The 144,179-nt window shown below is 39.4% G+C and overlaps 7 protein-coding genes and 2 long non-coding RNA genes across 12 annotated transcripts in view; 3 read left to right on the top strand and 6 right to left on the bottom strand.

The window, feature by feature from the left end:
- LOC308395037 (B-cell receptor CD22-like) overlaps positions 1–3,375 on the bottom strand; it is a gene marked incomplete at its 5' end in the record, with an annotated part of 4,680 nt that extends 1,305 nt beyond the window's left edge. Inside the window, 4 exons of the mRNA XM_080879690.1 lie at positions 842–1,102; positions 1,286–1,519; positions 1,607–1,957; positions 3,354–3,375. Of these exons, the coding sequence (XP_080735816.1) occupies positions 842–1,102; positions 1,286–1,519; positions 1,607–1,957; positions 3,354–3,375 (868 nt within the window). The remainder of the gene's footprint in view (positions 1–841; positions 1,103–1,285; positions 1,520–1,606; positions 1,958–3,353) is intronic.
- Positions 3,376–12,056: 8,681 nt separating this feature from the next.
- LOC308396209 lies at positions 12,057–13,113 on the bottom strand. Its single transcript, XR_013971534.1, has 4 exons — positions 13,002–13,113; positions 12,570–12,824; positions 12,222–12,458; positions 12,057–12,074 (listed from the first exon to the last, which is right to left on the bottom strand). It is a non-coding gene; the product is annotated as an uncharacterized lncRNA (long non-coding RNA).
- Positions 13,114–16,232: 3,119 nt separating this feature from the next.
- LOC308396208 lies at positions 16,233–31,852 on the bottom strand. 3 transcript variants are annotated; one of them, XR_013971531.1, is made up of 5 exons: positions 31,637–31,852; positions 18,588–18,905; positions 18,074–18,484; positions 17,099–17,256; positions 16,233–16,640 (listed from the first exon to the last, which is right to left on the bottom strand). It is a non-coding gene; the product is annotated as an uncharacterized lncRNA (long non-coding RNA). The 3 variants fall into 3 exon arrangements; XR_013971532.1 differs by having other exon boundaries at positions 18,588–18,642; XR_013971533.1 differs by lacking the exon at positions 31,637–31,852 and adding an exon at positions 19,463–24,134.
- A 1,056-nt stretch (positions 31,853–32,908) lies between these two features.
- LOC308395036 (B-cell receptor CD22-like) lies at positions 32,909–44,421 on the top strand (the record flags this gene model as incomplete). Its single annotated transcript, XM_080879689.1, has 14 exons — positions 32,909–33,116; positions 36,097–36,447; positions 36,567–36,788; positions 37,066–37,416; positions 37,520–37,753; positions 37,937–38,197; positions 41,402–41,662; positions 41,959–42,219; positions 42,314–42,574; positions 42,673–42,933; positions 43,299–43,389; positions 43,480–43,540; positions 43,946–43,987; positions 44,239–44,421. 14 exons carry the CDS (start codon positions 32,909–32,911, stop codon positions 44,419–44,421), a joined length of 3,048 nt encoding a protein of 1,015 aa, XP_080735815.1.
- A 3,568-nt stretch (positions 44,422–47,989) lies between these two features.
- LOC308396135 (venom factor-like) lies at positions 47,990–90,510 on the bottom strand. Its single transcript, XM_080881237.1, has 44 exons — positions 90,405–90,510; positions 90,298–90,315; positions 90,144–90,179; positions 88,836–88,874; positions 88,354–88,543; positions 87,477–87,642; positions 87,154–87,224; positions 86,830–86,921; positions 86,352–86,434; positions 86,176–86,263; positions 85,165–85,267; positions 83,950–84,064; positions 82,959–83,074; positions 82,714–82,857; positions 82,341–82,553; positions 80,822–81,025; positions 80,359–80,514; positions 80,115–80,244; positions 79,336–79,404; positions 78,732–79,007; positions 77,740–78,115; positions 75,442–75,527; positions 74,376–74,515; positions 74,085–74,294; positions 73,919–73,979; positions 69,086–69,169; positions 68,798–69,001; positions 68,497–68,572; positions 68,071–68,233; positions 58,263–58,376; positions 58,027–58,177; positions 57,264–57,427; positions 57,002–57,154; positions 56,788–56,847; positions 56,566–56,656; positions 53,518–53,569; positions 53,104–53,191; positions 52,600–52,689; positions 52,339–52,444; positions 52,002–52,091; positions 51,824–51,907; positions 51,110–51,190; positions 50,782–50,929; positions 47,990–50,628 (listed from the first exon to the last, which is right to left on the bottom strand). Exons 1-44 carry the CDS (start codon positions 90,482–90,484, stop codon positions 50,484–50,486), a joined length of 5,406 nt encoding a protein of 1,801 aa, XP_080737363.1. The 5' UTR covers positions 90,485–90,510; the 3' UTR covers positions 47,990–50,483.
- A 2,554-nt stretch (positions 90,511–93,064) lies between these two features.
- yju2b (YJU2 splicing factor homolog B) lies at positions 93,065–98,817 on the bottom strand. 2 transcript variants are annotated; one of them, XM_080879413.1, is made up of 10 exons: positions 98,715–98,817; positions 97,968–98,017; positions 97,803–97,856; positions 97,630–97,712; positions 97,059–97,114; positions 96,898–96,958; positions 96,591–96,733; positions 96,161–96,333; positions 94,815–94,953; positions 93,065–94,686 (listed from the first exon to the last, which is right to left on the bottom strand). In XM_080879413.1, the coding sequence occupies exons 2-10, from the start codon at positions 97,968–97,970 to the stop codon at positions 94,193–94,195; spliced, it is 1,206 nt and encodes a 401-aa protein (XP_080735539.1). In that variant the 5' UTR covers positions 97,971–98,017; positions 98,715–98,817; the 3' UTR covers positions 93,065–94,192. The 2 variants fall into 2 exon arrangements, with proteins under 2 accessions (XP_080735539.1, XP_080735540.1); XM_080879414.1 differs by having other exon boundaries at positions 98,722–98,762.
- On the top strand, positions 98,759–100,556 carry LOC308394841 (transcription factor IIIA-like). The gene has a single exon (XM_080879412.1). It carries the CDS (start codon positions 98,774–98,776, stop codon positions 99,989–99,991), a length of 1,218 nt encoding a protein of 405 aa, XP_080735538.1. The 5' UTR covers positions 98,759–98,773; the 3' UTR covers positions 99,992–100,556.
- An 11,554-nt stretch (positions 100,557–112,110) lies between these two features.
- On the bottom strand, positions 112,111–116,995 carry wdr83 (WD repeat domain containing 83). The gene is made up of 10 exons (XM_080879883.1): positions 116,860–116,995; positions 116,084–116,196; positions 115,726–115,846; positions 115,517–115,622; positions 115,307–115,355; positions 114,973–115,099; positions 114,758–114,825; positions 114,527–114,635; positions 113,959–114,073; positions 112,111–112,968 (listed from the first exon to the last, which is right to left on the bottom strand). The coding sequence occupies exons 2-10, from the start codon at positions 116,184–116,186 to the stop codon at positions 112,813–112,815; spliced, it is 954 nt and encodes a 317-aa protein (XP_080736009.1). The 5' UTR covers positions 116,187–116,196; positions 116,860–116,995; the 3' UTR covers positions 112,111–112,812.
- Positions 116,996–117,099: 104 nt separating this feature from the next.
- On the top strand, positions 117,100–121,028 carry wdr83os (WD repeat domain 83 opposite strand). Its single transcript, XM_080880527.1, has 4 exons — positions 117,100–117,260; positions 117,748–117,853; positions 118,914–119,011; positions 120,634–121,028. The coding sequence occupies exons 1-4, from the start codon at positions 117,211–117,213 to the stop codon at positions 120,698–120,700; spliced, it is 321 nt and encodes a 106-aa protein (XP_080736653.1). The 5' UTR covers positions 117,100–117,210; the 3' UTR covers positions 120,701–121,028.
- Positions 121,029–144,179: the final 23,151 nt, after the last annotated feature.

Below are 144,179 nucleotides of genomic sequence, written 5' to 3'. Positions count from 1 at the left end.
CTGTTCTCCAATTTGATGGAGATAAAGTGATAAACATCCTTTTGTCCCGTTGAAAGTACTTTGTTGTCTTTGTACCAGGTGTAACTAGCTGCTGGATTAGCATCACTGCTACAGGTCAGAGTGACTGAACTGCCCTCCACTATCTCAGCAGAGGGACTCACTGACACAGAGGGAAGCTTTGGAGCATCTAGCAAACATTAAATAAAAAACATGTATATAATTACATTCTATTAATGTTACCAAGTGTTATTTTTTTAGAGATCTGCACTGAAAAAAGACTAACATTGAACATCTATGGATAGAGACGTAGAGTTCTTCTGTCCATACTGATTCTCAGACTTGCAGGAATAATTCCCACTGTTCTCCAATTTGATGGAGATAAAGTGATAAACATTCTTTTGTCCTGTTGCCAGTACTTTGTTGTCCTTGTACCAGGTGTAACTAGCTGCTGGGTTAGCATCACTGCTACAGGTCAGAGTGACTGAACTGCCCTCCACTATCTCAGCAGAGGGACTCACTGACACAGAGGGAAGCTTTGGAGCATCTGTTAATATATAAGAGTTTAATGTAAATTATCAGTGTCTTACACACACACTGTTAATGAAAAAACTAAGTTACATACGTAAAAGAGTACATTGATGTGTTATATTTATTAAAAGACATTCACAGAACAAATAAAAAAATCCTAAATAACCTTTAGTCCAAAAAAGTGTGACAAAATTGTGTAAAATATAAATAAAATACAAATACAATATATTGTTTTGCAACTCATCAGAACACAGAAAACATACCACATCCTAAACTAAGACAATGTACTTAAAAATATATTTATTTTACTCACATTTCACATCAATGTTTCTGCTTTCAGATCTCTTTTGTCCCAGGTCATTATCAGCTGTACAGTAATACTTTCCAGAGTCAGAGGGCAGGATGGAGCTGAAAACATGTTGGTTTTGGTAACTGAGAGGGTTGATGACATCCTCCTTGTACCAGGTGTAACTAGGTGCTGGGTTAGCATCACTGCTACAGGTCAGATTCACTGAACTGCCCTCCACTATCTCAGCAGAGGGACTCACTGACACAGAGGGAAGCTTTGGAGCATCTGGAGGAGGAAACATAAGAATCACAACAAAACCAAATTTTAGAAATTTATATTCTAAAAAGAAAACATTGTAAACCTCCCAAAAGAAAGGCCTCTGACTAAAACTAACATACAGACACATTCACGTAAATAAAGAAAAATTAAATATAATTCTCTTAATGAAACAAAAAGTAGTGAACTCACACACTGTTGGAGAAGGGAATTGCTCATATCCTTTCACAGCACAGTGAAAACTGTCTGCAGAATCAAATGTGTTGAGGTGTAAATATTGTTCGTCTGATGAAAGTTTGTGTCCATTCCTGTACCAGATGTAGGAAGATTGATCAGGTAGCTGACAGTTGTTGTGACATGTCAGCTCTTTCCAGTTAGAATAAGAGTTTACTGTTGATCTCCTCACATGTACCTGGAGCTGTGGATATTACCAGATATTATATTAAAACAAACTCTCAACATACTGCAAAGCTTATAAATGTTTAAAGTTACTTCCACTGAAAATTATTTTACCTGTGACTGTCAAAGTGACTCCAGGTACACCAGAATATTTCCCTCTTGGATCGTTTGTTATGAATCTGAACTTGTACTCGGCTGAGTCGCTCTCTCTCAGGTCTGTGATTCTCAGAGTGCAGTCGTTGTTTTTACACTGATACTGAACACGGTTTTTGTACTCTGACTCTGTTTTCAGGTCCACAGGTTCCTTATTTTCGTCTCTGATGAACCAGAATTTTTTGTCAACTCTTATTCCATTTATAGTCGATGGGTATGTGAAGGTGCAGCGTATCTCCACTGTGGATCCTTTTACAGCACAGATCTGAGTAGAAGTGTAAGTCACTCCCCAGCCATACTGACCCAGAACAACTGTAACACAGAGCACATCATAACAAAAAATAAAGTTAGATTAACAAAAATTAAACAGACTCATTTGGATTAGTATTTTTCTGTAGGCTACATTTTCAGCTTCATGTCATGGAAAACAAAGTTTGCAGGTTTTTATTTTCAGCTAAAGATTCATCTGATCTTCACATTAGACGGCAGGAACTGAGTGAGAGCAGCTGCTTTGTAGACCGAGTGTAATGAGAACCTGCAGTTACTGTTGTCATTTGGACAGATAATTAGACTCTCACTTAATGTTAGAATAAAACAAACTATAATGAAAAATGATTTGCTGATGATAAAGGTAAATGTGTAGAAGTTACAGGCTGCTAGAGTTGACTGCATTGACCCACTGTTGCTCTGTGCACAAGGTAAGATGAGCTTGAAATTAATTTAAACATATTTCAGCCATCGTATGAGAGTGAAGGCAGCATGGAGATGGTTAGCACTGATGATGGAGACAGGAGAGGACATGGGAGAGGAGAAGCACGTGTAACAGTAACAAACACATAAGAGTAGAAACCTTTGTTGGAATTATTGCTCATGTAGTTTAATGTATTTCAGTCTAAAATCTTCAAAATCAGAAAAAGAAACAAAAAAAATAAAGCACAACTAAATTTTGAATAATTGTATAAACTTGTATAAAAGTAAGTTATCGTTGGGTTGAAAGCCTTGTTACTTTTTGTTTTGTTATATATTCTGTTGTGTTTAATGATCATTATTTTCTGACCTTGATGGACGATTTCATTTTTAACCAATCGGATTTGTTGTCCCGCCTTTAGCTGTTTCCTGTCTGTTTACACTGGTAAAGCTGCTTAGCGCTACACCCGCTAAAGGTGTACCTACAATGCTAAAGGAATGTTGTTGCTATTCAGGCTGGATAGCGGCTGAAGCCTGAGGTCTGTTCGGTCAGCTGCTACATCTGGAAACCTGTTTTTTGTGAATACACGGTGCTTTGCATTGGTAAGGTTGTTTTTTTTAATTGGATATCAAGAAACAGAGTCCACAGAGAACTTCCACAGACCTTCTGGAAATCAACAGAAGAATGATGATCTTCCATTGCGATGGATGGTGAGGCACAGCTCATATGGAACTGAATCTTGCAGTCCGATTGTGGCAGAACAAAATGTGCAAAACATACGTTGATTGTTGGACTGGTTTCACACCAGTAAAGTGCCCAGATCACCCAACAGGCCTGAACTGGACAACACTGACATTGAAAAGACCCAGGTCTGAATTCATTTTACTTTATTATATTTTTTTGGTATTCGTGCACGCACGCTGTATTCGCTACTGTTGTTGGTTGTAATACAGCTTACAATATTTTAATACAACGAGATGCAGTTTCAACATCTTGTGGTTGTGTTTTCCTTGTGGTTACCCATCCTCTTGGCTCCTATCATTCCTTAAGTTTCTAAAATTGGCCATCTTTTGTTATTTTTCTTACATACTGGTTACACGGGCTGAGTGGCGACGAACGGAACCACAAAGAAGAAGAAAGAAATAAAAATCGAGGCAACCATGGTCCTAAAGTACTCTTTTTATTACATTTATGGCTCTTTTAATGGGACATTAACTGGAGGGACAACTGTGCCACTGTCCATGAAAGAGCTGAGGAGAGCCCAAGGGTCACCCCGCAGCCGTGGAGCAAAAGCCAGAGGGGGTTGCAGTGACATGCCCGTCACTGCAATGATATAGATTCTTACACAGTCAGTATCAGAGTTTTTGTTATTAAAGGGTAGATAATCAATTATTAACTCAGAAACACTCCAAAACAGGAAGGCACTAATCACTACTGTAGTACTCTAAGCACTACTGAAGAGCAGTGGTTAGACCCAAAATAAGCCTAATGGAGTATTTTGTTAGTTTAGTCAAATTGAGTTCTAGCACACACTTAAAACATCCACTGCTGACCAAAATGAAGCACAATAAACAGAAATAAAATGGAAAACATAGGAGAACAGGACAGGATTTTAAAAAGAAAGTAAAATAATAAATAAATAAAACAGATAAAAGTAGTTGGACCTCATTCTGATTTAAAGGGTAAAGAATAAAAAATAAAAATGTAGTCTATGGAATTAACAATTTCTTACACAAGGAACTTCTAGGATAAATTACACCCAAACACACTTATATAACAAGAGACACACTGACACATAGAGACACTTCAGCAGAACCACAAAGAAGGACACAAACACAGACACAGAGACATGTTCTCATATGGGGACGTTACATGTTGGCTTTTCTGTGTAACGAGCTAAAAACTTCCATTTCACAGATAAAGTTTTGTTAAACGTTAAATGACTCGTTCATTTTACAGAGCAGCTTGAAGTGGCTGTAGTGTCACTATCACTTAGTCAATGGCAGCCATGACTTTACAATTTGGTCTTTATGTAGAGAAAGAAAAAAGGAAAGAGGTGAAGTGAGACTGATAGTCTGGGTTTTGTCAGCATGAAAACAAAAAGAGGAACAAACAGTTCACACTGATAAACGTCGGCCATGTTCATCCTGAGGAAATTCACTGAAACACAACAAATAGATTCTGTGAATCTAAGACGACAGATGATTTATAATAATTAGACTAAATTATTGGGTCTTTCACCCAAACATCATTAGTGTCCAGATTTATGGCACTGGAATAAAACGCAGATAAAATGATTAGACTGGAAAACTCTGAACTGCTGAGTGTTAACAGTGCAAAGAAAAACATTCAAGAATGGAGACAGAAGGCTGGAGCTGCAGAGCTGTAAGGACAGACGATGTTTCACACAGCATCATTTTACAGATGGAAGAAAAATACATTCACCTGAAAACAAATCAGTGTCTGAATTATATTTTCTGTCACATTTGGTTACTCAAAGTAGAATTACTCACAGCAGACCAACCTGTCACAGTGAGGAGAACAAATCCACTGACTGCTGTTATTACACTCATAGCTGCTCCTCTCATTGCTCTGTGTGAGCCGTTAAAATGCAAGTAGATAACTGACAGTCCTTTCTGTAAAGCAGAAGTCGACTCATCCCAGTCTTTAAGATACAGAAGTGAAGTGTTAAAAAATGACACCCTCTCATCTTCCTCCTTATTTGCATACATGGTTAACCAGATGCAAGTGGATAAAACTTCAAGACAGCAAAGCTGCAGTTTTACCAGCAGTGACAGCGTGTCTGATATTCTTTACAACGTCTTAGTCATCCAGGAGATGCTCTCTGTGGCAGGAAGCCTTTTTCAATCTGTGAACAAATTTTTTTGATGTGATACAAGTGTGTGAGATGGACTCACAACACTTTACAGAATTAGAGCTGAGCTCAAAATGAGGTCAGAGTTAAAGATGAGCGTGGTCTGAACCACGAGTGCTGAGAAAAGCACACATGAACTGTGAAAGCTAATTCCTGGTTATCTTCTTTGCATATTCATTATAGTTTAAATGTGTGTGTAGGTGCCCGTATGATCTGCTGACTAAACACAGTGTACATAATAACCTTGATAGCATAGAGTAGACAATAGAGCTCTGCCCGTCTCTTGATATTGACAGAAGAAGCATGACGAGACAGATTCGACTTTTTATTGCAGACAAATTCAACAAATGCACGTTTGCAGATTATCAAGTTACACATGAATATTGAAAATGCAAACTGGTTAATACACACGGCAGCTTCAGAAAAGACATCAGAGGGTTGCTCTGTGTGTGTTACATACTACACATATTACACTTGTGGTTGGCAGAGTTGGTTTATTGTGGTGCTTTTCAGTGTTTCTGCAGCATCTTGCACAACAACAGTTGTTACAACACAATTCATCAGAAACTCTGTTTTCACTTTAAATAAAGATCAAGTTTGAATCAAAACATCAGCAAAATGAACAGCTGTGGTACAAGTGTTACACCTGTTACAAGTGGTAACAGGTGTAACACTGACAATCTGATCATTGCATTTATGGACTGAAAACATTCAATAATGATGTGAGTACTGTCACATCAGCTGTTTGTCTTTAAGAGAGAAAAGTCAGAGGAAAGAATCAAACCCATTTCATTTGACTTCACTCGTCTGTCATTTGTCTTTTAGAAGAGACGAGGAAATGGAAACCAAAAGGTTCTGTACGTTTCTCTTTGGAGGCATTTTTGAAACTGTTTGAAAGAACAAAAGTGTTTAACGAACCCATTTTCAGATCAGTGGAGCCAAGCAGATAAACACTTTTATGTTCTGTGTCAGAAAAAGTGAAATATCCCCACATTGATCTGACATGTGACACAAAACAGAGAGATTAACACTGTCTGTCAACAGAGGCGACAAAATACTGACACTTTGTCCTTATGAAGAAGTGCAGATACTTGTACTTAAGAAGTATTTAAAAATGCTTGATATTTAAAGTACTGTGAAGTACTGATTCAACATCTTTATTTAAGTCAAAGTACTGAGGGCTCTGAAATGTACTCAGTTTCTACCAGATAGTTTTGTTACAAGTTTACAGAACCTGGTGCTACATTAATATAATCATAATATAATATGAGTACATGGGAATACTAACTATTAACTGTTCACTGTCTTTATTATAGACAGTGAACAGCTGGTATTGTATATTTACTTTGAACATGTTAAAATAGTAAAACAACAACAGAAAAAAAAGAGTCAAAAAATACAAAATATAAGGAAAACAAAATAATAATTATAAATAACTTAAATGTTCAAAAAGCAGTAGGAAGAAGCATAATCTTATTTAATCCTGCCCCCTTTTCAATATTTAATAACACACTTTTTCTTCCAGTTTAGGCCCTATCCATCATAAACTCTTCCTTACAATTTGTTACATGTTTGCTTTTATAGAGTAACACATCAAACCATATGCAAATGTACAGCTATATATACTATATATATATATATATATATATATATATATATATATATATATATATATATATATATATATATATATATATATATATATATATATATATATATTTGTGTTTATATAACAAATATGTTTATATAACAACAGGGGAATGTTGTTGTGATTTGGTGCTATATTACAGCTATATGATGATAATAAAACTGATTTGAATTCAGCAGTTTATTGAAATTGGCCTTCACATTATCTTCTGTTAATAACTGTTGAAGAAGTAATATCTTTATTTTTTTTTCCTTTCTTTGTGGGGGAAGCAGACAAGCCCGATTAAAGGGTCGTCGTGTAAGTCAGCAATAAACCACAACACCAATATGAAGATTTTTCTTTCTACAAACTTTAGATAATCTCTCACATGAATTTTTATTTCAGGGATCCGCGCTGCAGTGATCCCCCCCTCGGTAGAGAAAGCCGACCCGGTGGTCAAGTTACAAAACGTAGTGGATCAAAAATTAAAAGGACTGCCACTTCTGTTTGAGACTCACACCTGCAATAATGCTGAATTATGATTCTAGAGGCTCCTGATAGGTTTCATCACTCTCCGACCTCTTCACATTTGATAAATATCGTCATTAATTCCCTCTTACCTTTGCTGTTTTGTTTCCACCACGATAAACTCACACTTCCTGCACAGCTCTCTCTCAGTGGACTCAGAGAACAGTTTCCCCATCTCCAATCTCTGTTTTCTGCATTATTCGCTTGCTAATTATGTAATATCTTCTTTTTCTGTTTTTCTTTCTTTGTGGGGGAAGCAGACACCAAGCCTGACCAAAAGCACATCGTGGAACTCAGCAATAAACCACAACACTAATATGAAGATTTTTCTTCCAACAAACTTTAGATAATCTCTCACATGAATCTTGTATAGTGATGTGTTCTTAAGTCTCAAGCGAGTAAGCTGAATCTGAACCCTGTCTCCTCTCGTTACAGTGACTCCCGGGACAGTGATTCCTGGCGCGGCTCTATGTATATAGTTTTTTATTTGTTTATATAGTTTTAGTTGTGTTATTTCTGTTTGTAAATAAAGTTTTGTAATCACATTTACCAATGCCTCTGTTTGTATTTGCAATTGAATCCGTTTATCTGGTTTGGCCTTCAGCCATGACATCTCATACAAATAGTTCTCCAGGCTTTTTACTGGACTTGGCTGCTTGTTCACTCATTTCCATTCAGTCCTTGTACCTGACCTTTCTTAAAGTATTTGTGTCATCAAGACACTCACATATGAATAAGATCTTTATCATTCAATCAATAAAAATGCCCCTAACTAAAAGGATGAACTTTGGAACCAACAAGGTGATTTACAAATATGTTTATATAACAACAGGGGACGGTTGTTGTGATTTGGTGCTATATTATAGCTATATGATAATAATAAAACTGATTTGAATTCAGTAGTTTATTGAAATTAGCCTTCACATTATCTTCTGTTAATAACTGTTGAACATGTAATATCTTCTTTTTCTGTTTTTCTTTCTTTGTGGGGGAAGCAGACAAGCCCGACTAAAGGGTCATCGTGGAACTCATAACCACGCAATAAACCACAACACCAATATGAAGATTTTTTCTTGCTACAAACTTTAGAAAACCTCTCACATGAATTCTCATTTCAGGGATCCGCGCTGCAGTGATTTGAAGCTCTTCTATTAAAAAATGGATGCTTCACTTAATGATGTGAACAAGTAGAAGTGTCATTCAGTCTGACATAAATGTAGCCTAAAATGCGTTTCTCTCATCATCTGCTCAAACTAACAGATGTAGCTCTGTTCCTTTAGCACTTGATGTTTGTTACATTCTTAATGTTATTTTAAACTTGTTTCCTCACAGGTCGTCTCGACTACGTGGTTGAGCGTCCCGCAGAAGGAGGCCTTCCTGAGGTCATCAGGATCCTGGATGACTCTGATACCCAGCATGTCAGTGAAGGTGAGTATGGTGAGTATATCCTTTTCTCATCCTCCCCCTCTTCTCATGAACCTTCTCCTTCAACCTCAGCTCTCACCCCCTCAGCAAAGAGAAGCAGAGAAGACATCTGCACTGAAGAGGTAAGTGCAAACAGGTGCAAGGTAAGTGATGACACGTTCTGTTGCCCTCCAACATCCTCAGGTTCTTTTGGAGTCAGACGCTTCTGGGAAAGGCCTTTTAACCTTTCACTTGATGACAGCGACTCTGACTAGGTAATGTTTTTAAACTTTAAATGTTTAGGTTGGCCTCTGCGTCTTGCAGTGTTTGTAAGACACTATTTAAATGACTAACATTTTTTCTCAAGCTCTAGCTCACTTCTTCTTCTGTGAATAACGGTTGAAGAAGTTCCTTTTTTTTTCCTTCTTTCTTTGTGGGGGAAGCAGACAAGCCCGGCTAAAGGGTTGTCATGTAAGTCAGCAATAAACCACAACACCAATATGAAGATTTTTCTTTCTACAAACTTTAGATAATCTCTCACATGAATTTTCATTTCAGGGATCCAGGCTGCAGTGATCACACCCATCAGATTCACATTGATGTGATAGTTACATGTTTGCTCACTGGTTTTTCTCATGTCTGCAGATATCACCAGTATCGCAAGGGCTGGGAGAGGCAGCCCGCACCGGGGGAGCGGGATCACCACCAGCTGCGGTGGAGGATCCGGGTATGTGTGGGATGAGGCATGAAGTTATTACACCGTCAGTTTCATTGACCTGGGCAGCAATGTTTGTTGGAAGTACTTATGTTTTTTTTAATGTATTTTTTCAGGAGCAGCTGGCACAGGGAGTAGTGCCAGTAAGTAACTCTCTGTAAGGAACACACACACTTCTTTGTGTGTGCATTATAAATACAATTAAACAGCGTCCGACAGTGCTGCAAACAACGTTGGACTGGTGGGTAATAAGCAAGAGAATAATGCAGAAAACTGATTTTTAGATGGGAAACTCTTCCTCAGAGACAGAGCTCTGCATGAAGTGTGATTTTATCGTGGTGGAAGAAAAACAGCCACAGTAAGAGGGAATAAATGACGATGTTTATGTGAAGCGAAATATTGGGGTCTACTTTATATTCCAGCTCTAAAGTCAATGTCGTCTTCACTCATGAAGATTTTTACTGTCCTGGGGACAGGAGAGAGGAGTCTCGTCAGAGGAGCCATAATTTTATAGCTTGCAAAAGTAGAAACAAATAAGTGTTCATTTGAATTCTTGTCTTAGTGAAAATGGTCTCACTTTCTGCCCTTCACTGTTTGTGTCTAAGGCTAAAAAACTACTTTATCTAAATTAAACGTGACTCTAAATATCACATATGTAGTTGTGTGTGTGCGCACACACGTTTTTTATGTATATAGACTTCTTTTCAATTATTACTCATGATATAACAGTGTGCAGACAGGCCCTGCGAGGACATGAGGAGGAGGCAGTGATAAAAGGTGTGTGAGGCTGCTACAGGCTGTGGATCCCTCACCAGCTGGAATAAAAAGAGCACAGCTAACAATAACACGTGTACCAGTTGTTCCTGTTCTGTGCTTATTCCTTCACCCCGGGGCCATAAGGCGTGTCAGCCGCACAGGGCTTCAGATTCCCAGCAGTCAGTGAGGAGATAGGAGGAGGCTACAAAGCTCAGAGTAACTTGGGTTAGAGAACCTGGAGCTGGTGGAGTCATAGCTGCCTTTGTTCAACACCATCTTCTCATCTGGATTGCAGGACATAACAGCATCCACAGGCGAGGTTAATTCTACAGTCATCATTTCCACTGAGTTCAAGAAGAAGTGAAAGTATTCACTGGGGAACCCACTCTGGAAGAGAGAAGTCACAGAACAGAAGAGGGCTTAGAAAGATTGGAAATATACAAGATATTCAATCTCCACTTTAATGGAATCAGTTAAATAGGTAAGCATCAGGTGTTTGGGGTGCTTCACTCATACTTGACTGAATTTGAATTGCTTGGATCATGAAGGTCATAAGTCTGTGACTGGATCAGTGAGTCGCTTTGTCTGTCTGGTTACACCTCCCACAGAGTTCACATCTATCTGCAATACTCTGTCTTTTTATGGTACATGTTGTGTTGCTCGACTTTTTGCACTGAGCTTATTTTTGCTTTTAGACTCCTTAAACTCTCTGTAGCTCCCTGCTACTTTACAGGGTTTTTTTCAAGTGAATATTTTTAGACATGAGCATTAGACCTTGATGCAGTCTACCTCTGTGGTTATACGGTGAGCCTTGTTCCCAGCAGACAACAGGTTAACAGAAAATACTGTGAAGTGACTGTTGTTGTTAAATGGTGCTGCATTAATAAAACTGTACTGAACTGAAATCAAATCATTGTATAATAAACTTCCCCATGAACTTCTCCAGCATCTGATTTTAACACTGTGATGAAGCACTCTACTCTTAACCCTGACCCAGCGCTCCAGCCCCTACCGGTCCGTGAGTCACTTGAATTTTACAGTGTTTATTTATCGGACAAAAGAAGTTAAATTAAACAGCTGTCCAGTACCTGTGCAACAGATGGTAGTGATGGTTCAACAGAAACATCCTATACAACAACTGATACAGTTATATACATAAGCAGAACTGGGGATACTCGTCCCTAACTATAACAATATCCATAACATCAACACTCCTCTACACATGGTTGTATTTGAAGCTGCAATGCTTCGCAGCCAGAAGCACACCCCTTGAAGCAGCACAGGTGTGGGCAGCACCTGTGAAATTTAATTTACTTGGAAGAAGTGAGTTATGGGTTGAATTGTCCATCCTTGTTCTATTCTGTGTCACCATCTTTCTAACCATGCTGAACACCCTCTCTGATGATGCCTTGCTGTGTGCCACACACAATAGTGCCTTCATCAAATGCACCAGAGTCTGGAATCTCCCATCTCTCCCTAGCATGGCCCAAACCCTGTCAATCCTTGCTTCCTGAAGAAGATCTTCCCTGCCAAGCACCTGGTACTCCACTAATTCTTCCCTAAGTCTATTCAGGCCCAACCGCAGCTGCAGCAGACTTTTCCCTAGCTCTATGACTGCACATGAAAATGAGCAAATTAAGCACAAGTGAGCTGGAGATATAATTGCTTGCTCTATTATTATACTCTGTAACTTCTGAAGTTGATTATTAAACAACTACCACCATCAATTAAAAAAGGGGATGTACCTGAGTTTGGAGAAAATTGATGCCGTGACGCTGGATCCAACACGGTCAGGCTTTGGAGGATGATGTTGTCGAGGGGGGATGCAGTCATCATCTTTGTGGTCACAGATACAAAGAAGTCTCTCACTGCTTTGTGACACATGATCGGATCAATGATTACAGGCATTGTATGATGGATTATCAGTCAGTTAGCTCTTAGGAGGTAAGCTTATTTGGACAACACAATAATCATAATGCTTACTGGATCATCATTGGGACAGAAGAGTAAAGTTCATCCATGTTGTCCTCCAAGAGGCTTTGTGCAGCTACTGCAAGAAAGAGTTCTTTGCCTGGCAACTGTAGGCTGGCATCCATGAACTTGATGTCCTTCAGTGGGACGTCAGCAATAAGGCTGGCAGTGAGAAATCTTCCCATCAATCTTCTCACCAGGCCGGTCATCTCCCTCCTTGGGTAGCCTATGGACCATCACTCCTTCAGCCTAGAAACACAAGACGGATTATCAGTTTTGAAAAATTATGAGAACAGCTTTATTTATTATCACAATTATTAAAGTTTATCTTTTGCTGGGCTGGCTGAGCTGAAACATAACCTTGAACTCTGCCAGTGGCTTCAGAACCTGGAAGAAGAACTTTGTCTTCTTGCTGGTTAAATGCTCTGCCAGCATCTTCACCTAACCAGGCTTCTCCACATCCTCATACTGGCCTGCAGTGCATCCCACTGGTTGAGCACCCGCTTTATGCAAGTCAGCAAGCTGAGCCACCTGGTTGCACAGTATTGGAGTATCTTCAGAGTCTCTGAGTCAGTGAACTGCACAAACTCTTTGAAGATTTCAGCATGTTTGGCACTAAAGTTGAGAAAGGTCAAATAAAAATACATAAATAAAATACAATCAGGAAAGAAATTGTTAAGTAATGAAAAGCCAGGAAGCTAAAAATGATATCCAATAACAGTCAAATTGTGGAACAGAGGCTCTCTTTTAACTTATGTTCAAGTGTAACATGTAGCATATCAATATGCTTACCTGATGTCAAAGAGCATAAATGCTGCTGATGTGATCAACAGGCTGGCCTAGAGCCCTAATGCCACATCCTGTGGCCAGCTGGACTTCGTCACCTCCTTCTGAGTTTTCAAAGAGAAAACCCTGGCCAATATCACAAATTCCTTTAAATAAAATAATATTTATTTAGAGAGCAATTTTCACTGACGACAGCCACAAATTACTTTATAAGAGAAGCGTGAATACAAAATACATACTTTATCAGACCAAAGGGTTGGTTTTGGCACAGTTTAACCCTCACGTCATACTTTAAAAAACTTACGTTCGTCACCCTGGGGACCGTTTTCTGCCACGCCCGAAAAATGCTATAAAAAGATTATATATTCATATTTTTTTCCACTTTAAATTAGCCAGTCTTTTAAAACTACTTCTCCCTGAAATATTCATGTAAAGTTTTAATTATATTTCGGGGGTTTTAACCCTTTTAAATCGCAGTTTAATTACATGAGCGCACCGTTTTTTTAGCCCCCCAAAACAAAACGAAATATTAAAAAAACAACAACATTTGAAGTAATATTTGATTGTTATTATAATTAGGCCTTTAGATGTACTAAAGATTGGCACCAACCTTCATTTCGATCGCCTTTTATTTTTTTTGCAGGAGCAGAAAATGGTCTCCAGGCGGCCAATGTTGCTCCTCTAAGCCGAAAGAAGTGTCTTTCCCCGGCATAAGTCGCGACGATCACCGGGGCATGTTGCGTCGGACCCCTTTTTCCAACACACACGTCCGGTACTACGTCACAACAAATACGTCATTTCCTGTTGATTAAAAAAAAATGCACCCTCAAACGGTTCTAGGGGCTGAAAATGGTCCCGCCCGATCAGCGGGCGAAGGCGCTGCTGCACGCCGGAAATGAGGCTTCGTTTCCCGCAGGTCTGTTTAAGCAGCCCGCTGTTTTCCAGCCCGGGGTCAAATGTGGAGCAAGGGCGCCACCCGGTGGACAAATAAAAAAATTACAACTCTAAGGCCACTACTGCAAACGGAAACGGAAGCATTACCGATCACGATCGATTTGACCGTAATTTTTTTGCCGTGAAAAATAGCGTTTATAATGGGTTTCAATGGGGCACAAAACGGTCCCTAGGGTGTCAAGTGTGAGTATTTTTGCTGCTAAGCCGTGTTAGGCTGATGTAAGAAAATCAGACTGAAATTTTGAATTTTTTACAAAAACGAAACCGGGTGGCAAGTTTGGCTATATTACACCCAACACAGCGGAAATGGCTTTTATACGAATAAAAAAAGTGGCAGAAAAAGAGCCCAGTATGACGTGATTAAACAGTTCATAAAAAGCTCAGGGTTTTAAGTGTTATATGTAACAAATCTCTTCTTTAAAACTCAGTTTATTTGTCATATTTTCTCTCTCAGGTCTGAATGTCCACAGCATGCTGAAACATGAAGCCATCGTCCTCGCTTTGGAAACATTTCTGTAGGATAAGCTGCACTGGCACGATGAGCGTTACACGCCTCTCCACCCGTTGAAACTACCCTACTCTGACTTTCCTTAAACAGTGACCTGTAACATATTAACTGAGTTAAGTGAGTCATTAATAAATAACTCAAATGATAACAAACTGAAAAGTTTTCTTAGTCACTGATGTTTAGAGAGGCCACACTCATTATGGTTCACAGGAGTTCAGGAGTGAGCGATGAAAGTGATGCTACATCAGAGTCTGTCTCTGGACTGGTTGTTTGAGTTCAGCAGGAGGTGGGGAACCCACAGCTACCAGTGGCGCCGCTTGGTTGGTGGGAGGATCATACTTCAGGTTCAGTATTATAGTTACATTCTTCCTGGTCAGTTTTTTAAAGTTCTGGTACAGAAAGAGAACTAAGACAGCCACACCATCACCTGTGGCTGACCACACACCATTAATGATTTGACTTCTCAGTGTTGACAAAATATTTCCGGTGGCAACATAACTAGAAGCCAAAAGTTCACTTTTGAAAATTCAAGACTAAAGTTCCACATTATGAAAAGTTACTCCAAAAAGTCTACAAAGGTTTTCTTTTTGTCTACCAAAGTACATTTTTGTAACTTCATGTGTCGAAATAGCAAATAAAGAGATTAAGGAAAGATTTACAGTCAGAATTACCAGAGTTAGCAGGGCTACCGTAGTTCAGCTTATGGACTTTAATAAGGACAGATAAGAATGGTGAGAGTTTACATGCTGTAACTTTAATGATGCTTGAAAATAATCCAGGAACTGCACTGAGCCTGTCCAGTCAGCACAGTCTGTGTAATATGTGAATAATAATACATTTGACTTCTCCTCCCTTTTCCAATTAAAAGTTGCCAGTAGGGTTGTTGGACTTTGGGACCATGGAGCTGTGGTTTAAAAAATTCGTACACAGTGTAATTACTGTATTTGGACAAAATAACCATTAACTGTAGTTTAAAAGTAGGTTCACGTCAGGGCCAGTGGGGTTAGGAGTAAATTGGATTTAGTCACTGTCTGTGGCAAATAAATTCAATTTACCACCAGAAAAAGCCACAAATGGCAGTAATACTTTAAAACGCCTAATGACCAAAATCAGGTAACTTAGGTGCACCTGCTTAACTGCTCATTAACACGTTAAGTGGGTCACTTGCCTGCGTGCAAGAAAGCAACAAGTTTTAATGGTGACCATCAGGAAAACCAACACACCCACACTTAAAATAGGGTACACAGATTTATTTTTCCTCCAAGGCAGCAGCAGCAGACTAGCAGCAGAAGACAGTTCTGTCCTGCAATCCAAGGCCATGGTCAAAATTACTGGTCTCGTCAGCCTTGTGTTGTTAGGGAGTGGGTTTCTACACCAGATCCTACAACTAAAACCTCTGCCCCTCTTAGTCTTGGGCAATCGTGGTTCAAGAGTTGGCAGTTTGTCTTGTAATTGGAAAGTTGCCGGTTCGAGCCCCGGCTCGGCCGTTGTGTCCTTGGGCAAGACACTTCACCCGCTGCCTACTGGTGGTCGTCAGAGGGCCCGGTGGCGCCAGTGTCCGGCAGCCTCGCCTCTGTCAGTGCGCCCCAGGATGGCTACGATGTAGCTTGGCATCACCAGTGTGTGAATGGGTGGATGACTGAATGTGTAAAACACTTTGGGGTCCTTAGGGACTAGTAAAGCGCTATACAAATACAGGCCATTTACCATTTTTTGTACAATTTCCTCTCATTGGTTACCTCCTCCTCCTTTTCTGTGTTTTGCCAGTTGTCAAACAACGATGTGGTCCATTACCGCCACCAACTGGCTCGGAGTGTGAACCAGAATTCACTCATACCAAAGAATCAAAAAAATAAAAGTACTATTGCAGTACTCCATAATAGCAACGACTGACCTGAGGCTGTTGCTGTATCTCTAGATTATCCACCACTAACTAAAAGTTTCCGTTGCATACACATTCATGTAGACACACAAGGGGCTGACAAAAATCATCTAATGCGTCTCTTCATGGGGGGATATGTGGAAGAGAAAATAACTGACAACTGCACAACACTGTTTCAGCAAAACATGACTTTATTTGATTCCGTTTCACTTCTGACTCTGACTTGGATGTGGACGCCCTCAGAGAATGAAGGCGGCGCCTCATGGCGATCTGTTCCTGGCGCTTCTCCTTGGCCTCCTGTCTACAAGAACAAATGCGTGTCAGTCAAACAGCTCCCACATGTCCAACTTTGTCTCCTTAACATTTCACCATTAGGTGCTCCTTGAAGGTTTTCAACCCATAATCGGCCGAATGCCATTACAGCTATATCATGCAAGGCAACTCAGAACTACACTGCTGAAAAACACAGTCCGGTACTTTAAATTTCAAGTGACTCACGATTAAATCACAACTTAAAAGTATATTTAAGGTCAGGAAATTAATTACAATATGTTGTTAGACACAATGCACTTGATGTAATACAGCCGCTCCAACACTCGTGGAAATATCACACCTGCCAGAAATGTATTTGTCACATTATCTTCATTGATCTGAACCACTAGAAATAAATGTAGTGTTCAGCTACACGACAAAAGCAGACTAGTGTGATCTTTGATTCTCAGCAGCTGGATAAGAATAAAGGCCTAGATTAACACATACCTTCATCCTCTTGGCCAGCAGCTTGGTGTACTCCGAGGCCTCCTCCTTGATCTTCTGGGTGCACTGTCTCTTGAGAGCCATGCGGTGGCGCTTGCGCTGCAGCGCATGAGGAGTCACCAGTCTCTGGATGTTGGCAGCCTTAGTTCTGGGCTTCTCACCTACCAAAGCGAGAGGATTGAAAGAGTCAATACTGACACAGTTCAAGGTCAAGTGCGGTAATGAGGAAGAAGCTTAATGTTCTCACTTTCTGTACACACAACTCGTGCTGTACTACCTCAAAGGAAGCACATTGCTTACTTTCCAATTCTACAAAAACAGTAACTTTGATCTCTCTGCAGTTGGATCATCATAACTTTTTCAACAGCACAATGACCCCAAACACACCTATGTGTGGCCAAGGAAAGTGATGGTGTGCTGCGTCAGATGGCCTGGCCTCTACAGTCACCTGACCTAAACCCAATCCAGACGATTTTGGAAGAAATGGACGCAGAGTGAAGGCAAAAGGGCCAACAAGTGCTCAGCGTCTCTGCGAACTCCTTCAAGACTGTTGGAAAACCATTTCAGGTGACGACCTCATGAAGCTCATTGAGAGAACGCCAAGAGTGTGCAAAGCAGTGATCAAAGCAAAGGGTGGCTATTTTGAAGACTATACAATAAACATTATTTGAGTTATTTCACACTTTCTTTGTTTACTACATAATACTATATGTGTTCATTCAAAGTTTTGATTCTTTCAGATACAATCTACAATGTAAATCGTCATGAAGAAGAAAACCATTAAATTAGAAGGCGAGTCCAAACACACTCACTCTCTGATATATAAGATATAAGAACACACACACACACACACACACACACACACACACACACACACACACACACACACACACACACACACTATGACTATTAGGAAATATTCTTTGGTACTGACACAAGATGAAATATGAGAGAAATATGTAAGATGTACAGGATCACCTGACAAAGCTGTTCTGCACAGTCCTGCAGCAGATTCTCTCTGGACCTGCTGCCTTCTTTTCCTTCGTCCTTCTGGGCTGTCGATGTGGGGTTGGGCTGGGCCGGTGCGAGGGATCCCCCCCCCCCCCCAGGTGGGATAGTGGGGGTGGTTGGGGGCAGAAATGAAAATCCATGTGAGAGATTATCTAAAGTTTGTTTGGACTGGGGTGGGGTGAGGGATGGGGCTAGCTCTGTGCTTGCCCCCCGGGGGACAAGAGACAGTACAACTGATCAGTTGAGAAGTCAGTTTACCTGATCAGTTGTGCTGTGGGTTGGGGCTGGGCGGGGGTGAGGGATGGGGTTTACTTTGTTGTGTTGCCCCCTGAGGAGGGGGGGATTGCTTACAGGCACAATGCCCTGCGTTAGCTGCTCCTGAAAAAAATACATTAAAAGAAAAAACAAAACAAAAACATAAGTACTTCCAACAAACATTGCTGCCCAGGGTAATGAAACTGACGGTGTAATAACTTCATACCTCATCCCACACATATCCAGATCTTCCACCGCAATGGGCGCCAGTCCACCGCCAACTAAAAAACGATATACACAACTATAAAAAACTATATACAGATGTGGTGTGGGGGAAAAGGGGAGTCAGGCCGGGGAAGCAGGTTTCTGAGTCACTCAGTGTAACGAGAGGAGACAGGGTTCAGATTCAGCTTACTCGCTTGAGACTTGAGAATACATCACTGTAGAAAATTCATGTGAGAGATTATCTAGAGTTTGTAGCAAGAAAAATCTTCATATTGGTGTTGTGGTTTATCCACGATGTGCTTTTGGTCAGGCTTGGCGTCTGCTTCCCCCACAAAGAAAGAAAAACAGAAAAAGAAGATATTACATCTTCAACAGTTATTAACAGAAGAAAATGTGAAGGCTAATTTCAATAAACTACTGAATTCAAATCAGTTTTATTATTATCATATATCTATAATATAGCACCAAATCACAACAACAAAACCAGTTAAACCAAATCCAGTTAATCTAGAACACTGGCAGCCTCGCCTCTGTCAGTGCAGCTACAATGTGACGTGCCATCACCAGTGTGTGAATGGGTGGATGACTGAATGTAGTGTAAAGCGCTTTGGGGTCCAGAGGGACTAAGTAAAGCGCTATACAAATACAGGCCGTCTACCATAAAAACACACTCGTGAATTATCGTTAGCAAGATGCCAAATTTAGCAAGAGACTAGCATACTTCTTTAGCAAGCACGTGGTCTCAACTCACCAAGATAAGCTATGGGCGGGAACACAGCAAGGTGCTCCGTTAACTTAACACATTAAAGTTTTCAAATCAGCTTTTGAACAGTGCAAACACTGGTTTATAACACTTTTTTCTGCATTAAAACTCACCAAAACGATGGATAGTTCAGCTCATTTGCTTTCAAAATGTGAAAGACCTAGCTAATGCGTGATGGTGGTCCTATGCTTGGAAGGTGGGACTAATATTGCTTCTAAACAAATGAAATTATCAACACCAAATGTGATCCTCTCTCTAACTTTAGAGAGAAAATCACATTTCCTCTTTTCAAAATAATTGTTTTTTCAAAATAAAAGAGTGAGAATGCATTTGTACAAAAAAAAAAAAAGCAGAAAGAAAGAAATAAGAAAAGGCGTTTTCTCTACTTGTTTACACTAACATCTGGATTGATTTACTAACTCAGCCTGACAGTATGTCAAAATAGATTTTGGCACAACTGTTTGCAAGTTTGGCTTTTTTGTTTGTTTGTTTCAAATTTCTTTCTGAGTACAGCATGCAGTGAAATGCTTGCATCTGAGCAGACAGGTTGCAGGCTGCAAGACGTTTTTATAGATGATGTACCCCAGGTAACGCGTTACTGTAATCCGATTACTTTTTTCAAGTAACGAGTAATGTAAGGGATTGTATTGTTTCTTTATGTTGTTGTGGGTTCTTAAGAATGACACCATTACTTGAAGAGAAGGTATTTTATCGAACTGCGGTTCACATGTAAACAAAGCTTCGCCATCACAGTCTAGTCAGAGGTAACTCCCTCTGGCTCTCTAGCTCCCCCTACAGTCTAGGAGTATTAACAACATAAAACATGATACTAGGCAAATAAGGATTTGCTGTTATCATTACAGGGATTACTATTGCAAAACAGGTAATTATACTGTTACTTTCTTGTAAGCGCGCTGCGTTAGTGCAACTGATTTTTTTCTTGTTTAAAACAAACACCACTCACGCCTCACAGATGTAAAGCTGCCTGCGTAAAGATGAAAGTGACTTCGTACAGCCACGATTTGCAGGCGCTGTGCAAGAGGTTCGGGAGCAGAAGTCCCATTGTACTACTGCATGAACACGCTTTTCACACATGGTTGCTGTACGCATAAAGCTGGCTGTAGCTTTTTAGCTCACAGCCCGACACATACCAACAACAGCATAGATGGCACAGGCGTCAAGGCGGCGAGGCGTGAATGCGGGTGCCGCTCAGGTGCGTCCGCCTCCTCTGCAGCGGCGCTGCACACCACGCCCCGCCACACACATTAACCAGGTAAAATACATATTTAGGCAGAATTTTGCAAATATCTATTTTTCATTTTTCAGCACATAGTGCTTTTTTATTTTTTTAAAAGTCAGATCAAGGCTCCAAAAGCCCAAAGGAGATATAAGGGCTCACAACAGTTTTTGTTTGCTACATGGATCATTTTAGTTCAGCTGGGTGTCTTTCCTTTTGTTAGTTCAAAATGTGTTAATTACATGAATAAAATGTAATTTTCTCTGTAGCACTTCATGGATTTCATAAACAACACACCTTAGTTGTTCACACAAAGCATAAAGGTAAAAAAACCAAACAAACAGTATATACAGTGTTATCTTCATTTTAGATGTCAAAAAGTATTTGTGGCTCCCAGTGTTTTCTTTTGCATGCATGGAAACCGGGTCCAAATGGCTCTTTGGGTCTTAAAGGTTGCTGACCCCTGCCCTGGATTGAAACAGGGGTCAAATGTTTCCTGGTCTTCCTAAAGTCCACGATCAGTTCATTGGTCTTTGCCACGTTGAGCTGAAGATGATTCTGCTCACACCACGTGACAAAGGAGTTGACCACAGCCCGGTACTCTTTCTCATCATCCAACCACTGCAGAGTCATCAGAAAACTTCTGAAGATGGCAGGTCTCTGTGCAGTGGCTAAAGTCTGTGGTGTACAGGGAAAGGACAGAGGATGGTCCCTTGTGGTGCCCTTGTGTTGCTAATTACCTTGTCAGACACACACTGTGGAAGACGCACATATTGTGGTCTCCCTGTCAGGTAATCAACAATCCAGGACACCAGAGAAGCATCCACCTGCATCGCTGTTAACTTCATCATCATTCATCACATTACGAGCATATGTACTTTTAGTTTTAGTTCACACTGACCGTGTAATACTCAGCAACCAGTATGTGTTTTACTCTGTCATTGTTCACACGAATTTAATACAAAAATAAAATACATTCTGTAACAAAGACCATCACCCAGTTTAAGGTTACGCCACAACTGACCTAAATTTACAGTATTGGTAATTACCAAAATCATTTTCTACGGTCCTGTAAAGGTTAATCCACCAGTATGCACAAATTCTTTAATGAAAATGATAATATCAGTGATAAAATACAATTATTGTTGTTGCCCATGAAGCTTCATTTTTACTGTTTTACAAATAAAGGGGGTAAATAAAGGATTTTTTTTTTTTGGTTAAGAGGCCAAATTATATTTAGTTGCATTCCTGAACAGAAAATCTATTTTTAGTGGTCGAATGTTAAGTTTAATTAATTTCTGTTTCTTCAGAGAAATCCAGTGTGTCGGCCCAAACTCCTATAAAAATATTAATTCAACCATTTTAGCAGCACACTGAACAATGTGTACAAGAGTAAAAACATCCAGAATGATTGTGATTCAGATCAGTACAGTATCAGTGGTGTTAAAGTGTTTTTTTGTGTCACCTGCAGTGAAAGGGGCACTAGTTCACTGATTCCACTTGTTTTGGGGTTTATTGGTTCAAATTAAAGCTAAATTAGCTGAATTGTATTTTGCTTTGTATGTAAGTAAAAGAGCTGCATCAGTGTGGCAGACTGTTAAAATAAGAAATACGGTACTGTAGTTAGAAATAGTCCACCTGTCAGCTGATCATACAGCTCATCTTTCTCTGTGTGCTAATCTGGGCTTTTTATGGCCCCTATGTAAGAAACAGTTTGAAAAACTACAAAGGGATATGCTTTTAAGATGATCCATGGTGATAGATCAACAATGTAAAACGTCAGACTTTAAGAAGAAAACAGGCCCAGTTTGTGAACCCAAAATTCAGTTAAATATAATCCTTCTCTGGGTGGAATCCAGAAATGGAAATCCAGCTCACCTGCTCACCTCCCGTTCCTGTCCTCTCGGATTGGGTGATTCCTTTGCAATCAATCATCAGAATACTCCCCTGCAGCTTCCACTGGCATTCCCACCCTCCCAGTGACCCTCCTCATATGCCTCCTCACCATGTCCAAGTAAAAGCTCACTCTCTCTTCTATGAACTCAAAAATACACTATATGGCCAAAAGTATTCACTCTTCTGCCTTCACATACACATGTATTTGAGTGAAATCCCATTCTTAATCCACAAGGTTTGTTGTGATGTCAGCCCACCATTTGTAGAACAGCTTTAACTCCTCTGGGGACTTTTCACAAGGTTTAGGAGTGTTTATGGGAGTTTGTGAGGTCAGACTCTGATCTTGGATGAGAAGTCTAATTTCATTTTCTACTTCCACAGCAAACCCACTCATCCATATCTTTTTGAACCTAGTTTTGTGCTGGTGCACAGTTATATTGGAGCAGGAAGAGTCCATCCCAAAACTCATCCGTTGTCTGAATTTTCCTGATATGATGATTTTACATTTCCTACCATTTCATGGCTGAGTTGTTGTTGTTTCCAATCACTTGCAGTTTGTTATAATTCCACAAACAGCTGACTGTGGAATATTTAGTAGTTGGGAAATTTCACGACTGGACTTATGAAATTATGGAATATGAGCTTTGATTGAATGAATTAAATGTGAGATAAAAAACCTTGTGGCTGCGAACCCGTTTTATCAGCTACACTGTACACAGTTTTTATGTCAATAAAATGCAAGCCGTACGAAACAGATGCTCGACATACAGTAAGCAACAACAACAAAACTCCCTGGACTTGCACGGTTCTCATTTATTACTCTTATTTCCAAGAAAACATCAAAGTGAGGTGGAAATATATCACGGCACAATGCTGGAACATTCTTTCACAGACACGTTTGAAATCCTGCAGCTGGAAACACATTCATAAACATATGAAGACATTAAATGGATATCAAATTATTACTTAAAGACACAGACAAAAACAGCCACCAAAACAGATTATGGACAGGGCCATAACACCCCCCTTCCCAAGACCAAACATCTCCCCTATAGATGTTTGGCACTCAGGAGTTCAGAAAACCACGCGACAGCGCATCTGCCATTACATTCTCTGTCCCTTTTTTGTGATGGATCTCCAGATTGAAATCCTGCACTAAGAGGGACCATCTCATAAGCCTTTGGTTAGAATTTTGCATCCTAGTCAAAAACATGAGGGGGTTGTAATCGGTGTAAACAATGACAGGTGCTGAACTAGAACCGACATAGACCTCGAAATGCTGTAGAGCAAGCAACAGAGAAAGAGCTTCCTTTTCAATGGTACTGTATTTCTGTTGGTGGGAGTTGAATATTTTTGAAAAGTAACCATTTGGGTGATCAACACCCTGCCTATCCTCCTGCAACAGCACCGCACCTGCACCATCGGCGCTGGCATCCACCTTGAGTTTAAACGGATGTGTGAAAGCAGGAGCGGCAAGCAGGGCCGGCCCGTGGCATAGGCCGTATAGGCAAATGCTAAGGGCGCCGGCCATCAGGGGGCGCCACGCCAGTGCCACAAATGTTTGGGGAAAAAAAAAAAAAGAAAAAAAGTTGGTACTATTATTTCTAAATACAAAAAATAATCCCACGTTAATTAAAATGCAAAGTAAAGCTTATTTAATAGAAATATTATTTGTTACAACATTACGCCCCCCCTCCCCGCACGGTGCGCCCCCTCCCTTCCCGTATCATGGTTCCTTTTGGACGTCACCACAACAAAAAAATCAACACAAGATGTCAAAGCGGCCAAAACTGTCAGGTGCCCAGGGAAGAAAAAAGAGAGAAGAAGAGGAGGAGAAACGAGAAAAAGACAGAGGTAGGTAACGTTAGCCTACATGAAATTGTCTGAATGTGATAGTAACCTAAATTTTTAGCATTAAGCTAATGTTACATGATTCGCTAATTGCTAATCAATAAATAGCTAGTTAACTGTTTTAACGTCAGTTAATATTGTGGAGGGGGCTAAATTGTTATGGAAAATAATAATGTAACGTTAGGTAATTACAGTACTCCCACCTTTCCCACCATTCCTCATTTGTATTCATCTTTTAAGCAGGTGTTTTTTGTTTACATTGTTATTGCCTTCTGGTTAGCTAACGTTTACCCTGCAGGTAATAGTCACTTTTCCACCCCTGTATATATTATAGTTGTAAGCCTAGTTGTTAAAGTGCACATCATTAATGTTAATTAAGCAATATCACATGAGAGGGAATGCTGTTTTTTAATATGAGCACTGCTGTGATTCGGTCAAAGATAATCATAACATAACATTCTCATATGATATTATACTGTTACTTTGCATTCTGCTATTCAGCATTTCACTGTAATGATGACAATAAATTGAATCTAATCTAATTTGCATATCAGTTAAGATCATACATATATCTCTTTGGTTTCTCATTTATATTATATCATTTCATTTTATTCCTGGAATCATATGTTTTTATTATTAGACTTTAATACTCAGTGGTGTCACATACTCCTCTCTTCAGATGCACTGTTGAAGTTTCTAAATCCCACCCCTGGGCCATCTACCACATCTACCGCTGCTGCCTCCACTTCAGCAGCACAACCCACCAGTGATGCAGCATCAGCAGCACAACCCAGCCATGATGCAGCAGCATCAAGCGGTCTTCCTGTTGCCTCCACCTCAGCAGCACAACCCACCAGTTTTGCAGCAGCATCAAGTGGTGTTCCTGTTGCCTTATTTATATTGTATTTTTAATTTATTTTATCCAACTTGTTGACACGTTTTATTGTATTTATGTATGTAAAATTTATTGTATTTCATATATTCATTTTTTATTTTTTGTATTCATTTATTTATTCATATATTTTTTTATCTTGTTAATTATTCTGATAGTGAATTTGCTTTCTTTAAGTAAAAAAAAAAGGTCAAAGAAAAAGCTATTCGGTTTCTTGTGAGTACATACACTACACTGCCGATGTAGGGGGGCGCCACCTAAAATCTTGCCTAGGGCGCCAGATTGGTTAGGGCCGGGCCTGGCGGAAAGTACTGGTGTGCTGCAGAGGAGAGCTTTGAGAGACTCAAAAGCATTCTGGCATGTGGGGGACCATACGAATGGTTTTGACACACTTGTGAGACTGGTGAGAGGTGCAACTACATCTGCAAAATTCTTACAGAAGCCACGATAATAGCCGGCCATTCCAAGGAACCGGCGAAGTTCACGTCTAGTGCGAGGCACAGGGAAATCTAGGACAGCCTGGATTTTAGCCAAAAGGGGGCGCACCTGTCCCTGACCCACCTGCTTCCCTAGATAAGTCACAGTGGCCTTACCAAAGTCACATTTGGCAAGATTTAGGGTAAGGGATGCCTCTTTTAATCTTTCAAAAATCTCCGTGAGTGTTTCAAGGTGTTCTGACCAAGTCTGTGAATAGGCTACAATGTCGTCCAAGTACACTTCACAGTTTGTGACACCACCTAAGACAATGTGCATAAGGTGTTGGAATGTGGCAGGGGCATTTCGAAGGCCAAAAGGCATGACGGTGGATTGGAGGAAGTGATCAGGAGTGACGAAAGCAGAAATTTCAGATGCACGCGGAGTGAGGGGAACTTGCCAATAACCCTTTAATAAATCCAGTTTGGTGACAAACTTTGTGGAGCCAACCCTATCAACACAATCTTCCATGCGGGGAAGAGGGTAGGAGTCGGGTTTGGTCACACTGTTCACTTTTCGAAAATCAGTACAAAAACGTGGGGTCTTCCTTCGGCACAAGAAGGCATGGGGAACTCCAGGCACTCGAACTAGGGACAGCTAGCCCATTTTCCAGCAAGTAGGAAACTTCTTGCTGAAAAAGAGCACATTGTAAGTGAAGGACTTTGCTCAGCTAAGAGAATTGGTCCTGCTGGAAGAATTCAAAACGTGTCTTCCAGAGAATGTTGTTGTATATATCAATGAGCAAAAGGTGGATTCGTTGTCTAAAGCTGTTATTCTAGCAGATGAGTTTGTGTTGACCCATCGCGTCACGTTTTCAGCTATGCGCCGTGAATGGGCCCCGTTGTCTAAACCTGCAAGGAGTTTGAGGGTTTCTCCTAAGCGTCAAACGCGCCCTGATCAGGTTCCCATGACTGTCCAAGAATGCTTTTATTGCCATGATACTGGCCATCTCATTGCCAATTGTCCGTCGCTCCGTCGCAAAGAGCAAACTCACACATGGAAAAAGCCAAAAAGTGTTGGTTTTGTTCAGTCGGTTTCTACTCCTAATCCCGTCAGGGATGAACCAGGAAATGACAGTCTTGACAGCAGTTACCGACCTTTCATTTCACAAGGGTTCGCCTCACTGACTGGAATAGAGGGGGATCGCGTGCCGATTGTAATTTTGCGCGACACTGGGGCTGCCCAGTGGAAAAGCGCATTGCCTTTTTCAAGTAACTCGTTTTGTGGTGCTGATGCTCTCGTGTGGGGAGTGAAAATGAGTGTGTTACGAGCGCCGCTGCATAGAGTCTTCCTACAGTCACCTCTCGTTTCGGGCCCGGTAACAGTTGGGGTGCGCGCTCGCTTGCCCGTGCAGGGGGTTACTATGATTCTGGGGAATGATCTAGCCAATGGAAAAGTTTTCCCGATCCCTGAAGTAATTGAAAACCCCGTCGATGATTTTGTTTTTGTTTCTGAGCCTGCTGCTGACAGTCTGCCCTCTGTTTTTCCTGCCTGTATTGTCACACGCGCCCACAAGCGCAAATATAGTGATGTTGAGTTGTCTGACTTTTTTCTATGTTCTGAAGCTGTTCCTGAGACTGCTCAACTGCCTGTGGAAAAAGCTGAAAAATGTGTGTCTGATGAAATGCTACCCGCTACACCTGACCTGTCTTTTGAGGTAAACAAAACAGATTTTATTCATGCGCAACAGAGTGACCCGACTTTGGCCAAATGTTTACTCGCCGCAAATTCCAGCGATCAGAATCCCCGTGTCTACAGCATTGAAAATGATGTGTTAATGCGCAAATGGCATCCTCCCTCATCTAGTGATCTTGGCTGGAATGTATTTCAACAAGTGGTTGTACCGCAAAAATTCCGACCCCAAGTACTCAGCCTCGCACATGACAGTTTCTCTGGACATTTAGGAATTAGGAAAACTTACCATCGTATTCTGCGTCACTTTTTCTGGCCAGGTTTGAAGTCTAAAGTGACCAAGTATTGCCGTTTTTGCCACGTTTGCCAGGTCAGTGGAAAACCCAACCAGGTTATTCCTCCCACTCCATTGCATCCAATCCTGGCTTTAGGGGGACCATTTGAGCACATAATCATCGATTGTGTAGGTCCGCTTCCAAAAACAAAGTCAGGACATCAGTACATCTTGACTTTGATGTGCACCGCCACACGCTTCCCCGAGGCTATTCCGTTACGCACTATCAAAGTCAAAGCCATTGTCAGAGCATTAGTAAACTTTTTCTCCACTTTCGGTTTGCCTAAATCAGTTCAAATGGACCAAGGGTCTAACTTCATGTCCAAGATTTTCGCTCAGGTCTTAAAATCGCTATCCATCAAGCATCAAAAATCCAGTGCATATCACCCCGAATCACAGGGTGCGCTTGAGCGTTTCCACCAAACCTTAAAAGCCATGATTAAAAGACATTTAACCAATCCTGTTAAATGTCTGGCTGGGCTAACGTTTGGGATCTGAATGGCAGCAGGAGCCTCCGCCCCTGGCGTCATCCGTCCACTGGCAGCTTGTGGAATGGTTGCAGCAGCTTCTGCTCCCGCATCCACCACCAAACCTCCAGTCGCCTCAACCGGCCGAGGTTTCGACTTTGCAAATACCCCCTTATCCACCAGCTGTGCTGTCAGGCACTGCTTAATTTCTGCCTTTTTAGCATGTAAAGGCACACTAACATTAAACAATTCTGCCACCAACAACAAATCTGCCTTTGTGCATCGATCCAACTTATCCATGATGGGTTGCAGTGCAAAACCATCCACGTCAAAAGTCATTGTGACTAGATCACCCCCAACACTACAAGAAAACTGCCAACCAAAAACTGCAGACAACCCACAAAATACAATGAGCAAAAAGAATGGCAAAAGAAAAGAGCGGACGAGCCCCCACTTTATGTTACGCCCCAGTCTAGGGGTACAGGAACGCAACATAAGTTTGAAAAGATTGCCCCGCCCTGGTCCCCAAAACCATACACAGAGGGAAAACCAATTTCTTAGTGAATGGTGGTTTATTTCTCTACACTGCAAAATGAAGCTCCGGGGTGAACAAAGGCCAAAATAACAAACAAAACAAGCTAAGTCAGGAGGAGGTGCTATCTAAAACCCTATGTGAAATCAAACATCAAACAAAAGACAAGCACTACACCTAACTCCCTAACTGAAATAAACAGGAGAAAACAGTGCAAGGGAAAACAATAAGGCAGCTCACCCCTTCTGTTCCAGTGCTATTTACAATGTGCTATTTACAATGAAGACTAATGTACACACTATATACAGAACTCAGACAGTCGCAAAAGTCACAGGCACAAATGTCTCAGGTTTTGGAGGCCAGGGTCAGGTCTGCTGCTGCTGTCAGTGGCTGCCCCGGGACAACTGCTGGTGATGGATTTTGCAAAATGATACAATTGTAGGTTTTTATGAAAAATCAGTAATTTCCTGGACGCCGCAGGTCCAAATTCTGGGTTATGGATTTTTCTCTTTTTATTTATTCATTTATTTATTGTGACCAAACGTTTCTATAGACTCAACATTACTTTTAAGAAGGTTGCAATGGAAACAACATGTATTTGTGGCAACTACATATAATCTGTGAACATGGAAACAACTTTATCCCAGAAGGCTGATTCTGATCTGGACGAAGCGTTTTCACTGGGAGAAATGTTTCGTCGCTCATCCAAGTGACTTCTTCAGTCTCAGCTGACTGCAGGTTTCCCCAACCTTATAAACAGTCAGTGTAGTGACTAACGCGTTATTAAGGAACCCGTTATAGTAACTACGTTATTATTGTGGTAACGAGCACGGTAACTAGTTATTATGCCAAAATCAGGAACACATTTATCGTTACTGGGATTTAGATAGGGTCGTTATTCGTTACTTCGTGTGCTGCGTTCGACTTACCTCGGAAATCGGACCATGAACCTGGGAATGTCTCACTCGAGTAAACGGCGTTCTGGTTAGTCGGGATTCCAATATGGCAACGCCCTCGAAAACGGTTGTTTTGCTAGCCCTCTATAAAAACAAATTACTTCTAAACACATATGCAGCTCATCTGCAGTCTGGCGTTACCTACATCTTCCTACCACTTAATCTACCATCATACGTGTGGGACTAATAAAGGTTATCTTATCTTATCTTATCTTATATTTTATTTATCTAGCTATATTATTTTAGTACTTATCATTTAATTTATTTCTCTTTGTGAGGCTGAAAATACTTTTTGCAGTTCAGCTTACAGTTTACACAGAATGGACAAACCTCACTGTGTTCATGTTGAATCATTTTTGCACTATTTTGATACCTACAGCTCCTAAATGGTCTGAGCAAGGGTGTAGATTTGGTTTTGGCATTGGTGGGGACGGATGATTCAACCACCGAACCCTGCCCTGTTTCTTTTTTTTTTTTTTTTTTTTCTTTTTTGTCTTTGCTTCTTGATTAAAAAAAAAAAAAAAAAGGAGAAATATACGTGCCTACATGTGCTATTCTGCATGCTTTTAAACCATTTAAAATTACAATTCATAGTTTTATATGTGAATTATATAACGTTAAATTACTATTAAACAAATGACTGACTAAACTATTTTAAGGCTTTAGTTTACTTCCACATTCCATATAAATCAGGTATCACACAAAAATAAAATGGCTTCAAATACAGTCATGACAATAAAAGAATATGGCTTTAAGGACTTAACAACATTACTTCAGTTATAGTACACCAACATCTCTGATACATTAGCACTAAGGGAATACTGAATGTCCATAAAACTACTCATCTAAGATTACCACAAAGTAAAAGATCTCTCAGCAAAATTATGCAACATTTTAGGCACTATTGCCCCGATCAAATCAGTGAGCTGAGATTTTTTTATTCTAAACATGAACTACTGTTACAGCTACTGGTGTCCCACACAACAACTCAATGTCCACTATGTGAAGGAGCCAAACACATGCCTTCTCCTCTCGTTAACTGAGATGAACTGCTGGCATATTGGTTTTACATCTATACTGTCCAGTCTCTCCTGGTGGACATACAGCAGCATTGTTTAATCTCATTTGAGTCATTGTTAACCTTAGCCATCTTTTTAGTTTTCTGAGATCACTGAAGCTTCTTTCAGCCTCAGTACATGCGTTTTATCCTCAGATTAAAATTATTATTCTGTGCTTGATGTGCCTCACCTTTGGCCCTGGCTCCTCCCCTCTGACTGCACTAGGACATATTGCCACCTGATAAAATAACACATTGATTCGTGCCATATAAAAAGTGAGACATGTCAATTCAGATTCTTTGTCAAATATACACTAATGAATCAATTTACATCAACAGCCTAACAATTGTTATGATAATAAATACTAGTTAATCTATAGCACCAAATCATCAGTCAGTCACCTGTGACCTCGCCTCTTCACCTCTGTCCGAGCTACAACATGGCAGAGCTACATGACAATAAGAATAAAATGTGGAGCTGCTTCAGTGTTTCTGTCACTTTGTGCAGATCTTGACTCATCAGTAATGTTTGTAGGGTGAGTGCATTTTTTAAAACAATTTGTGAAAACTGCACTACAAGGTGGAATATTTGCAAAATCATGACTACCTCATGATATTTTGTCTCAAAAATTAACCCTATGAATATGTCAGTGCCATTAGGATGAAATTATTGTGTCACCAACATTTTAACGTTAGACATACAATTTTAACAGCCTCTGTAAACTAATATCCTGGCTTGCTCGAGGCTGCCGTTTTCTCTGACATTTTCAATCAAAATTAGAAATGCTACTCTGAGACTGAGCTAACTAATAGTCCTGCATGTTGTGCAGTTAGTTTACAAAACACGCTATTCATGGTTACATACAATTTTAGACTGATGCGGGCCAAAGCCTAGCATAGCCTGTAACGTTATTGTGACGGACACATTTTATGAGTGAACTTGGCTTTAAGTGACTTACAGGTTTCTTTGAAAAATACTTTCTTATATCCAGGTTCTTCCTTGTTGCTGCCATCCTCCTCGTCTCCTTGCAACATCAGTAATGTTTGTAGGGTGAGTGCATTTTTAAAACAATTTGTGCAAACTGCACTACAAGGTGGAATATTTGCAAAATCATGACTACCTCATGATATTTTGTCTCAAAAATTAACCCTCCTCTCCTCCTTGCAGCGCAGGCTTGCTTGCCGCTGCTAAAACTAAACAGAGCTCCCTGAAAGGCACAGCCAATCACATTGGCCATATTTGTCACATGAGGTAGGACTCCAGTAGAGAACGTAATTTAACTCTTTCTGCACCGCTGGGTGAATGAGACGTTGACAGATCGCTTTTTTTTCCCTATCAAGTTTGTTTTTCTTTACTCGAGGAGATCAAATTAATAATCGCTGGATGTTGGTGGGGACACGTTCCTTCCATCCATGCCAAATCTACGCCCTTGGGTCTGAGGCACAGTTTAATGTTGACACTGCTAAAAGTAAACTTTCTACCCATTTCAATGGCAAAAATAAATCTACCTTTCTGAGTTTCTGCTGATGAATTGTGCTGTAACAACTGTTGCTGTGCAAGATGCTGCAGAAACACTGAAAAGCACCACAATAAACCAACTCTGCCAACCACAAGTGTAATATGTGTAGTATGTAACACACACAGAGCAACCCTCTGATGTCTTTTCTGAAGCTGCCGTGTGTATTAACCAGTTTGCATTTTCAATATTCATGTGTAACTTGATAATCTGCAAATGTGCATTTGTTGAATTTGTCTGCAATAAAAAGTTGAACCTGTCTCGTCATGCTTCTTCTGTCAATATCAAGAGACGGGCAGAGCTCTATTCTCTACTCTATGCTATCAAGGTTATTATGTACACTGTGTTTAGTCAGCAGATCATACGGGCACCTACACACACATTTAAACTATAATGAATATGCAAAGAAGATAACCAGGAATTAGCTTTCACAGTTCATGTGTGCTTTTCTCAGCACTCGTGGTTCAGACCACGCTCATCTTTAACTCTGACCTCATTTTGAGCTCAGCTCTAATTCTGTAAAGTGTTGTGAGTCCATCTCACACACTTGTATCACATCAAAAAAATTTGTTCACAGATTGAAAAAGGCTTCCTGCCACAGAGAGCATCTCCTGGATGACTAAGACGTTGTAAAGAATATCAGACACGCTGTCACTGCTGGTAAAACTGCAGCTTTGCTGTCTTGAAGTTTTATCCACTTGCATCTGGTTAACCATGTATGCAAATAAGGAGGAAGATGAGAGGGTGTCATTTTTTAACACTTCACTTCTGTATCTTAAAGACTGGGATGAGTCGACTTCTGCTTTACAGAAAGGACTGTCAGTTATCTACTTGCATTTTAACGGCTCACACAGAGCAATGAGAGGAGCAGCTATGAGTGTAATAACAGCAGTCAGTGGATTTGTTCTCCTCACTGTGACAGGTTGGTCTGCTGTGAGTAATTCTACTTTGAGTAACCAAATGTGACAGAAAATATAATTCAGACACTGATTTTTTTTCAGGTGAATGTATTTTTCTTCCATCTGTAAAATGATGCTGTGTGAAACATCGTCTGTCCTTACAGCTCTGCAGCTCCAGCCTTCTGTCTCCATTCTTGAATGTTTTTCTTTGCACTGTTAACACTCAGCAGTTCAGAGTTTTACAGTCTAATCATTTTATCTGCGTTTTATTCCAGTGCCATAAATCTGGACACTAATGATGTTTGGGTGAAAGACCCAATAATTTAGTCTAATTATTATAAATCATCTGTCGTCTTAGATTCACAGAATGTATTTGTTGTGTTTAAGTGGATTTCCTCAGGATGAACATGGCTGACGTTTATCAGTGTGAACTGTTTGTTCCTCTTTTTGTTTTCATGCTGACAAAACCCAGACTAGCAGTCTCACTTCACCTCTTTCCTTTTTTCTTTCTCTACATAAAGACCAAATTGTAAAGTCATGGCTGCCATTGACTAAGTGATAGTGACACTACAGCCACTTCTAGCTGCTCTGTAAAATGAATGAGTCATTTAACGTTTAACAAAACTTTATCTGTGAAATGGAATTTTTTAGCTCGTTACACAGAAAAGCCAACATGTAACGTCCCCATATGAGAACATGTCTCTGTGTCTGTGTTTGTGTCCTTCTTTGTGGTTCTGCTGAAGTGTCTCTATGTGTCAGTGTGTCTCTCGTTATATAAGTGTCATTGGGTGTAATTTATCCTAGAAGTTACTTGTGTAAGAAATTGTTAATTCCATAGACTACATTTTTACTTTTTATTCTTTACCCTTTAAATCAGAATGAGGTCCAACTACTTTTATCTGTTTTATTTATTTATTATTTTACTTTCTTTTTAAAATCCTGTCCTGTTCTCCTATGTTTTCCATTTTATTTCTGTTTATTGTGCTTCATTTTGGTCAACAGTGGATGTTTTAAGTGTGTGCTAGAACTCAATTTGACTAAACTAACAAAATACTCCATTAGGCCTATTTTGGGTCTAACCACTGCTCTTCAGTAGTGCTTAGAGTACTACAGTAGTGATTAGTGCCTTTCTGTTTTGGAGTGTTTCTGAGTTAATAATTGATTATCTAAAATGTACCCTTTCATAACAAAAACTCTGATACTGACTGTGTAAGAATCTATATCATTGCAGTGACGGGCATGTCACTGCAACCCCCTCTGGCTTTTGCTCCACGGCTGCGGGGTGACCCTTGGGCTCTCCTCAGCTCTTTCATGGACAGTGGCACAGTTGTCCCTCCAGTTAATGTCCCATTAAAAGAGCCATAAATGTAATAAAAAGAGTACTTTAGGACCATGGTTGCCTCGATTTTTATTTCTTTCTTCTTCTTTGTGGTTCCGTTCGTCGCCACTCTGCCCGTGTAACCAGTATGTAAGAAAAATAACAAAAGATGGCCAATTTTAGAAACTTAAGGAATGGTAGGAGCCAAGAGGATGGGTAACCACAAGGAAAACACAACCACAAGATGTTGAAACTGCATCTCATTGTATTAAAATATTGTAAACTGTATTACAAGCGCCTTGAGGCGACTTTTGTTGTGATTTGGCACTATATAAATAAAATTGAATTGAATTGAATTGAATTACAACCAACAACAGTAGCGAATACAGCGTGCGTGCACGAATACCAAAAAAATATAATAAAGTAAAATGAATTCAGACCTGGGTCTTTTCAATGTCAGTGTTGTCCAGTTCAGGCCTGTTGGGTGATCTGGGCACTTTACTGGTGTGAAACCAGTCCAACAATCAACGTATGTTTTGCACATTTTGTTCTGCCACAATCGGACTGCAAGATTCAGTTCCATATGAGCTGTGCCTCACCATCCATCGCAATGGAAGATCATCATTCTTCTGTTGATTTCCAGAAGGTCTGTGGAAGTTCTCTGTGGACTCTGTTTCTTGATATCCAATTTAAAAAAACAACCTTACCAATGCAAAGCACCGTGTATTCACAAAAAACAGGTTTCCAGATGTAGCAGCTGACCGAACAGACCTCAGGCTTCAGCCGCTATCCAGCCTGAATAGCAACAACATTCCTTTAGCATTGTAGGTACACCTTTAGCGGGTGTAGCGCTAAGCAGCTTTACCAGTGTAAACAGACAGGAAACAGCTAAAGGCGGGACAACAAATCCGATTGGTTAAAAATGAAATCGTCCATCAAGGTCAGAAAATAATGATCATTAAACACAACAGAATATATAACAAAACAAAAAGTAACAAGGCTTTCAACCCAACGATAACTTACTTTTATACAAGTTTATACAATTATTCAAAATTTAGTTGTGCTTTATTTTTTTTGTTTCTTTTTCTGATTTTGAAGATTTTAGACTGAAATACATTAAACTACATGAGCAATAATTCCAACAAAGGTTTCTACTCTTATGTGTTTGTTACTGTTACACGTGCTTCTCCTCTCCCATGTCCTCTCCTGTCTCCATCATCAGTGCTAACCATCTCCATGCTGCCTTCACTCTCATACGATGGCTGAAATATGTTTAAATTAATTTCAAGCTCATCTTACCTTGTGCACAGAGCAACAGTGGGTCAATGCAGTCAACTCTAGCAGCCTGTAACTTCTACACATTTACCTTTATCATCAGCAAATCATTTTTCATTATAGTTTGTTTTATTCTAACATTAAGTGAGAGTCTAATTATCTGTCCAAATGACAACAGTAACTGCAGGTTCTCATTACACTCGGTCTACAAAGCAGCTGCTCTCACTCAGTTCCTGCCGTCTAATGTGAAGATCAGATGAATCTTTAGCTGAAAATAAAAACCTGCAAACTTTGTTTTCCATGACATGAAGCTGAAAATGTAGCCTACAGAAAAATACTAATCCAAATGAGTCTGTTTAATTTTTGTTAATCTAACTTTATTTTTTGTTATGATGTGCTCTGTGTTACAGTCGTTCTGGGTCAGTATGGCTGGGGAGTGACTTACACTTCTACTCAGATCTGTGCTGTAAAAGGATCCACAGTGGAGATACGCTGCACCTTCACATACCCATCGACTATAAATGGAATAAGAGTTGACAAAAAATTCTGGTTCATCAGAGACGAAAATAAGGAACCTGTGGATCTGAAAACAGAGTCAGAGTACAGAGATCGTGTTCAGTATCAGTGTGAAGACAACGACTGCACTCTGAGAATCTCAGACCTCAGAGAGAGCGACTCAGCTGAGTACAAGTTCAGATTCATAACAAACGATCCAAGAGGGAAATATTCTGGTGTACCTGGAGTCACTTTGACTGTCACAGGTAACATGTTCATCCACTCGTTTACTATTTTAAATCCAAGTGTTTGCTGTGAGTGTGTTTGTGTGGTTTATCTGAATGTTGTCAGCTGAGCTTAATGTTCTTTATTTACTAATGGGCAGATCTGCAGGTGCAGGTGAGCAGATCAGCTGTCAGAGGTGATTTTAAGTCAGCAGAACTGAAGTGTGAGAGCAGTTGTCCTGATAATCTCTCCTACATCTGGTACAAGAATGAACAGATCATCACAGGACAAACATCTAATCTTCTTCTAAACTACCTGGATCCTACAAACAGGATTTCCTGTGCTGTCAGAGGATATGAGAACTTCCACTCTCCTTCAGTGGGTGAGTTTATGCTTTAACATAATGCCATGTTGTGGAGCCATGTGGCAAATGAGCTGTAGATTTTATAGGTTTTCATAAGGGTAACACTACTGGTTTGTATTTTCTGTTGATCACACAACCTGTGTAGTCGGAGCTCATAAATAGTTATCCTACACTGAGGTCACTGAAGGGAGGAGACCTTTCTCATGGGCTTATACTGAGGCCTTATCACATCGTTTTCATTTCTGTCCTCGGATGTTGTGACTCTGACTAATATCCAACTCTCTCTGTCTCACAGTGGTGAAGGATGTCTGGGATGTGACTTATACTTCTACTCAGGTCTGTGCCTTCAAAGGAGCAACAGCAGAAATACGCTGCACCTTCAGATACCCATCGACTATAGATAGGACAAATACAGTAGTTGTCCAAAAATTCTGGTTCATCACACACAAAAATAATGAGCCTGTGGACCTGAAAACAGATCCAGAGTATTCAGGTCGAGTTCAGTATCAGTGTGAAAACAATGACTGCACTCTGAGAATCACAGACCTGAGAGAGAGCGACTCAGCTGAGTACAAGTTCAGATTCATAACAAACGATCCAAGAGGGAAATATTCTGGATCACCTGGAGTCACTTTGACTGTCACAGGTAAAATAATTTTCAGTGGAAGTAACTTTAAACATTTATAAGCTTTTCAGCTGTCTGTATGTTGAGAGTTTGTTTTAATATAATATCTGTTGTTTGCTCCCAGGTCCACAGCTCCAGGTACATGTGAGGAGATCAACAGTAAACTCTTATTCTAACTGGAAAGAGCTGACATGTCACAACAACTGTCAGCTACCTGATCAATCTTCCTACATCTGGTACAGGAATGGACACAAACTTTCATCAGACGAACAATATTTACACCTCAACACATTTGATTCTGCAGACAGTTTTCACTGTGCTGTGAAAGGATATGAGCAACTCCCTTCTCCAACAGTGTGTGAGTTCACTACTTTTTGTTTCATTAAGAGAATTATATTTAATTTTTCTTTATTTACGTGAATGTGTCTGTATGTTAGTTTTAGTCAGAGGCCTTTCTTTTGGGAGGTTTACAATGTTTTCTTTTTAGAATATAAATTTCTAAAATTTGGTTTTGTTGTGATTCTTATGTTTCCTCCTCCAGATGCTCCAAAGCTTCCCTCTGTGTCAGTGAGTCCCTCTGCTGAGATAGTGGAGGGCAGTTCAGTGACTCTGACCTGTAGCAGTGATGCTAACCCAGCAGCTAGTTACACCTGGTACAAGGAGGATGTCATCAACCCTCTCATTTACCAAAACCAACATTTTTTCTTCTCCATCCTGCCCTCTGACTCTGGAAAGTATTACTGTACAGCTGATAATGACCTGGGACAAAAGAGATCTGAAAGCAGAACTATTGATGTGAAATGTGAGTAAAATACATTTATAAGCTGTAAAGACTTTTTGAAGAGCTGTGAGACTGCTGCAGGAATATGGAAAAACTTGAATTACATATCACGAAGACCATGTTTGCAGTTTTTAGAAATACTGTTATTCTTTTTATTTTCAATGGTTGAGTGTGTGAGCTGAACTATTTTTATGCATTCAAATAGAAAAAAAAAACAGAATTCCATGATTAGAAAATGTCATAAACAAATTTTACATGTTTTCTATTCATAATAGAACATAAAAAAATATCAGCTGAGAAAATGTACGATTTAAAGAGTACAAGTAAAGTATTTGTTCATTCTGAGTTTCATGACAGTAACACAAGTCCAAAAATTTGGATGGGGCCAACAAAAGGCTGGAAAACTAAGAGTTACTAAAAACATCTGGAGGAACATGTTGCATCAAGTTAACTGGCAACAGTCTCGCAACATGTTTGGGTATAAAAATAAAATCCGAGAGACGCAGTTTCTCAGAAATAAAGACGGGCAAAGGTTCTTCAATCTGTAAAAACCTGTGACTACAAATTGTGGGAATTTTACAAAATTATCGTCCACGATTTTATGTTTTAAGACTCTGGATATCTGACAAACTACATTACATGATACCATCAAATATTGAGCGAATCTAGAGAAATCTGTGTGCATAAGTTGCATTGACTGAGATGAATATTGGATGCCTGTGATATTCAGACCCTCAAAAAGGTAAAAGTGTCTCTGCTCCAGATCTTTTGAAAATGTGCTGCTGTCACTGAATTCAAAATATGCTTATTAGTTTGCAGAGTTTGGCTAACCTTAGCAGCACAGACAGAAGTTGGTTTCTTCCAAGCTAGCATCCACTCCTTTATGCCGAATGAGACTGCCTTTGCCAGTGGGCTGTCATTTGCTTCCTTTCCTGGTTCTCCTTTACATCCTTCCTTCTTTTTGGATGCTCAGTCATCGGTCAAGAGTGCAGCCCAGGTTACTGGCCAGTGGGCTCTTCATCTTTGAACAAGTAACTGCCATTATATATTAATACAATAAGAAGACCACAGACTAGAGTTTAAGGTGACTAGCAAGGGCAGCAATATTTCTAGTTGGTCATATCACTAATAAAAAAAAAAGTGTGTAGGGTATGAATGCTGGGTATTCCATCCAGCCTAATGCAGAAATTAGTCAGCTTTATGCTTTTGAAAATTGGAGGACAAATGGCAGGATATGTTTTATAATCTAAGATACAGTGGCTTGCAAAAGTATTCGGCCCCCTTGAACTTTCCCACATTTTGTCACATTACAGCCACAAACATGAATCAATTTTATTGGAATTCCACGTGAAAGACCAACAAAGTGGTGTACACGTGAGAAGTGGAACGAAAATCATACATGATTCCAAACATTTTTTACAAATAAATAATTGCAAAGTGGGGTGTGCGTAATTATTCAGCCCCCTGAGTCAATACTTTGTAGAACCACCTTTTGCTGCAATTACAGCTGCCAGTCTTTTAGGGTTTGTCTCTACCAGCTTTGCACATCTACAGACTGAAATCTTTGCCCATTCTTCTTTGCAAAACAGCTCCAGCTCAGTCAGATTAGATGGACAGCGTTTGTGAACAGCAGTTTTCAGATCTTGCCACAGATTCTCGATTGGATTTAGATCTGGACTTTGACTGGGCCATTCTAACACATGGATATGTTTTGTTTTAACCCACTCCATTGTTGCCCTGGCTTTATGTTTAGGGTCGTTGTCCTGCTGGAAGGTGAACCTCCGCCTCAGTCTCAAGTCTTTTGCAGATTCCAAGAGGTTTTCTTCCAAGGTTGCCCTGTGTTTGGCTCCATCCATCTTCCCATCAACTCTGACCAGCTTCCCTGTCCCTGCTGAAGAGAAGCACCCCCAGAGCATGATGCTGCCACCACCATATTTGACAGTGGGGATGGTGTGTTCAGAGTGATGTGCAGTGTTAGTTTTCCGCCACACATAGCGTTTTGCATTTTGGCCAAAAAGTTCCATTTTGGTGTCATCTGACCAGAGCACCTTCTTCCACATGTTTGCTGTGTCCCCCGCATGGCTTGTGCCAAACTGCAAACGGGACTTCTTATGGTTATCTGTTAACAATGGCTTTCTTCTTGCCACTCTTCCATAAAGGCCAACTTTGTGCAATGCACGACTAATAGTTGTCCTATGGACAGATTCCCCCACCTGAGCTGTAGATCTCTGCAGCTCGTCCAGAGTCACCATGGGCCTCTTGGCTGCATTTCTGATCAGCGTTCTCCTTGTTCGGCCTGTGAGTTTAGGTGGACGGCCTTGTCTTGGTAGGTTTACAGTTTTGCCATACTCCTTCCATTTCTGAATGATCGCTTGAACAGTGCTCCGTGGGATGTTCAAGGCTTGGGAAATCTTTTTGTAGCCTAAGCCTGCTTTAAATTTCTCAGTAACTTTATCCCTTCATGGTGTTGTTGCTCCCAGTATTCTCTTAGACAACCTCTGTTGCTGCACTCAGACCAAAGGGGGCTGAATAATTACGCACACCCCACTTTGCAGTTATTTCTTTGTAAAAAACGTTTGGAATCATGTATGATTTTCGTTCCACTTCTCACGTGTACACCACTTTGTGTTGGTCTTTCATGTGGAATTCCAATAAAATTGATCCATGTTTGTGGCTATAATGTGACAAAATGTGGGAAAGTTCAAGGGGGCCGAATACTTTTGCAAGCCACTGTATATGAACACATGTAAGAACCGTTACAAATGTCTACATCGAAATCTCAGTAAATAGTGATATATAGTTTGATCCGATCATTTCCACTTTCAAAAGTGTGTTCATACAAATATTTGAGACATTTCTTTAAATAACAGACTGCTTTATCCAACTGAGAACATCAACTGCAGCTTCTCATTACACACAAAGCAATTCTTCAAAGCAAAGCGGTTTCATTGAGATTCCTCTAATATTGAAATCAAACAAGTTTTTAGCTGAAGAAAAACCTGCAGACAGTTTTAACTGTGCTGTGAAAGGATAAGAGCTTTTCCATTCTAACAGTGTGTGAGTTCACTTCTCTTACTCCTTTACTCCTCAATAAAGCTGATTTGTTTCGTTTTGGGAAGTTTACAATGTTTTCCTTTTAGAATATAAGCTATTAATATTTGAAAATTTGGTTCTAACTATATATTGTATATATTGTAATTACATATTGTATGTTTCCTCCTCCAGATGCTCCAAAGCTTCCCTCTGTGTCAGTGAGTCCCTCTGCTGAGATAGTGGAGGGCAGTTCAGTGACTCTGACCTGTAGCAGTGATGCTAACCCAGCAGCTAACTACACCTGGTACAAGGAGGATGTCATCAACCCTCTCAGGTACCAAAAACAACATGTTTTCAGCTCCATCCTGCCCTCTGACTCTGGAAAGTATTACTGTACAGCTGATAATGACCTGGGACAAAATAAATCTGAAAGCAGAACTATTGATGTGAAATGTGAGTAAAATAAATATATTTTTTAAGTACATTGTCTTAGTTTAACATGTGGTATGTTTTCTGTGTTCTGATGATTTGCAAAACAATATATTGTATTTGTATTTTATTTATATTTTACACAATTTTGTCACACTTTTTTGGACTAAAGGTTATTTAGGATTTTTTTTTGTTCTGTGAATGTCTTTTAATAAATATAACACATCAATGTACTCTTTTACGTATGTAACTTAGTTTTTTCATTAACAGCGTGTGTGTAAGACACTGATAATTTACATTAAACTCTTATATATTAACAGATGCTCCAAAGCTTCCCTCTGTGTCAGTGAGTCCCTCTGCTGAGATAGTGGAGGGCAGTTCAGTGACTCTGACCTGTAGCAGTGATGCTAACCCAGCACCTAGTTACACCTGGTACAAGGACAACAAAGTACTGGCAACAGGACAAAAGAATGTTTATCACTTTATCTCCATTAAATTGGAGAACAGTGGGAATTATTCCTGCAAGTCTGAGAATCAGTATGGACAGAAGAACTCTACGTCTCTATCAATAGATGTTCAATGTTAGTCTTTTTTCAGTGGAGATCTCTAAAAATAATACTTGATAACATTAATAGAATGTGATTATATACATGTTTTTTATTTAATGTTTGCTAGATGCTCCAAAGCTTCCCTCTGTGTCAGTGAGTCCCTCTGCTGAGATAGTGGAGGGCAGTTCAGTCACTCTGACCTGTAGCAGTGATGCTAACCCAGCAGCTAGTTACACCTGGTACAAAGACAACAAAGTACTTTCAACGGGACAAAAGGATGTTTATCACTTTATCTCCATCAAATTGGAGAACAGTGGGAATTATTCCTGCAAGTCTGAGAATCAGTATGGACAGAAGAACTCTACGTCTCTATCCATAGATGTTCAATGTTAGTTTTTTTTTTTTCAGTGGAGATCTCTAAAAATAATACTTGATAATGTTAATAGAATGTAATTATATACATGTTTTTTATTTAATGTTTGCTAGATGCTCCAAAGCTTCCCTCTGTGTCAGTGAGTCCCTCTGCTGAGATAGTGGAGGGCAGTTCAGTCACTCTGACCTGTAGCAGTGATGCTAACCCAGCAGCTAAATACACCTGGTACAAGGAGGATGAAGACTCACCTAAAGCATCAGGACACAACTTCACCATCAGCAACATCAGACCTGAGCACAGTGGGAGTTATTACTGTGTGGCCCACAACAGCAGAGGACGTCATAATGTCACCTTACAGCTGACTGTCAGGGAAGGTACATTTTTTATTTCACTTACTCATTTGCTCATAGATGTCATAACCCACTATATATAATAATGTGTGTGGTAGTAATGAGCAGCTCATGGCATTGTTTATAATCAGTGCATGGACACACTAAACAATAATAGCAAACTATTCACAATCACTCGGAGTTTAACTTATACAAATCTATTAATATGGTGAGATAACAATAATGCTCACAAAACAAACAAACAAATCAAGCAGTCCATCAATTACAACTTAAAAACCAGCAACATTTATATAGAAGAGAAAACAAAGCAAGGATTATTGTCTGTAATCCGTAATCTGGCTGCATATAAATACATGTTTTTATTTTTTATATTTGTTTTTAAATCACAGATTTCCCGAAGGCGGCAAAACTAGCTGTCACTGGAATAACTCTTGTGGTTTTCCTAGTTATTATATGCCTCTTGGTCTTTTTCCTGCTTGCGTGAGTATCTGCTGCACATTAAAAATCACCTTTGTTGGTGCTCAGATTGCTTACTTTTAATTAAGTTTTTCATTCCTCCCCCTGACCTAGAAAAAAGAAGCCCTCAGCGTTATTTCCTGTGCCTGGAAACAGACGGGACAACAACAACAAGGTGAGCATTTAATAACTGAGTGTGAAATCCTGTGAAACTGCATTCTGGTTAAAATTCAATTTGAACAGTCAAAGTGAAGTTTAAAATTCCAAAACACCTGCAGAAGAAAAGAGTTGAGCCACCCCAATTAGACTCATCCTTAACAATGTTTTTGATAAACTCAAATGTGGCTGTAGTTCTCACAATATTCTCTGTAAATCAGAGTTTTCTGCTAAAAATGTCATGAGCAACTGAGACATTAATAATGTCCATTCAGGTGACATCACGACTGATAAACCACCCAGTGGTATCAGACCCCCTGCTGTCTGTGGCCATAGACGCACACTGATTTAAAACTAGCTTGGAATCTCTGGATGTCTAATCTAGCTGGCTCCATAACATTTCCTTGAACATTTTCTTGAACAGGTTTCCTGCACATCTCCAAGTCAGCACACAGGGAAGACAGAGGTAAGACTGAAAACCAGATCTGAACTGCAAAAGAACTTTATACTGAGAGTCAGGGTTGTTGAGGGGGAGCTCTGGGCAACGTTACTTATCTTACTTTAAATATGAGTATGAGTATGCTTATTTATCCCTAAGTTGGTCAATCTCTATAACATGAATATTTATAAACATAAATAAGTAAAATGACTGTAAGTAGAGCAAATGAAGGAAATCAGCCAAAGTTCAACAGGTTTCTGAACTCTGTGTTTTTTCAGTCTCCACCCAGTCACTCAGAGGAAGATGAAGAGCTTAACTATGCTAGTGTCCGATTCTCAACGAACCAGACTGATCCCATTTATTACAACATCCGATCAGCTGGATCCCGCAGACAAAAGGTGAAAGAGGAGGATGAGCATGTAGAGTACGCTGCAGTCAACTTCAGTCCTGCCCTGAGGTAACCAGCACTAAGAATTTCAGTTGTATAGATGCATGCATCCATGTAAGGAAATCCAAGAACGTAACATTTACAGTGGGAAAAACATTTCATCCAACTGACTTCATAGCCTGATGGTAACCGCTGTGGACTTTAGTGATTCTCTGACCGACCTGGCCTGCTGCTTTATACACTAGAAACATGAACTTGGGCACACATATTACAGCACGCCTCCTTCATCCATCCTATTTTTTTTTCTCCAGAACTGTACACCAGGACAGTGAGGAGGATCCGTCTGAATTGTACAGCACAGTCAATAAAATCTGATAAAAGCAAAAGGAAGCCGAACTGTGGACCATTCTTTAATTGTCAGTTCCTAATAGAGCTACTGGACAGTAGATATGATTCTACAATATAATTTTGGTCAGGCGTTCATTGTCCCCTGAGGGTAACTGCTGTGGACTTGATTGTCTGATTTCATCTGAAGTTTTGTACTACACCTCTAGTTTTAACTTCAACTGATATTTCGTCAAAAGAGTGTCCAGATGTTTGGGGAGTAGAGGTTATTTTGTCATTTTCTTTGAAACTACTTGTTCAACACTGGAAAAAACAACAAGTCCATTCAAGATTTTTCAGGTTCTTAAAGTTTGGTACAAATATGCAGGTTATCTGTTGCTGTCTATTGCCAAGATTTAGTGCAAACCTTCATGTCCACCTTCTGATCCACCATCAGGCAAAAAATTCATCTCATACGTTTGTTGGAAGTCATGTATACTTGACTAAAATGTATATTTCTTTTAGTTTCATGAGACATAGGAAATGTTTTTGCACTGCAGCACTGTATGTAATAGCTAATACATGGTAAGCTTGTATTTATTAATATTATTAATATTATTGTTGTTGTAATACATCAGTATGCTGAGTTAAAGAGCACCGAGTTATTGGAAAAGAACATGCGTCCTGTTTCCACTCCATAGTAGTACAGAATAATATTTTACACATTTTCCACGATTCACTTTAGTTCTGTCTGTTTTATATTTTGTCTGCATCATTCCTGCTCTCAGTTGTTTAATTGTAATTTGCTTAAAGTAAAACCATCATTATTTAAAAGAACTCTTCTGTTTCCTGTTGTTAACTCTGATGGTGGTTTTGAATGTTGTTTTAAATGCATTCTTTTCACACTGATTGTTTATAACATGCTTTACAAATAGAATAATCTTTACATCTGAGTTCCCGAGTTCATGTTTTTGTGTCAGATATTTCTGTTTCAAAGCATTTCTTGTGTTATTTCTTGTATTATATTGTAACCATGTGCCTTTGTGTGCTCATGTTAGTTTTTACTTCATCTGTTAGCTTTTGTATTTTGTATATGGTGGTGCAGTGGTTAGCACTGTGTACTCTGGCTTCCTCCTACAGTCTAAACCATAGGCCGAGAGGCAGGGTACACCCTGAACAGGTCACCAGCAGGGCTAATACAGAGAGATAAACAACCACACAGCTAAAAAACCCATCTTTTTAAACTTGCTTTTAGTTGATTTTTATTTTTAGGTTTTAGCTTCTGTGAAGCACTTTGTGATTTTTATCTTGAAAGGTGCTATATAAATAAAGTTTTACTTACTTTTTACTTACTAAACACATGCAGTAAGCGGGGTTATGGTGATTTGAAATTGCTCCTAGGTGTGAATGGTTGTTTATCTCTCTGTATTAGCCCTGCTGGTGACCTGTTCAGGGTGTACCCTGCCTCTCGGCCTATGGTAGCTGGTATAGGTTTTAGTCCCCTTGTGACCCTGATAAGGGTAAGAGGATGGATGGATGTTAGTTTTCTGTCATTGTTGTTGACCGTCCTGAATAGTTTGTTGCTGAATACTCAGCTCCATCAGATCATCACTTACCCCAGTACTTCCTTGCCACCCTGTTTCTTAATTTGTCGTCATTTTTCATTTCTTATCTTCCATGTCTAGAGGTTGTTTTTGTGTCTGTGACTTAGGTTTTTTTTCTTTCTTTTTCTTTTGTTCATTGTTCTGCTGCATGATCACCAGTACGTGACCACTTCCTGGATTTGACTAAAGGTTTGGAACCACACCTGTTCAAGTAGATGGAACAGTAGATAAATAAGAAGTCGGGGGAAGTCTAATGTCAAACCCATGTGTTATGCAAATGAATAACAGATAGATTTCAGTACACCTATTAGTAATGCAGCACATTGTTAAAGGGCATAGGGCCAAGTATAGAGTCACAGATTCATTTTTTCTAGTTGTGAAACTATGTAAATACAAATCTAACAAGACGTTTCCTGTACAAAAAGGGCAGGAAAAGAAATGTTATGAAGCTTGCATCTCTTACCAAGTTGCCTTTTACTGGCACGTTGTTTATTCTGCAGAGAGGTAAAGAGGAAGGATTTAGCAACATCTTAATCTCTTTGAGTGTTTGAAGTGATTAATCATTTGTTCACTGTTTACTTTTAACTTCTTGTATTGTCACTAAAATCACCGAGAAAGCAGCTGTAAGTCTGACAGCAGCAGAGAGTGGATGTATTGTTCTTGTCCTCTTAGTGTCCCGTCAGTCCATCCATATTTACACTGAAGAGCACTTAGCCTTGTTATTCACAGCTGGTTTAATGTAGATTACAAAAATGAACCAGCCCCGTTCTATGATGACTGCTGAGCAGGTGTGTGTCTGTGCATTACTGCCTCGTTCATGTATCATTACAGATTATGTTTAATCAAATATTTCATTCAAACTGTTTATATATATCTGTGTGTGTGTGTGTGTGTGTGTGTGTGTTCACATGATGTGATGGCTCCTGACAGCAATCACAAATACAAATAAAAATGCAATCAGGTACATCCCACAGTGGATTTAGTTCTTGTATTATGAAGATAAAAGTATTAAAATAAGCGTCGGTGGAGAGTTTTCTACAGTCGCTGGTTTTACTGCAGGCCTGTGCATGTTATCATGTCTGTGGTCTTATTGAAAATTGCACAAACAAGTTACAAATCACTTCCTGTTGCTCTGCATGCATCACTTTTCTTCTTTCACCACAACGAACATGACATGTTTCTAAGTCACACATCAAGCATGTCTCATTACTATCTTGTTAATCTTCCCTTTCACTCTTGTTGTTATTCATCTGTCACAAATTACTCCACCCGGCCTGCACTCACTTCTTCATCTCTATTGTGCAGTGTTCATTTCATGGCTGACCCCAGGTGTTCATATTCATCCACCTTCACTATTGCTTTTGTGATTCTTGCACGTTCACCTTTCCACCCGTCTCCCTCTCATTTATACATGTATTTTGTCTTGTCTCCACTGACTTTGATTCCTTTTCTCAAACCACCAGCATTAGGGCAGGGATAGCTCAGTAGGTAGAATGGTCGTCCCTGTGATCGGAAAGTTGGGGGTTCGAATCCACTGAGCGGCTACCCTGAGGTACACCTGAGCAAGGTACCATCCCTACACACTGCTTATTGGCTGCCCACGGCTCCACTGAGTGACTGGGTCAAATGCAGAGAAAGTAATAATTCAAGCTGGTCCACTCGTTTCTCATGTGTTTATTTTCTATGTCATTAAAGATGTTTGCCGTACAAACATTCCACCGTTGAAAAAGAAAAGTTGGACCAGTACTCAACTTTGATCTCTCAAAGGACTTTTTACATTTTAAGTCTTATTCACACACACACACACACACACACACACACACTTGCTTGTCCTTTAAGATAAATTGATCTTAATCTGTGTTAAACAGCGAGACAACTTTAGAGGTGAAAATAACATCATTCATGCGGTTATCTACCAAGTCAGAGCCAACAAGAAGAGCACTGAATCAAGAAATCATATAAATAGAATCTGTCAGACAAAGTGAAGTAGGCTACAAGATCAAAGAAGGTCAGAAACCATCTAAAGAAATTCAAGGACAGATTTAAAATACAATCATTCATATCTATCGGTTTGTTAAGCTTTACAAAGCCTAGGGCTTTGGGACTCAAGTGAACCACAGAGAAAACCATTATCTACACACAGAGGAAACTGGGAAGAGTGGTGAAACTTCCCAGGAGTTGCAGGCTAAAATGACTTCATGAGTGCACTGACTACTCATCCAGGAGATCATGAAAGAACCCAGAGAAACATCTGAAGAACTCCAGACATCATTTTTGACCAGGACATGTCCTTCAACGCACATATTAAACAAATATGTAAGACTGCGGTCTTCCATTTGCGCAACATCTCTAAAATTAGAAATATCCTGTCTCAGAGTGACACTGAAAAACTAGTTCATGCATTTATTACTTCCAGGCTGGACGACTGCAAATCATTATTATCAGGATGTCCTAAAAACTCACTGAAAAGCCTTCAGCTAATCCAAAATGCTGCAGCAAGAGTCCTGACAGGGACTAGAAAGAGAGAGCAGATTTCTCCTGTTTTGGCTTCCCTTCATTGGCTTCCTGTTAAATCCAGAATTGAATTCAAAATCGTGCTCCTCACATACAAGGTCTTAAATAATCAGGCCCCATCTTATCTTAATGACCTTGTAGTACCATATCACCCTATTAGAGCACTTCACTCTCGCTCTGCAGGCCTACTTGTTGTTCCTAGAGTATTTAAAAGTAGAATGGGAGGGAGAGCCTTCAGTTTTCAGGCCCCTCTTCTGTGGAACCAGCTTCCAGTTTGGATTCGGGAGACAGACACTATCTCTACTTTCAAGATTAGGCTTAAAACTTTCCTTTTTGCTAAAGCATATAGTTAGGGCTGGACCAGGTGACCCTGAATCCTCCCTTAGTTATGCTGCAATAGACGTAGGCTGCCGGGGATTCCCATGATGCATTGAGTTTTTCCTTTCCAGTCACCTTTCTCACTCACTATGTATTAACAGACCTCTCTGCATTCAATCATATCTGTTATTAACCTCTGTCTCTCTTCCACAACATGTCTTTATCCTGTCTTTCTTCGCAGCAGATGGCCCCGCCCCTCCCTGAGCCTGGTTCTGCCGGAGATTTCTTCCTGTTAAAAGGGAGTTTTTCCTTCCCACTGTCGCCAAAGTGCTTGCTCATAGGGGGTCATATGATTGTTGGGTTTTTCTCTGTATCTATGAAGCACCTTGAGGCGACTTTTGTTGTGATTTGGCGCTATATAAATAAAATTGAATTGAATTGAATTGAATTTTCCTCTGTTATGGTCAGATTTCGTGGTTCAACAATAAGAACGAGACTGAACAAAAATGGCATCCATGGCAGAGATCCAATAAGAAAACCACTGCCACAATAACTTGTCTCACATTTGCCACAAAACATCTGACTCCAGGGAAAATATTGTGTGGACTGACGAGACAAAAGTTGAACTTTTTGGAAGGTTTGAATCCTGTTACATCTGGTGTCAAATTAAAAGCATGTTATAAATCAACATCATAAAAACAGTCAAACATGGTGGTGTTAGTGTGACGGTCTGGGCTGCTCTGCTGCTTCAGCTTTCTACCAGAAAATCCAGCCATCATTTTGTGCCTGAAAACACAAGCTAAGTTTGGTCATGTAGCAATGACCCACAGCAGACCAGAAAGTGATGGCATAATGAAAGTCCAGACCTAAAGCCAATTAATATGCTTTGGATTGGACTTATTGGCCATTCATGATCGTAAAAACTTCCAGTGTGGCTAAATTAAACAATTCTGCAAAGAAGGGTAAGCAAAAGAATTCCTCCACAGTAATGTGAAAAACAGTTTATGGGGTTTTCAAATAGGGTCAGGTAGGTTTGAATAGCCTTTTACCCCTTAATAAAAAGATAATTTAAAAAAATGCATTTTATAATTACGTGTATTTTCTTTGTCCAGCATAAAAATTAAGTTGATCTCAAACATGTAAGTGTGACAAATATTCAAAACAAAGAATAATTACACATCTCTCTCTGCGGTTTATACTTCTTCATTCTTGTTCAAAGTTATGGTAACTGGCAAGACTCTCACTTCCCTTTTCACAGAGAAAACTAAATATAGATTGAAAGAATTTATCAGGAGTACACAGTAAGTTGAGCATACAAAATGATTTCCTTTTTTTTTTTGCCACAAAATTGTGTGCGACAGCTGCCCTGACACCTCTACAGCCTGCAGGCGTTGACCGACAGTTCGTTGGCAGTGTCGCTTAGACTCCTGCATTTAGCTTGCAGGCTGGGATGGCTGGAGCACTCTGCGGGTGAAGGCCAGCGCTCCACCCAGGTGTCCTTCCCCAACACGTAGATGAACCTGACACACAAAATGAAAAAAGAAAGAAAGACAGATGGCAAGTTAACAAGTAAGAGCACCCAAGTGTCTCATAGTAAACTTGTCCTGTCATAGTTCCGTATTTGAATCAACACAAAATTATTTGTAAGCATTTATTTTTCCTGTTCTGCTCACTTGTTGGTTTCAGTATCAACATTCCACTGGTCGTCCTTGGGGCCAATGATGAGGTATTGGGAGCCCTGCTTCAAGTCTAGTCCATCTCTGCAACCTCCGTGAGACATGAAGATCCTCGTCTGACCCGCTCCAACTCCACCCTCCAGACCTGAGTGGGAGAAGAACAAATATAATAAGCCTTCATTTGTCTTTGAGTTACAAGAATGCACAAGCAGCACTTCATAAATGGGGTCACCAAATAATGAAAAAGTTAACTGGACCACATCATTCCTCCATTGCTCACACTGAAAAGACTGAGAGGTGAAAGCCAGTCACTACTAGGACTCACCCAGTTTGATAACTTGTGTGATCTCCATCTCATATTTGTCGTAGTAACTCTGGATGACATTCAGCACCTTCACCTGGAAAACTAAAACACAGTAGCAACCAAACCTGAGCATCATGAGCAAATTACTGTAAAATTTATCGGACTCTTAAATGGGTGAGGCACTGTTTCCATAAATTAATAGTAACTGTTTCCACGACAAAATAATAATAGCATTACTAACAAAAGGGGGAGGTGACAGTTTCCCACCCTTTTCCAGTAAGATACTAAACTGAAATTCTGTATGATGCCCTGGGGAGTTGCTATATGAGCGATTCATGGTCCACATGGTAAATGAGAGAAAAATAAAGCAGGAGAGCAATAGTGCCATCAGCTAAACTTTCTTTACAATGTTTTAAATATTACAGTTTCTGTGAATGCTCACATTATGCTTCCATTTATTACTCAAACAACATATTATTTGTTCCTACTCTAACAGCTGATTCGCTGCAGGGCTTATGTCATTGTTACTGCTTGAATAAGGGCATTTAATGTGGCTTCTTTTATTTCTATAAATATTAAAATCTTAATCTCTTCATCTAGCGGCAGTTTTGACAACGTACATCTGAATATTTTTAAATCATTTGAATGGCAGTCAGCCAATGAACATGCAAAAGTGTAAGCCTCCAGTGTGCAGGCATGCATGTTAAAGGCGCCGGAGTGTAAAAGCACATGTACCATGGTGTAAGCTCTTGCAGGCAAACGTCTCTCTTTCTTTGCTGGGGAAGTTTTCACTGTCCGCTTTGGAGATGCAGCAGTCACCTGGAGGTTTTGAAACCACGGGAGGTCAAATGTGCAGAGGTGGAAAAAAAATACACGCATCCTTTAATGCATTGTTGCAAATCCCATACTTTACCCTGTGTGCAGCGGCAGACGTTGTTTCTGCAGATCTGGCTGAGCTGCTCCTTGTTCTCACGGGGGGTGTAAGTACGACTGCAGCGGCGGTCTGTGACAAAGTGAGAGGGGAGAAATCTAAAAGCTTTAATGTTATTATTATTATTTATTTATCTTGGTTTTATGCGAAATATAAGGATGCAGTACAACTTGGCCACTTGGTTGGCTGCTCTCAGCCATGCAACATATGGTCACCTGCTCATCCCAGTGAGCTAAACTGCCGTTCCTTTTATAAGTATTTCTTATAATACTGTATCGCAGAATCTCTGATTTTTATGTCTACAGCTGTATTTCCCAACCTGGGTTGTAATACTCGTAAACAGTCACTGAGGATGGCTGCAGGAGGCCAACTTTGAAGGTCTGCTGGAGTCTGAATATTAGGATCTCAGGCTCTTTGTGAGAAACCTACAAAGAGAAACAATGCAGAGCAGGGGGAATGTTATAAGACATACTTCTTAAAAATGGTACATAAAACTGACTTAAACTGGACAGATTTTAACTCCTCATACTCTTTCTTCCTGTAATCCAATAAATGAGACAGTGGTCTACAGCACAGTTACCTTAAACAGGTGGATGATCAGGGATCCCCTGTCACTCAGGTTATCTACTATCTGGAAGTTGTTGATGTAATGATCCACTGAGTTGGACAACTAGAGACAAACATGTTCAGAATTTATTAGTTCAATTTAAACAGAAATAAAATGCTGCCGTGTAGAAAACATTCTATAGAATTGTATTTAAAGTGTAAATTCACAATGCAATGCTGTATTTATTACCGAAATATGTTAAACCCATTACAGCCTTAGGTGATGCAGGGGTCAAACAAGTGAGCTGAGGTGTGCTTTTTGGTGTGATACTGATAAATTACAGTAAAGAAAACTGAGCTTGCAGCTTAACTTTTTCACAACACGCACAGAAAAAAGTTTGAATAAAACAAAATAAAATAGATGTAAAATAAATTCAGGTTTACTCTGTGTAAGAAAGCTAAAACTAAACTTGGATCATTTCTTAGCCATGAAAGCTTTGTTTCAGATTTTTGAAGCACTGGCCTAGAGGCTGATTACCATCTCCAGGTCTGAGTTTTCTGGGGTGAAGCCAGTGGGCAAACTGATGTCAAGAACCACCATCCTGACGTCTCTGGGTCCTAAAGCCCTGCGAAAGAAAAGCAGAAAGCACTGGCAAAGGATATGAAATCTAAATCTGAAAGGACCCAAATGATCTGATTAACCTCATGAGAAATGTGAGCAGCTGTTCTGAATCGCTGGATCAATAACTCACATTCAGTGGACCAAATGTTCAAAGAAAATTTATTACGGTCAGACAGACTCACATTTGGCAGTTTTTGTTTAAAAATGTGGTCGTCCCATATTAAAAAGTTGACTGTTTTTGCTGTTTGCTACACTTTGTATGAAGTAAAAGATATAAAAATACACTTTTTTTTCTTATTCTCTAAAATTTAGCAAGTAATTGTATCTTACCTCACTTTGATGGTGATCTGATAGGACTTTTCTACATCTGCTGGAGGCTTTTCTGTTATGAGATGGAGGAAAAGTGTTATTAAATATGTAATCCATAAAGCTTGCTGAAGATACTTGGTGTGTATATGTATTGATAGTTTTTTTTATGTATATGTTTGTCATATTGCAGTTGCTGTCTTTTCTACTGTTTTTAAAAAAAAAAAATCAGATGTTTGATTTCACACTACATGCCGTTCATGATTGAAACCTCCCATTTACTAGCACACTGGCTTTTACCTCCCAAGGTAGGGTTTGTGTCCCCTCCAGGTCTTGAACTGGGGATCTTTCATATAAGATAAGATAAGATAAGATAGAACTTTATTAATCCCTCGGGTGGGTTCCTCTGGGAAATTCGACTTCCAAAAAAAGCACAGCAACGACCGAAGAAAGTAGAAAGTTTTAAAATTATTTTTTAAAAAGCCACATAAATGGTCCTCCTTGGGGCCTATGATGTTTGTATTAATGTACATACATCAGTATTTTAAATGGTATTTCAGCCATTCCCAAAATTAAGAATAGAGAGATTTTCAAAAATCTTCTCCAGCCCACGTACACCTTAAAATCAAACTCTGACCACACACCAGCCTGAGAGGAGTTTCCTTCTTTGTTTTTATGTGAAACCTCGATCTGTTGATGACTGACTGTTTAAAGCTGATTCTCCAGTAACAGCTCTCTTTTCCCACCTAAAAGCTACTGTACAATTTGAATTCTTTCTGTACCAGTAATGACATATATAACATACACTCCAGATTCCATTAAAACATTAAACAAATAACATGTTTGTGTTACGGCAGGCTTGTAGTTTACAGTTATTTAAGAAAAGTTAAATTTGTATCTTTTGAACTAAGTCCTGTTTTATCTTATTTCAAAATATCAAGGAAATGAAACGTGCTGAAATGTGTTTCATCATTGTTTGACCCTTATAATAACTTAAACCCTAACACCTTACAAGAACATAAATACAGCTGGTAAAATAAGTATTCTGTCCCAGGGCAGCTGTGGCTACAACTGTAGCTGCCTCCACCAGTGTGTGAATGAATAGTGGAATTGTAAAGCGCTTTGGGTGCCTTGAAAAGCGCTATAGAAATGCAATCCATTATTATTATTATTATTATTATTATTATTATTATTTAATGTGTCACCATTTTTCCAACTAAATATATTTCTAAAGGCACTATTGACATGAAATTATTGCCACATGTCAGTAACATCCCAACACACCAACTGACATGTATTTAATGCCTCAAACAAAATTCTTTGTTGGTGATGAGAGCTTCAAGACGCCTCCCGAATGGACACGCTAGTCACATGCAGTGGTCAGGTGTGATTTGTTTCATTTTTCCACACAAACAGTCTTCAAATCCTGAGGTCTCTGTGGGCTCCTTCTCTGAACTCGTTCAGTAGATTTCTCAGCTGGATTCAGGTCAGGTGATTGGCTGAGAAACCAGCTGAGAGTTTCCTTGGCTGTGTTTGGGACGATTGCCTTGCTGAAACATCCACCCTCGTTTCATCATCATAATCCTGGTGGAGGGCTGCAGATTTTTATCAACAGTGTTATAGTACATGTTTCTGTAACATATTGGTCTAATGTTAGCTGTATAATTCATCTCATTGTTTGTTGTGTGAAGTTGGCACTGGTTTTGTGTGATTTTATGTGTCACATTTGCTGTGAGCCAATGGCTGTGATGGGGTTGGATTAATTGAAGGCCCACATTACAAACACTGCTGTGATATTTTGTCTCTGAGGTATGTTATATGGCCAGAACTAAGATGACTTGATTTAAATATGTTGATGGTGGATAGTGTGCTGCTCTGTGAATTGTATAATGAAGATGGGGTGATATTGTGTGTCTCTGTGCAGGCCAGGACCCAGTTAAGTAGTTGGCATGTAAAGTGCAACTGACTTGTGCCATCGCAGGCTCGCGCCTTCAACTGGTGTGTTTTATACCTTTAGCAAGCGGGGCGCTGGACTGTGTATCTCTTCATTTTTTTGATCATTGTACTAATAAATTATGTCAGAATTGTATTAGTTGTCATCTTTTGCCCACAGCTGAGACAGCTGGTCAGACCTAGAATATGTCTGTGTTCGATTTCCATTCATCCTTCCTGAAATTACATGAAGTGTGCCAGTGCCGTATGCAGAAAAACAGCCCACACCATGATGTTCCCAATTCCAAGCTTCATTGTTGGTATGGTGCTTTTGGTGCTTTCTTTTTCCTCTGAAAATATGCAGTGCCCTTTGACCTCGTAACATTGTGTGTATTATGGTGTCAAAGGTCAGTTTTGACCACACTATAGTCTCCCAGTATATCACAGGCTTGTCTAAATGCTGTTCAGCAACTTTGAATTCAACATGCTTTTTCTTCAGAAATTGAGTGTTGCATGGTGAGTGTTCATGCAGGCCATGGTGGTTGACCGATTTTCTTTTTTCTGTAGGTCTCTGTAAGTCCTCCTTGGCTTTTAGACAATTCTTCTGAATACTTTTCACTCCTCTGTCTGAAATCTTGCTGGGAAGATCTGGTCCTGGCCGGTTTGTTGTGAAGTGGTGTTCTTCCCACTTCCACATTATGGCCCCAGCAGTGCTCACTGCATTCTTCAGTAGTTTAGAAACTCTTCTGTGACCAATGCCATCAGTATGTTTTCCAACAATAAGGTTGTGACAGCCTCATATTGTTTTAACCCATCATGAGATGTTTCTTGTGTGACACCTTGGTAACGAGACACCTTTTTATAGACCATCAGCCAGGACTGAACCAGCTGATATTAATTTGCAATAAGTGGCATGATTAGTTCCTAATTACTAACAGATTTCAGCTGGTGCCTTTTAGTACCTCCACTTTTTGTTCAGTATTTCTCCCCTGTGTCATTTCTCATTATAACGCGTAACATCATTTGATTTCTTTGCATGTGTAGATGTCAATTGCACCTTTAGAGATACATTTAGTTAAATTGGTGACACATTCAACACTTATTTTATCTGCTGTATTTGAGACATATAAATGGAGTTACCCTGGGACTCTTCAACAGCAACACTGAGCTCAAAGTGCTGGCAGGGCATTTTCTCATCCACCTCATGCAGCTGGTTATAATGGGTCACAACCTTGGGTCAAATTTCAGGAAGAGAAATCGATCAGTCAAAAACGATTGTACAGCCAAATATAGGTACTGTCCTACTATTTAATTTAATTATCTCTAATGAGTTTTATTAATAATCATTCAGTGCATTTATACCTCAAGTATTCCCTGTCCGTTTCCTTGAGCTCTGACTTCCAAATCAAGGTTAGCAGGCAACTGTGCAACAAAAGCACCGCAGAAGAAGAAAAATATTGGATAATGATGTTATTACACTCAGTGATGTTCTTAAATCCCAAATCATCACAGTTCAAAGTTACGAAACTCCGCTACAAGCCTGGATTCTGTTTATATTTCTTTTAATGTCTCTCACCTTGGATGAGCGAGCGCCATAGGCTGTCCTTGGGTCAAAATGGTAGCGGATGTCTCTGCGTCCAGTGATCCTGATGTCTACATTCAGACTGAGGTCATCAGGAGGTCTCTTGATCATATACTCTGACAATGCCTGAAGCACCACCATGGTGGACTGGAAGAGTAGAGAACGAAAAAACCTAACTGGCAGCCTTCTGACAATTAAATCTGGCATGAAATATAATATCAACAAGTGAAATAAATCTAAATATCCTTTAACTGACCTGAGTAGAGCCAAAGCTGCCTCCTCTTCTTCGCTGGCTGTTCAGCCATTTAAAGGCTGCTGCTGCTTCCTCCATGTGACCCAACTTAATAAGAGCCAGCAGGGCATAGCCGGTCGCCTCCAAGGTGAAGAAGTGGTTTTCCCTGTCAGGCCAGTGGCTGCCACCTGCAGCAGCGACAGAATTAGAGGGATGTTTTACACTTATCCTCAGTGGCTTTTTGATACTATTTGAATGCCGGCTTTAAGAGCACACAGCTTTAGTCCGTACAGCAAAAGTGCAGTGATTAGGGCTATGTCATACCATACTGTCTGCCATAACATCAGTACAAACTTTTACGTGATTGAAAAATAGTGTTATATGACAATATCAACGATATAGCAAGTAAACAGAATCCTGCTAGTAGACAGAAATTAGTTAAATTCAATTATATTGTATTTTATTTATGTAGCACTAAACCACAACAGTTCCTTTAAGGTGTGTTTTATTTTCAGGTGAATACCTTATAATAATACACAGAAAACAGCCAGATGACTCCCTAGGAGTGATTTGGCGACAGTGGGAAGGAAAACTCCCTTTTAACAGGCAGAAACCTCCAGCAGAACCAGGCTTTTTGTTTTACTGATGCTTTGCATGATGATAAACCAGGACTTTAAGCAAGTTTTAGTTGCTTAAGGTACATTTACTCTGGTAACTCAAATGAAAACAAGAAAACAAAACAAATCAAATTAAAAAACAGAACTATAATCATTCTGATTGAGGATACCTCGGGCTGCAGCTTCGAGTAACGGTTGATGAACATTGTGAGGTGCCCCCACAAGAGCCAGAGCATAAGAGGTGATGGCCACGGTGTACGGTCTCCTCCCATTTCTAGTCAGTGCATTGGTCAAGTACTGTGTCGTCTTACCCATGGCATTCTATACCACATGAGTGGGTAGATGATGGGTTAGTATAATTACAATTACAACAAGTGTTAAAGAGACATTGCTGCTTGTAACTTACCTCCATCTCCAAACCAGGAATGACGCAGGTGATCCCTGCCTGCTTGGCCTCAGCTAGTGCGATGTGGACAAAGGCGGTAAGTGTTATCTCTGGGTCATCGCCACGGAGACCGCCCTAGAGGCGATGAGAGGGAGAAGGGCTTTATTGCAGTTATCAAAGATTTTGGGCAGAAAGCACCTAAAGTAAATTTCCTGGTTCCTTTATAGCACTTTTCTTTCCTACTGAGCACTCAAGGAGCTTAGACAACATTACCCAAATAACTTCTATCTAATATTTGTCGATGATATAATCTAACAGTGATGATCCGATGAACGCATCAGAGGAACTCAGTATCTTTCCGAAGGATACTGTGCAAATTGCATGCAGACTGGAACAGTCCACCAACAACCATTCAGTTAGTACGGGACCTGCTCTTCTGAACTAGAAACTTTTTAAGGGGTTATTCAGTATTTGAGACCTTCATCATCTCTTTCTCCCATGCCTTGTAATTTTGTATTACAGTTTTTTACAGACGCTAGGACACATTTCTCAATACTTAGGTCACGTTTGCAAAACTCCTCACACAGTGAGCACAACAGAAGTCTATGTGGGCTAAACTGAGGACCAGTTATCATTGTTTTGGCACAAAATGCATTCAATGACTACATCTCTCAAATTTAATGAATTATCTTCTCACTCAGACACAACAACTGCCAAAAAGCTTTGTACGGACAGGACATTTTGCATGTGCTTACATACTGTTTTCAAAACTGTTAAACTTATGGCCAAAACAATAACACAATGCAAAACTTGAAAAGACAGCAAAATTCAACAACAATATTTTATTGAAACATATTTTAAATCTAAAAATGCAGTTTAACCAGCCACAGCTTGTTCTCATTGTAGATGAACATCTACACAGGTGTTACTCCTTCAATTTTTCAACTCCTTCAATTCTGGCAGCCAGAAGATTCTTTCCTAGGTGTATTGCCCTAGATGACATAAGATGTGATGTGGATGAGAACCTGTGGCCAAATGGAGAAGACCGAGTAGATTAGCATTACTATTGTATGGTGTGTATACAAATTCTTGTATTTTGGGATTACTTAGTGCAAAAAAATAAAAAATACATAAACAAATATTAACAAATTCTGCATGATGTCTGATTCATTCCAGTAACATATATTGAAATTATAAACAGAGATGTGTCCTTGTTTTACACAAGTAAACACTGTGTAATGCTACATGTTGTTAGTGTTTTTTAGGTCATTGTTTTGTGGGTGACAAAGTGTGTTTGTCGGCTGTCAACCTTTGCTAGTGTTCTGGAAGAATGAGTTTATTTGAGACCTGAATGAAGTGTTTTGGTAGTTGTAGTGCATTTTGAATGTGAAATGAACTGCTTTGCCAAGCTGACGGTCAGTTAGGAGGATTGTGTGAAGTGTTTTGCAAAAGTGACCTAAGTATTGAGAAATGTGTCCTAGCGTCTGTAAAAAACTGTAAAACCATCGGAATAATTCAAGTATTTGATTATTTAGAATTTTAATCACTGAATAAAGTGTCTAAAATAATGGAAACTATTTTAAATGAGTTAAATAAAGTTGTTTGTTAAATTTTAAAAATGTACAAATGCTTAAAGTTAAAGAAAGAAAATATGTCATCAGAAAATAGTGGCATGCTACATGACAGCGTGCTTTTTCTGTTGTTCATCAGCAGACAAAAGGATTATAAAGACTGGGCCTTTTTGTTGTATTTATATTCTACTTTCATAATAATCTCTTTCTTTTCAGTTTATTGATTTGATTTTGTTAGTCTTGGAAGTTGTGATTGAATAATAAAGCAATCATTTTGAAAGGTGTAGTTTTTACTTCATATATGTGCCTGCATGTATTTTATCCATCTATCCTTATGGGCTCAAATTGTGGTCATAAATATTTTGTACAATGTGAAAGGACCATAAAGCAGCTCTATAAAGCACCCCTCCAATAGCCAAACCCATCTGTTCTCCGATTGGATTGTTAAATTTGTGATTGACATGACATTGGCCAATCAGATGAAAGGAAGAAAAATAGGGTCAAAATTTGTACTTGTAACTTGAAACTTGAGTGCAGAGTTTCACACGTATTTTTTGGCTAAGTCCACACACAAATCTTTTTTACGCACACACAAATTCTTTTTACACATACAAATCCTGATTTACAAGTACAAAATATTTATGACCACAATCTGAGCCCATATATCCTACCGACAGTACAGATTCAGACAACAATTAACACTCACATTTACAGGTGTAAGCGATGGTACAACAGGCCATCTACCAATCAGAAGGTTGGTGGATTGACTCCCAGTTCTCCATAGGAGAGTCCACGCTGTGGTTGAATCTCAGATTCAGAGGGAACAATATAGTTTTTGCCTGGGTTATGGATCACAAGAACAGCTCTTTAATCTGTAAAGGATAAGGGATTCTGCCCAACCAGTCTACATCTTCTTGGAGAAGGCATCAACCGTGTCTCTTAGGGGATCATGTAGGGAGCACTGTGGGAGGATGGATATCTAACCTGTTGTGCCATCTGGTCATGAGCTCTGGGTCATGACTGAAAGAAAGAACGTCTGGGCTTCTCTGCTTAGACGACTGCCCACAAGACAGACGGACGGATGGACGGATCAATAGACTGATGTTTATTTTCCAAGTTACAGTTTGTCTGAATGGTTTAAATTTGATAAACTTAGCTGTAATAGCTATCATAATGAAACAGCTTATTATGTTATTACACATTGTGGTGGGGCGTGATTTGCGGTGCCGTGCGGACGCACCTGCACGGCATCCGCAATCACGCCGGCCGTGTTAAAACACGGGGACTCAGGGGTTGGTGTGTGTGTGGTGTGACGTGAATTAAATAAAGTTGGCTCTGAACGTTGCTCCGTGGTCCCGCCGTGCCTTATTCACGCCACATTGGTGCCGAAACCCAGGAGGCAGCACGGCGGGTCCGTATCGGAGTCAGGGAATGGAGGAGCTGGCCCGGAGGGTGGCCGAAATGGCGGCCGCCCAGCGGGAGCAGGCGGCGGAGGTGCGTCGCCAGCAGGAAGAGCTGCAGGACCGGTCCGAGCGCCACCTGGAAAGGATTGGGGAGCTGGTGGCGCTGCTCTGGGCCTGGGCGCCACCCCCACAAGTGTGTCCCGAGGACAGTGAAGCGGTGGAGGAGCCGTGTGGGGCACCTCGGCAGCCGGAGGTGGTGGACGAGTCACGCGGGGGTCCGAGCCTGCCGGAGGAGGAGCAGCCGGGTGAAGGGCTGCTCCTGCCGGGAGCGGTGGAGGAGCCGCTCCAATCGGAGGCGGAGGACGAGGCGACTTGTGTCAAGCCAGCCTCCAATTCGAGACTTGCAGTCAAGCCAGCCTCCAGTTTGTTTTATGTTCCCTGTGTATTCAAAGTATTACGGGAATGGATGTGGAAACCGGATTTCAAAATAAAAGCCAACTTCGAGTGAATTAACAGATATGTTAAGAACATAATAACATATAATTTAGGCTTTTTTTTTTTTTTTACAAACTCTAATGTTAGATCTATATGACACAGCCTTGTACCCTAATTGTGCCCTGTCACTATCAAGGCCATCTTATTTTGGATTTCAAAGTAAAAGCCCTGTGAATCTTCATTTTTGAACTACTCTTTCAATGACTTAATAATGCTCTTAAAAGCAAAAGTCGTATTTCCAAATACTATTTGAACTTTATATCAACACTTTCCAACCACAGTCTTTTTACAGTGATACCATATCAATATCAAGTCAGTCTGATTTTGCCTTTCATAGTAATGGCCCTTTGAAATTGTCCATAATTGACTTAATCTTCTAACGATTCAAAATGCTCTAAAATGAAAAATTCTTGTTTCCACAGGGTAACTCCACCTTAGATCAACAGTATACAGCCCCACAGTGATACCATATCAATATCAAGTCATTCTGATTATGCCTTCCAAAATAAAAGCCTTTTTAAATTGTCCATAATTGACCTAACTTTCAGTGATTTCAAAATGCTCTAAAATGGAAATTTCCTGTTTCCACAGGGTAATTCCACTTTAGATCAACAGTATACAGCCCCACAGTGATACCATATCAATATCAAGTCATTCTGATTATGCCTTCCAAAATAAAAGCCTTTTTAAATTGTCCATAATTGACCTAACTTTCAGTGATTTCAAAATGCTCTAAAATGGAAATTTCCTGTTTCCACAGGGTAATTCCACTTTAGATCAACAGTATACAGCCCCACAGTGATACCATATTAATATCAAGTCATTCTGATTTTGCCTTCCAAAGTAAAAGCCTTTTCAAATTGTCCACAATTGACCTAACTTTCAGTGATTTCAAAATGCTCTAAAATGGAAATTTCGTGTTTCCACAGGATAATTCTACTCCAGATCAACAGTATACAGCCCCACAGTGATACCATATCAATATCAAGTCATTCTGATTTTGCCTTCCAAAATAAAAGACTTTTCAAATTGCCAAGATACGACCTACTCTTTTAAAGATTTCAAAATGCTCTAAAAGTGAAAATTGCTGTTTCCACAGGATAATTTCACTTTAGGTCAACAGTATACAACCTCACGATGTTACCATATCAATTTCAAGTAATTCTGATTATGCCTTCCAAAATAATGGCCTGTTGAAAATGCCCATAATTTACCTAACTTTCAGTGATTTCAGAATGCTCTAAAAAGGAAGATTTCAGTTTCCACAGGGTAATTCCACTTTAGATCAACAGTATACAACCTCACGATGTTACCATGTCAATTTCAAGTCAGTCTGATTTTGCTTTTCAAAATAAAAGCTTTTTCAATTTGCCCATATATGACTTACTCTTGGAGCGAATTCAAAATGCTCTAAGATGGAAAATTGCTGTTTCCACAGCATAATTCCACTTTAGATCAATAGTATCCAACCCCACAGTGATACCATATCAATATCAAATCAGTCTGATGTTGCCTTCCAAAATAAAAGACTTTTCAAATTGCCGATATACGACCTACTCTTTTAAAGAATTCAGAACGCTCTAAAAATGAAACTTGCTCTTTCCACAGGATGAATCCATGTTAGATCAAAAGTGTACATCCACACCATGGTACTACTTCAATTTCAAGTCATTCTGATTTTGCCTTCCAAAATAATGGCCTGTTGAAAATGCCAATAACTTACCTAACTTTCAGTGATTTCGGAATGCTCTAAAAAGGAAATTTTCTGTTTCCACAGAATAATTTCACTTTAAATCAACAGTATACAACCCCACAGAGATACGATGTTAAGATCAAGTCACTCTGATTTTGCCTTCCAAAATAAAAGTATTTTCAAATTGCCCGTAGACGACCTACTCGTTTAACGATTTCAAAATGCTCTTAAATTGAAAGATGCTGTTTCCACAGGATAATTCCACTTTAGATCAACAGTATCCAACCCGACAGTAAAACCATGTAAATTTCATGTTGGTCTGATTTCGCCTTTCAAATTAATGGCCCGTCGAATTTGTCCATATGTGATATACTCTTTCAATTATTTCAGAATGTTTTAAAAATGAAAATTGCTGTTTCAACACATATTGGGTTTTCATTTTGAAAAGCAAAATCAGACTCAATTGATTATGACAGAATTGAATCATAAAGATGATGTAAAAGGAAGCTGAAATTGCCACTAGGATGTAATTGATAGTACGTTTATATTTTAAGTCTGTGGAAACAGCATCTTTCAATTTAAGAGCATTTTGAAATCGTTAAACGAGTAGGTCGTCTACGGGCAATTTGAAAATACTTTTATTTTGGAAGGCAAAATCAGAGTGACTTGAAATTGAAGTAGTACCATGGTGTGGATGTACACTTTTGATCTAACATGGATTCATCCTGTGGAAAGAGCAAGTTTCATTTTTAGAGCGTTCTGAATTCTTTAAAAGAGTAGGTCGTATATCGGCAATTTGAAAAGTCTTTTATTTTGGAAGGCAACATCAGACTGATTTGATATTGATATGGTATCACTGTGGGGTTGGATACTATTGATCTAAAGTGGAATTATGCTGTGGAAACAGCAATTTTCCATCTTAGAGCATTTTGAATTCGCTCCAAGAGTAAGTCATATATGGGCAAATTGAAAAAGCTTTTATTTTGAAAAGCAAAATCAGACTGACTTGAAATTGACATGGTAACATCGTGAGGTTGTATACTGTTGATCTAAAGTGGAATTACCCTGTGGAAACTGAAATCTTCCTTTTTAGAGCATTCTGAAATCACTGAAAGTTAGGTAAATTATGGGCATTTTCAACAGGCCATTATTTTGGAAGGCATAATCAGAATTACTTGAAATTGATATGGTAACATCGTGAGGTTGTATACTGTTGACCTAAAGTGAAATTATCCTGTGGAAACAGCAATTTTCACTTTTAGAGCATTTTGAAATCTTTAAAAGAGTAGGTCGTATCTTGGCAATTTGAAAAGTCTTTTATTTTGGAAGGCAAAATCAGAATGACTTGATATTGATGTGGTAACATCGTCAGGTTAAAAGAGTAGGTCGTATCTTGGCAATTTGAAAAGTCTTTTATTTTGGAAGGCATAATCAGAATGACTTGATATTAATATGGTATCACTGTGGGGCTGTATACTGTTGATCTAAAGTGGAATTACCCTGTGGAAACAGGAAATTTCCATTTTAGAGCATTTTGAAATCACTGAAAGTTAGGTCAATTATGGACAATTTAAAAAGTCTTTTATTTTGGAAGGCATAATCAGAATGACTTGATATTGATATGGTATCACTGTGGGGCTGTATACTGTTGATCTAAGGTGGAATTACCCTGTGGAAACAGGAATTTTCCATTTTAGAGCATTTTGAAATTGTTCCAGGATCAAGTCAGATATGGGCAGTTTGAAAATGCTTTTATTTTTGAAAGCAAAATCAGAATGACTTGATATTGATATGGTAACATCGTGAGGTTGTATACTGTTGAACTAAAGTGAAATTATCCTGTGGAAACAGCAAAATTCTGTTTAAGAACATTTTGAAATCGTTAAAAAAGTAGGTCGTATATATGCTCAATTTGAAAGGGCATTTATTTTGGAAGGCATAATCAGAATGACTTGATATTGATATGGTATCACTGTGGGGCTGTATACTGTTGATCTAAGGTGGAATTATCCTGTGGAAACAGCAAAATTCTTTTTAAGAACATTTTGAAATCGTTAAAAAAGTAGGTCGTATATATGCTCAATTTGAAAGGGCATTTATTTTGGAAGGCATAATCAGAATGACTTGATATTGATATGGTATCACTGTGGGGCTGTATACTGTTGATCTAAGGTGGAATTACCCTGTGGAAACAGGAATTTTCCATTTTAGAGCATTTTGAAATCACTGAAAGTTAGGTCAATTGTGGACAATTTGAAAAGGCTTTTACTTTGGAAGGCAAAATCAGAATGACTTGACATTGATATGGTATCACTGTGGGGCTGTATACTGTTGATCTAAAGTGGAATTACCCTGTGGAAACAGGAAATTTCCATTTTAGAGCATTTTGAAATCACTGAAAGTTAGGTCAATTATGGACAATTTTAAAAGGCTTTTATTTTGGAAGGCATAATCAGAATGACTTGATATTGATATGGTATCACTGTGGGGCTGTATACTGTTGATCTAAGGTGGAATTACCCTGTGGAAACAGGAATTTTCCTTTTTAGAGCATTTTGAAATCACTGAAAGTTAAGTCAATTATGGACAATTTGAAAAGGCTTTTATTTTTGAGAGCAAAATCAGAATGACTTGATATTGATATGGTATCACTGTGGGGCTGTATACTGTTGATCTAAAGTGGAATTACCCTGTGGAAACAGGAATGTGCCATTTTAGAGCATTTTGAAATTGTTCCAGGAGCAACTCAGATATGGGCAGTTTGAAAATGCTTTTATTTTTTAAAGCAATATCAGAATGTTTTGATATTGATATGGTAACATCGTGAGGTTGTATACTGTTGATCTGGAGTGGAATTACCCTGTGGAAACAGGAAATTTCCATTTTAAAACATTTTGAAATCACTGAAAGTTAGGTCAATTATGGACAATTTAAAAAGGCTTTTATTTTGGAAGGCATAATCAGAATGACTTGATATTGATATGGTATCACTGTGGGGCTGTATACTGTTGATCTAAGGTGGAATTACCCTGTGGAAACAAGAATTTTTCATTTTAGAGCATTTTGAATCGTTAGAAGATTAAGTCAATTATGGACAATTTCAAAGGGCCATTACTATGAAAGGCAAAATCAGACTGACTTGATATTGATATGGTATCACTGTAAAAAGACTGTGGTTGGAAAGTGTTGATATAAAGTTCAAATAGTATTTGGAAATACGACTTTTGCTTTTAAGAGCATTATTAAGTCATTGAAAGAGTAGTTCAAAAATGAAGATTCACAGGGCTTTTACTTTGAAATCCAAAATAAGATGGCCTTGATAGTGACAGGGCACAATTAGGGTACAAGGCTGTGTCATATAGATCTAACATTAGAGTTTGTAAAAAAAAAAAAAAAAAAGCCTAAATTATATGTTATTATGTTCTTAACATATCTGTTAATTCACTCGAAGTTGGCTTTTATTTTGAAATCCGGTTTCCACATCCATTCCCGTAATACTTTGAATACACAGGGAACATAAAACAAACTGGAGGCTGGCTTGACTGCAAGTCTCGAATTGGAGGCTGGCTTGACACCAGTACGAGGCGGGCGAGGGGCTACACCTGCCGGAGGAAGAGGAGTCGCTCCACCCAGAGGTGGACGAGGGGCTGTGCCTGCTGGAGGCGGAGCCGCAGTGCGGGGAGCCGCTCCAAACGGGAGTGGCGGAGGCGGAGCAGCCGTGCGAGGAGACGGAGGTCCCTGCTCCAGAGCAGCCTGCGCAGCCGGAGTTGGAGGCAGAGGAGCGGGATAGCCCCGCTAAGCCGGGGGTCGGCGGGCTGGCTAGTCCAGCCTCGCTGCCACCAGTCGATTCTGCGCGCCTGACGTCTGCCCAGCCGCCTGTGTACAGGAGCTCACAGCCATGCCTGTGGGGCCGTGTCCGTTTGCTACGCGGCCGACCTCCGGACCAGCTTCGCCGTTGCCGCTGGATGCGCGGGCGGCCACCAGAATGGACGCTTCCCCGTCGCTTGGGCTGGGGCGCCGATGTTTTGGGCCGAGTCTCGCCCCAGTTCGCGGGGGGGGGGGAAGTAGGTTCGGCCAGATTGCTCCCCGGCCTCAATCGGGCGATGGGGGTATGTGGTGGGGCGTGGTTTGCGGTGCCGTGCGGACGCACCTGCACGGCATCCGCAATCACGCCGGCCGTGTTAAAACACGGGGACTCAGGGGTTGGTGTGTGTGTGGTGTGGCGTGAATTAAATAAAGTTGGCTCTGAACGTTGCTCCGTGGTCCCGCCGTGCCTTATTCACGCCACATCACACACACACCAACCCCTGAGTCCCCGTGTTTTAACACGGCCGGCGTGATTGCGGATGCCGTGCAGGTGCGTCCGCAAGGCACCGCAAACCACGCCCCACCACACACATTTATTGCAATTAAAGTTTTTATTTATTCTGTCGCACTCCATAAATTCTACATTTCTGTGGCTGCACTGAATAAATTTGTCCTTTTTCACATCTGATTTTCAGTCGTGTGTTCAGGCTGAGAGGTTATGCTCGTGAAGACGTGTAGTTTACAAGAGAAACAATACAAGGACCAGGAAATGAAAACTTTTCTCTCTTTGAGTGGAAACCACATAGATTACCAACCTCACAGTGTGAGTGTGTGGCTGTATACGTGCATGTGTTTCTCACCGTCATGGTAGTGCTGTAAACTGGGTTGTCCTCTACATACATTCCTTTATTTTCTCTGAGTTTGTTCATCACCAGGTAGACCAGAGGGTCGCACACTTGTTGCTTCTCAATGCCCATGATGGAGTGAGCCATGGAGAACACCTTTACCACATATGCTGTGATCCTGTCAATCACAATCTATGTCATATATATATGATTTATCTAACAGAATAAATTTATCTATTTATGAATCTCAAACTGATTTTCCTCACTGACTCACTTCTGTACAGTTTAGCACAGTAAAACTGAAATAAACATGTATTGTTTTTGTTATGTGACACATGTAAGTTGGAAAATCACTACCGCAAAGACTAATAAAAATAATATTTTAGTGTTGTCAAAACTGAAATACTTGAAAGCTCTAAGAATGTAAGGATTCGTCAGTACCAGGTACTCGCTCCTTCCCTCCTGTAGGGCGGGTAAGAGCCGTCACGCCTTCTGTATGCCAGCTGATTGTCATAGCCTGAAAACACAAAAGAATTTCCTGTTTTAACCACAAAGACATAGACAATAACTAGGTGTTCATATTCCAGCCTTTTGTGCTTAGTCAGAAAGTTTTTTGCAAACTGGTTTTAGATTTCTTTTGCAAACCTCAGCTTTTATTGTAGAATTAAGCCATAGAAAATAATAAAAACAGTAAATCCCCCTTTCCTTCTTTTTTGTTCTTCGCTTTTTGCTTTCGTCTCACCTCTCTTGATGTACTGGAGAGCCTCTGCTCTGCGCTGCACGCCTACGCTCTCCCAGTTGTCAGTTCGGTCTAAGTAGAGGGTGGCAATGAGGGGCAGAGTAATGGAGGCTAGGTTCTGCTCCACACAGCCACCAGGCATCCTGATCAGAGATCCCAGAGAGTCCTCGTTGATGGAGTTCTCAATACTGTCTGCTAACACGCTGCCTAGTAGGGAAAAAGAAGTTTCATGAACAAGCCTCCTTCTTGGTTTCATTTTTGATCCTTCTCACCACTCTGACAGTTACTGACCTCTGACATTGATCAATGACTCAGGTTGAGAGTTTGGCACTACTGACTCCAGTTCAATCTTTCCAACACGGACTGTCTGCGTTCCTGTTTTGGATGCAAACATATTGACACCGAATTAAAAATGAAGAAACTCAAAGGGAGCAGATATAAATGTGAAACCTCATAACTTTGGTAAACTTTAGACCCAGTTCCATAAAATCTAAATAAAAACAGAATGCAAAGATTTGCAAATGTCACAAAACCACATTTTATTCATAATAGAAAATATCAAATGTGAAAATGCACCATTTTAAGAAAATTGTTATTTCATTTTGAATTTGATGGCTGCAACACAATACAGGACAGGGCTGTATTTATCGCTATGTAGCATCCCCTCTTCTTTTAACTACAGTCTGTAAAAGTCTGGTAACTGAGGAGACCAGTTGCTGAACTTTTGGGAGAGGAATGTTTTCCCGTTCTACATCCGAAATAACAGTCTGCAATGCTGGGATCCACATGGCCTGACCAACAACCCCAATGCCAAACGATGGCACCTCTCTTTGGAGAGTTTTTCAGTCTATCCCAGACCCTAGCTGTTCAACGGGTGTCCTGGGTGTTGGATTTTTTGTTTCACGTGTGGTTAAAAGTAGTTGTGGGTTTAAAGAATCGATTTTCCTGATTCAAATCGATTTTAGTTTTAGAAATCGCTCCCAAAACTATTTCAACAACCACCAAACAGCTAGTGTCAGCTTTGTTTTTATACATAGGCTAATTATAAAAACATGGATATGTCCTGATGTCCTAAATGATCAGAATTATAACATTTCTGACTGTCTGAGTCAAATCAAATCGGGACCTTGTGAATCAGAATCAAAGCAGTTATAGAAATCGAGTCTCTTTTGAATGAGGTTTGGCACAGAGAAGATGAGGCAGGAACTAGTATGTGTGGATAGCTAAATGTATTCACAGACAGTGAGTTCGGGGACTGATCACATGCCAGTTATTACTGCAGTGCTGTCTGAGAGTCTAAAGATCAAGGGCACCCAATTTTTCAACCCTGCCCCCTTGCACGCAGAGAGATTCTTTTTTTAGATGATGTTATGTATGATAACTGATGATAAATAAATGAGGGATACTAGAGCAAAATTTTTCTGCAATTTTTAGACTCAGTTTGTGAACTCGGTGAGCCTCCGCCCTCCTAATCTGTTCGTTTTAGAACTATTCATGTTACTGAGCTGCTACCAATAAACCCAGTTAGTCTCCAGCTGTTCCTCCAGCTGTTTTGTTTAGTACCACATACTTTTCCCACTTTTTTTGAACTGTGCTTCTGCCATTAAATTCAAAATGAGCTAATTTTCCATGAAGTACTAAAGTGTATGGAACGCCAGGACTGCCATAATGAATTAATTAAATACACCATTAAATAATTAATTAAATGTGGCAATAATTAATTAAAATTGGAATTAATTAATTAAATAAATAGTTATGACACATGTAATTAATTAATTATTGACACATTTAATTAATTATTTATGTATTTCACATTTTAATTAATTATTGACACATGTAATTAATTAATTATTGACACATTTAATTAATTATTTATGTATTTCACATTTTAATTAATTATTGACACATTTAATTAATTATTTAATGATATATTTATTTATTTCATTTTGGCAGTCCTGACGCCTGGCTCTCGTCATGAAATAATTTTATCTGTCAGCCTCACCCATCAAACTCGGGGGGCGGGGTTAACGCTGCCCATGCAGCTTCTCTAACATTTGATTGGTTGCCGTGCAAAGTAAGTCAAAACAGGTCGATCCTAGAAAATCGATTGCTTGTGTAGAGTTGGGGCAGCCAGTTATCCCAGAATGCAGATCAAATCACAAGCAGCAATGGTGGTGGTGTAGTTTTAAAATACCCCGTTTTTCTGTCACCAGCTACACTTTTAACAGTGTTTTAGCCGCGAATGTCGCGACGTATGTCTGGTCAGGTTGTCAACATAGAACATGTTTGCAAAAGTGCTCAGATGTTTTCAGAGATTTCACTAGCTCTGCTAACAGTTAGCATGCAGAGTGCACCGAGGGGGTTACGTTAACCGGTTTGTTTACATATTCCACTCTCCGTGTTCCACATGTTGCATTCGCAGATTCTCATTTTCACCGAACGATCGTCTCTTTCCGCCTGGTCTTGTGTCTCTGTGCTTCTGTAACATAAAGAACGAGCTGACATTTTTCTCACGAAACCAGCGATCAGCTCAACAGACCCTCAGTTTACCTGCATGCATCCTCCTCCTCATCTGTCAGCTGTTTAACACCTGCTGCTAATTCAAGAAACACGCCTAGTTACCTGGTGATAGTCACAGTTTAACTGGGCAGCCGGTGCTCGATATAACGCGATGTCAGCGCATTTTTCTGCACAAGATAAGTAAATATAGTGTTTTCCCCGAGCGCAGAGCTGCTGGAGCTCGTTTCCTTACAGAGCACTTTATAGGCGAACAGCTTTATCAGCGGCTGATGTCCAATCACCGGCACACAGCTTTCAAACCTCAGCTGAGTTTTAGCTCTCAGTGGTTAAACGCTGGACTTCATTCACTCAGGTTCTGTCTGTCGGGTCACGTTTACTTCGCTGTTTTATTTACAACTGAGCAAATCGGTTTGGCTGAGGTTAAAGTTACGTTTCATAACTGCATAGTTTCACAGACGTTTAATGGTTCACTGGCACATGTGTTAGACTGAACTATCATCTAAATATCATCTGTTTTTTAATAGTTATTCAACTGTATTCTAAGCACCAGCTGTCTGTTAGAATGTGATTTTTTTTTTCTCTCTCTGTTGGCAGAGGTATAAAAATGCGCAGGAAAATCTGACATGCATGGCGAACTTCACCGACGATATTTAGGGAGGAATAAACACACATCAAACATAAATGAACCATTTGTCTGTCTCCATAATTGAGAGAATTTTCTCTTCTTATGTCAACACTCTCTCTCTTTTTTTTTCTTTTTTTTTGCTTTTTCGGTCATGTTATGTTTACCTGTCAAAGGCTTGTTACAAACTATGAAACACATTGTGCAGACTTCTGGATGTTAGAAGAAAACTAATACTGCTCATGAATGAGACTAAAGGCAGGAAGGTGTCCTTTAAAACTAAACATGTTAATAGGACCTCCCTGTTTATATCATAGTTTATGATATAGCACGTGTATTTCAGTAATAGCCTGCTGAGGCCACTATACGTGCTGGCCTCATATCAAATGTGAAGGCAGACTGAGTCTATGTTTGACGTTTTTTATATCTAATCTTCCTTTTCAAACATTTAAACAGCAGCGAGTCTGCAGCTGAGGGAATACAAATTCAAATTGTCGGAACAGGTTTGCTCGTTTCTTGGATTCATTTGGTGATTTATTAAATGTATAACTGTTATTCTAATCTGCTGCTGAGTCTCTTACACTTTTCTTTATGCTGTATATTTTCACGTCTCTGGAATAGTTGGCAGTTAGATAGTCAGCTGGGAAACTTTGTGTTAACTCATGGAGCTGAGGATATCGTGGATATGCTGACCTCGCTGCGTGGTGTACAGAGCGAGGTCAGCATGATTAATATTCACAATAAAAATATTAGCCGAACATCATGAAGTCTGTATGTGTTTCATAGTGTCGAACAACCTTTGTACAGTTAAAGCCAGCAGTTACTACATGACGGAAACACCAACGTTATCTCTTTTATGTGTTTATACACAGGTCACGCTGATTACTGAACAAAAACCCAAAGATCAGATGTTAAACAGATTTATTTGCTCTCTCTCCTCCTTAAACATGTTTTTAATGTTAGTTATAATTCAGAATTGGCGACTGAAACACGTAGGACACATAAGAACATCAGGAAATAAAACATCGATAAATATAACCTCAGTAAAAGAAGTCAGCGGGGGTTACTACAGCTGTGTACCGGGGCCTGCGCTTTGTCGGTGGGATTGCTTGCGAGGCGAGCGGGTCTATCCCACGCTTTGCCGTGAGACTGGGCAGACATCTCCGAAATCATCGAAACACTTTTGCAAAGAGGCTGTATCTTGACAAACCGACCAGACACATGAAGATTAAACCACTACATTCTCGGCTAAAAAAATATTAAAACGGTATTTGGTAACACACAAACAGGGTTTTTCAAAGCTCAGTTCTGTTAGCTTCCACATGCCGGTTGTTGTGTGCTAGAAACAATGGCCACCAGGCCAAAGCAATGGTTTTGACTCGATCAGCGTTAACCCCGCCCCCTGAGTTTGATGGGTGAGGCTGACAGATAAAATTATTTCATGATGAGAGCCAGGCGTCAGGACTGCCAAAATGAAATAAATAAATATATCATTAAATAATTAATTAAATGTGTCAATAATTAATGAAATGTGTCAATAATTAATTAAAATGTGAAATACATAAATAATTAATTAAATGTGTCAATAATTAATTAATTAAATGTGTCAATAATTAATTAAAATGTGAAATACATAAATAATTAATTAAATGTGTCAATAATTAATTAATTACATGTGTCATAACTATTTATTTAATTAATTAATTCCAATTTTAATTAATTATTGCCACATTTAATTAATTATTTAATGGTGTATTTAATTAATTCATTATGGCAGTCCTGGCGTTCCATAAAAGTGTGTCATTTTAAACATTCGATGTTCTTATTATAACTCTATTGTGAATATGCATCTATGAGATTTTCAAGTCATTACATTCTGTTATTATTTACATTTTACATATTTGTCACAACCTTTTGGGAACTGTGGTCATAAAATAGGGAATGACACATTATCATACCTCACTGCTTACTCATCTACTTACCCCCCTCAGCGGATGGGTTCAACACCACACTCCAAACTTCAGTCTTCTGCACTCCATCGAGCTGTTTGTATCAGGAAAAAAGGTTTTGATTCAAGAAGATATGTGTTACTTATTAATTATCTTCTAAGCACACAGAAAATGCCAGTTTCATCACACAGTCACTTACCACTACCCGTAAAAGCTTCTGGATACGGTCTCCTCCCGTCATGTCTCTCCCGAGCACCATCACCTCCAAGGGATGTTTTCCCACCACCAGCGGTACAATGGTGTAGGGCACAGCTATCGAAGAGCCAGCTGGCACTGTCACTTCCTGTGTGTGTCTGTCCTTGAAAGCAATGCTGCATATGCCTTCAGTCTTCATGAGCACCACCCTGACCTGAGCAGAAAGCGATCAGCCGTTACAGAAGAAGAAGCTGGTAATTTATGAGAAAGAGTAAAAGTAAGTCAATAATCTTACATGTAGTTCCTCAGAGCCGTAGTTATGGACCACAGCTTTTATTTCAACCTGTTCGTGTCTCGCCACTGAATATGGCAGCTTCAGCTCCACAAAGAAACGTTTCCACGCTCTGAAGTTGTAGGGCTCCGCAACACAGAAACCTGCAGATTCACAAGATGGTGAAAAACGTCTGTGAGGGATTAGGATTCTGACAATTTCTCTATCATTCGGGTTGATGATAGAAAACAGGATAGTTTGGAAACTTTTAATCGTGGAGCATTGTTTGCCACTGTTTGTTTTCACCTGGAGGTGATGGAGGTAGAGCACATTCACTCTGTTGCCAAGTGTGAAAGTATATTATTTTCTTTTGCTCTGAGAAATTGGTGGTTGACAGAATGTGAAAAACGTTGTCCTTAACTTTTAGTTAAACATAGAAAAGCAAAACTTATTTTTTTAAAATGGTTAATTTAAGAATTGGGTTAATTTTTGATTGTTGCCAGGACACGATATTTCTTATTAATATAAGACATCCCTACAAATCATGCTTTAATCTTACATGGTAGTGTAAAACTTGCTGTCATTTCCTCCTGATTAAACTACTGTAACTCCTTATACACTTGATTGAGCCAATAAAATACACACTGTCTGGAACAACCTCATAGAGGAAATCTGATCACAGTATCTTCCAAAACACTCTTAAGTTAACATTTGTATACATTTCTCACTGACTCTTGTTTTATGTTGTTTTTTTTTATAATATTTTATCATCTCTCCTCTCCAGATCTCTCCTGTCTCTCTCACTATGTCTATCTCACTTTGTAAAGTATTATGTCAATGTGTTTTGAAATACACTATATAAATATTGTGTATTATTACCACTATTACAAAAAAAGTGTTGTAACAGTATATCCATAATCAAACATAATGATAATTTTTAGATAACATCCTTTTTTGGGATTACACAAAATAACCGTTTTTTATCTGGAAGTTTAAACGTGTTTCCCATTAAAGCCAGACTGCATCAATTTCCAAAAACTGAGTCCCTAACCAGTTAAGCACTTTGATTCCCAGTTCGCTGTCATCTCACCTGTGTGGGGTGATGCACTGACAGCCAGAAGCCCCCATTCTGTGATGCTATCAGGTAAGGGGTCCCCCATTGTCAGCGAGGCCAGCCTGTTGATAAGATCCATGTTATTTTTTTTTTTATCTTACAATAGATCCAAGCTCAAAACTACAAGTAGACAATTGCTATACTATATTATACTATGTAGAAATTTTGCATACTCAACAGAAAATGTGTACAGTATAGATGTCTAAATATATATTTAAAGTAAGATTTTAAAAAAATAAACCTTTTACAGTTAATACACAGAACATTTAATTTTAAGTAAAGTTTTTCTTTTTTGTTTGTTTGTTTTTTGCTGTTAACAAACAACAAATCAGTGTTTAATCACTAACTCCATCCCATTAGTTTGAGTCTGATCTATCATGAAGTCTTTATTTCAGAAGAATAACATTTGGTAATGATTAACTAATGAATAATGGAGTACACTGAATTTTACTTTCCACTAATGTCATTAGACTTAAATTTATTTATGAACTTACCACCTATGACACCAAACATGCTGTATATAAAAAATAAAGCACTGACTAATAAATTAACATGAATTAGATATTACTAATCACCTGTGTATATTAGTTATCATTGTTAGCTGAAACATAACTAGCCAATAACAATTCATTAACTACCAGTTTACTGTAGTACGAGTTATGATTATGGCATAATAATGTGCAGTTTAAAAAATGACACTTCTCACTCTCTTTTATCTCTATTAAACTGCAGTGAAGGTTTCTGAAGTTTCAGCAAACAATCTATAAAACATTAACTTGGTTCTAGACACTAGCAGATGGTTTTCACAGAGCAAGCACGACACAGATACAGTGCAGGAATTTGTGTTGCTACATTGTGAGTGTACGCACACACACCGATGGTCACGATGGTGAAACACAGAATGATGTTGTGTTCATGTTTTCTGCACTTAGAACTGTTTGTTCTGCTGTTATCACTGACCGAACAGCACGATCCCGCTCGCTTAAAAAAAATGTTTTTTTCTTTTATCAGACAGACAGATTGAGAGAAATCAGTGAGCGATGATCCTAATTAGTCCATTAATCTGTGGATGTTGACAGAAGGACAGCATTTCAAGCCAAGTCTTGTAAACTTTTCAAATACTGCGGACATTTAAGTGTTGCAGCAACACGTGTTTAAAAGTCTATTAGTTCAGTTCGATTTGATTTACTGTATCACACCAAAACACAACAGTATTCGCCTCAAGGACCTTTATATTGTGAGGTGCAATAAAAGTCTTTAAAGGTCAATGGATATGAAATACTGTGTTCCTGCTAACCCACAGAAACGCTGGTTTACTGTCTATTTTTATCAGTGACGATGAATCATGATATTTTACAAACCGAGTTACACACTGCTAGTAGAGTGTACACCGCAGTCAAATCAACCCACTGAACTTGAGTTCAGTTTTTTCCCACTGGAGCCCACATGATATTAAAGCATCTGTAACTAATACTTTCAGTTTACCTGTTTCCTCCACCATGCTTTCACACTGTGATAAATTTGGTTTAATATGAATTACATGCAAGTGGGAACAATCACAAAGGCTACACTAAGGGCGGATATTTGCATTATTGTGATGCGGTAACTGTGGATTTGCCTAGAGCTGATACTGATCTGTGTTTGTCTCTGTGCTTGATTTTTAAGATTTCATTCAGGTGGTTTATCACTAAAGAAAAAGCTGTTACCAGTGTCCATGATGAAGGGGTGAGAAGTAAGTGTAGGAGAGAAAGGCAGTATATGACGATGCTTTAAATATCGGACTAGTGGAAAGTTAAAAGTATTAATGAACAGAGATGGGCAGTAACACATTACAAGTAACACGTTGCTTTTTTCAAAGAACGAGTAAAGTAAGGGATTACTATTGCAAAAAAGTAATTAGATTCCTATTACTTTCCAGTAAGCACGCTGCGTTATGGTTACTAAAACGTCATTGTGTTTGTGAGTATGTCTCATGACAATGACATGAGTACGTGAAACAACTGTGGCAGCAACAGACGTGTGTAGATCAACATGCAGCGTTTAAAGCTTGGAGGTACTGACATTACTTTTAGTTTGATTCCGTAAAAAGTGGCAAAAACATTAACGTCTGCTGCACACTATTTTCAAGTAATTTGACCAACATTGTTTATGACTCAAGTACTCAACAGTGGTTTAATTGCATGTCCCGCTTTGCAGCTGAAACAACCAAGTTACTAACTAACCAATCAGACTTGTCTTCATTAGATGTAACCTCTGGTCTAATCATTTACTCACCTGTCTCTGCTGTCTCTATCTGCCTGATTGGGCAGGTTAACATCCATCCACATCCAAGACTCATAGAACTTGGAACGCAGATATACGTCAGCCTCATCTGTATACTCTTCTTCCTCTTCGCCTTCCTCGATGATCTCTTTTGCAATTGAACTAAGCACATCATATTCGTCCTCTGCTTTCCTCGCATAATTCTCAAGGTACACTTCACGCCCAATTGGTCCAGGCTGGCCGGGAAATGAACGCAATACTTCAGTTTCAGGTGGTCCAGGTAGTCCAGGTAGTCCAGGTCGTCCTGGTAGTCCAGGTTGTCCTTGTAGTCCAGGTTGTCCAGGTCGTCCTTGTAGTCCAGGTTGTCCAGGTGAAGGATATCTCCAGTCTGTAATATTTGAATATATTCACACAGTTATGCACATAGTGTTTTAGACAACACCCAGCAGATTGTTAATCAAACAATCAAGATGTGATTAAAGTATAAGCGTTTAGCTTTTACTGGTGTTGACTACATCCATAGTTATTATTGGAGAAATTAGTGAAATGTTTTTTTGTTTCTTTTTTTTACATAATAAATAAAATGTTTCTGTAGAACATGAGGTGCTCTTAAACTCCAAAAATCTATTGGCGATCTCAGTAGATGGAGCAGGAGATGCCTTCTGCCCTGATCAGAGAGTTTCAGTGCTGTGAGTAAAAGAGGACAAAATGCCGCAACTGGCGCTCCACAGGAAAACAGTAAATGTCAAGCAGACTGTTTTCCTAAGAAGCAGCTCCCAGTAAGCTAGCAGAGGTCAATGTCCTTAAACTGATTTGAGAGGACCCAAAGTTTTAGATTTGTGCCAAATCTAGAAATGTCTTTAAATAATAATATGAACTATTTTTGATTAACTATTTTATTGTTATACTGCTAAATTTTAAATTAAATGTAAAAAGCTTTGACATATCAAGCTAAAATCAAAGATATGAATGCCAAATTGATGAGAAAGAAGTATAGAAATTACTGAAGTTCTCTTGCGAGAGATGTATTCTCCGATGTGGCATAATAATGTGAGCAGCAGTGGTGGTGGGAACAGGTGTTGTAGTGGGTGATGGTGTCGTAGGAATCTCTGTATTAAACGGCTGGTCCCTCAATGTGGCGCAGCAATAGCGGAACGCCCGGATGCACTCCCATCCCTCAGTGATGTAGAGGGAGCGTCGTGTGCAAGAGTACGGCATCGGGATCTCCCGAAGGCCATCTTTACAGCAACGATACTGCAGCTTCTCCTTGTAGTGACTCTCTGGAGGCAGAGGGGTGGAAGAGAGGTAAGCAGCAGGGTCAGCACCAGTTGTATGATACTCTGTATTTTGCCATTTCTATGTTAATGAAATGCCAAATTCTAAATGTCTAAAAGTGCGTATAATAAAATTGTTGATAATGTTGCCCTGCATCTGCTGTTTAACCATAACATTTAATGAAATTCACCTTCTCTTAACTTAATTATTTATTTGATGCCATAAATTTCACACTAATGTTACAAGGTGGAAAAGCATAGAAAGCAGAGTTAAACTGCAGGCACAATTTATACGAGCTAATCTCAGCTGACTAAAAAAACAGACAGCACTCACCCAGCTGTGCTTTACGTCGCAGCAGTTCAGCAGAGCGCCGCCTTCTGGCATTGCCTGGACACTGCATGGCTGGGGGAAGAAGAGTAGAATAACACTATTAATCTTTGTATACATAATCAGGGTTTAAGGTGGGATTTGTGAAGTGTTGAGACATCTGGCATGGTGGTGTAACACAGGGAGAAGAATAAGATGCGCAACTGCACTGAGGTTTACTGCTTTGTATGGGTTTAATTCAATTCATCAAGACATATAAGGGGACAGATTGGCTTAAATATAAACGGATGCCTGCTACACTTAATGTAAAAAACTGAAACTACTTGCCAGTTATACCCTAATTTCAAAACAACTGTGACATTGTTTAAAATAAACATAAAAATGCAATGATTTGCATTTTTCATTGTGAATAAAATATGGGTTTATGTGATTTCCAAATCATTGCACTGAATTTTTATGTACATTTAGCTAAATGTCCAAGTTTTTATGGGACCGGATTTGTATAAATCTTAGTTTTAAGTCAGTTTTAGTATACTAACTTTTAGCTAAACCCATGCCTAATAGAAAGCACTGTAATATACAGCACTGTAATAGACAGCACTGTAATAGACAGCACTGTAATATACACCATGATGGCCCAAGTGATGAGCAGATTGTAGAAGAAATGGCCTTAGTAGATGTAGAAAGGGCTGATTTGCGGCAGAAACATGGTCTTCAGCTGCTATAAAGGTAAAGAGGGACTAAAAAGTTTAAACTTTCCACAGATGCTCCATGCTGATAGATACCTTTCCTATTTGGGGTTTGAAAGCCACGGCTGGAGGAGAAAAGCAGTCCTGCATCTTGAAATACCCCATTGGCATCTCGGCCTCCCCCTCGTGTGCAACCAATATCACCGTGCTCGACCACATCCCAAATCTGAGCAGAGGGTTCCATTAACAAAAGGTGAAAGGACTTCTGCATTGCAATTGTCTTTTTCAGTCTATTATCAATATTATAAAACAGAAATTTTCCAAATCCAAAAAAGCACACCTTCTTTTGCGTAAGTCTGTCCCTGCTGAGAAGATACACAGCGTTGTCCACGGCCACCAGGCTGACCTTTGCCCCCGGGTCACCTCTTATCTTAAAGCGAAACATCTTCCCAGGAAGGTAGTCTCTGGGTGCGCCGTCCACTGGCCCCACTGTGAGCTATAGCAGAGAATGAAAGCAAAAAAACCCAAAAACACACAAACAGAACCATAAAAGACTAAAGAAAAGAAAAAAAAAACTTTTGTTTGTTGGTTTTCTTGTTATCAGAAACATTTAAGAATGCAATAAAATCATAATTTAAGACTAGTTTAATAATGGTTAATGAACACACCCGGAGTAACTGGGGGTTCAGTGTCACGCCCAAGGATACTCTGACACGCAGACTGAAGGTGGCAGGGTTTAACCACCAACCCTCCAGCTGGTAAACACTGTACCTTCTGAGTGAGTGAGAGAGCTGAGGACTCACCCCTCCTCCAAGACAGGAATCCACCACATCTATCCAGAGGGAGTCGGACACCACCTCCTCTGTGTCCATCCAGGGAATAGTGTAATACGCCACAATACGAAACGATGGCATCATGTCTGGTGTTACCATCAGCCCGATGCTGGTGACCAGCTGACCAGTTATATCCATGCGCCCGGCTTGTATGATTTTTCCTTTACTGAGAATCTGAGAATCACACACACACACACACACACACACACATATATTTAGTGTATCGAGGAAGTATTCAAAGTGCTTCACTTTTCACTTTTATTTTGTCGTGTTATTTTAAAATGGATTACATTTATTTTTCACCTTAAACTTCTAAACACAACACTCTATTATTAAAAGATGAAAATATATATATATAAAACGTATACAAAGGTAATTCCAGCCTTCGCCATGCCATTTAGAATTGAGCTCAAGTGCATCCTGATTACACTCATCATCCGACAGATTGTCCTGTTGTAAATTTCTTAGATTTTTGCATATTTATCACACTTTTTTATTGCCTCTATCAGTTTGAATAGGGTTACAAAACCATTTCTAAGGCATTACGACTCCAGTGAACCACAATGAGAGCCATTATCCGTAAATGGATAAAACTTGAAACAGTAAAGAACCTTCCCAGGAGTGGTTGGCCTCAACAACTCAGCATCAACGGCTCATCTGTGAGGTTACAAACAAAGCTAGAACAACATATAAAGAACTGCAGGTCTCACTTACTTCAGTCATATTCAGTGTTGATTCATCAATAAGAAACACACTGAGCGATAATGGCATCCATGGGACAGTTCAAATGAGAAAACTACTGCTGACCAAAAAGAACACAAAGGTTCATCTCACATTTGGATTCACAAGACAAAATGTGAGTGCTGTTGCATCTGGTATAAAGCTAGCACAGCATCAAACAGTCATGGTGGTAGTGTGATGGTCTGGGCCTGCTTTGCTGCTTCAGGACCTGGATGACTTGATGGAGCCATGAATTATACAAGACTTTCCTGAAGGAAAATGTCTGACCATCAGTTTATTTCCTGAAGCTCACGAGCACTTGGGTTTTGCAAAAGGACTATAATATGAAACAGATGAAGTCCACCCCCAAAGACTCAAAAAAAAGAGGTTTTGGAATGGCTTCATCAAAGTACGACCTTGCCATTCATGCTTGAAAGCGGAAGAAGACGGCTGTAGTGATATATTTTTTCTTGATAGATAGATAGATAGATAGATAGATAGATAGATAGATAGATAGATAGATAGATAGATAGATAGATAGATAGATAGATAGATAGATAGATAGATAGATAGATAGATAGATAGATAGATAGATAGATAGATAGATAGATAGATAGATAGATAGATAGATAGATAGATAGATAGATAGATAGATAGATATTTGTATTTGCTTTATCTTTGACTGTGTGTTTTATTTTTTATTTTTGTGGACAGCTGATTGTCCCACATTCTTTTTTATGTTCACGTGTATTAGAACATGTCAGCTCACCAGGTAGGTGATAAATTTGATGAATCCTCTGAACGACTCATCTGCAGGACTGACTGTGAGCTTCACGGACAGTCTTTCTCCTAAAGACACTGTGGTAGTTCCTGTGGAGACATGCAGGTAGTTCTTTTCATGGTCATGGGTGCTGTAGGAATAAACAGTGAACTGCTGCTTTGCCTGCTGCTCTGGTCTCAAGCCATCCTGTGCTGTTTCAGCCTGCAAAAGAGGAACAAACAAGTAGAAAAGAAAAAAGTATTAAACTAAGACCAATACCTGTAGCTAGAAATGTAACTAACTTATTAGCCTTCATGACTTTAAAAAAAAAAATAGATCACACACACAGGTAGAATCAGTGAGGTAGAACAGTCATACTAACAATGATGGTTTGTGGTTGATCATTCTTGGGCATGTTGATGGCAGCTCTGGTGGTTCCGGAGGGCACGAATAATGGGGTGTCCAGCAAGTTCAGCTTAACCAGGACATTACGAGCCATGGAACCATCATGGTGGCTCACCTGAATCTGGAAAAGATTGCTCTATCTTTTTAGATGCTCACTACAATATTTATTTGAACTTCAATAATTAATTCAAATAGAATGAAAATGCAGAGAATGACCCTTACTGTGAAGTCAAAAGGCAGGCCTGGCTTGAAGTACTTTGGTATGTTTTGGAACAATAAGACGTAGGGAGATTCCACAATTTTAATGCCAGACTTCTCGGCCTCAACCAGATCACTTCCTGTAATGATCATCAAACAATCCAAAAAATATATATATATAAATAACCACTGACGTAATTAATGTTGTGCACAGAGAATCTAGCCTGCATCAGACTAGTGACATGTCCAGGGTGTACCCCACCTCTCACTCTATGATAGCTGGTTCTAGCCCCCCTACGCCCCTGATAAGAATTAGTAAAAGAGAAAGGATAGATGCATGGTGGAACACAGAATCAAAAGGTTCTTGGAGAAAAGAGTTCTGTGCAGTGTGGAGGTGCACTAAAGGTGAACCATTTCATGTCCATTTTCAGTTATTGTTGCTTGAGCTGTTAGTTAGTACTGCAGCAGATAAACAGGATTTTGCTTTTCAGCATTTTAACTGTTTCCCCCCAGCAGCAGCAACATGACCTACATTTCCAAATAATATGATACTAAAGAGAGTCAAAGGTTTTGATTACTTTGGTTTATCCAGAATGCTAAAGGGCATGTTGATACAATTCAGAGCGTAAGTTGCGTCAGTTTGGAGTTTCACAGCAGACATTATTGATCCTGGCGAGCAGTGGTTAATTACAACACACGGGAGAGTTTGATCTTACTAGGCTATCAGAAAAGGAGCAAGGCAAAGTTGACAAGCTGATCATCAACTAATGTGAGTAGATAAAGCAGTTACAAAGCCAACTTAACACCATGTCCAAAATTCTGAGTTAGTTGCATTAGAAAGCACACGAAATTAATCTGCTCATTTACAGCACATTTTATCGTTGTGTTAGATTTGCAGGATTTTAAATGTGCTTATTTTATTTTATTTTTTTTATTTATTGTTTTATTTATTTGTGGTTCAAAATGTTGACTTTCTTTAGTTTGTCTGAAATTCTGGCTCACACTTCATGTTTACCTGTCTTGGTGAGCACAGAGGCCTTGACATACACAGAGTTCCCGATCAAAGATCGAATGTTGGGGTAAGCACTTTTGATCTCCTCCATGCTCAGTGTAACAGTTCCACCATCAAGCTGCATGAAGAGAAACAGTCATGACAACACATTTAGCAGCTATAAAGGCCATTTAGCCTACCCAGTATGTAAAATTATTAATATAAACTCTTGGCTCAAGCACCTCTTTACAGCCACTATGCTTTATGAAGACATTTGGCAAGGATGCTTCATCAGCAAGCTATTGTCTGTACACAGAGTACGCAAACTTCATACATCAAAGAAATATTTGAAATTTAGTTGAAGCAAAGACTTTGGTGGTTTCTTTGTTTGTTTGGGGGGGGGGGGTTATAAGAACTTTTTTAAGTTCTTATAAATTACTATTTTTGTTCTCCAGCTGCACTCACACCGATTGTTTGAGTCCCATGGCTCTCATCAACTTCCTTTTTAAAACTACTTGCAACTATTTTGCATATAGATAAAAATGACTTAAGCATTGCGGTTTATGGAATAAACCGGTATGGTCTGAGTCACCCAGCCCTAGTGACCAGTATGTGACCCCACTGAGTTGTCTGCAAATACTTCCCATTTGCTTTCTGAGTCGTAGTAAAACTTGTAAAAGTGCAACACAAACCAAAGACAGAGAATGCTATCTTGAGAGCAGAAGTTGTGTCTTCCAGTTAGCATTACTCTGTTCAGAGTTTCACTACTGCTAGGTGAGTAGGTTTTTGCAGGTGAGCTATTGTCTTTCACATGACCTGCAAGCAACCAAAGCAGTCACACAGAGATTTTTCAAATAGCAGGCCCAGGGGTCACTGGCTGGTCTCCAGGCCCATGTTACTGGGGCTTTAACAACTGATTTCACAGTGAATGCCACCAACCACTCACACCTGATTAAAGCATAGATATGTTATCCTTGCAACAGGTGGTTGCCAGATATGATGCTGCAGGCCTGTGTGACTAAGGCCTAAGTGTTATTAACAGAAGTAGCTGCTAACAGTGTCTCTTTTTGTCACCTTTTTTTTTTTTACTGTCCCAGTATGGTTGTTTAACACCAGAGCTAAACAAAAATAATAGATAAGTAAAAGGAAGCAAATAAGCACATTAATTTTGACATAGATCTGAAATACAGAGGCCAAAATCTACAGCCATAGTAATGTAAACGTTTAGAGTAAACTTACATCTGACACCTGCTTCACTGAAGGTAATCTTATCATTTCTTTATTGAGCTTGACTCCAAACACAACATAAGCTGTCCCCTGGACTGGCTCTCCATACAGGTACCTGAAACACAGTCCTCAAAACAGTTATCCACCAGTCAATGGTGTGTTTATAATACCTATCTAACAGTTCCCAAGCCAAATGAAGCCAACACAGAAAATGCAGTTGCTCTAATGACCTCTTGGACAGACAGTAAAAAACATGGATGTAACGTCTGGGTCAGAAAAACTAAGGCATTGCAGATGAGCCTTAAATATGTATTTTGAAGCCCCAACGTGCTGCTTCAGAGAAAATACAAAGTCCAGAAAATGATGACCATGAATGTTCTTATGGCTAAGAATGTCATTACATTTGTATTTTTAAATTCTAGAGTCTGTTTACAGGGTAGGACATCATTTCTAAGGAAGAGTTTAGAAGAGTTTATACTCAACTCAGCCCAAGATTAAATAAAATAACCTAAAATTCATTGTGATGGAAATAATATTTCATCATTATCATCATCATTTATTTATATAGCACTTTAAAACACACCTGGTAGACCAAAATGCTGTACAATACAAATATAAATATAATAATAGAAAGCAGAAACCAGACATAGCAATAAAATTAATAAAAATGTCAGTTATCCACAGAGTTAAAAGCCAGGGAATAAAAATAGGTTTTTAATAAGGACTTAAAAACTGGAACTGATGAAGCCTGTCTAATATGGAGAGGAAGGTTATTCCAAAGCATCGGCGCTGCGACAGACAACGCTTGGTCTCCTCTAAGTTTCAGCCGTGACTTTGGGACCGAAAGCAACAACTGCTCAGCTGTCCGAAGGGAACGAGTGGGGACACGGGGCTTCAACAAGTCAGACAAATAAACAGGTTTCAATAGCATTGAAAGGCTAGGATTTAGTTAGAGACTAAATATGACCAAAGGATGTCACAAGTAAGAGAGTTTGTTGGTGTGTTTAAGTGTAATAAACAAACCTGGCTGAGATTTCTACTACCAGTTCACTGTCATCCAAGCTAAGGAAGGTCTTCTTGGGTGTTAAGGTAACATTGAAGGCAGGAAGCACTAAAAAAGAAACATTACAATGAATGTGACATTCAGACAACACAGGGAAAGATATTATTCATTTGATTAGCATAATAACTCCACCTACCATATTTCTTCACCTGAAACTGAGAGGTGAAAGTGTTCTCCTCCCAGTGGTCAAACCTTGCTTTAATAATCCATGTTCCTTCACTATAAGACATAAATGTTGCTCAACACCCAACGCACTGTTCATCCCAACAATGTAAAGGTCAAATAAAATGTCTTTGCTTTTGTTCTTCTCTTTCCTAACTGAGATTCTAACATTCTGCCATGTTGTTCGTCTTGCTGACTCGCTGCACATATTAAGCAGCAAACAGGTACTCTGTGTGCCACCCAGTCAGCATTTGTAAGATACTCTAAAATCTAAACTGGTGCAGGTGGTGGCCTAAAGTAACCATGTGCATGAGATAAAATCATACTGGAATGATGACTTCCTAAAAATTTGATAAGACGACTTAGAAGCCAAGAATCTATCAAACATCTGTGTTAAACTTTCACACAGCTTGTAATATAACGAAATAGTTACCAAATGAGTCGATACTTACTTGACGTATTCAGAGAGTGGAAATGTTTCTGAAAAGATCCCATCAACAGCCCTGGTCCTGGAGACCTGTTTAACCACCACACCATCTGGATTCTATAACACAGAAACTACGTCAGCATTTGAGCTGATACATTCAGTACATGACAGGGTTATCACCAAAATACTGCCAGAATCCAGTTTCTACAAAAGCTACCAAGTTATGTAGCTACAGGACAATCCCTCTTGTACTGTCACATGGATGCTTTTAACATCTTTTGGCACAACCATTTTATATTTCAGCATTCACAAAAAAAATTTTTATATTTGCAATCAATGGTTTGTTCACCTCAATATCTATTTCGATGGAGTTGTTGAAGGCCCTAAAGGTTGGAGAAGACACAAAGGCTCGAAGTCGAACTGGAGACGAAAGGAAAAGAAAGTGGACATTTCTTTTAAATCAGTCAAACAAAATTATTATTTATGATCTTTGCTACTGGAAACGTTTTAGCAACCACTATCACTATCATCTCAAAATAGTCCTTAACAAATACGCTATTTAAGATTCAACCTGAAAACTATCTCGTCTAGTCATGTTATAGTTGTTTTAATTGTTCGCATCTTTATTTTGAAGTTTTCTTTGAAGTTTTAATGAATATCCTCTGTTCTCACCGGTATCTCCTGGGTTGTAGATGGGTTTGTCTGTCTGGATAAAGATGTACCCAGAGTGAAAGGTTACCATCAATAGCCTCTTCTCAACGTGGAAACCTCCAAAGGTCACTTTCAAATTCACCAATTTCTTCTTCTTTTCTTCGCGATTCAGTAAATCAGAGGAAAGCTGCGATGAGATGTGATTGTGATATAGAAGACAGTTACTCTCAAAAGCTGCTCTCAGTCAGTGAATTTTATCAGTATTTTATTTCTAATTTCTTTCATTCACTTTGACTTTAGCATTTATTTCAATTTGAAACAGTTTGGATTACATTCTGTCAACCAGAATGTCAAAGATGATTTTGCTCAGGATCCATTACAGTTGACAGGTTACTACAATGTGTGAAGTACAGAAAGACAGTTATGTTGGCACTGGTTGCCTGTACGGCACAAGGTAGTGAGAACCTAAATTAACTGAGAAGTCAAGGAAGTTCACAAACATTCATATCCAAGACAAGCTGTACAAATTAATCTCGTTCCACAACAAACTGACTCTCAGGGGGACAAATTCTTGGGAATTTTAGGAGGGGCAACGTCTTACCATCGCATTAGCTCACTGGTGCTTTGACTGGATGAGCTAACAATAAATAAATATGAGCGAAGGCGGCTGCATGCAACAATGAGAATGACTTCTTTTTATTTTAAGAAAAAACAATCAACATCTAAGATTTTGCACTTCTCCTTTTGTAACTGTTTGAGGCTATTTAGTGAACATCATATCACAAATAGTTCACACATTTTTCAGATGTAGGTTAGTAGCTTCCGATAAATGACACTTGTGCACGTATCCTCTGTTTGAGTTGAATGGGTAACCTTAAATATGAGCTTGCTGAGTCACCTGTATAGACTTGAGGGTGCTGAATCCATTTGCCTGATTTAGTGTGACTGAGTCCTGTAATAACGTGACAGCCTCGTTGAAGTTCTGGATCACGATGGAGACAGCAATGGGGTCAGACACACTATCAGCCTGTAAGTAGATGTTCTCATCGCTGTCTGTCCTCAGCACATCTGGAGCCAGCAGAACGAACCTGGAGGAGAGCAACAAAACATGGATTTCAGTAATACTACTGTCACCAGTGGCTACTGCAGCACCACTGTTATACAATTTCAGCACTCCTATGTTACTCTGGTGAACAATTCTAGCAAAAAACCAATTTCATTTTGAACCGACAAGCCAAAGCATGAAATATGAATATCTAACAGAGTAATAAAATTTAAAAAAAACAAAAACAAATAAAGATAGAACACACTTTGGTAAACATAATATACAATTTGGTTTGACTGATGTATTAAGAGAAGGCATTTGGTGAGCATCTGTACCTTGGTGAAGGATTAATTGTTTTCTGTGGTTTTTCTTTCCTACAAATGAAGAGGAAACGTATTAATTTCAGTCATCACATAGTGCTGCTAACTGAGACTCGGATAAAACATATTTTGCACATATAACAATGTACGGCTCATGACACTGCATTTTTCTATTCATCTTCAGTGTGGGAACATTTACTTATGTAATACCAAGTACCATATTTGTTGCATGAGATTTTGTGAGATTTTGAGACGTCTGCATCAGCAGCGGGATTTTTTTCTTAAATAAAAAACCTAATTAAAAATGAATTGTACAAAATTCATTTTAAGAAATAAGATAAGATAAGATAAGATAAGATAAGATAAGATAAGATAAGATAAGATAAGATAAGATAAGATAAGATAAGATAAGATAAGATAAGATAAGATAAGATAAGATAAGATAAGATAAACCTTTATTAGTCCCACAGGTGGGAAATTGTTTGGTCACGGCAGAAAGTACAAGTTTAAGATCAGTAAAAGTTAAGAAAAGCACAATAGAATAGGATAAGAAAAAATAGAATAACACACTATACAACAAGAATAAAATACTTTATACAATAGAATAAAGTGCTCTACAAAATAGAATAAAATTCTATTCATTGTAGTAGGAAAAACTGTACTTGGTAATATTGCAAATCAGTTACAATTGTGTATGGGATGTGTGTGTGTGTGTGTGTGTGTGTGTGTGTGTGTGTGTGTGTGTGTGTGTGTGTGTGTGTGTGTGTGTGTGTGTGTGTCAGCACATGTGCTCATCTGCAGAAACCATGTTATAAATAAACTGCACAAAACATATGCCACATGCAGCAAATATGATACAAATTTAAACTGATATACAGTATTTCATTTCTTCTTCTTCTTTAAATGTCACCAGGTTCAATAAACTCTTTTCAAACAATGCAAATTTTTGGCAATTATTTCAGACTGGCTTAACAGGGTTACAATTAAAACGGAGAGGGGATAATGACATGCAAGTTGCAATAACAAATGTAAAAAACAAATGAATAAGAAACAGCATGCCTTAATGATATTTTTAAAAGGGACATAAGAAATTCTCAATCATTATAGCAGAAAAGGCCACACAAAACCATGATGAGAATATGTTTGATAAGGAAATGAGAGCAAATATCCAAAGATTGAGGGTAATAAATATGAATTGATATTTTAAAATACATGTTAAAGAAAAACAGTGAATCAACACATCTTAATTTCTTAACTTATTCCTTTTTTTAGTTTATGCATATTTTGCTTTCTGTTAGGCCGAATCCATCAAAGGTTACTTACTCATGAAGATGCCAGTATCGGTCAATTGGTACAAATCTGGGGATGAGATTCAAAAACAATAACTGAAGCTACCAGAGGCTTAACCTTGTCTGTACTATATGATTCTTGCTCACAGACCTCCTGTGTAAGCATGTTTGTGCACACACATACATACCTGTCCCTCCATGGATGCCTGTAAAGATCACAGCACGATTATTATACAAAACCTCAAAGATGTAATGTCCAACACACAGCAGGTACTGAGTAAGTAAAGCCTCTTACCTCCTAGAATGGTCAAATTGTCCATTTGAGTTGCAGAAAAGTACAAGGAATAAAATGTTGTGTAGCTTCAGTCGAACCATAACGATTGTCTTGGAGTTTCTGTGGACTATGGCTACCAGTCAGTCACCTAATTTGAGAGACCCAAAAACTACTGTAGTCAATAGAAAGGGGAGGGATGTAGCTGCTGATCAATAAAACAAACTATAGACTTGTTTGGCAAAGAATGATGGGGAGGTCTTAACCAGGGCAAAGGGTCATTTTGTTTTTAGTTCACTTATTTTACTTACTAACATGACGAATGAAGCTCAGCTGGAAGTTGCAGTAGCACAAACCATGCATTTCATTGTCAACTGAATGTGCACGCAGCAGTCATGTGGTAATGAAGAAAATGTGTAAAGTTGTTGTATTATTTGTGACTGACACAGCACTGGCTTGGCTTTCTTGTTATCTGTGTCTGTTTTTTTCAAGCAACTGGTGGGTGGACCTGACCCAGTTTCAGATGTTGGCCCCATTGGGATCACCCATTTAAGCTGCATGCAGATGTCACATATCAACTCCTATCAGGTTTAAACTCAATGAAGAACCCAAATCACAGGCTCATCTGGTGGGCTTTCTTTCAGTCTGACAATTTGGACATTCAGCATATCAAAGATAATGTCATGGCAGATGCTTTGTCCCGTGTCCCTCAGGCATTTGTCACAGCTGTATCATTAATATGCTTTGTACTAGTTCCTCTTCAGTATTCCTTCCTCTGCTAGGATCCAAGACAGCTGAGTCTGGAGATGGAAGCGGTTTGAGCATATATCAACATGCTTGGCAGTGAGATTGATTATGAATAAAAAATCTGTAAAATGCATATGTTACATGTGTTAGGTTTATTTATAATGTCAATACAGGGAGTGCAGAATTATTAGGCAAATGAGTATTTTGTCCACATCATCCTCTTCATGCATGTTGTCTTACTCCAAGCTGTATAGGCTCGAAAGCCTACTACCAATTAAGCATATTAGTGTGATGTGCATCTCTGTAATGAGAAGGGGTGTGGTCTAATGACATCAACACCCTATATCAGGTGTGCATAATTATTAGGCAACGTCCTTTCCTTTGGCAAAATGGGTCAAAAGAAGGACTTGACAGGCTCAGAAAAGTCAAAAATAGTGAGATATCTTGCAGAGGGATGCAGCAGTCTCAAAATTGCAAAGCTTCTGAAGCGTGATCATCGAACAATCAAGCGTTTCATTCAAAATAGTCAACAGGGTCGCAAGAAGCGTGTGGAAAAAACCAAGGAGCAAAATAACTGCCCATGAACTGAGAAAAGTCAAGCGTGCAGCTGCCAAGATGCCACTTGCCACCAGTTTGGCCATATTTCAGAGCTGCAACATCACTGGAGTGCCCAAAAGCACAAGGTGTGCAATACTCAGAGACATGGCCAAGGTAAGAAAGGCTGAAAGACGACCACCACTGAACAAGACACACAAGCTGAAACGTCAAGACTGGGCCAAGAAATATCTCAAGACTGGTTTTTCTAAGGTTTTATGGACTGATGAAATGAGAGTGAGTCTTGATGGGCCAGATGGATGGGCCCGTGGCTGGATTGGTAAAGGGCAGAGAGCTCCAGTCCGACTCAGACGCCAGCAAGGTGGAGGTGGAGTACTGGTTTGGGCTGGTATCATCAAAGATGAGCTTGTGGGGCCTTTTCGGGTTGAGGATGGAGTCAAGCTCAACTCCCAGTCCTACTGCCAGTTTCTGGAAGACACCTTCTTCAAGCAGTGGTACAGGAAGAAGTCTGCATCCTTCAAGAAAAACATGATTTTCATGCAGGACAATGCTCCATCACACGCGTCCAAGTACTCCACAGCGTGGCTGGCAAGAAAGGGTATAAAAGAAGAAAAACTAATGACATGGCCTGCTTGTTCACCTGATCTGAACCCCATTGAGAACCTGTGGTCCATCATCAAATGTGAGATTTACAAGGAGGGAAAACAGTACACCTCTCTGAACAGTGTCTGGGAGGCTGTGGTTGCTGCTGCATGCAATGTTGATGGTGAACAGATCAAAACACTGACAGAATCCATGGATGGCAGGCTTTTGAGTGTCCTTGCAAAGAAAGGTGGCTATATTGGTCGCTGATTTGTTTTTGTTTTGTTTTTGAATGTCAGAAATGTATATTTGTGAATGTGGAGATGTTATATTGGTTTCACTGGTAAAAATAAATAATTGAAATGGGTATATATTTGTTTTTTGTTAAGTTGCCTAATAATTATGCACAGTAATAGTCACCTGCACACACAGATATCCCCCTAAAATAGCTAAAACTAAAAACTACTTCCAAAAACATTCAGCTTTGATATTAATGAGTTTTTTGGGTTCATTGAGAACATGGTTGTTGTTCAATAATAGAATTATTCCTCAAAAATACAACTTGCCTAATAATTCTGCACTCCCTGTAGTTGTCCAGGTTTGTAGGAACTGTTTTATGGAAATGAGCAGGTCAGGCTAAGACGCTCTATAAAGAAGCCCTGCCAGGGCCTCCTTTCTTTTCCTAATGGGTGCTGCTTGGTTAACAAAGCATTTTGGTTTTTGGTGTTGGCACATGCTCACTCATACACCAACGCTTTCAGACATGGCATGCATATGCTGACAATTACTCAAGCTTTTTTTTAGTTTCTTTATTTCATGAAAGTATTTAACAACCTCCCAAGTCTACATATGGTCTCACACCTCATTGACATATACTTTGAATCTGCTGCTAAGGGTTTTTTTTACACTGCTGTAATTGCAGCTACTAGAGCAGCAAACTGATCTGGGTGTTTATCACCAAAGATAAATCAATAAAATTAATTGCTTTTCAATCTGGCAATAAACTACAGGGATTTCACCACAGCGCCTACATTAACCTTTAATGTTGAAATGTATCCACTTTAAAGCTTCAGAGCGCCAATGTGCAGCTGTCACTTTAAAAATAAACTCCAATACTGAGAATTAGCGATAAAATAATGATCTACAAATAATTACTTTCCACTTTGCAGGTTAAATCCTAAGAGCAATGATTTTCTGCAGTATTCATTTCCTATGTTATTGCAACAGTGTTCTGTTTCTTATATTCTTTATTCATTTGTAATCCCTGTTTCATCATCATCTGATAACATCAACGATTGGAGTAGGCAGCGCTCATAGAGATCATTTTGTGCCCCTTTTTGTGTGAGTGCACACAAAGTCTGAATCAGAAAACCTGGCTGGTAACCACACTTGTGACTGTGATTATCTTCAGCTGGGATTTGTAAAGCCAGCCAAAGTCAAAGGACCGGCTGTGTTGAAGCTCCTTTGCAGTAAACCCCTCAGGCCTGTGATAAAAATGAACTTTGCATCTGGTACAAGTTATTCTACTGTGGATGGATAATTTCAACACTTTGAGCCAACATACTGAACTAAAATTTAAACAAAAATGCAGCAATACTAGATGAAGCAGTTGACATTTAATTTTACAAGCTTTTTGGCTGTTTTATTACTGGGACACATGTTTGGGAATCTGAGGGATGTAGATTAGATAACCAAATACCATATGCTGGGTCAAGTTCTAAACATTTTTTCCAACACATTCACACATGACACTGTAATCTGCAGGCCACACAGATCTTAAAGATGAATGCAGCACTATTACTTCAGCAGATAAAAGAAGCATATGTTAGACGTCTGCAGCTGTGACAAATATCTACAGTTTGTTTTTATCTCCATTTTTCTTGTGACTCTTCACTGAAAACACAAAGTGTCCCATTTATCATTCAGTCTCACTGTCCAGACTCTGAATCCGAGTCACTGTAGTCTGCCACCAGAGATGTGACTCCTCCTGAGCATTTACTCCGGTCCTCCACCTTTCCATTTGTCAGTTTTTTGTCTGCTTCCTCTGTAGGTCTGATATGTACTTCCTTGAAACCATCACCATTTGTCTCATTCTGAACCATTTGTTCCGATACTATACATGGGGTTTCCACTGTGGGTGTGGCCAATGAAATGTCCCCATCGCTTGTGCTGACATCATGGTGTGACTTTCTGCGGGTGATGGTGGCACACTGTTCAGTCTTGTTTCCAGACTGTGATGTCCGTTTGCGGATTAAAGGACTGTGTGAGGAACCCAGGGCTTTGGCCACAGCTATTTCTTTCCCTTGGAGTCCAAGCTTATGGAGCAGGCTGCCTGCAGCACCACCTGGTGGTGTTGACGCAGAGTTAAACCATGAACGAGAGGCGATCTCCTTCCTTTTGCTCTGCTGTTTGTCCTCATATGCTAATCGGAAATGAGGAGAAAATGATGCAGAAATTGTAAAGGATTTCAGACATTTTCAAAGTGAGACGGTAAATAATTCACTATACGCTCTTTAAATTTATATACTTGTGACAAAATATGTTGCTTACAGTCAGGTGCCTGGTAGGTAAGTAGTGCTGCCAGTTTCTTATCCTCCTCCTTCTCTGGTAACAGTGGGATGGATAAGTTGGTTCTCATCCTCACCGCATTATCCTTCTCCTCCTGATCAGCCAGAACTTTCTTCTCTTCCTATACAGCCAAGCAACACGACAAGGAAGACATTGTATGAAACTTTTAATTTTGTCATTAAAATCCAGAGCTTGAAGGAAAATTTGAAAACAAAATCCAGTCACACAGGCCTAGAGACTAGGTAGTAGCTGCCTGGCAACCACCAAATACAGGAATGTGTATTCCCTGACCAGCTGAGAGTACTATAGGTTGACTCCTGTTGGTCTGTGCAACACCGTACACTTCAAACAAGTGTAAGCTGTTGCACTGAAAACCTGTCTGTGATTACTTCAGTCAGTAGCTGATTGCCACAGTCAGCCATGGTTTATAGGAAAGGCGCAGACTTATGTATAAGCATTCGCCAACTAGCAGTAGTAAAACACCCCAAAGTGTCATGCAAACTGGAAATGAAGCTTGTTTACCTTTACAGTAAAAGTTGTGTCCTTTGAAACATGCTGGCTTCAGCAGTGGGGCACAAATTTTGTTTTAACAATGAAAACTGTCAATTTACAAGTTCTGTGGGACAGTGGGCAATCCTACAAACTATGAGCACTAAAGTTTGTACAGCACCCGCTTTCTGGACAACTTTACAGTGACAGCCAGAAACCCACAGCAACCAGCCAGAGAACGAACATTTTGGTTCTGATGTCCAGAGGCTGCCTGGTGGGGTCGCTGACAGACGTCTAGGCCCGTGATAACACAAAGGTATGTAAAAGGATGAGTAAAAGACTATTACAGAGAGTGTTGAGGAAAATGCAGTTACATGCATATTTTATTTTCACTAGCAGTAGTTTAGGTCTTTAATGTGAATATCAGTTCACAGACACGTGACTAAAATAAATGAAGAAAATGCTCGATTTTTTTGAAAACACACAAAAGAAAATATGAAAAGTGCCGCTGTAGGGGGCAACAAGATTTAGCTTTTCATTTGAAACATGCTATATTCTATGCATTATAAATTAACACAGCAGACATTAAAGTTTTACTGGCATGTGTTGTATTTTTCTTTTGAAATGTGTAATGACTGAGTGAAAATATAATAATAATTTACAATGGTGTACTTTATTTTATAATGTCTTAATGTTTTCTGCAAGCAAAGGGTGTCATTCCAGCCACCGACCTTAATTTTAGGCCTGAGTGAAACATTTAGAAAATGTTACTTCTGAATGTCTAAGCAAATGAGAAAAGTAGTATTACTGCAATGGCCAAAAGGATGTCAATATCTTACTCTGAATTTCCTACGGAGGGTGCTGTTGAGCTGGAAGTCATCCTTCTTCCCGGCCTGATAGTCCTGGATCTCTGACAGAGACGGCAGAGCCTTTTTTAGCTTCTCCTTGTCTTTCCCACCGTGGTCCAGTTTGTACATGGCATCCGTCTCCAGCTTCTCCTTCTCTGCCCGCTCTGTCCAAAGAGGAACAAGGAAAGTTACATTGTATCGAGTAGCAACAAACAAGCACTTTTTTTGTAAAAATGACATCAGATTACATCAAGTATTCAAACAACCATTTGTGGAGATGTCTTTTGATGTGATATGTGCTGTCTATATGATTCTGTCCAACACAGAAAAATGATTATTTTGTGCATAATATTTACACACAGTGCAGGTAAGAGCACTGACCAAACCATTTATTTGTTTGTAAAAGCCACAACTGTGTTACCTGTAGTGAGAATCTGTTCATTCTCAGCCATGTCCCAGCGCTCCTCCTTCCTGCGAGCCCCGCTTACTATGACATAGTCACAAGTGGCTGGGTCTGTCTGCATCTCAATGTAGTTCACACAGAGATGGCACTTCATCCGAAATCTGGTTAAGGAAACAAGATTTTAATTCGAGGACAGCTTCAAGATGAATTTTACTGTGATACTGTAAAGTGCAGCATACAAACACACATGTTTATAGTTCTGATTTAAAGTTTGCACAACAGCAAAAGCTTTTTCTTTTAACAGCTGACCTGATCCCCCGTTTACCTGTAAATTGGCGTGGTGTAATAGTTCCCCACTTTCTTCTTCTCCGCGTTGTACCGAACCCCTGTGCAAACAACACATCAGTGTTGTGGAAATGAAAAGCAGGACTGATTGTACCTCAAAAAAAATGATACAATCTTATCATTCATTCATTCCAAACTTACCCATGCCAATGTGATTTTTGCAGCCATCACACCAGATGTTGTAAGGCATCTCAAACCTTGATGGAACCAAAATAGATCATTAAAACATGTAATTTGGGTGAGTTTTAAAGAAAAACCCTTATATACAAAAGCTCCAGGTTCTGTTCAATGTTTCTGCCATTAAAAGGAAACGCTTTATTTTAATAGATTCACCATTTGGCTATTTTCTGTAATTTAACACAAAAATGATAATAAGTTATTATAAAACAATAAAACTAAATCCATACAATTCTAGACAGAAAAAAGCTAAAGCTGGAGAAAAAGCCAAACAAAAATGAATACTAATCAAAAACACACAAAACTCTAATAACTATATAATACACATATACACGTACATGTATCATTTTTCTTATTTTTAATCATATGGTGATGGTGGTGGTAGAATATCATTCATGAAGCCACAGCTATACTGTGGCGTCTGTCATTTGAATGTACAAATATTTTTGTGGACGGTAACTCATACAAGACTGAAAATGTAATAATTTCCCATCTCCGGCCTCAGTTCATTACTACTCTACAAGTGTGCACTAACCTGATAATGAGGATGCCCTGGGACAGTTTCCGGGCTCTCTCACGCAGGGCGTGGGTCTTATGGTAGCCGTTGAGGGATCCATGCTAAAGATAACGAATGATAAAAATGTAAGCCGTGCAAAAAAGTAAAATTAAAACAACTGACACCCATAAAGTTTGTGTGATCTAACATACCTTGGCCGGATCAAAATCTGGAGGATAATACTTGTTTGTTCCCTTTCTTTCACCCTGTCAAGAAAACAATGCAGAAGACTTTATTAATAAAGAATACAAACTATTATTCTTTAGCTAGTATTTCCAATTGTGTGCATCCCTGGAAACAGCTGAATTAAAGCTTACCATTGTGACAACTGGAACGCTGCCCCAGGAGTGAACTCACTCCTTTTCACCTGACAAAAAAAGAAGGTCAGTCATTGACACCACACTGTAACAGTAAGGTTAATGTACCTTTCATTGTAGCAATTTAAGCGCCCTCCTTAATTATTTTTAAGAATATTTGAAAAGTATCCTGTAAGTTAGGAAACATACTGATTTCGCAAGGAACACATAGCTTTGCATATGTTATCATAGTTTCACTCCCCGAGTATCTTCTAAACCACAGACAGCATAAAACACCGCACCTCGCTACCTAATATTTCAAAAGCTGGTGAAACTGATTTCATCTGAAAGCACGTTGAAACAAATAGCCCAATAATCTTTTAACAAACAGCTAAAGACAAAATGAAGCTCTGATTCGGATGTATAACAAAAGAAACCAACTGTCTTCGAAGCGCAAAACGTCGAAATTAGTTTGTTAAAGAGCACGTGAACACTGAAAGCATTTCTGTTACACTAGTGTCGTGTACATTAAACACTATATCAAAAGGTATTTTGACAAATTGCTGGAGAGGATGAGCTATCGCAAGCTGGCCGAAGGCTACGTAGCCTTAGCAAAGCTAGCTTGCTACTTAATGTTAGCGCCTGCTACTAGCGTGAATGAGAAGAACGTGAACACAAAAACATCCATAAATAAAAAATCACTGCAGTGACATTTGAAAGATCCAACAGCTGTGATTACTCGTGGACGAAAATCTAAGGTATACTCACAAACAACCTTGGAACTGCCGTTTGTACTGCTGCTGCACAACAACAACATCAGAGGGTTGATGGGTAATGAAGACGTAATTTCCTGGCATCGGAAGTGGCGTCACGTCGAAAAGCCCTCTGGGAAGCGCCGGTATCGGGAGAAAAAACGTGTTTTTGAGCGAGCTAAAAACAATTCGCCTGTCAATGCCGCAGAAATGGAAGCGAAAGTGGACTCATACAAACGTTATATCTGTTCGTTTAGCGGCTGCTCGGCTGCCTACAACAAACAGTGGAAACTGGACGCTCACTTGTGTAAGCACACGGGGGTGAAGCCGTACTCGTGCGAGCGCGACGGCTGCAGTAAGGCGTTCTGTAGTAAGTACCACCTAGCGAGGCACGAGCTCAGTCACAGCGGAGAGAAGCCTTTCCGGTGCACCGTGGACGGCTGCGCGGAGGCCTTCACCACCAACGCAAACCGGGCCCGACACATCGGCCGCATCCACTGCCTGGAGCCGAGGAAATACGTCTGCAGGTTTGAGGGCTGCGGCCTCGAGTTCAAGAAGAACAAACAGCTCAAATCTCACATGTGTGAGCAGCACACTCAGCTGCCCCCTTATCAGTGCACTTATGAAGGCTGCCAGATGCGATTCAGCTTCCCCAGCAAACTGAAGCGTCACGAGAAGGTCCACAGAGGGTACCCCTGCAAAGAGGAGAGCTGTGTCTTCACGGGGAAGACCTGGACCGAGTACCTGAAGCACAGGAAGGAGCAGCATAGAGTCACCCTGAAGTGTGAGCAGTGTAGCCGAGTGTTCAGGGACACCTGGTTTCTGCAGCAGCATCAGCACATCCACTCTGAAATGAGAGTGGTCCTCAAATGTCCCAGGGATACCTGTGACAGGTCGTTCACCACTGCCTTCAACCTGCAGAGCCACATCAGCTCCTTCCACGAGGAGCACCGACCCTTCGTCTGCACCCATGCCGGCTGTGGGAAGACGTTCGCCATGAACCAGAGCCTCCAGCGTCACAGCGTCGTCCACGACCCACAGAGGAAGAAGCTGAAGAAGCCAAGAGCCAAAAGATCTCTTGCTTCGAGGTTAAGCGGTTACTGTGAAACAAAGAGAGTGGTCTACAAAATGCAACCCGAACATGCAGCGCATAGACAGTCTTCACAAGAGAAAGCTGACCAGCCTGGCCCTTTTGAGCTGGTGTCTCTCCTACAGGACGCATCCTTGCTGTGCAGCCCTGCTGTGGACAGGCAGGGACTTACAAACACCCTGGCTACACCATTATCAGTGTAGCGTCAAATGAAGAGGAGCACCCCAGTTTTGTGTGGACAGCAGGCACTTTTAACAGAGCATTTATAATATATATTATTTGTGACATGGTTGTTGGGAGTCTTGGTGTTGAACACTGGTCATTGGTTGATTCATTATAATTTACAGTCTTTCTGAAAGGGAATTCAGAATGAAGAAGTGGAACGTGATCCTGGTTGTCTGTCCTCTGGGTTATGTCCGCTGCAGTGTTTCATTGTAGAAAAACATTACACTGTTTTGTTTTTCCCCAGAGCCATTCAGTTATTTATGTTTGGTGTTTGTATTTAAGAAAATATTTTTTTTTTACTGTATAAAACTTGAAAAAATGTGATGGGTGTTTTGTTACTACATAATGACAGTATTTCAATAAAACCTGTGGAATGTATTTGTTTTTCTTGAGTGCTCTTATATGTTCATTTAAATAAGTGGGTCATAATATAACCTGTCCAGGAGTTCAGTACAACTAAAATGCAGAGCTCGGTGTTGACATTTATCTGTTGGTAATTCAAGTCTTAAGACTAATAATAAAACAGTCTTCAAATCCTTTGAACTCAGGGTTCGTACGGGTGCTTGAAATCCTTGAAAATGCTTGAATTTCAATGTTGTCTTTTCAAGGTTTGAAAAGTGCTTGAATTTCAGATGTGGTGGAAAAATGTGCCGTGTTGACCAATCAAAAATGATATGGCAACATGTGGCATCTGGTTGTTTGGGAAGAGGGGGAAGTTTTAGGAGTGACCGGCGAGAGAGAGAGAGAGAGAGCAAGAGTTTTGAAACCCGAGAGATTTGTGACGTTTACCGTGTTTGGAGTCTCTTTTAGTGTGTTGTCTTGTGTGGTTAGTGTGTAGTGTAGTCGTCGTTTTGTTTTGTGTGTCAGTTCTACTAGTGAACGTCACAGTTGCTGCCTTAAAGCCACCAAAGGCAGATTGCAGTGTAAACGCTGAGTGACACACCTGCTGTCAGACCTGCAGGTTTATCCCTGTGCTGTTCTCATCTGTGTTATAGTGGACACAGACTATTTTTTGGAGTTGCATAAATAATTTGTGTGCCTTCTTCTTTGATGTAGAACACCTGATTGTTCTGTAAATAGTTTTAAATGGTTATATAAAAAACGTCTGAGCCTTGGCTGCATTTTTAGGTAAATAGTACCATATAACTTTGTTGTTTGCAAAACTTGTGCACATTTTTAAAAAATGTACAGTTTCTATTTGCATTTCAAGTTATGAAAATGATTCGTTAAACATGCTTGTGGTTTTTACAGTCAAAAATATCATTTTCTACTCATGTTTTATGCACAATATTTACATATTTACAGTATGTCAAAATGAGTAAATAACAGATTGGCAAGATAAACAGTTTTTAAAGGTGAAACATAGAGGCCAAAAGTAGTCAGAAACGGCCAATTATTCCCTGGACCCCAGAGGGTTAGACGCTAAAAGCAAAGTTGTCACCAAGTACTTTTTATATTTGTGTGTATTGCAGCTTTTTTGAGTATTAACTTGGTGCCTTTGGGTGAAATAATGGTAATATGAGGGACCGATCCATATGGTCACAAAGAATAGTCACTTGTTTCTGTGCTACCAAAGTTTCATTCAAACTGTTTATCGTCAGCACTGACACATTAAACTACTTAAACATTATAAATGTCTTCAAGCTCACACTGAGGCCTGTGGGGCACTATCAGCCGCTCAGACAGTTCACACATTTATGTGTGTTTGTATATGAATATTTCATACTTTAAGGCTGCCTGTTTATTTAAGGGAGATGAACAAAATACATTAGAATTCTACATAATAATATGACAGATGATAAATTCAATAGATTTTAAGTAGATGCTTGTGCATTCTTAAAGTCTTATATGTTGAATTGAACTATGTGATGTGTTCAAAGCCTCCCAGTCAGTGCTGTTCTCCATGCCTGTCTGACTGTACATGATGTTATTAGCACAAACACTTTAAAGGTGATCATTTAGGACTTCAGCAATAATACAGACAGCAATGTAGTTAGCAATAAAACAGTTTTATTGGGAATTAACTTAAAAAACAAACAAACATCTGTCTCCTATTTTCTGTCACACAGGAAAGAATTTCTCATCAATATCTGATGAGAATTATTTATTTCTCTTTGGGGGGGTTTTCAACAGGAGAAGAATATCTAACAAGTTGATTTGTTCACATCTTAATTTTTAAGTGAAATGTGCATTTTGAGTTTATACACTATGTATATAAGGCGCCCGTCCTTTTGCAGTATTTTTGTGTGGTGTGTTTTTCTGTCTTAACAAAAGGGGATCAAAGGTATTTAAGTTCACCTGGGATGATTTGAAACATGCACTTTTTTGAAGGGGGGGGGGGGGGGGGGTGCTGGAAAAAAGCTTGAAAAGGGACCTTGAAAGTGCTTAAATATGTACTTGAATTTCACCCTGTGAACTGCAGCATAATCTAAAACACTAAATTTTTCACAGTGATGATAACAGTGGTATTTATTTGGAAATAATGTCTTGCTGTTTAGCATTTTTGTTCACATCCCAGTCTTTAAAGAGTTTAGGAATGAAAACGAAACTTTCACCCTGACACTACATGGCTAAACATAACAATAAAAACATCTGGACACGCCTGTCTATAAAATACAATAAATGAATTATATTCCGTTTTGCTTTAGAAGTGTTTCTAAGTTTCAGTTGTGTGCAGGTATCCCAGAAGTCTTAAAAATATATTAATTACATCTAATAATAAAAAGCCTTGAGTACTAATTTGTTTAAAAGGCTTTGCATCGTGATGCAACTTTGGTGCTCTACAGTTCCAGCTTTTTTTTCTATGTGAAAACCGATTACATTCTCTAACTTCAAAGTCTAAAAACCAGCTTAAAGATGGTAAAGTGCCACAGAAAAGGCCTTGAGGATGATGAAGATCTTGCTCACCGACCTGAATGTCAGTCTGCAGAAACAGAAGAAGCGAGATTAACAATAAATTGAGAAAATCTCTGAAGTCGGTCTCTGTATTTTTAAGGTGTTTTAGAGTCAGACTCAGACAACAGCATAATAATATGGACAACTTTGGTATGTTGGTATTCAAAGGGGTCTTCAGTTGAACTTTTGGCTACTAATAGACACCCTGAAAATGTTGAAAAACAGCAGTATCCTACACCCTGTGTTCAGTATGAACTTTATCTCACCCCATTCATCACGTTTGGGAAAACTGGATGAGTGTTTGGACAGGAGCAGATATCTGCAGCCAGGTTCCAAAATCTAAGAGCAGATTAATGCCAATGATAATGGAACTGCCTGCCTGTCTTATCACGTACAGGTGAAATGTCACTGTGTCATCATGGTCTAGGAGTTTTCAGCTGATGCCAACAACCTTGCACAGCCTCAATCACAGGAGAGGTGTGTGTGTGTGTGTGTGTGTGTGTGTGTGTGTGTGTGTGTGTGTGTGTGTGTGTGTGTGTGTGTGTGTGTGTGTGTGTGTGTGTGTGTGAAATCACCTGCTGCTCAGATTAGCTGGAATGAAGCCCTGTGCATTCTTGTCCGCTTGGACCAACAGATTTACGGCATGAATAGGAGAAGCTCCGTGCAAGTTTGACATTCCAAGGCTAAATCCTCTCTGAATATTTCCAGTTACAGGAAGGCTGCTCCCTTCATTCCTGACCCGCTCAGCTCAGACGAGCCCTATATGGACTGACTGTCTGACCAGCTCCTCCAGGAATGCACCAGAGACTGCAGCCAATTAGTATTCATAGAATTCTTGGGGGTAACTGTGACCGAGGACCTGTCCTGGGGCAACCATATCACCTCAGTTGTACGGAAGGCCCAACAGCGCCTCTACTACCTGAGGAGACTGCGGAGCGCACACATTCCCAGATCTCTGATGTTGAACTTCTACAACTGTGCCATCAGCAGCGTTCTGACGTATGGATTTCTAGTGTGGTTCCCCAGCTGCACCAAGGCCGATCAGCAAGCACTCCAGCGGGTGGTGAAAGAAGCTGGCAGAATTATTGGAACAAGTCTGCCAGAGATCAGTAATATCTTCCCCACTCGCTGTCTGAGGAGGGTGCACAGTATCCTGCGGGACCAACATCACCCTGCGCGCCACCTTTTCCATCTGCTGCCCTCAGGGAGAAGGTACAGGTCTATACAGGCCAGAACATCCAGACTGGCCAACAGCCTGTATCCACAGGCTGTGAGGCTCCTGAACTCTCTGCCCCCCTCTCACGGACAATAACCATATCCAACTTCTTAATAGCAATGAACTGGTCTGCATTGGTGCATCATATCTTTATTCTCTTCCCCCTCCTGCCCCCCCCCCCCTCTTTCTTAAATAGATAACTATCATATCTGATATCATATCTCACAGTACAATAATATTGAATGGGTTGCATTGTTGTATTTTGTCATGTTTCTCAGGTCTTTGTCTGAATTTCTACGAACATTATTGCTAAGGATTGTCTTATTGCATTGGAGTCACACTGGGTTAAATATGTACACTTGGGTTTTAAGGGGTATTTATTATTTTCTTCTTTTTTTTGGTTGTATGGAAGCCCCAAACGCAATTTCATTGTTCTTGACAATGACAATAAATAAATAAATACTAAAAATATGAGTGTAACATGTCCTGTTATCAGTTCCTATTTTAAGAGCTTCCTACATGACTATTAGAGTGATAAAAGCCAAATTCATCATGTAGAACTAATTCTTCTTGGATGACACAACTGCAAAACCCTGTAATAGCTCTGCAGTCATCAACACACAGATGCAATATAATACACACGCTCTTACTTTGAAATGGAATCACACTCTTTTTCTTTGATGAACATTAGTTTCTCTGTTTTGGGGGCAGGGGTTGTTGTGTTTGTAGGTTTTGAAACCTACACTGCACACTGTGTATTAAAAAACTTTCCCCATTACATGTATGATGGTGAACTTTTCACTTCATCAAATCAGTTTTTGCAAGGCCACAGTTATCCCAGTTTCTGTCTGAACATGATTATAGGCTGATGGCACTGGTTTAAAGGTAACTGCTATACAAACTTGTATTTGTAACTCAACACTTCACTGATACTTGAAAATGTAGTTAGATTGTGGATAATTATATATTAGAAGCACACTATGTGAGTATATTCAGTCAGTTGATACAAAAAGCACAAAAAAAGTATAATTTGTATAATTTAAGAAGTGTTACAATTTTAAAAAACCTTGGTGACTAAACTCGCTTTGGTACTAACAATTGGTTTAGGCTAAAAAACTAATAACCACATAAAAGCATCTCTGAGTCCATCCTTTAACTTGCTACAGCATGGAGTGTATTGTAGGGCAATGAGGTGTCTTTCTTCGTGTTGGACTGTACAACATTTTCCCACATACTGAGACAATTTCTCACAATTTGACTTGTTCTAGTTTTTCTAAAAGCCGACTTGCATATAAAATTAACAGGTAACAGCAATTTCAAGTGTCATTAGGAGAAAATGTAGAATATATGACAGGAAGAAGACTTTAGGTCCACTGCACTTGCTTAGTGAAGGAGGTAGGAGTATCACAATCAAATGTTTAATGCCTCTCCTTACCCAGGTAGGATAATTTTCCTCATTGTTGAATGGACAGACACTAAGGAAGCAGTACACTCTAAAGGAAATATATCTTTGATTGTATGCATGTGCTTCACAAGATACAAAAAACAAGGTGCTCAGCATGTAGGAATGCAGAGGCAAAGTGTTATGGAGGGCAGTGATTTTCACTTTAAGGATTTACAATGCTTTGCAAATGTAAAAGTAGGCCAGGAACCAGACAGTTTATTAAAAACCTAGAAGTCAAAGAAGCTGTAATGTGGCCTCTGCAAAATTAGGCCAGTCTAAAGAAAATAGAAAAATACAGGCAAGCATTGTTTTTGGATTTGAAGAGGCCACCAGTACATGACTAGTGGCCATGGCTTATTGGAAAGATGTAGATTGTAGATTTCCTGTGTTTAGGATTGTTGTCATGCTGCATGCAGGACAATGACAACTTGACCAAGTTTTACCTGTCATACAGATGGCCTTACATTTGATTCTACAATACTCTGGCATACAGAGGAGTTCATGGTTGACTCGATGAGTGCAAGGTTCCCAGGTCCTGTGTCTGCAAAATAAACCCAACTGACCATGCCACTGTGCTGACAGTTTGTATGAGGTGTTTGTGCTGATCTGTTGTGTTTGGTTTTCACCAAACGTGGGAATGTGCATTATCTCCAGACATCTTCATTTTGGCCTCGTCTGTCCAAAGGACATTGTTCAAGAAGTCTTTTAGTTAGTTCAGATGAAACTCTCCAAAACAAAGCTATGCTGACATATTCATTTTAAAAAGGATTTGTCTGAATAAGGCATACTTGTTCAGTCTTGTTCTAATTGTACTCTCATGAACCTTCATGAACTGAGATGAAGCTCTTGGGGTTTATTTTGCAGTTCCTTCGGATATTGCACATCTTGGGGTGAATTTGCTGGGGCGTCCACTCCTGAGAATATTGTGGCATTGTGTTAGAACGCACCTGAATGCTCCAGGACAGCAAACGGACAAAAACTGCTGACACTGCTGAAGATCATTTAATCGAGTAAATGTGATTATCAGCACATGACTTACCATCTTATTTCCTATGTAAGCAGTAAGTGTACTCAGTTTTCCAGGACTCCATAGAGCCTGCCTACAAAGTAGAAAAAGACCTTAATGGCAAGAGGTGTTTGCAGTGGGATGAAAACAAGCAAACAAAAAAGAAAAAAACTATTCAAGGTTTGCCTTCGTTTTTAAGTGGGGCGTAACAGTTTGCACAGTGCAGGGCTCCGTTTTATTCAACCAAATAAGAAAGAGATGTTTCAAGCACCTCTGCTCTACATCAGGTCATTGGTTCTCTGTGGTGCATTAAAAACAGCTAGAGACGTTGACTCATTTCTTTTGAAATTTTTCTAAATTAGAAACCATGTGTAAACATCAGCAATTGGATCCACAAAATTATATATATATAAAAAAGCACAGTACTTACAGTGATATCAACCTACTTTGTTTTATTTTGACATACAGGTTTTGATACTGCTTTAAATGCTGGGTTTCTAACTTTAGAACAATATCAGTCAGTGTGCTTGATGATGTCTGATAAATAGCATCAGATTTCTATCTTTTCTGTTTTTGTTCATTTACAGAAACTGATGCCACGTTCTTTCCATTCCTGTCTTTTGACAACAGTGGAATTCCAGACGGGCTCGTCACCCTGTAATCCAAAAGGATTGCTCTTGCTCCACTGTATTTCTCCCACCACCTTCTCCCCTTTCCCTGTCTCTTCCTGTCTCTTTAAGAAGTGGAAGGAATGTGTTGGGTCCTTTGCCCTTTTGTTTTCTGGTTTTCTATGCAAATAGCTGGGAAATGGAAGCTTTCTGTAATAAAGGTCTTAATATTCTGAGGACAGCCAACTGAAAGTTTTGTCCAGGCTACATATACATTTACAATAAGACCAAAAAAGATAAGCAAGAATGGCTGGACACATTTAAGTGGTGTCTAGCTGTGGTATTGTGGTGTTTTTCTCTACTTGACTGGTCCTGTTCCAAGTCCTGAATCCATATGGCAATTTAGTCATATGAGAAAGATTTAACCTTTCACCTTTGGTTTTAAAAGAAATTGTTTGTTTTTCAATCGCATTCAATGGTTTTCATCAGAAGATGGAAGCAGCAAGTGTTATTATGTAACTAAAAAGTGGAACATCACTTACCACGTGTGACAAATATGGTCATAATGAGGGGGAGAGGGTCTGCGTACAAATAAGACTCCTGGTGTCAGATGTGAGCGAGCCTGTTGATTTATCCACATCAGTTCAGTGATTGTTGGTCATACACTCTCTTCTCCAGATCAGGAATTCATTTTAATGCCCAAATCCAGTTTCTGAACTTTGCAGACATTTTCATGTTTAAATTTAAATTCCACATACCAAAACACATAAAGAATAAGAGCTAAAGAATTACAAAAGATAAGACGTGCAAATCGTGCTGTGCTGATAGCAAGAATTACAACACAGCAATCACCAGAAAGAACATTAGTTTTACTGAGTCTTCTTAATATTAGAGGTCTGGCTTCAATCCTTTGGACAAAATGAGTGTGTCCAAAGAGATTTTAAGTGTATTTATTACTGCATTAAACAGCACCAGTTCTCATCTATTATACCACTGTTGATATGAATTACTGAGGACTCATCCGTAAGTCTTGAACTAATAATGGCCCACAAAAATTATTGCCAGGAATTTCAATAATTCTTTCAAGGATCAGGCTTTGAAGCCTGAGTAAATTTCTCGATTGAATGAAAAATGAGTATATTTTTAAATAAGCTCTTTAATGGTAAAAGCCTTGTCTATTCATCGAAGACTCAGGCAAATGTAATAATATATAATATAAAATAATATCATATTTTTTGCTCCTCCTGAACTGACTGTTACAAGTTTACCACTAATCATTTTGTCTTCTTCTCGTTTAATTTCTCTATAGGTAGAAGTCGCCACATTTAAACTAGATTTGGTTTAATTCCGTTTTTAAACATTTAAACGCTCACATAAAAACAGAGAGTACAGACTGTCCTGCGGGAAGTAATAAAATCGAAACACAAGGACATTATGTAAACTCCTCGTCTGCTAATTCTGTGTAAAAGCACTTAAAATGTTTCCTCCTGACCTGCTCACAATAACTTTAGTGCATTGGGTCTGTGCACATTTTTACTGCCGTGCAATGAAAACTTACAGGCCTTTTTCTTCGCCTTATATTTTTCAGAGCATTTCTGAATGCTCACAACTTCCGTAGTGCATGTTCAATATTTTGAATATAATGTTGTCATTCATTTGGGATTTTCATGGCATTAACTCTCTTAATCTCATATTAAACATTTACCAAGTGTATAAAATATGACCATGTTCATATTAGAAAACAATTTGGATACAATATGAGCCTTGTGTCATAAAAAGGAGACCTTTTTATAAGATGTTGCTGTTTAGACCAGCCACTTATCCCAAAAGGTGATATGACCCTTCAAAGTTTAGTCAAAAAATTTGCAGAATTAGGAGAAAACATCCAAATTAACAACGCCTGTCTCTGTTACTCTATGTCACGGATACTAGGTTTGCAGTGAAACTACAACATATCCAATCCCCAAGTTATCTCCAATGCATCCATTCGAGTATCAAAGTCTATGAATAATAGATAGAAAGCACTTAAAAGCATAGCAGAAGGTGCTTGTATGAGTGGGTGTAAATGAGGCAAGATGTATAAAGTGCTTTGAGTCCTCAGGTAGAGTAAAAAGTGCTGTATAAGAACCAGTTTATTTATTATTTGTTTTTCAGTGCTGGATTTTTGAGATAATGAGGACTCAAAAATGCAGGACTGAACAAGGCAACTTCAAAGTGGCACATCTAAACATACTCCTATATACTGTACTGTATGTAAATAATCATTGTATTTAGATACATTTTTTTAGGGTTCATTAAATTCGCTAAATTTGCTTTAGCCCAGAGAATATGATATATATACTTTCCGAAAGGAATTTTGAAGCGTTAGAGCACAGGCTTTCCACATCACCTCAGTCCATCTGTAATAATGGATGTCCCAAGCAGAATATCTTTAGTGGGAAGCACAGAGAAAGGCCAAAATAAATGCACAAAGTTTGGTAACTTACAAATGAATTTGAGCTGATTGCATATCTTCAGAATGATAAAGATCATTTGCTAAATAAGGACCAATCGGGCGTTCGCCCTGCATGCGGCTGGCAGAAACTGCCCCCAAATACGAACTTTGATGAAAACGTGAAATTCCAATAGCACTGCCTGTTTGGGCCCTATAACTGTTACATAATCCACATTCTACATATTCCACTTGTCAGCCACACATTGCTGGTGAAATCCCTCAATTTACAGACCAGCTCAAGAGAAGTCACCCAATGTGGAATGTCTGTTGAAGCAGCCCTGTTATGTTCTAATTATAGCCTCCTCTTGTTATTCTTAATGTGTTTCACATTTTCACGTCTCTTGCATTTAATCAAGAAGCAGAACATAAGAGGGCCCAAATATGAGACATTCCACAATGACTCAGTAGGTCTTTTTTATTTCTCAGCCCGTAACACTTCTCATGCATTTCCTCCATTGGTTATTCCCTGTATTTATGTTTGGATAAATTACTATCTATGAATGTTTGACTATTTGCTTGTCTGCATATCTACTGATTCACACAGTCGCACATACCTCTCAGCATTACCAAAGTGACATCACTGTCCACCACTGAGGAGCTTTTAAGAAGCCCTGAGCCTTTGGGAATCCATATTGCTAGGGGCCAGCATCCTCTGGAAAAACATCTGGGAGAATCTCAACAATAAACCAGTGATTTACATCAATTAGATAATCCCAACAGGACAAATTCTGGGTCAAGCGCCCGCCTGCCCTCCTACGCTCCCTGTCAGGCTCAGGTGAGTAGGATAGTCTGTTGGCAAGTAACGGGTTAGTGTCTGTCTCCCCGCTACACCTCCTTGCCTCATCCCTTCACCCCCCCTTATCTCCTGGGGCTATATATTGGAGGTCGCGACTCGTCTGCATCTTAGGCATCACTCGCAGACATACAAACCCACCCCACTTTGATCGACAGCGAAAAACGAAGACCAGAACATAGAGATGAGGTCCCTGTTGAAGTTTGTGGTGATTCTTTTCTGCGTCGAGAGGGGACAAGGCCACTTGCTGAGATCGCTGATTGGTAAGTGAAGACTCAAGTGACGGTTGGAACCGATGACTTTTCGCTTTGAGAATGTGAAAATGAAAGTAAATATAGTTGTAAGTGGGTTTATCAGTTGTATAAATGACTTTGTCTTTTCCAGATCTGAAACGACAGACAGCATCTGCACACATTTCTCCAGATGAGGACAAAAGGAGCAGTTATTCAGCTGTGGAAAACAGCCACATGGAAGCTTCTGGAGTCGGACCATCTTTGAATCCCATCGTACCGATCCCAGTTCGATCACGCCGCTCAGCTCTGGACTCCCAGTGCGGCCTCCACTCCATCCTGCTGCAGGTTCGGGACCTGGGGCTGGGCTACGACTCAGATGAGACTATTTTATTCAAGTATTGCAGCGGCACGTGTCCCCGTGTGCGCTCCAACCACGACCTCACCCTCACCAACCTGCTGCTCACTGGACTTCTCCCCAGCCCAGTGCTCGGGGAGCTGTGGCACAATGCACCGTGCTGCAGGCCCACCCACCACGAGGACGTGGCCTTTCTTGATAACTCGCACCGATGGCACAAGGTGGAAAAGCTGTCAGCTGCCGGCTGCAGCTGCGTGGGCTAGATGGCTGAGAGTAAACGGGTACTGTAAAAGGGGGACATGAACTTGGCGAACCTTCTCTTGTAATCTCTGTAAATGAATGAACTTTTGTTCTTTCGTGGTGTGCAGTTAATGAAGCGGAAATCAGTTCTTATGAAATGAGAAACTCAATAAGCTGAAAATAAGCTGTTTTCTTTATGACTTCTGGGTGAAAATATCAAAACTACTTAAATGTTTGATTGCAGTTGCTGTTCTCATTGACTCAGTTTTAATGGCATGTCCGCTAATAATATGTGTTTATGGGGCATTAGAAGTTATCTGTTCAAAAGTGCATTGATCGTTTTTTGTCTTTTAATGAAAGCTTTACTATTTTATTATTGCTAACTGATTTTTGTTGTAAATATTTTCTGATCTAAAAGGGTAAACTAAGCTTACGTGTCAACGCAATTCTTCAACAACAACATGACCATTTTGTAAATACACTCATATGTATTTATTTAAACTCTTTGGTGCGATGTTGGGGTTGAATAACAGAACTGACATGTACAAAGCTGCGTAGACACGCCCAGTGGTTCGACAATCACTGCGGATTGCAGTGGACAGTTTTTTGTATGTAAGATAAAATGTATGTATGTAAGATAAGTTATTTATTTATTTGATACTTTTTTGTCATTCTCATTATATTTATTTTACAATTACAAATTACATTGCAAATCTACGATGTCCACAATCTCTGATAAAAATAAACTCTTGCTGACCACATCTGTATTTATGGGAGTTTTTTTAGTTGAAAAAGACACATGCAGTAAATGCGTTTGTGTAATTTACACAATGTTTATTATTGAAGGATTTTATATATAAAAAAAAGAATGGCACAAATACAAAAATCACTCATTTTGCAAGCTTGTCTGTTTAACTTGTGGATTTGAAGTGGATTCACAATCACAATGTTTATGTCTGTGAACCAAAGCCAAGTATTTTTCTTTCTTTACATTTTGCCTCTATATGAGTTGGCTGGTTTGTTAAGGATTCACTTGTCTTCTCGTCAGACTGATTACAAATTAAGAATTTAGTTTACTGATGTAACTCAGCTTCAAACAAAAACAACTCTAATACTTGGAACTTTTTAAGAATTAAACAGTTTCTTTTTAAGATTTTATTCAAGCTGAACCTTTTTCACTTTATTTATTTTTGAGTGGAACACAGAAATAAAATTAAATGGAGGAACATTTCTATTTAGCTCTGATAAAAAGCTTGGTTTCTCAGGCATGTCCATTATCACTGGGTGCACACCTAATCCCATTTGATTAGTATGCCAGAGAACAGGTTCTCCTGGTAAGACTCACATAACAAACACTGGTAAGACTCACATAACAAACACTATAGTGATAACTCCAGCACCAAACCCAGTGTTTCCAGGCACAACATCTGGCTGTGGGAGGAACAGGTTTGTGCGCTTTTCTAAGGTCCGTAAGATAGACTGTATGTACAGACAGCAGGTTCTTGTTTTCACCCTCTACGTGGCTATCACATCCTCCTCCATCTCCTCTTGCTCTGCGCCCCACACTTGGACACGCCCCTCCATAGCTGTGAGGAGACGGGTCTCTGTAGGGTGGAAGGACAGGGACTGGACAACTGCTTTCCCCACCGGCAGCTTCAACGACAAAGACCCCTGAAAGTAAAACAAGCAAAAATGTTAGTTTGGATGCTAGACTGTATGCTTTTAGTAAAGAATTTTTGTGTGGGTTTGACAAATAACCTCCACTATTCATTATTTTGTCACAAAAAATCACACAGGTTCTACATGATAATGATCTGCTGGGGGTTTGCACTGAGAACGCTCTATTTCCACCCACTGTGGTTCTGACTAACTCTTGCATTTCACCTATTATTTGAACAAGACATGCAATGTTTTTCATGTATTAGACGTTTCTGAAGACGACATTTTCAGACCATTGGTTGCCATCATTTTCTGTGAAAATCCAAAAGATGTGTTTCTTATTCAGTACTTCAGTGCTTCAATCCATCCCTGTGCTCTCATTTCCAAAAGTGGGCAACATTTTGGTGGCAATCAGATTAGCAAATTAGCTGAGATTAGCCAGCCTGCTGCTAAATTTATAATCCCAAAATATATCTGCATTAGCAGTAAGGCTAAAATAAGACACTTGAATGACCAAGTGGGAACTTAACCATCAGTGGAAATGCACAGTCAGGATTAGCAAGGCTAGTTGTGCATATTAAATCCACCTCTACGCAGTCTTTTTCCAGTAAAAAGTTAGTATACCAGCTAAAAAAATATTGTTTTTGAGCCTTTAAACTCACAGAGCTGATCTGGTAACTTAGCGGGCTATTTTGAAATTCAATTCATCAGCTAATGCTATAAGCTAACCATCACTAGATTTGTGTAGCAAAGCTAGTTTACACTCTGGATCTTGCCTGCTTAAGATATCATTTATAAAATGATACATGTGTCTGGAAATGCTACTTGATTATCTTCCCTGGTTACTACACCTAACTGTGATACTAACAAATGATTACAGATGTAAAACCACATTGATGCAAAAGTGACTGACAGAATGCAGATGTTGTTCACTTCATTTAATAACAGTTGTTTTCTGCAGAGGCCCTTTAAGTACCCTTTGAAAATCAAATTCATAGTTACCTCCACCAGGTCCCAACAGTAAACGTGTCCGTCCTCTGAGCAGCTCAGGACGTGCGTGTCTTTACTGGACAGGCAGCAATCCAATTTGTAGCCCTTCATCTTGTGTCCGGTATACCTATAAAAACAAGTATATGATAAAAACACGAGTTAAAAAACGTATTTACATCAGTAAACCGTACCATTTAGAATCTTGTAATGATTCACTATAATTTAACTGCGCTCTGTGGTAAATTTCTAAATTTCATTTTATGTCATTTGGACCTGAGGTTATGTTAAATGTTGAGGTATCTCGAGTGATGTCATTCGGACATTATTCAAGAGCACAACCAACGGTCGCGAGGGACAAATGTATGTTCTCTGACAAGCTGATGGGTGGTTCCTGGCTGCTGCTGAGCGAAACTTGTTGCAAAGAAAATATTGCAACCAGTCAGCTTGTCAGGGAACAAGTTTTCAGATTTCAGTTAGTAACAAAAAGGTAACAAAAAAACAATACTTCTTGTATTGCTTTTACTTTATGAAGCCATAGTGGCAGCACATCACACTGTAAGTGAAAACAATCAGCACTCACTCTCCCAGCATTTCACCGGTGCTCTTGTCTAGAAGTCTGAGTGTTGAATCCAAGCTGGAGCTCAGGGTGCACTGACCATCTTGACTGAAACACACACAGGTAATAGGACCTGGAACGCAAGGATAAAAACACTTCAGTGGTTTTATATTTTCAGTGAAACTGTTTTGCTACAAAAATCAGTTTAAAACAGTAATATCTGCTGAGATTAAACTTTAGAGTTAGATTACTAACTGCTGATGAAGTCAACATGTAGCTGTCCCATTCTCAGGTCGTAGCGCCTCACTCTGCCGTCCACCGACCTAAAACACAAGATCATTATTATTATAAGCTGCCATAGCAAAAATGAACAAAACAGTTGAATAAACGAATCAAATCTCTGTTTTTAAATTGTGAAACTTTTAACATGCAGGTTGTTTTTTTTTTTCAACTATGTCTGAAGTGCTGACCCGGTGAGCAGCTCGTGTTGTGCCACCTTGAGGCTGCTGATGCCGTCCCGAGCTTCGTCTAGAACCTGGATTGGCTCATATCTTCTGGATCTGGTGTCCCAGCACCGAACCGTCCCGTCTATGGACCCTGAATGACGAGAATACATAAAAATGAAATGCAGTAAATACAAATGTAATAGTTTACACATTTGCTAGGCAAATACGAGAAATACTAAAAAGAGTTCCATTAAAGCATGGAAACTTTGAGAATTTACAGATAACTGACTTTGACATAAAGCAGACACCGGTTAAAACATCCACATTCCATAAATAATTTAATGTCATTATGACTCACCAGACAATATGACTGTTGCCTCCTCATTAAACTGCACGCAGTTAACTTTCTGCAAAGGAAAATTTGAAAAGGAGACAGACAGTAAATATTACATAAAACAAGTACACAGGCACAAACAACAGTGCAGCCGCCATGAAAACATGCAGATGTTTTTCAAATGAAATACCACGATGCCCAAAGTGAAACAGAGCTAAAAAGAGAAGGACCCACCCCGGCATGACCCCTGAGTTTGCGTGTGACCTGGCCAGTGGCAACGTCCCACAGAATCACCGTCTTATCTGAGCTACATGAGCAAATCTGGCTGTTGTCATAGGACCTGTGCAAAGAGCCAACGAGAAAAGGTCATTCATTTATATTACTTCTGATCCTATATTCCTGAGACTAAAACCCTGTGGACAACCCAATGGTAATTCTCTCACCCATCTGCATCCAAAACCTCATATCCATGACCACTGTACGTCTTCAACAAGGTGCCTCGGCTCGTACTCCACAGTTTTAAAGACTTGTCACTGCCACAAGACAGCAGGTAGTTCCCATCAACTTAAAAGACATGGCACAGAGACAAGCTGATATAAGTGGATAACTCAGAACTGAGGAATAGAGCTTACATACTTTGAACTAATGAAATAAAGAACATATTATCGAGTTGACCTGAACTTGTAATATTTTATTATGCATATATACATTACAACCAGATTTAGCAATTGAGTCTGTTCAGTCTGTTCAGCCAGCAGCTGAACAGACTGAACAGATAATTTTGGTGGGGCTTTTTCTTACTGTTGAAGCGAACAGCCCTGACAGCTCCTTGCTGACAGTCTATGGTCCTGAGAAGATGTTGAGGAATTTGAGGAGCCTGAGGTCTGGGCTGAGGAAATGCCATCACTTAACCTCTGTTTAAAACACACACATACACACAAACATTTTAGCTACCCACATTAACATCTCCTTCTAAAATGAAAGTCAGAAGCAAGACAGAATACATGTGTATGAATGGGAGAGAGGCGGGTGTTATGGTGATGATGCAAAGAGTAGTAGTGGCACTGCAACACTGGGGGAGATTAGAATTAGATTAGATCAGAGAGACAGCTCAGGTCGAGCAGTTTGGAGACAAAGTCAAAGAGCCAAAGCTGAGGTGGTTTAGACCATAGTATTGAACAAAGGATGTGGAGGTGCCACGTGTGAGGGAAAAGACGAAGACCACAGAGAAGACAAACTGATGATATGAAGGACATGCTGTGGCGATCCCAAACTGTTAAATTCTTCTGAAAGTAGTAGTGTGCTGTAGATTTAAGACAAGAGGTTTACACGGCTACAAAAATTTAAGCTGGTTACGAGTATGATATTACGGAGTATATGATATTCATACAGAAAGGACAGGTTTTTTATTAGCTTTCACAAAAGCACTACATACCAACAGAAGTATTTAAACTATTTAAGTTACATCACGGATACATTTTGTCAATTTCTCCTTATTCCATGAATGACTTAAAAGACCTCTTGACTAAAAGCAGTCAATTTTATTTACTTCTATGTAACTTATTTCGCTCACTTACTTTTACTAAGACACAGTTTCAGGGACGTGTCATGTTTGCATTCTTGATTAAAAGCAACGTTTCTGCTCAGTTTGTAGCTACAACCGGCTCCTTTAAATCATTTCTTCCATGTTTGTAGCACAGACACGCAATGCATCATGGGAACACTTATTCCCGTCAAAATAAAAGCTCAAATAGCATTTACCGCTTTGATATTGGCCTATGGATTGGGTTAAGCTTTTATTGTTAAATACACCGGAAACGACTCTCTCTGTCGACGCTTTTCCTGAAGTGGCTGGTCAGCTGTCTGTCGGTTTTCGGTGTTTAAACTTATTTTCATTTGCTTACAGTAGAAACACCTTGAAACATACTATGTCATCCAACAATATGGCAGACCCGAGGAGGCAAAATAAAATCTTAAGGTGGGCGTTTAAATCTGTAAACAAGTTTCTACGTTATAGAATAGAGCTAACAGCTAGCTAACCTATATCATTTATAATGAGTGAAGCCTGAAAGGATTAACTGGGCGAATTAGCTGTAGGACTTAATATATACTGCTCTTGGTTGTTTAATTTTTTCCATGACACAAAATCGTCGTGACTAACCCAACCTGTTCCCATTTTGGTTTAACCGTTATTTACCATTGTGATTGTCAATGGGTCTCTTTTGAGTTAGCTGTCAGTCAGTAGCAGTTTTCATAAAGATGTACAATGGTTAACTAAGAGGTTGTTGTAGGGAAAATGTTAACAGCTGCAAATCAAAAACAACCAGTACCAATAAATTAGGCAATAACTTGTAAAATGTGTGTTTATTTATATAAACTTAAGACCAGAGATTTTAACAGTGACCAAGAAACAGTAAGTTTCCCTTTTAGTTGTCTTTGGTTAAAATACGTTTGTGTTGTGACAGGTACAAACCTCCCAGCACAGAGACCAACCCGACACTGGAGGACCCCACGCCTGACTACATGAACCTGCTCGGCATGATCTTCAGCATGTGTGGACTTATGCTCAAGGTGACCTACACACACACAGCCCTCCTCACACCAAAACTCTGACTTCCATCTCCTTTGTTCTCTGCATGTTTGTGTGTCCACATAAACATGTGTTGCCCAGGAAGGATAGAGCTTAGTCCCATTCATTCCATTTAGAAGATTAAAAGTAAACCTGCCTTTTTAGATGAAAGGATGAACAGCAGCTATTGACGTGACCACAAAGGACACGATGAGTGGGGGGGAAAAAAGACGATAGAGCTGAAGTCATTCATTCAAGGTCCAAGGAGAACATTTTTATAACTGACTTTCTTTCAATCACCAACGGGTCATTTTTACTCATTTTTGATTCAAGTCAAAAATTTTAGAAAGAGCATCTTAAATTTTAGGCAAATGCTGGGAATTATTGCATTTGGTGTTTTTAAAGATGGTGTACAAACAGTGGCAACACCTAAAAATGTACTCTCTTGCTGTTTTCACATTTGCACTTAAGCTCTGAACTTTTGTACACATTACTCAAAGGATCCCTGTGTGAGAATGCAGCTTTCTGAATCAGTTGGAGCAGGCATTAAACACACTTTACTCTCTTCCAGCTCCTCAGTATATAAAACCTGTGGTCTTATTTTGAGCCCATGTGATTCATGTTCTTTCTGTTCCATTCTCTACTCAATACTATAACTAAGGATTTAGTGATTTAGAGGCTTGTTTGAAAACAGATTTCAGGACCACCCTTGGCTTCAGACTAGATTTTTCCTGGAATGCTGTTATCCTATTTGGACCTCTGTCCAAATGGGATAACAGATGCTCAACACAGCATAACCCCCACACGGGTTATGCTGTGTTAAGCATCTCTGTATGCTTTCTGTGATACGAGCACTTCCAGACCACATAATTGTTCCTCATGTACTTCATGTACCAGTTAAGAGCAATTTAGGAGCTGTGCTGTTAGATGCCCCTCTATTTCTTTAGCAGATTTCAGCCTTGCAACTTTTTCACCTTTTTTTTTTAAAAAAAGGTGAAAAAGCTAATAAGCTCGTCAGAACATAAAGACAGTCTAAAGCTGACTCATGTGTTTGTGTTTCAGCTTAAGTGGTGCGCATGGATTGCAGTCTACTGCTCGTTCATCAGCTTTGCAAACTCCCGAAGCTCAGAAGACACCAAACAGATGATGAGCAGCTTCATGTGAGTGTACCATCCCATCTGTGGATGCACTATAAACACACTACGCAATGCATGTGTGGCAGTCCTTCGTAGATTGTTTAATATTTATTGATGTTGAAGGCATTTGATTTAAAATTAACATTTTTTGGCTCGAACTGGAACAAACTTAAACTATTTTTGTTAGTTCTTAGTTATAATGGCAAGTAAAATGAACAAATGTTTAGATTATAGGAGAGGATTTTGCATTTTTGAAATTGGAGTTTAGACCTATTGTCTTGCTGCAACTGCAAGTCCAGACAAGCCAGCTTTAATGTCCAAAAGCTTTTAAATGTGTGACCTGTGATGGACTGAGCAGTGAAGGAAACTTAGGCACAGGTTAAAGTCCAAAAAAATGATTTTTTTATTTAACCCAAAAAACGTAATTGGTTAACTCATGCAAAAAGAATCAAAATCTTGGGCCCATAAAAGAGGTCAAAATAACAAAACTCTACTCAAAGTTGACAACACAACTGATAACTCAAACAAACTGACCTAACTTAACGAGACAAAGGGGAAACTTAAATAGTGGCTGATCAGCCCACAAAAACAGGAGAAGGGGTAAAAACACACAAAACCTAACAAAACCAAACATAATGAACTCCAATCCCCCCCCTGGTCCTGAGTTATGGCGTGAACCAATTTGTAGTCTTCCTTTAAAGCTCGCTCTGCCCCTTTTCCACCTCTTGGCTCCTTAATCAAGGGACTGGAACAGCTGCAACTAAGGTAACTCAGAAAACAAAAAGTTAATCATACATAACAGTGTAAACTAAAATGTGCGCACTTATTTTAGAATGCAGTGTTATGTGGATATGTGAATTAACTCTAAACCAAAACCAGTTATTTATTGTCCTGTAAATTAATTCCTATATTTAAAGAAAGAAATGTGAATGCAATGTTACTAATAAGCCTCTACACTAACATGGTGGGTATTACCACTGTGTGGCTGTAAGTGCAGCCGTCACAGACCCCTCTAGGTGGTATGTTCGCCTATAAAAGAGCACTACAGTAGGGCACCTGTCCAGGCTTCACAGACAGATTTGCAATGAGGAAAACCTTGTCCATTGTCTGAATGACGTCGTATTAAAAATGAACCTAATGCACTCAAAGATTAGTAATGCAAAATGTTTGGCTCGGCAAATAATGTCGGACGACGAGTTAAAGGCACCAGCCTTGTGTGTGTAGAAGCTGGTTCAAGGCCAAATTTAGGACGCTGGTATCCTTGTGTTATTAAACAACGGAAAGTGGCTATGCAGGATAAATGGACAGTGGAGAGCAAATATGACATTGAGGTTATCAGATGAAAATGGTCCCACGTTTGTGGGTGAATTTATGCCATAGAAGCTTCAAAAGGTTCAGGCACAAATTCTACTCTTAGCTGTGCTCAACTGCAGTATTTCATAATACCCAAAGTATTCAGCAAAATAATACAATTAAAAGCAACAAGGAGTGTGTTTTTGTTTTGTAAGCAGTGTAACAATGAGTCATTTCAAAGAGCTCCCCTTTGCAGAAAAAGGTGCTACAAAGCAAAATTTTAACATGCCTTTAAAAACCCAAATTTCACAGTTTTCATGATGGTTTGAGCCCATTTTCTGTGCTGTCTTCAGGCTGTCCATCTCAGCAGTTGTGATGTCCTACCTCCAGAACCCACAGCCAATGTCACCGCCATGGTAACCAAGGGCCAATCTCAGGAGAGAGCAGAAGTTAATTGTGGATGCAGGAGTGGGTGACGGCACATCTGACTGAATCCCCCGGCCATCTATGAGCATAAACAGAGACGAAGAAGAGCATAATGTAATAGAGAGAAAACAGACGAGCAGGAGAGGTAGACAGCAAGGACAGCTCTGCGTCAAGATAGAAAGATAAAATATCTTGGACTTCTGTTATATCTTGGGTTGGTAAATATCTTGGTTTCTCTGTTTTTTCTGTTTATAACCTTTTCTAAGTCTTTTGCTTGTTCATGAACTGATGTTGTCAATAAAGTTGTACGGTTTTAAAAGGATCTGCTGGCTTTTATTACTCTGGAGGAAAAGTGTTAAGGATTTGCTTATATGACATTTAAATTGTTTACTTGGCCTTAAATAAATATTTTAACATCTCATTTTTGTGACGCTCGGGTACATTTGACAGGTCACAAAATAAATAACAGACTTTGACACCTCCTATCAAGTTAATCTCTCCCCTATTTACAGTTTGGTTTATTCCACAAAGCTTCACCATCATAGTGAATTACACTAAGTCCTACTGAATCCTCCTGCGAATACTTGGATGTTACTGTATGTCAGTGTTTTGATGCGTGCTTAATTAACCAGGTATGCAAATCCCAGAAAGTTAATTCTGTACGTTTGGATGTAGAGTTTCCAGTGGGAGATACAAACGCTTCACCCAAAACTAAATCTGTCTGAACAGAGTCAACATTCTTGGATCTGCATGTCTCTCACCCTTTCCACAACTGCTAACCGCATCTGCTTTAAACTTGTCAGGTACACAAGTGTTTGTTTGCATGCCTTTCTGAACTCTCAGCCCTCTTAACCAAAAGTCTAACCATCATCAATAAGTTCTAAAACCCATCCTTAAGCTGTTGTTGGTCCCCAGATACTTCAAGGAATCCACCATCACTCCTGTCTCCAAGAAACCGGTGGATTCATGTCTTAAGGACTACCATCCTGCACCAGACAACACGAAGAACATGTCTGCTCTTCCATCCCTGACATGTTGGACCCTCTTCAATTTGCCTTACCAAAAAAACAGACCCATCAACCATGCCATCGTGTTGGCAATATACACTCTGCTCACCCATCTGAACAAGGGGAATACGTATATAAGAATGCTCTTCACTGATTACAGCTCTGCATTCATCACCATCATTGCTCTGAAATTGCTTCCAAACATCAGAGGTGTTAAGGTTGAAAGGGTCAGCAACTTCAAGTTCCTTGACATGAACACTACCAGGGGTCTCTCCTGGAACCTTTACAGACACTGTGGTCAGAAAAGCATGTCGTTGTTTAAACTTTCTAAGGAGGCTTAGGAAGTTTGGTATGAACCCCCAATATTTCCTCAACCTTCTACAGGAGCACTATCGAGAGCCTGTTGAAGGCCTGTGTGACAGGTTGGTATGGGAGTTGATTTGCCAACAGTCAGAAATCACTGCAGAGTGGTGCAGGTGGCAGACAACATCACTGGCAAGTGATGTAGCCATTACGGGCATTTATCTCCAGCCGAGTGAGCGTGAGGCCCACAGCATTATCAAGTATCATAGTCACCCAACACATAAGGACTTTTTAAAATTTTATTTTTCTATGCTTTTTTCATGGTTTTTAAACTTACATTGCTATTTATCTGGTGACATTTTTAGATGCTGAGTGACTTGTTTTGTCTTGTCATACACATTTCATTATAATGTTGACCCAATGTTAACTTACATAGGACAAATAAAAATGAAACTGAAAATAGTAAGGTAGATTACTACATTTTAGCACTCATACAATTATATTAAAAACTGGAATTCATGGAACAGTTATATTCCTCCCACCAGCAAATGCATTTGCACCCAAGTCTTATGTAATATACACGTACAGACGTGTGTGACCAAAGAAGTATGCTCACAATTCTCTTTATGAGGTATGGTGTTGAACAATTACCAAAAAATGTGGTAATAGTATTAAGGCTGCATTCATTTTTTAAATTATTGCCAAAAATATATTTTCTGAAGGTGGTGAAAGTGATCTTGATTTTTGAACTATTGGACCATAAAATTCTAATCAGTCCTTCATAAACTGGAAAAAAACTCCCCCGAGCCTCTCAAGACCTATCACATTACTATTAATAAGGCAGACAACCCAAAGGTATTCTCCTGCATATATATGCAGGAGAATATATATGTGTTCGTTTGTTACCTTGGTTATGTTCTTGACAGCATTTGCTTCCATGTCATTCTATCTGTAAATATCATAGCTTGAAATCTTTTGAAGGAATTCTGATCAAGCTTTGTAGGGCTGTGGAGTCAGGTCATGTTAACAATTCATTAAGATTTTGATGATTTATTGGTCAAAAATGGACAAACAGCCTTATAATTCAGAATGTAGATTCTTGTGTGGTGTGTCAACATATAAAAGTACCATATAAAGATTTAAAATATCATGTCACAACTGACCTTTGACCTCTCCATCTATGTCCGTAGATTTATCTGAATCTCAAACTGATAATAATGCTATATAGAGCTGTTTAACACTATGTTTCTTACTGACATTGTTTGTACTGACAACATTTATGCATATACGGAATGATATATGGAGATTCTAAATATCACATTACAGTTTGCATCTAAATATCATGTCAGATTTGACTTCTGATCTCACTTTTACATTTCACATCTGCCTTTCTTTCAAGTTCACCCCAAAATGTGTTACATCTTTAAAAAAGTATTTCCTAGTTAGTTAGAAATATACTTAAGTACCATTAAATAATAAGCCCAAGTTATTCATGTCCACTTCTTTACAAATCAATACCTTTTATCCATTACCCACTGCTACATAATGATTGTATATTTGAAGTAAACATCATTTACTGCACTATAAACTTGTTAAATAAGGTTTTAAAAGAGTAAAGATACTTATACTTAAATGCTGCCCTGAGAGTGAGCTGCCTTGGTCAAGGTTTGCACCATCTGTGTGCTTCTTGTTCAACTCAGTTTTCTTCCTCTGGTGATCCACAAATCTCCTACATTAACTCTACTCTCCACAGTTTAGAAGCACTAGTTAAAACAGTCCACAGCTTATAAAGATCTTTTACATTACCTCAGAGTATACTTCAAAGTTTTCCGTTTCTGATTGTACACTTTTCCTTCTTTGTTGAGGAGCAGTAATCGCCGCCACACAAACACACACTCACCCTTTAGTCTTTGCTTCTCCAGTGTCTCATTCAGCAAGGGCACTGAGCACAACTCATGCAGACACCTACACTTTGTGTGCTGATGACAGACAAGAAGCTGGAGAGTCAGCTGGATGTGAGACTGATTTAGTGGCTTATGACTCATGTCCCCCCAGGCCTGGTTCCACCACAGCCATGCCAAGTGGGCACTTGAGCTGCTTGGCTTGCTGCCACATTTACAGCAGAATCCATTGGATTTTCCCCTGATTCTGTCCTGAGTCAAACTGCTAACTGAATTGTTTTTGAAGCCCTTAAAGAAGCCAGTTTTGTAGTTTTTCCTTTCCATCTGCTCCAGTTGTTTGTGATCCATGGGGAGGATATTGAATTTGGCTGAGTTAGCAGTTATCGTCAGCGCCCGATCAATGGGCTGCATAATTTGGATATTGAAAACTGCCACACTTAACTGAATGGAGATCTTAAGTTCATTGGATGACTGGCTGGAGGCAACTGTAATTAAATCTAATCTCACTGTTTTGCTCTGCCTCATCTGATCCGAGGACTGTAAAAAGACTGCTGGACAGGTGTGTGTCTAACACTAGAGGGCACAGTGGCATCACAAATGAATAAATCTCTGATTAAATAATAACACAAGTTTAGGTGAGTGTTATTAAATTCACAGTAACTTTATACATGAAATAGTTAAATATTTGGCATTTTCCCTAAAATGATTTAAAGATCAAATAACAGAATAATCACTATATTTTTTAATGACGCACAAAAAGTGGAAGATGGCCTACCCTGATTTTTTTTTTACCACTGCAAAAAAAAATTGTCTCACTATTATTATCATAAGGATAAAACATAGTCTATAAAATGACGTGTTGATGATATTAAAATTTCTGCATGTCCTGCTGGACTGCTTTTATATCAGTGAGTCAGTACATTACCCTTTCTTCTGCTTAGTTAAGCAGCTATTCCCCTGACAAACACAGGAAGACATGGGCTAATCCTGCATTCCACCTTAGAAACCTGTGTCATAAAGCAGGTCATTTCCAATAACTGTTTGCTTTCAAGAATGAAGAATGTGAAGTAAATTGCAGGGAAAAGATTGGATGACTTCCAAAATTATAAACAGCTCTGAAGTTATTACTTGAATATACTTTGCCTGCATTTCTTTTCTCTGTTACTGAAGGGCAAATTTTAACGATTATAGGGAGATGTGGAACCAGTCCGCTCTGCCAAAGTAAGTATTTCCTTAATCAGCTGAAGAAAACCCAGTGCTTAATTTGTCCTGAACACAGAGAGGTTGCTGGTAAAACAAATAGAGTGAAGAGAAAATTTTTGTGAATTTTGTTGAAATATTAGCACTACCTGGAATATGCTGAACAACGCATGGATGCAGCTGTTACAGCTAAGCAAAAAATGTGATCATTTTTGAAACTGCACAGCAAGTGCAGTTTTTCTGCACTTGCTGTGAGTGACAGCAAAATGCAGCAGGCAAGAGATGGTAAAGTGTCTTATGTTTGACTACAGTATGAGCCAGTTAATTATGTCCTGCTGCTGCATGTTGACAAGTCCCAACTGAATGTGGTTTTTGAGCCCGTCATTTGCATGCTGCAGTTCCAACGTGCCATGCTGAGCCAAGACATAGACTCCATACGTCACTGATACGTCTTCCAGCACATAAAAGATAATACTGACATGTTAACAAGGTTAAAGACTTGATTTTCAAATGGGATAATGGTTAAAATTTATCAACAGTTTACAACTGTATATAAACCAATAAATAAGAAAGATTATGAAGTTTGAACATTGCACACTCTCTTAATGACACGTAATGAGGGGCTACATTTAAAATTGGTCATTATTTTCATATGTTGAATGATATGATTACAGTGATAACATGGGGTGATAAAGTTAAGTACTATGAAGCCATCAAAGACTAAAATTTTTATTGTGAGGGTAATTCTAACATTCCAACCTGGAGTTTTACCCCTGGCTGTCAGACTGTGTCCCTATTTGCCCGGTATATATTTATTTACTGTATTAGATCGCATCCTTTGCAGATTCTATAGTGCAGCAGTCTCTGTACCACAGCCCATGTGAGCTGTGATCAGGCATTAAAGTGCATGTGTGTTAACGCGTGTAAAGCTCATTGAAACCCCACCGAGTCTCTGTTACTCTGGCAGCTTTCTGCGTCCTCAAATGAGGTTAAACTGCATTTATGGCTGTTAGATGGGAACACCAGCACAGTGGGTGAGAAGATGCTGAGTTGGTATTCTGCGTCACCAGCCTGTCACGCACTCACTCTTTGTGCATGGAATAATGCCAAGACTCGGGGGGCAAGCATGCACAGAAAACTCAAATGGTAGGCTGCACAGTGTTACCGGTGCAATGGCACGGGTTTTCCATGTGCAGCACAGTTTGACACCGAATTCTAAAAAAAGAGAAACTAAGTCAACATAGGTCCTGTAGCTTTAACCTATAAATCTGCCTGAAAATGATCTCCTTTGTGATCTCCGTTGTCTCTATTTTAAGGAGACACACTGGGGAATGGACCATAAAACATAAAAATAGAGACAGAGGTGAAATAATCTAACATGGCAAATAATAGTTTTCATATATCTGAAATTTGTATCTTTATAGCCTATAATCATAAACAATCATAAAATGAAATAAAGCCAGTTCCTCATAGGTTTTAACCATGTACAGCCCTGTGCACAGATACTCTATCTGCTTCGACTCTCAGCAAAGCAAATATGAGAAAAAGCTGATGGGGGAATTACATAAACACCTCGATCAGAGCATCAAGGGGATAGTCTGAAGAGTGTGGATGAAGAAAATGAAAGAATTTATAACATCAAATTACACAACGACAGTCCTGGTTAGAAAAAAATACAATAAAAAAGTAATTTAATTTAAATAGACAAATTAAAATAAAAAAATAAGTAAAAGTCAATCAGATTTGAAGATCATGCAAGACAAATAAAGTGTCTGTACTTACAGATCACAGGCTATTATAGCCATGCTCAGTGCGTCAAAACACTACAACCTATAAATGAAGTCGATCTGAATAGTAGGAGAGAGGACAGAGAGAGAGAAGGGGGGGGAGTAGTGGATGAGGAGCATCAGCCCACTGACCGAAACGTCCTTTTAAGAAGAGCAGACCACAACTGACTGGAAAAACATATCCTCCATAGCTCTCCAGTTTCCCTGGTGACTGTTCGTCCTCAAACAACATTATCGCATCTGGGCTCTTTAGTGCGCGTTGCACTGACTTTCACTGCCCGGCGGACGTCACTTTAGTCGGGATGTTCTGGATGTGAACATGGAGTTTTCCTCCCCTCCGTTGGTGGATACGTTACTGCTTCTTTTCCCCCGGTCCACCGCTCCCAGCACCGCCGACTGGTTTCCAGCCGCCTCCGCCCGAGAGGTGAACAGGTCGGGACCACCGGACACCCGGTGGGAGGGTCTGGAGTCCCAGAAGTCCGCAGGTTTAGTATTCCCTGGAGAGCAGAGCACCTGACAGGTAGGTCAGCCGCTTTACACTCGCGCTGAACAGCTGCATTAACTCAGGGTGGACATTAACAAAACATTTTGATTCCGGGAAAATCAGGTCACTTTAAACATCGAGTAAATGATGCGTGTGATTAACTTCACGCATCACTTGCCAGAACAAAAAAACATCTTAAATGAAAGTTGACATATTTCAATTATACCGAAATCTAGAATATTAATTAGCATAAATTAATTAGAATAGTATAAAATCTGCCCTGTTTGGACGAGTTTGTTTCTGTTCCATGTTTTAATTGGAGAATGTTTCATTTAACTGAACAATGAATAGTAATTGCTGAAAATGTGGGCTGAGTGATTAATAGCCTACAGTGTTAAAATTTCATGTAAATTATTAAGTGACAGTTCAGCCTTTGGAAGGTTTCTGCGTGTATTTTTTGATTTATTGACTTCTATATGTCAAGCATATCTCCTTACACATAAGTAATTTGGTGAAATGACAGCATCTAAAATTAGATTCAAATTATGTCAGTAATATTTTCCAAATAAAGCTTCATATAGTATTAAAAAACTAAGATTGAATATATCCTTCACACAGAACAATGCTTCCCTTTGTTTAGATTCTGTGTGAGACACTGCAGTGTGAGTTAAAAGAAATCAGGACCAGCTTTTAAAGACTACTGAGCAAATTTTTAAGCATAAGGGTAATAATATCAAAATGTACTAAGATAATTTTCAAATCATAAAAAGATATAGGTGTGAAAGATTCCATGTTTTTTTTTCTCTCCTCACAATCACTCCACCACTTTTGGCTAAAATCCAACCTGCAGATGTCTGTCAGAGTCCCACATGAGATATGACAAGTGATTGGCAGACAAGGCTCAAAGGAGGGCAGCGAGGAGAGCTGCACCGGCCCGGGAGCATCTTCATCTCACTGCAATAATAACTGTTTGCCTTTTGCTCACTCACTGTTGATAAAAGACACACAGAGGAGGGAAAGCAGTTTATTTACAGTCCGCTGTGGCTGACACCCTTGCATTTTTCATTGCTTCTGAGTTCCATGGATCGTACTTAATAAAGCCTGTTTTATGGGTAAGCTGCTCATGACAGAGTAAACACTAATTCAAGTCAATTCAATTTAATTCAGTTTTATTTATACAGCGCCAAATCACAACAACATTCGCCTCAAGGTGCTTTATATTGTAAGGTAGACCCCACAATAATACATACAGAGAAAAACCCAACAATCATATGACCCCCTATGAGCAAGCACTTTGGCGACAGTGGGAAGGAAAAACTCCGGCTCGGACAGTCTCGGTCATTGTGTCCTTGGGCAAGACACTTCACCTACCGCCTACTGGTGATAGCCAGAGGGGCCGATGGCGCAATATGGCAGCCTCACTTCTGTCAGTCTGCCCCAGGGCAGCAGTGGCTACAACTGTAGCTGCCTCCACCAGTGTGTGGAATTGTACAGCGCTTTGAGGGCCCCAAAAAGTGCTATATAAATACAATCCATTATTATTATTATTTCAAGATTTCACACAAACAAAGCACCAGAAGGGGCTGGAAGCCTTTCGCAGCAATATACGGAGAACAAACAGCTCACTTACTGATGCTGAAGAAAAAAATTACAACCTACAGATTCCTCAGTCCTCTATCTAAAGGAGTCGAGCTCATGATAGACATTGACTTTTTCTTTCCAAGCTATTATTGAACATACTGAGTCAAATCTGCTTCCGCTTGAGTGAGTTATGTAAAATCTCTACTTTCGGATCACTCCAAAGTACTACTGTAGCCAAACATAGTCCCTCTTCTCTGCTTTTCCTTACTATTTTGGCATGTGTTGGCTCAAACTTTACATCAGAGTAACATAATCAGATTTAAGTGTTATTGAACATTCACACAGAGCAGGGCTTCTCAGCGCTCACAGATATGGAAGTTGTTTTTGTAGTAATGAAATGGATTCTGACAGATGTGTGAATGTGTGATTTTTGCATTCTTGTTTACCAGATCTAATGCCACACCTGCACACCTGCCTGTTGCTTCTGGGTCATGTCTGCTTGACCCTCTGTCTCTTTAGCTATCAGTCCATCTCAGTGTTTTCCATCTGTCTGTCTGTCAGTTTTATTTAACTGAATGGAGCTTTATTGCTTTATTACCATTAGACAAAACTGGGGTGATGTTAGAGTCTGTTGCTGTCAAATTAAAGTAACAATAAACAGAAGCTGGCCAGGCATAAAAGGCAACATTGGTAACACACCACATAATGAATATGCAGTTTATGCAGTAAACGAAGATAAACAAGAATGTACAAAATATGAACTGGTGTATTCAAATTCAAATTCAAATTCAAATTTTATTTGTCACACACACACAACCATACACAGTATGACACGGGGGTGAAATGCTTGTAGCTGTACAATGCCTGACCATTAAATGACAGAAGAAAAGTTTTACAATATTTACAATTTACAGTTTACTACAAAAATTTACAAATTAACTTAGGAATTTACAGTAAAGAATGTGCAAATAGCAGAAGAGATTATAAAGATAAGGATTATAAATTATAGGATTATAGGATTATAGGAAATGTGTGGTGGTGCGTGTGGTGACGTGTGTGAGAGTCCAGCCTTATAGTGACGTGTTTGGGAGAGTCCAGTCCTACACCTGGTTCAGGCCCCGAATAGCCTGGGGGAAGAAGCTCCTCCTCATTCTCTCTGTTTTGGCCTTAAGGGAGCAGAAGCGCTTCCCAGACCTCAACAGTGAGAAGAGTCCATTGTTGGGATGGGAGAGATCCATCATAATCTTCCTGGCTTTGGACTTGCACCGCTTGGTGTAGATGGACAGCAGGTCAGGGAGCTCTGATTGAATGATGCGTTCGGCTGAGCGCACCACCCTTTGCAGATCTTGTCTGTCCTGCTTGGTGCTGTTCCCAAACCAGATAGAAAGGTCATACGTATTTCAACCAATAAACGTCTCATCCGCTTCAAAACAGTTCGTATGGATGATGAACAAAAGATTCCATGGCTGTAGTCGTCTACAGTGGTAAAAGTACATTATATGGATACAAGAATTGGGGAAATGCTTAATCTTTGAATTCAGTTGTTTTCATCCCATTGCCAAAGGTGTGTAAAACCTTTGCAGTCTGCAGGATGCCACTGTTGAGGCAAGTCAGCTCATTAAATTTCTTAGAAAGTGGTATTATTGCAAAGTGGATGTGTTTAAGGACCACTGCAACTCTGCCATGAGGTTGCAGACCATGTGAAGTTACAGTGTTGTTGAACTGGAGCTTCAGTTTCTATGTCTGAGCAGCTACTGTAGATGTGATGTAGGTAGCCCAGTACTTTTATTTATATGGTGTAAGTGCACACATATTGACCTCATATTTGCTTTAGCGGGAAGTATTGGACAAGTATTTAGGAGAAACAACTTGAGTAGAAACAACCCTGATATTAGTTTGACAATGGTTTCAACCCCTCTTTTAAGTAAATGTTCTCAATGGATGAGAAATGGATGGATGCATTTTTTTTCTTTTTGTGCTCAAACATGTCCACTGTCCTTGTTTGTCCGGAGAACATTGTTCCAAAAGGCTTGATCTTTGCTTGTATGTTAATTGTCAAACAGGTTTTTTGGGGTGGACAGCAGACTTTTTCTGACATACACACCAGTCAAAAGTTTGGACACACCTTCTCATTCATGTTTTTTCTTTATTTTTATAATTTTCTACATTGTAGATACATTCTGAAGACATCAAATATATGAAGAAAGATATTTGGAATTATGCAGCAAACAAAATATTGATAAATAACTCTAAATATCTCTTATAGTTTAGATTCCTGAAAGTAGCCACCCTCTGCGTTGTTGACAGCGCTGCAAACCCTTGGCCTTCTCTCACTGAGCTTCATGATGTCGTCACCTGAAATTGTTTTCACGTCACAAGTGCGCTTGTTCACTTGTGGAATTTCTCGCCTTCTTAATGAGGTTAAAGGTCAGATAAATGCCACACAGAGTTCCAGTAGCAGACTCATCTCTACATCAACTGTTCAGAGTAGACTGTGTGAATCAGGCCTTTATGGTCAAACAGCTGCTAAGAAACCATGACTAAGGAAACGCAACAAACAGAAGAGATTTGTTTGGGCCATGAAACACAAAGAGTGGACATTAGACCAGTGGAAATCTGTGCTTTGGTCTGATGAGCCCAAATTTGAGATCTCTGGTCCACCTGCCGTGTCTTTGTGCGATGCAGAAAAGGTGAATGGATGGTCTCTACATGCATGGTTCTCACTGTGAAGCATGGCAGAGGAGGTGTGATGCTGTGGGGGTGCTTTGCTGGTGACACTGTTGGGGATTTATTCAAAATTGAAGGCACACTGAACCAGCATGGCTACCACAGCATCCTGCAGCCACATCCAGGCTGTGTAAGGGCTACTTGAATAACAAGGAGAGTGATGGAGTGCTGCACCAGATGGCCTGGCCTCCACCGTCACCTGACCTAAACCCAGTGGAGATGGTTTGGGATGAGATGGACCGTTGGAAAACCATTTCAGGTGCCGACCAGCACATATTGAGAGAATGCCAAAAGTGTGCAAAGCAGTAATCAAAGCTATTTAAAAGAATCTAAAATATAAAACGTGTTTTATTTCCCACTTTTTTGTTTACTACATAATTACCCATATGGAAAAGAAATAGTAAAAACTTATATGATTTACTCATGAAAGTGGCCACTTTCTCATTACTTTCATATATTGTTTTAGTAAGTATCCAAAACATACAAGTTTCATTATATAATTTTTCTTATATCTGTTTTCACTCTTGTATGCTTTTCATACAAGTTTCACACAAGACAGATACAAACTTTATAAGATTTATATATATCTTTTCCATATGGGAACATATGTGCTCATTCGTAGTTTTGATGCTTCTGTAAGAATCTACAATGTAAATAGTCATGATAAAGAAAACCATAATATAAGAAGGTGTGTCCAAGTGTTTGACTGGTAGTGTATCCCTGTTGCAGGGCAACTTTGCTCACTTATGCACTAAAGTGTTCAAGGATTCTTAGAGACATCTTTTGCTGAAATTGGTGGACACTGGTTTAAATTATTAATTTCAAATAATGCATGTTTATGCATCCACAACCTTTTTTTCTTGAAAGCCTTGAAGAGGTCTTTAGATCTCACTGTGACACTACACTTAATTATCAAAGAAAACACCTGATCCTAGAGGTCTGTTAGTGGCTGAATAAGATTTGACTAACAGCTAGAAAGGGTTGATTGCATGTGTTATTTGTTTGTCAATGTCACGCTTATCTGTAAGCTGTATTACCATACAAGTACAGGTTCACAATTAGCTCCATAATGCTCACAATTCAATGCAAAATGCCCAGTGATTGTTTGGGATTTAATTTGTCTGCATGTTCTCCCTTCCAGGTAGGTCCTCTTAATAATAGTATGACGTAAATAAAATGCTGTTGTCATGGGTGTGCTGGGTTTCAGGAAAGCAAACAAGATACTATGCTCTGGATCTTATGTAGTAGTTCGTATGACAGCTGAAATTAAACCCAAAGTAAATATGGGCAGGTTTCAGAGGAGCAGTTGTGAAAAGCAACCATATTCCATATCTGTATTTTGATTAAAAAAAATATTTACTTTAATGTATTTTCTGTTTGTCTTTATATGAATTCAACTATTCAAATTTATAAGCTGAACTAAAACCTCCACCACCAGAATAATGGCTCTCAGCACGTTGCCAGGGGGTTTTATTCATGTCCAGAACTAGTGTGGTGACTCACTGGGACAGTTTACAACTTAATTGAGCTTTCTCTAGCCAAATGATTCCATCTAAGCTTTTGTTTTCTGTAGCGCCATGCTGGTGGGCTGATTGGCATGCAAGTCAGTGTGATGTATTCAATCCAAAAAAATGGGGGCATCATAGGATTTGGTTTCTAAATAAAACACAGTTGATGAAAGATATTTGTTTCCTTGTATAACTACCATAGAATATTGCTAATGTCATTTTTGTATGCCCGGTGTGTTTGGCACTTAGGCAAACCCCCACCCCCTTCTGTTATCCAGGTGTCTGGATAAGAGACGCATGCTCTGTGAATGTACACTGACTCTTTAACAGTCCAGCGACCAAAAAGAAATAGCCAAACTTCATTCAGCTCGGCGCTTTTACTTCTCTGCGTTTCCACCTGGGAGATTTCTGCAGCTGAGAAGACAGAATTTTATTGCACACCAGAGTTGTTTGTTTGCATTTTCATGACTTTTTTTCTTTTTATTTCAGTTGACTAAAATGCTATTTCACAGTGAATTGTTTTGTTTTGTCTTGGTACACTATTATAACCATATTGCATGCATGGCGACCGTTACCTCTGCAGAGGCTCACATACAGATGCAATTGCCACAATTCATATATCAGTAGTAGTACCTTTTCTTGACATTGAATCATGGTTAAAAAGAATTTCAAAATAAAAGTTGAACCAACATCACAAATGTTACTACAATGCTGGTTTGATGTACGTCTTCACTGTCTTCGAGATATCTTTGTCAGACTTTTCTAGCAAGAGAAATTTTGATAGAATAAACAAAACAACTTAATGGGTTTGAAATGCAAACACTGGGGAGAGATAAATGATATTTGTAATGCTCTGAGATGACCGTGTGTGTTTGTTGTTGGGTAACGTGTCCGTTCTTCCTCTGAAACACATAGTCAGCTAAGTTGAGAACACAGTTCCTTTTGTTTTTTAAGTTTCTTTCCCAAATAACCAACATGTCAGTATTAATGATTCTAATTTTTTGTTTTGTGGTGTTTTGTTTTAACGCAGACTCAGCAAGGCTACAGTCAGAGTCACCATTCGGGTAATTAATCTTAGTTAAAGGAACTGAATGTGTATGCTCAGTTTCCGATTTGTAATAGCCTCATATAGCTGATGCGAGAGGAGGAAGAGTCGGGCGTGTTAGCATTCACCTGCGCCTTAATGGATGCAACAGTCAGGAAGCTGTGACCTCAGAGGTCAGTTTTTTGTTTTGTTTTTTGTTTTTTTGATGGGGGAGCAGAAGCAGGTCAGCAGCAGTCAGGCTCTGTAAGCTGTGTTAGGCTGCTAAATGGCAAGTTGCATCACTTTTATCCCCACTGAATGAGTGATGGACTGAACAATGGGGCTTTCTGGTCTATTTATGACTGACAAATGTTGTTAACCAAATAAGAATTTTGTCATACATTTTTATGGGCATATGATAAATGATGATATTAAATTATTGCCCTGCCCTAGCCTTTGTTAAACTGAATGGCCTTTCAATTCAATGTGACTCTACCTTCTTGCTGTTATTTAATTTCCTGTGGTGGGACAATTTAATTTTGCAATAATTAATCACTTGGGGTTTATTTAGCTGCTCTGACGTCATGTTTTTTTTTTTTAAGTTTCTATGGAGGGTGTGTAATATAAATATATACATGCACTGTTACTGACACTCACTAATGTCAGTAGACTGAATGCATCCCATGCAGAGATTATCTGTTTTATGTACAATGATAATATAAAAGCATGGTGGTTCTATAGTTTGCACTTTTAGCTCAAAGCAAGAAGGGTTCAAATCCAGGCTGTGGCCTTTCTGTTTGGCTGTAGGTGTGAATTGGTTGGATGCACCTCACCTCCCCCCCTACATTATAAAAGACTGGATAGGCTCCTGCAACCCTGAAGTGAATAAGAGTAGAATGAATAGACATTGGTCCTGTTGTGAAATAAACACCCCCATGTTGTAAATATCACTTTACACACTAGATAAACTGTTCTTCATCTAAGTCTCTAAAAATGTGGATATAAATCTGGTTGAAAATCTGCACCATGTTTATAGATTTAAACCAGATGTAAAGTATTCACACAAATGCTGTACTTTGCCTTTCCAGAGCCAGAGACAGTCCTGAGATTCAGGTAAACAGCTTTCCCAAGACTCTGAGGCATTGTTTTCTCCTCTATTCTTCTCAAATCCACCAAATCTATGCCTCTTTAAGTTTTACTCAGTTTCTGCAGGAGCTTTGTGCCTGCTTACGTGGCAAGGCAAAGCAAACTGTGTTCTAATCAGTAATACTTTCGCTCCCTAAAGGAGGAGACAAAATACTGAAAAACATGACAGCTGACTTTGAATTAAACCATGTAAACAAGTTGTTTGCAGGGTGAGTCATGTTTAATTGAGTGAGATAAGTCTTGCTGCTCATTTGACTGTTGCTTTTTGTTGGAAACTAAAGTTCTAACGTCAGCATATCAGCAGTGAGCAGGATGGATGAACGTATTCAGTTAGCTGTGTGATAACAGCTAGCTGAATACCTTCATCCAAACGAACCGTTTCATTTCTGAGAAACTGAACAGCTTCATTATTTAATTTATTAGGCATTCAGAAAAGTCACTGTGCGTGTTCACACGACAGTGGACTGTCACATGAGGAGGCTTTGCTCAGACTGCAACAAACCATGTAATAGAAAAGATGGTGTTTACTTTATAGAAGTCACATTTATCAGACATATTTCAAATCTCCATGTTTTGTTTTGTTTTTTATGCATAAGTGATAATTAATCTGCACAGTGAAAGAAGGTAGTTATAATACTCTCAAATGACATTTGATCTGGAGGTCCTCGCTTGTCATTGTGCTGATTGTGAGATTCGAGGCTATTGTTAGACCTGGTTATTATACTCAGGTGAGAGTGGGAGCTGATTTCTTGCAATCCAGCCTAAGCTTTCACTGAAATTCACTCAAATGGTAGAAAAGGTTGCCCAAATTACCACAATCAACCAAAGATGCCTTTTGCCTAAATAAAAAGGAGGTCCGTTTTGCAGAAAAATGCCTAATCTTAGATAACTGGTCCCCAGTCTGATTCGGAGTTAAGTGCCAGGATTGTAGCTTTGGAGTATAAGACCTGCACTTCTTTGATTTTTACCACATCTTTACCACATTAAAGGCTATCTGTAAAAGATCACATCAGTTGAGTGCGGTTGTAGCTTCCAGCTCCTTCTAGAAGTCCTTTAGCAATGTTATTTTTCCCATGTGGGTAAACGGCTTGTAACTGTTAGGCAGTGTAGACTGGCCCTCTGTACTAGATATGTACAGTATGGAGAGTTGGAGTAGTTCCCCGCTAAGACCAGAAATGCAAAACCTTCCGACTCTTTGCTTGTCAATCCCTGAGGGAGGAAGAGAGGGACACAGCGAGTGAAAGTGAGAAAGAGTTTTGCTTCATCTGCATGGCTCTGTCTTTCCCTCTCAGCAATTAGTCATTCCTCCACTCGTCTGTCATGTCCACTAATCTCTCCCACTCCCCACTCTGTTTTGCTGCCTCTGTACCTTTCATTAAAGCGCACTCTCCACCACAGTCACCACAGTGCCTTTGGGTGACTTCTGGTTTCCTGTTTTCGCTTCTGTCACACTGTTTTCTGTCCTTTTTTGCCCCCCTCCCCCCAACACACACACACACACTTTGTTTCTCATCTTCCCCCTTCTTTACCTGTCCATCACCCTCTCTGTCTCCCTCTATAATGGCTTCTTGTACCTCATGTCTTTGTGAATCCTCAGTGTCCTTGTTAGTTCTAGGTTGCCCTTGCTCTGTGGTATGTGCATGGTCCTCAGTTTTGTGTGTTCTCTGCTGCTGCCCCTAATATTACTAGACCTGTGTTATTCAAGCCCTGCAGCATACACACACACACACACACACACACACACACACACACACACACACACACACACACACACACACACACACACACACACACACACACACACACACACACACACACACACACACAGAGAGAGAGAAACACACCCGTCCTCAATCACCAAACAAACTCCTTACCATTGCAGTATGTCTCATCTTTGTACCTGCAGCGTGTGAACGTAAATCTGTGTGTGTGTGTGTGTTGCTGTCTCTGTGAATTAGTTTTCGCTTTACACCATGTCAGGGAGAAATAATGCGTAATGCACTGTCAGCAGGTAATGGGTAAGGGAAAACGCTGTTTCCATTATCCACACAGTTATAGACTCACATAAACACAAAAACAGGGGGATTTTTTTCTCTTTTTTGCAACTGTGTAGTAAAAAATGAAAATGCCAAATTAGCGCCATTGCAGGCGTTGCATTAAGAGAGTTTCTGCTTAAACCGCTCACCCACCCTTATTGCTCCCCATCCCTTCATCCCTCTCACTTTTGGTTTGGCCTCTGCACTTTTATTGATCACCTGCTTTATTAATGCTCTCCTCTAACTCTGTAGATTTGTATTCTTCATTTTTTCCTCACTTTTTTTCCTTTTTCCTTTCTTTGCTGAGGGTAACAAACATTATTTTACTTCCCCCTGGCTGAACCTTAATATTAGAAACAAGCACTAGAGTGTGAAGAACAGAGCTGCAAAACCAAAGCCAGTTGCAGTTTTGCCAAGCACACTGGAACACAGAAATGAAGTCCAATCACAAACAGTCATCTGAAAATGTGGAGTCCCAGGACTTTTTGCAGTACTGTCAAAAATTAAGTACATGTAATGATTCAGCATCTTGCAAAACCACCTAGCAGCAATAACTTCACACAATCCTTTTCTGTGTCACTTTGTCAGACTCTCAGTTCATTGCAAAGGAGCTTTGGCTCATTTATACTCATTTATAAAACTGTGCAAGGTCCTTGCACAGTTTTTCAGTCAAGTTGAACAACACCTGCATGTTTTTTCAGCCATTCTGTTGTAGATTTGCTAATGTGTTCGGGATCATTGTCTTAACGTATGACCAAGTTTGGGTCAAGCCGTAGCTGATAGGCAGATGTCCTCACATTTGACTCTAGAATACTTTGGGATACAGACGTCATCATTAGGTGCCCAGCTCATCTTTACAACCTGCTAATTGCTATTGGGCCTTAATGTAGGTGTCGTAACTGCTGTCTGCAGACTAAACAATACAACTTTTGTATTTGTCATTAAATAAAAACGTTCTGTTTCTAAATTACTGACTGCGTTCTACTCTGTTGTTGCCCTCATGCTTCATAGTTGTTGTGCAAAGTACTCTCCAACCCAAGTGTTCTTTTCTCAAACCTCTGAAATTGTTTTGCTCATTTTTGCTGTTAGAGCTGTACCCTCTTAACTGTTCCCTTACACCTCTGGGTTCAGGACTAATGTAAGCTGATGAGCACAGTTACAAAAAAAGCAGCTGCAAATGTATTCGGTGGAGCCTGCAGCAGAGCAGCAGATTGTTTATCATGATTTAAAGAATGATTGTAGAGCTTTGTTACAGCTCGTAGAGTCAGCTAAAGAAGAACTAACTTGACTTAGAAAAAGATATCAAGAAATATTCAATGTTTGATTTTGATGTTGCTTTCTTAATTAATTCTTTTTATGGCTCTGAAGATAAGAAGGCTGTACCACAAGCAATATTTAAAAAGGCCACAACTGCTAGTTCTTCTGTTTTCTATTAATTCTATCAAATTTAGCCTTTGTTTGAAAAATGCCTGGACATGTGACATGTTGTCTGACCAAGAAATACAAGTTTCTACCCATTTTGAATGGCTACATGAAAAGCAAGATTTAAAAAAAGAAAGTGATCATATCCCAGTAGTCGATTGTGTGTGCGTCTTTGTTCTCTCTGCACAGTGAATTGCATAGCAGGTACAAACAGCTCTCAATTTTGGACGTTTTTTTGTCCTTGAAGGGTTCATGATTTTGCAATCAGTTTTGTTCATGGTAAGTGACAGTGATAATGACAAGTAGTATACTGCCTACTTTCACGCCTCCACACAGCTGGCCAGTCTCTGCATGAAGTGCTTTTGCTTGTCTAATTATTGGTTTTGAAAAGTAGCAAAACAAAAACCCCAAACAGTTTCCTGTGATATTCAAATCACGTAATAGCTGCAAATCACACGTATTTGTTGAAAGTGAAACAGTTACTTAGCAATGCTGTTAATCAGCTTTTACTACTCCTTTTTAAGTGTTCACAGTATATTCTCATAGTGCCAGATGCCTACATTCACAGACATCATAATTCTCTTGAGACTCTTTGTTTTGAGCAATCTCTTAATCTCGTACTCTTACTGAACTCAGTGCAGGTCAGGAATGTAGTGCGTGATAATTAGTGGTAATTATGTTTGTTTCCTTAAATAATCAAAAAATCATTTGTTTTGATATTGTTTCATTTATTGTTTATTGTTCTGCTATTGCTTATGTACCTTATAGATATATAATATATATAATAGATCTTTTTAACCTCCACAAAGTTCATTGCTTGTTACTTTTAAGATGGACTGCCTTATTATCAGGTTACCCTAAAAACAGAGTAACTAGATTACCATCAGTGACAATAAAGACCATATTTCTCCCACATTAGCTTCTCTTTGTTGGCTCCACAACACACATAAATTCTTCTATTTATATGTAAAATCTTGAACTCTAAGGACCTTTCATATCTTCTCCCTCATCTCTTTAATCTCATAGCAACATCCTGTCCCAGTAGAGTTCAGACTGAAGGTCTACTTGTATTTACTAGAGTGAATGGGAGGATAAAGCCTTCAAGGTATTGGGGTCCTCAATTGGAACCAGTAGTTGGGTTTGGGACACAGACACATTTCTGGTTTTAAATTTGGCTTCCCTTTTTGATGCAGGTTACAGGTAAGGCTGGATCAAGTGGCCCTGAGCCATGCCTTAGTTATGCTGCTGTGGACTCCAGCTGCTGTGGGACGAGATCTCCTCAGATGCACTGTGCATTTCTCCTCCACTCCCCTCCACTGCATTTGTTGTCTGTAGTTTGTGACAGCACCAGGGTCAGGCTTGCCCATACAAGATTTTCTGATCAATGGAGTTTCTCCTCTAATTTGGCATTTTTGGAAAGATTTGAATTTTTCTTTGAACAATGAAAAATGATGGAATAAATATATTGCATTCAATTTTCTGGGTTGACTGTTGCAGCTTTATAGTGAAGGTTCTTTTGATTATTGAATGTCTCTCTTCTGTCTCTCTTTTCCTTTTCTTTCGACCCTTTTCCTCCAGCTCCATGCTGTCCCCCCTCTATCAGGACCATGGCGGTTCGGGGTTGTGGCCTCAGACTTCATCCTGTTCCTCTTCCTCTCAGGGCCTTCACCGGCCACTACGCTGCCACCCGCCACCAATCAGCGGGAGCAGCGTGGGCCCCAACCCCACATACTATCATACTGTGTATGACGTTCAGGTGGAGCATTACAGCGAAGTGCCCTTCAGTGGTGGAGGTGACAGCTACGGGCGTCTCTCCAGCCGGGACTCCATGTCCCTCGTTACCAGCAACAATGATCCCACAGTTCCACTGATTCGGCGGAGGGGAGGACTGGTGGATCACCGGGATGTTATCTTGGCACACCAGGCGCACAAGCTGCACAACACACCACAGGCCAGGAGGAAACAATGGGAGTGAGTAAAGCTTGTGTTCTGAGATCAAAATAGGTTGTGAACTGGGAGGACATTTTTCTTCGTTTAAGTTAATCTTGAACTTTTCTCAGGGTTCCTCCTGGGAAAACAATTACACTATATTTTTCCATATATAAGTAATTTTCTTATGTGTCTAAAAATAATCATTTTTTCTGTCATTCTGGTGTGACAAGCTTTAAAAACCACTTTACCCATCAGTCTTGGCTGGCCTGTGTTTCACTGAATTACAAACTCAAATATGACAACACTGAACTCAGAGCTGCGGGTTCTGTTAAAAAGAACATTTTAAGAATAGTAACTAAAATTGCTTTTTGGGACTTATATTATTTACTTTTTTAGTGTCCAAAGGTTAAGACCTTTGACTTTTGATTGAAAATACACCTTGTTTTTTGCATTTGGCACTAATGTTTCAGCCATAATTAGAGTATTCTATCCGAGTATCCTGCTGTTCACGCTGTCAAACCGTAAGTTAATATGCCATAATTTATTATGTTGACTGACTAAAGCATTAATTTAAGAGCCCAGTGTTTTATGTCCTGTTTCCGGGAACAAATGTAAAGCATAAAACATAATGTAGCTAATAACACTGATGGTAACTGAGGTGTGGAATCAGTTAATCAGCTTCAGTCAACATTAGTACGGTTTCCCTCTGTTCATGTCTTTCCATGCCTTCCTGCCACCCTCATCCTGCTTTCCATAGAGACATTTTTTTAATATTCTGCACACCTGCACGTGAAAAACACAGCTTATCTATTACCTGCCTAACACAGAACTCTGCACATGTTATCTAGAGAGATGGAAAATCCAGAATACATATTTACTATTCTCAGTGCTGACTGCATTAATCATATTGAGGATCTGTCTTATGAAGGTCCCAGTTCTATAATTATTTATAATTATGTGTGTGGTTAATAACTTCTGGGTGGTGAGGCACTTTAATTAGTTTTTCACCATGAGATTAGCATTCATACAATCCTTCAATCTCTTTCAGTTCTAAGGTTTCATATATCTGGACATAATAAAAAATCATCAGGTCATTAATAGGTCATAAAATTGGGTAAATATGAGCTCAGATGAACAACAACACACGATATTGTGTATCAGTCCTGATTCTTTCCTCATTTCTTTATATTTTGCTGGGAAAATTGGAAATAGTTCTAGCGATTTATTGAAATATGTGCAATCATAGATGGAAACAACATGCAAGGCAACAACAGTTTGCACAATTCTAATGAGTTTGAACGTCAATATTCATCTGGTTTGGTCTTATTTTAAATAGTTTTAGTTATTGTTTTAATTCTTTTATTGGCCTATTATTGTTCTATATTGTTATTATTGTATTACATTGTTGCTTTTAATGCCATTTCTATATTGTTAAGCACTTCGTGCAGCATCGGCTGTTTGATATGTGCTATATAAATAAATTTGACCTTTGACCTTGACCTTAATAGGACCACCTTTATTCTTTAACACAGTCTGAGCTCAATTAGACAAGTTTTCTTGTAATTTCTTTAAGTAATCTTCAGTTCTTCGTGCTTCTTTTGATGTTGGCTACCTTCTGTGCTGTTCTCTGTCAAAATGATCCCACAGTAGTTCAATGATATTCGTGTCTTGGCTATGGGGAGTTCAGTCCATGACTGATAGTTTTCCACTGTGTGTTTTTCAGTCCAGATATGGTTTAGTTGAGATCACTGTCATAGTGAAAATGAAGCTGATCTGTAAACACTCACTGTTGTACCTCTCTCCTGACCTCCACTGTACACGTCGACTAAGATTTGAACCAGAAATTCCACATTAGGATTCATCACTCCATAAGACTTGTTGCCACCGATTTTTAGTCCAGCTCTTGTGTAATTTGGAATACATTAGCCTTTTCTTCCTTTTTCTCTTCCTTAAAAAAAGGCTTCTTGACGTTTTCCTTCCACTGATACCATTAAAAATCAGGCTTCAATGAACAGTGATCAACTGAATGGTCAGAGACATCAATAAAGGTCCTGTGTCAGGTCTTTAGTGGATCTGTCTTCCCATTTCTTAAGGACATGTAGGTAGTTTCTTTCAGACCTCCCACTTCTTTTGTTGTCCACTTGTCCAGATTCCTCAAATTTCTAATGATGTATGCTGCCACCATGGTGAGCTACGCCAGCACTTTGGAAATCATCTTGTTGGTGAAAAAATACTATTCATGCCTGTCAGACTGTCTGATCTTTGGTAGTTGTTGTAGACTCAACTAAAGAAATGTGAACAAACTATCTGTTTTTGCAACAGACTGCTAAAAACAAACTTCCTAACGATACAGTTTAAAATGTGTTCTTTCCTAAATTGTCTGTCATGTCTGCCACAACACCAAATCATCCTTTGGGCTAGGAGGCTATTTAATGCTTGAATGATTCATGTGTCAGTGTTAAATGACTAAACAAACAAAGAAACAACCAAAGATTTCTGGTCAGGTATAAGGACTGGATATTATCATTGTTTATTTATTGGGAACTTAATCAAATGCAAAAGCAGGATGTGGAAATACTGAGTACACCTCACGTCTCAGCAGATTGTAGAAACCACCTTTAGCAGCAATAACTTGAAGTAATCATGAGGTTGTATTTACACTTTTCATTTTAAAACACATGATTCTATTAATGCGATTAGCACTGACAATACTATAATAAAAAAGACGTGTAAAACCTTAGAATTGAGATATTTTACACTAAGGATAGAGAAGACTAGTAAACCTGGGAATGCATTAAATGGTCATTCGGCCAACAAGAAAGAATGTAAACATCTGTTACCAGATGGACACATAGCTCTTAGTCCAACATACAAGCTGAGGGGATTGTTTTTACTGTTTATATAAAAATGTCTACAGTTTGAAAGGAAAGTCTTAAGCAAGATATGAAGAATATCTTGTCTGTCCCAGTATAGCCTGACCATGTACCAAAACATCTAAATGTTTATTTCATATTCTTTACAAAGTTGTGCATATTAATTTTTGCATTTCTTTCTAGAAATAAATTAAGAGGTTTATGTTTATTTTATTCATCCTTTTAAAATAGAAATAGAAACCAGTTATATGATTTTCGGGGTTACGCTAAATCTGGCACTTTGGCACTACAATTTTGCTACTTGTGCCGTATCTCTCACTTGCAGTCACTGGCAAAAAAAAAAAAGAGTCTGCAGGTTTTACTTGCAATCAAATCCTGCAGCAGCTGATTTGACTGAGTAACACCTTCAGAGAAGAAGCAATCAGTGAAATGAAAGCGAGTGCATTTCTCTCTTTCGTCACAATGGTTAGAACGTGTTTATGGATTGGTGAAAGGATGACACTCAAATCAGAAAAAAAGATCTTTAATGAGAATTTAGAGGT

The sequence above is a fragment of the Rhamphochromis sp. 'chilingali' genome (genome assembly GCF_963969265.1).
Source record: "Rhamphochromis sp. 'chilingali' genome assembly, chromosome: 4".
NCBI classification, from domain to species: domain Eukaryota; kingdom Metazoa; phylum Chordata; class Actinopteri; order Cichliformes; family Cichlidae; genus Rhamphochromis; species Rhamphochromis sp. 'chilingali'.
This window is presented reverse-complemented; position numbering and strand designations above follow the sequence as displayed.

Excerpts from the sequence above, each read along its gene's own strand:
- LOC308396135 (XM_080881237.1), bottom strand. The coding sequence starts at position 90,484 with ATGGTTCGACTGAAGCTACACAACATTTTATTCCTTGTACTTTTCTGC. Across the intron at positions 80,515-80,821 it reads ATTCCTGTCTTGGAGGAGGG|CTCACAGTGGGGCCAGTGGA; the intron begins GTGAGTCCTCAG and ends TCTCTGCTATAG. Across the intron at positions 79,405-80,114 it reads TCAAACCCCAAATAGGAAAG|CCATGCAGTGTCCAGGCAAT; the intron begins GTATCTATCAGC and ends TTCTTCCCCCAG.
- yju2b (XM_080879413.1), bottom strand. Across the intron at positions 97,713-97,802 it reads CAGATTTTGATCCGGCCAAG|CATGGATCCCTCAACGGCTA; the intron begins GTATGTTAGATC and ends CGTTATCTTTAG. Across the intron at positions 94,687-94,814 it reads TACCTACCAGGCACCTGACT|CATATGAGGACAAACAGCAG; the intron begins GTAAGCAACATA and ends ATTTCCGATTAG.
- LOC308394841 (XM_080879412.1), top strand. The coding sequence starts at position 98,774 with ATGGGTAATGAAGACGTAATTTCCTGGCATCGGAAGTGGCGTCACGTC.
- wdr83 (XM_080879883.1), bottom strand. The coding sequence starts at position 116,186 with ATGGCATTTCCTCAGCCCAGACCTCAGGCTCCTCAAATTCCTCAACAT. Across the intron at positions 114,826-114,972 it reads CAACACGAGCTGCTCACCGG|GTCGGTGGACGGCAGAGTGA; the intron begins GTCAGCACTTCA and ends CTTGTGTTTTAG. Across the intron at positions 112,969-113,958 it reads ACTGTTGGGACCTGGTGGAG|GGGTCTTTGTCGTTGAAGCT; the intron begins GTAACTATGAAT and ends TTTTACTTTCAG.
- wdr83os (XM_080880527.1), top strand. The coding sequence starts at position 117,211 with ATGTCATCCAACAATATGGCAGACCCGAGGAGGCAAAATAAAATCTTA. Across the intron at positions 117,261-117,747 it reads AGGCAAAATAAAATCTTAAG|GTACAAACCTCCCAGCACAG; the intron begins GTGGGCGTTTAA and ends GTGTTGTGACAG. Across the intron at positions 117,854-118,913 it reads TGTGTGGACTTATGCTCAAG|CTTAAGTGGTGCGCATGGAT; the intron begins GTGACCTACACA and ends TTTGTGTTTCAG.